At 36.1% G+C, this 144,179-nt stretch overlaps 2 protein-coding genes across 4 annotated transcripts; one reads left to right on the top strand and one right to left on the bottom strand.

Moving 5' to 3' along the window:
- Positions 1–65,737: 65,737 nt before the first annotated feature.
- Positions 65,738–66,628, bottom strand: LOC124371207. Its single transcript, XM_046829539.1, has one exon. It carries the CDS (start codon positions 66,626–66,628, stop codon positions 65,738–65,740), a length of 891 nt encoding a protein of 296 aa, XP_046685495.1.
- A 30,472-nt stretch (positions 66,629–97,100) lies between these two features.
- Positions 97,101–134,041, top strand: LOC124371206 (malonyl-CoA decarboxylase, mitochondrial-like). 3 transcript variants are annotated; one of them, XM_046829537.1, is made up of 6 exons: positions 97,101–97,301; positions 111,422–111,550; positions 117,329–117,484; positions 120,218–120,373; positions 124,912–125,095; positions 133,794–134,041. In XM_046829537.1, exons 2-6 carry the CDS (start codon positions 111,440–111,442, stop codon positions 134,024–134,026), a joined length of 840 nt encoding a protein of 279 aa, XP_046685493.1. In that variant the 5' UTR covers positions 97,101–97,301; positions 111,422–111,439; the 3' UTR covers positions 134,027–134,041. The 3 variants fall into 3 exon arrangements, with proteins under 3 accessions (XP_046685493.1, XP_046685492.1, XP_046685494.1); XM_046829536.1 differs by having other exon boundaries at positions 97,101–97,837; XM_046829538.1 differs by lacking the exon at positions 124,912–125,095 and having other exon boundaries at positions 97,101–97,837; positions 133,794–133,907.
- Positions 134,042–144,179: the final 10,138 nt, after the last annotated feature.

The following is a 144,179-nucleotide window of genomic DNA, read 5'->3' as shown; positions in this document are numbered from 1 at the left end:
GTAATGAAAATTTGTTTATGATAGGAATCACTTTAGAAGTAAATATTGCAGATTCTTATTGTAGCGCAAATAGCAATATTTTGATGGTGCTTGAATTCAATTTCGGAATCTTCGAATCTGAAATATCTATATATTCGTAAAAAAGGTTAGAACGAAGGATGGAATGGAAACAGACGACTGGCACCCAGATTTTATGAAAATTTGGAAAGGACAGTTTACGGGTTCTATGCGATTCAGAGTCCGAAATGGAGAAAAGTAATATAACTAGACAAAGAAGGGAGAATCCATCATAAGAAATGAAGAAGTGAATGGTTGTGCATACTGTTCAATTCGATGACGGGAAAACACTAGGAGGTTATTCACTACATTGAAGTTGTGTTAGGTTCTCTTTCAAAGTGGGCGAAGGATATCAAAGGGCGGCCAAATATTTTAAACTCAAAAATCGAAAAGGGAGCTTATGGAAGAAATCCGGAAGAAAATGATCGACGCAAGAGACGATGGAATCTAGCAAGAAACAGCATTAAAGAACGAAGGGATTTGGTAGAAGTAGTGTGAGAGGAAGTGTAAGACCTCATTAAAGTGTGGCATCTAGGGACGTGTCATATGCGATAGGTAAAAGAGATAGAAAGGAAGGTTCAAAAATGACGATTATGAAAGGAATAAAAGTGCTGGTATGATTTCCAAAACTGGTTATAATCCGATGGAAAGGATACATGAATTTGTAGGTTGATAACAATTTGAAAAGAGTTGTAAAGCAGCAGATTTGCGACTAAAGTTAAAGATAATGAAAAGTGTGATAGACGGAGTTATACTGGGGGGGGGGGGGTCAGAACACGAGAAACGGGTAAATGTTTTGCTGCAGAATTTCGCTCTGAAGAAAGCAGTGATGTGAGCTAAAAAACCGCTAAGGAAGAACTCAATGATGATTTTGTTTGTATATGATATGAGTGAAGAACTTTAGAATGTGGATAGAGGCTGAAGTTTATAGAAATATTCTATTGGAAGTGAAATTACGAAGGACGAATTTTTAAATATAATTTTAAAGTAAATCACAGTTATAAAGATTTGAGAGGGAAGGGAGAAATGTTCAAGGAAACAGAGTAAATATAATAGTGCAGTATTCGGTTAGAGTAATTAACATGCCAACAAGAAAGGACTGAAAATTTGAAAAGTTGAAAGGTGAATGATGATGTTGACCTTGCAAGAGTGGCGAAACTTCAGATATGCTGCAAACATTGAAACAGAACGAATTCTAGCTGTTCGCATTGGTCTGAAGAACACGAATATAAATATTTATGCAAGAGTAATAACATTAAAGAGAAAGTAAACTGTAGAAATAAATTGGGCGAACTGTAGAGTAGAAGGTCGTGCAGATGGGAACATTTTTTAGGTTGAAAGGGATGTCCTGACTATGATAGAACCGTGAAAAAGCATAATAAATTAATTGACTAAGCAATTTTGGAAATTTTATTTTATTTTAGAAGACTATACGAAGGAACAAAACTAGAAAGTAATGAGTTACGAGCCGATGAACCTAAGAGCATTGTGAAGTGGTAGAAAGATTTGGAAGGATTAGTACAAGACAGGAAAAAACTCCTGGAAGAAGACTCAACGCGATAAGGGCAGAAGCCTGGAGAAAACATCTCCGACTTTCACTGGGGTTGGTGATGGAAAACAAAGGCCTAACTCTGTCATCTCTCTAAATACTATGTCTAGTTTAGTTAAAGAGTGTTTATCGAGTAAAGTTATCATTTTTAAATAATAAAATAGAGGCTGCAACTGATTACAAAAGGAATAAACCTTTTCATTAGCTCTTAAACTAAATAACATTTGTTCTCCGCATATGTTACGTATAAGATTATATCAAGAATTTTATAATGTCTTCATTGCAGAAAACTTTCTTACTCGATACGGCTGGTTGAAATATTGTAAACCCAACCTTATATCACCGTGATTTAGCTATATATAGAAGCTATATAGCTATATAGAAGTAGATTTCATATATTCTTAGCTACTACAACAGTCAACATTTTATCGGCTGGTCGAATAGAAAAAAACTTATGGAAAAAAATCTCCCCAATTGGAATGGAAATGGAAATGAGAGACAGAACAAACATCAGCCTCGTGATTATGGAGCGGTCAACTACACGGTAACTCATATCCTATATAAGTGTGCAATATGCGATCAATCCCTGAAGGAATCGTATAACTAAATTTAATTAGTCTAGAAGCTTTCCATTCGCTTAATGTGTTGGACTTGGCTTCGTGACGGGAGATATGTTTGTTTTATTACCCTTGATGTTAGTAGATGGAACGTAAGAGTATTAATATGGAATATAAACATATCCTAGTTATGTTATGAATCTATATAACACTATCCGATAAAATATGGATACGCGTGTGTGTGCTTGTGTTTACTTACATCTTATGTATATGAATATTATTTGACCATAAAAGGAAATAAAACCATTCAACTCGCAAAACTAATTAAGGCAACTATTACAATAGATTTGCTCGTAACACAGCTACTTCACAATGTCGTGGGAACATACTATTCGTTTAGATATAAAAGTATAGTTTATATTTCAGTAATTTTCTAACACAATGCTTCACCATTTAAAGTCCTTATGCATCTTAGTAAGAGTAATTAATATGTTATATGATGGAGCTCTTTGACATTTTTAACAGAAGTATGCATGTTTCAGACAGAATGCATGTTCCTTCAATATTCATGGTTAAAAGGGTCAGAGGCTGCTTCCAGTCATTTACAGCAAATCTTAATTTGGGATAACAATTTGCTGCAGTACGGAGTTGCAACCATGTATAAATCTTTTATGTGGAGAAGGAGATATTTATTTATCTAATAGGACAAACCCACGTGTAGGATTAGTTTAATTTATTCAGAATTATGACTGAAGGAAATAGTTTTTAATTCTCTACCGTAAATAAAATTTGTTGGAATAATTATTTTTTTTTAACTTTGGGTGCAAATTCTATTAAGAAGAAGACTTGTAATTGTGAATCCGGTCGATTTCAAAATCTTTGTTCGTTGGGAACTATATTGCGTCTACAAAGTTTGGTCGTTTTAATCAAAGTTCCCAAAGAACCGTTTAGTACACAGGCTCCGATCGATGGGTTTCTTTATTCTTTAGCGTTTCATTTTCAGCAAAACTCTCGTTACATTATCTCAACTATTTACATGCACAAACACACGTAACACATCTTTGTTGAGTGCATTCTTACAATATAAAGTCAAAGTAATATTAATTTAATGACTAATCTCAACAAGTATTATGGATTTTTAATTATTAATAAGGAAGTGTTTTGAGTAATAAATCGAATTAATTAAACTGTAACTATGTGTGTAAATATACATAATAATTATAACCTGATATTTCTCATATCCCTTTTTACCGCAAATTCATTTCATTATTATGGCAGTTGTGGATCAGCATTATTATATAAGCCTCTGATTATACAAAGCTATAAATAACACAAGCCAAAATTTTATCTCAATTATTTCATAACATAAATAAAAAATAAGTCTTGTTAAAATTGTATTGCAATTTCAAGCAATAATTATTCCGTCCTATTTTTTGATAACTCTTGTGGTTTGAAGAAGGTGCTAAATGAATATGTTTACAAATATAATTTCGGATTAATCTAATACAAAAAAGAACATCAGCTAGTTATACTATTTATAACTGAAAAATGTCTTTACCGATTATAATTAGCTCTGAATTTTTGGAATCTTCTCCGCCTCGACTAGCAGAACAACTATTAAATTTATAATTTGACGGGAAAGAATCAGATAACATAAAAAAGATTTTGATATAATAGCATAGATTGAAGGAGCATGTTACATGTAATCAACTGTTCTGTGTAAACATTGTTTTATGACAGTACAATAATATTTTTAGTTCATTAACTACTGTTTTCAATTTTCAATTCTTTTATCTTTACATTTTAGCAAATATTAAGTATGCAGTGCTTGGTCAGTATTGTAGTGCAGATATGGAAATCTGCACTTAACATTTACTATAAATTAAAAATTGTTATATATATAATATAAAATATATTTTTTTCTTTTCACAGAAGTAGGCTACTCAGACGTATGTATTTATATACATCCTTGATCGAGGAATCAAGGCAAAATCAACTATGGTACAAAAATTACTAAGGCCTGAATAAATTGCAATGGTCATAAATATACACTTTTTATACACAGATAAATTCAACATTGGTGTCAGAAATAAAATTCAGTCGAACCAGAAGTACTCATACACGTGCAAAACCTGCCAAATTGCGTGCAAACCCGAGGGGTAACTGCTAGTTGTAACTAACTAACCAAATCAAGTCCACGTGTTATAATATTGTTATTTATATGCTTATAACAATTGTTGTCTTCTAAGGTTTCAAAATTAGGGATCAAGATTTGAGTTTATACAACCTTAAATGTTTTATGACCATATTATATTAACATCGATATTGTGCAAATTAAACAATTCATAATGTGTCTCCAGTTTGACATTTAGAGATGACGGTCACATGTGAAATCTTCATATCCAAAAGGTTCCAATTCCCCTCTAAGAAATCTTGAGTTGTTATGGATATTTTACACTCAAATTTCATTATACTGAACCTTCAAAAACAATATTAAGATCACTCAAGTAGAAATGCAAAAATACAAAAATTTTCTTCAACGTCATGAACCTAAAAAAGATAATTGCCCAAGTTTCACGTTGCTAGAACATTTTGTGAATTACGTTTTCAGTGTTAGGTCATATTTCTTGTAACTTTTCCTGTTACAATAAAGAGATTAATCAATAAATCAGTTACATATTTCCTTGCAATAGTTTATGTTAAATCAAGAATCTAAGAAAACTCTCGAAGTCTAATAATATTTAAAGAATATTTCTTTAAGGGTAATGAATTCTATTGATGGCTAAATAGGAAAAATGGGCACTTGAAAATCTACTCCACTCGTCTTTTTACCTTTGCGTCAAACCTGAAATGTCTGGCCCCGCTATTGAAACCAAACTGTTTGGCTGCAAGGCGTATACGTTACAGAAAAGGCACTCATTAATTAGAAGAATGGGTAAAATCATTACCAATATTGATCAATATTACTAAACAGTTAAAAAATTAAAAAATACACGTTACCTCACAAGTTCAACGTAGTATTTTGAAATCATCTTTAACAGTTGCAACAAAACTGGAAAACACCTTTATTTTTTAAAAAGCCTGTGTCTGTATTTAGTTCTTACATCTGCGATTGCACAAATCTTTTCGCTACTTCTTACTCTTGAAGTGATACGTATATTGTTATATATCATATTGCATTATGCTTTCAGTATATTTCAATTTTTTGTTCCCGGACTTTTTCACATTGGCAATATTACTTTATTATATTAGTCACATTATTAATATAATTACAAAATAATTTAAGCAGTAGGTAGCTGGCTTAAACTAAATGTTTCTTCGATGGAATGTTTTAATCGAATAGAATTTGACACAGCTTTGCTAATTTTATCAATAAATATATCTTTAGTTATGGTTATGCATGTATTGGAAACTCAACCAGTCAAATTGTTATCTCACATTCATCTATGTCTAAAAGAATTCTTTTAAAACCATTAATCACAAATATATATATATATATATATATATATATATATATATATATTCTCCTTCGTATTTATCCCACATCCCGTATGTTAATATGAAATACAATTTGTAAAATATCACTATCTTAAGAACAAACAATAAAAATCAACCAGAGCCTCAAGAAACTAGATTATGTCTCTTACAGTGATATTATTACATTCGTGGGTTTTGGTGTTCCCCTGTTGTCACAATCTACTGAAATAACATTTCTTGCGGGCAATAACATCACAGAGTATATTACAAGTTTAAGTCTCTGAACTGTTTCTGACAGATGAGTCACGTTATGACTCATTCATAACTGACGAGATATACTGACGTATCCATGTACGTATTATGTCAATAATTGAGAATGAGATGTAAAGAACGAGTGTAGACTATTTTATCGAATGGAATCTGTAAATGTTATCAATTCTCGAATCTATACATCATCACTATTAAGACCTCAATCCATACTCCTTCTATAACAAATTTGTCATGGACGTTATATGAGTGAATGGTAAAGGGGATCGAGCGCCAGGATCGAAACGCTTTACTATGTATTAATATGTCCATGCTTTGTAATTAGATTTATTTTAAACCAAAATTTGTATGAGCTTTTTATGGAATATATATTAAAGTAAGATGATGTTTCTTTAATTTTTGGGTAACAGTTAAGCTCGTGTGGTTTTCGCATAACCAGAATTCATAAATTATGATTATATCCTCAAAACACTATTAAAAACAATATTATAACTGTCATTTTAGTAACGGAAACATCTTAGAGGTCAATTTCTACCGCTTCTCAGTGTTGATAAGGCATAGCTTTCAAACTAAGGATCATTTAAAGGCAATAAGCTACCAAATTCCATACAGAGGTTAGAACTCTCTAAGAGCGGTGTCTGCTACAGCTGGAAGATTTTAGAGACCGATAACTCCAAATGCTGAGAGCTGCTGAGGTATGAGCTGCCAGAGATCGGGATCTGCCAAAGGACAAGACCTGCCACAGGCCATAAGCTCCGACAAGCCGAAAGCTACCAGATATTGGGTCCTATCAGAGACTGGGAGCTACAGACAGCGGGAGCTGTCAGAGGCCGTGTACATAAGAGTGAGAGCTCTTAAGAGCAGTTATCTCTCACGGACAAGTACCCTGAAGCTATGAGCTGCCAGACGGTGAAATCTCTTAGATAAGGAGCTGCCAGAGCAGAGGAGATTTTTAGAGGCCAGAAGCTTCGAAGTTTCAGAGTTATTGTAATTTCTATTCTATAGGCTTTCAGGAACCAGTTTATTTAGTGTCCCTAATGTTCAATGCCTGGTGTCTTAAAAGTCCCACCTCCACCTCATATTAACTTTCTTATGAAAAGAGATAGAGTGATTTACTTTTGATGATGTTTCTATGACTAATTGAGGAAGTTTCGACTTAAGAACATTTTCGACTTTGCCTCCCCCCAAATTGGGTTTTTTGGGGTACGGTCAACATTTTTAAATAGGAACCCCTAGCAAGGCTTAAGTTCTTAAAATAATTACTGAGTGAATGTTTTATCTGCCTTACAATAACTTTCAATGTAATTTAAAGTGTGGGGTTTGTAAAAATTAAAACTTTAATTGGCTACCAAATTTGATAGAGTGACATTAGAGACCTTAAGTTTTCACCATTCTTCTTCTTTTTATAATTCCTTTAAAATGAGGTGTCACTTTCTAGGGATTCCTATTTAAAAGTTTTGACTTACCCCCAAAATACTCCATTTGGGAAAATATTTTCTTACGTCGAAAACTTCCTCAGATGGTCATATAAACACCCCCTAAAGTAAATCATTCTATCTTTATTCATAAGAAAGTTAATAGGAGGCGTGTGTCTAAATACAAACAACTAACCAATAACTATCAAGAGCATTTCTAAAGTTTCGAGTTGTGTGTGAATCACATGAAATCCAATATTTATTATATTTTTCATGGAAGAGTTAGTAGGGGCATCGGGTAACACAGAACAGCCGGTATCATTATATCAAAGCTTCACAACTCCAACCTCCGAGTAGCGGTGAGTGGGTAACTCGGATGAATTATAAAACTAATTTCAAAATGCAATATTACCGACTCCAAAATGGGTTTGATGAATTATTTGATGAAAACCACGAAGAAAATATAATATATATAGTATTATTTATGAAATCAGTGAAAAATTTACTTCCATTTGATTAGGTAAAAAATGGGTCATTGTACTAGAAATATTTACTCAAACCCCATAGCTCCTGGTTGCTTGTCTTGTAAATTTTGTCATTATAATATTTAAAGACTAAAAGAAATTTCAAGATTTTACGTAAAAAAAGTTTTAATCTAGCTACTAATAAGAAAGCTGTAACAGTTTGAAAATTTTGACCAAAAATCTTTTTGAGCGCTGCGAGTGAACAACGTAACAAATACCCAACTTGACCACATTAATGTCTTGCTCTTGTTATTACGCACTACTTTGTACATTTTATCTTTGCTATATCTCTTATAGTTTCCAAGATCCCTTCAGTGTGCATAAAATTTGGAATACATGGTATACCAGCTCAATATATTTTAAACTGTTATTGTACATATAGTAATCTTAGTGTGCTGCATGGTGACATCTTTACATCCAAGTAAAGTTAAGCTATCAGTAAAACTTGGAAGAATAAAATTGCATGTAAGTTGCATGTTTTCTGTGTTTCTGATCAAACATAGTGTAAAAATAAAAATTATTAATTATTAATCTTTTGTGTGGTTTACATAATTTTTAAATGCGTAAGAAATACACGTGTTTTAATTTTTTTTTAATGCAATATTACTTTTTTATAGATTAGGAATCCTACCTGAATTGGAGAGCGGGCGAAAAACATTAATTATTTATGCTATAAGGTGTACTGTGTATAAAGTATTTGTTTTTGACACATTTTCCATAGTTAAGTAATGCGAAAAAATCATGTTTTCTTTATCTAGATTAGTCCTATTTTAATTACAGAACAAACATAAATTATTGAAGGTTTTTACTATAAGATATAAGTAGCTTTTAGTAAAAGCTAGTAATGCAGTTCATAAAAATTACAAGACCAAAAGATTAGGAATCCTGCCTGAGTTGAAGAACAGGCGTAATAACATTCATTATTTATGCTTTAGGGTGTAAAGAGTTTATCGTTGAAGCTAGTTATGAACAGGTAATGACATCATTCTTTATTTATGATGTTGAATATGAAGTGCATTTATACCACTACCTACCTGGATATCCTGTTTGTATTAGAATACAAACTTTAATTATAAAAGATTTAGGTTGTTTCCAGCAGATCGTTGATTTTGGTAATACAGTTCATGTCGGCTACACCAGGTTAGCTATCTTGTTTAAGTTGGATAAGCATACACATACAATATCTCCTTTTCAACACATTTATATAACATTTCACTCAGACTTTTATATGTGGTATTTTATATTCATACATATAAACATTAATAATTATTTGTTAATATACAGCAACACGAACTCATATGTTTGTCTAGTGAAGATATTAAAGTGGTGTATGTTGTTATTTCCTTTTATTATATAATAATTCTACTATAAATATTTTTGTTAGTTAAGTAAGAGCGTAGTTTTTTATTGATTTTAATAGTTATTTACTTACCCTTAGAAAATATCTTAAGTATATTACTTATTTTGTTGTTATATTTATGATTATTCTATATTCATCATACTGTACCAAGATACCTATCCTTTAAGTATTTTGATTCATCCACAATCTTATAATATGCATGAGTTATATATTTTAAAGTTATTTTAATCTGCATATCGGTAAAGACATCTTGGCTATGTACTACATATTCATAGGAGAGGATTTATTTTCTAATGATTTAAAAACAGCATGTCTGCTATCTTAACTGATTTTGGCTTAGTAGCTTAGTAGGCACTATGATGCTGTAGATTGAACGACAGTTTCATAGCTAACAGGCATGCCCTGAAGAATTAATTGTTTATTTCCATTATTCCAGGAACACTAATTTTTACATGGTGTACTTATACATATATTCATTTTTTTGTTTGACTGTAATAATTAACGTTATTAATTCGAGGTTTAAAATATTGGCTTTATCAATAAGCTTTTATTGTCAATTATGACTCAACACATTAATGACTCTTCTCTAATCCAAACATCTTTGTCTGAAAGTCACTGACCAACTGGGTTATATTTCTACAGCCTTCAATAGGGCTACAACTGTAGTGATAGACTACAGTAATTAATGTACTTGTAGTGACTGTGGTTTCAATTCAGAGCTATGGTGACTGAATAACTGTCACACTGTGGTTAACAGCTGGCTGTACTGGCAGCCATTTTGTATTTAGCCCCTCAGAACAATATTAAACTTCAAATGATTAGTCATAGGAAATATTTAATTTTATTTATATAACTAATACACATCTAAACGCTGTAATCATTTTCGATATTTTATTGGTTATTTAGGAGGAAAACTTGTCATATTTCATGGTATAAATGTTAAAAAAATATAGGCTACCAATCACGTGTTTGGACTCATGTTTGTAATACATTTATAAGATGTATCGTATAGAGTTATGGGACCCTAAGAAATAACACTAAAGCGTAAAATTATTTTATATATTATATGTATATTACGTTCGACATTATTCTTCAAAGTCGGTTCTGTAAAGCCAGTTCTTAACTAGATATAAATGGACAACTTTACTCGAGATTTTATATTACTGTTGACGACTTAAAACAACTGATAGTGACCACTGATAACTAATAGTAAAAGTGGACAAAATTTACTGATGGAGAACGTGTATAATTATAATTATTGACGGCTACGAATAACTGATGATGAGCACAGGTAACTGAGTAACTTTCAACAACTTTACTAGTGGGGAACGTGGATAACTATTGGCTACTGCAAATAAATGATGGTGACCACTGATAACTGATAGTAACTGTGTACAACTGTACTGGTGGAGAATGTGATTAATTGTTGACGACTGCAAATAAATGATGATGACCACTGCTAACTGATAGTAACTGTGTACAACTGTACTGGTGGAGAATGTGAATAATTGTTGACGACTGCAAATAAATGATGGTGACCACTGATAACTGATAGTAACTGTGTACAACTGTACTGGTGGAGAATGTGATTAATTGTTGACGACTGCAAATAAATGATGATGACCACTGCTAACTGATAGTAACTGTGTACAACTGTACTGGTGGAGAATGTGAATAATTGTTGACGACTGCAAATAAATTATGGTGACCACTGATAACTGATAGTAACTGTGTACAACTGTACTTGTGGAGAATGTGATAATTGTTGACGACTGACAATGATGGGGAACACTGATAACTGATAGTAACTGTGTACAACTGTACTGGTGGAGAATGTGATAATTGTTGATGACTGACAATGATGGGGAACACTGATAACTGATAGTAACTGTGTACAACTGTACTGGTGGAGAATGTGATAATTGTTGATGACTGACAATGATGGGGAACACTGATAACTGATAGTAACTGTGTACAACTGTACTGGTGAAGAATGTGATAATTGTTGACGACTGCCAATGATGGGGAACACTGATAACTTATATTAACTGTGTACAACTGTACTGGTGGAGAATGTGATAATCGTTGACGACTGACAATGATGGGGAACACTGATAACGGGAATTATTTTTTATATTATGGTTAATATTTGGCAACAATTGGTAGTGATCAACGATAACAGACATTTTGGACAACTGACACAGTTCACTGACAGTTGCTAGTATACAACTAATATCTGTTACTAACTGAACAAAAAATTTGAGAGTGTAAGCAACCGTTAGTAACTATGGACAATAATTAGTAGCAGCTGAAGACAAAAATTAGATAATATGGTTAGTCAATAGTAACTGTCAGAGAATAAGGGTAATTGTTAGTGACCAAGAACAAAATGACGTGGCGACGGGTGACTCGAGTCGTGGGCGAAGTCGTTGGCAGTTTTATGTAAACAAACACTGTCTTTGTGTAAAAATGGGCCAGTTCTCTAGTGGGCGGAAAGAAACATGCTGCACTTATCATCTAGCCTACAGTCCGTCTCTTCATTTATCGAGATAATATTTCCTTATGTTCTCCCCTTATAATCCTTCATATAACATTTGTTTTTAAAGTGTTTTCATTTGCTGTTAATGAAGCTTGTAATTAATAATATTTATAATTAAATTACACGGTAAGTAATTGTTTTATTCGCTATCCTTATGAAAGCAAAGTACTCACTCGTTAATTGTACTATCTTGCCATATCATATAGTAAGAGGAGGTGACTTTCAATAAAATTTAAATTTTGCGTCTATAAAATGTATTTAACGCTAATTTTAACAATATTGTCATTTATTTCGACTTAAATATAGTCCTCCTAAAAACTAATTTTAATGGTTAAATTTGTGTTTTAGCGTAGTAAAAATAAAGTTTTAAACTGTGTACAGCCTTACTTGGATCATATTTTTTTTAATAGTATAATTTAAAATAATAAAAATAATATCAAAATTATATTGCAGTTAGTTGAAATTAAATACCAAGTTGCGTTACATTTGTAAGAAATGAAATGAATACTCCTACATCTATAGTTAATAAACTCCAGCAGCAAAAGTACCCGAACAACATATTAATAAAGTTGAATCTTGGTGACATTAATCAACCTAGCTGAATATATAATACATGGAATCCATAAAGTTACTTAATATGTTATTAATTTTCAACTTAGTAAATTGAAATGAAACTCCATTGCGTTATCATGAGAACATGATGAGACGATAAAACAAATACAATTGCTGTTCTGTGATAGCTTATAAATTTGTTAAACGAGAGGCTATTTAAAGTTGTTTCTTTATCTTGGTACGTAAAGCAGAAGCTAACAAAACTGAATGTGTATTTTTCTACTATATATTGAATACATAAATTACAACAAATATCTCTATATATTCTGTAGTGTATCTTCAAGCAAACCTAGGCTAGTAATTTGTCAACAGGAGAAATCTTTATATAAATACCTAATTCCGTCTCAAAATATTCAATACCGACCAACAATCAGTATCACTTTGTATTGGCAGATTAGCAAGAACAGTAATAACTAAATGTTGGGCTTCTAGCTCAATCAGAAATTAAGTACTAGCACAAACAGTGACTAATTATTAGCCCAATAACATAAACAGTACTTGTGTATTGGCTTAGGAGCACACCAGTAAATATGTATCGACCCGGTAGTATTATTTGTATATGAGAACTCGCCCAGTATCAAGAACATGGACTAACATTTTGGCCTGTAACACAATCAGTACTTATATATAGCCTTAGGAGCACACTCAATAGCTATATATCAAGTACCTGTATATCAACCCGGTAGTATTATCCGCATCTAAGAACTCGACCAGTATCAAGAACATTGACTAAATCTTGAGCTTGCAGCACAATCAGTACTTATGTATCGACCCGGTAATACGATCATTATCTAAAAATCTGTCCAATAGCAAGAACATTGACTACATTTTTGGCTTGAAATAAAATCATTACTTTATGTATTGGCTAAGGAGCACAATTAGTACTTCTGTATCGACCCGGTAGTACGATCATTATCTAAGAATTTGCCCCGTAACAAGAACAGTGAATAAATTTTGGGCCTGTAAAACAATCAGTGCTTTATGTATTGGATCAGGAGTACAATAAATACTTATGTATCGACCCGGTAGTATGATCGATCATTATCTAAGAATTTGCCCCGTAGCAAGAACAGTGAATACATTTTGGGCCTGTAAAACAATCAGTGCTTTACGTATTGGATCAGAAGTACAATAAGTACTTATGTATCGACCCGGTAGTATGATCGATGATTATGTAAGAATTTGCCCCGTAGCAAGAACATTGAATAAATTTTGGGCTTGCAACACAATCAGTACTTATGTTAGTCTTTGTCAAAATACTGCCCTTCTCAGGTCCTGATGGTGGTATACTAAAGCTCAATTTGCCCATACTTTGCAATATATTTTTTAAGAGTTGTTAGGAATGCAAAAAAATATATGATTGGCAAAGCAGATTTGGGGGTTTTGTCACGACACGTATTTTAATATTTAGTAAATGAATTATATTCACACGAGATTAAAGATTTAATAAATAGTCCGATGACGAAAGACAACTTATGGGGAGGGGAGCAGAGCACTAATGAAAAAAAGAACATATTGGCCACGTTCTGGAGTGGCAAGTTTCCAAGCGGTCTATTGTTTTATCGGCAGTTCTCAACACCAATTGTTTTTGTGAAGCCAAACTTGTAAACATTTCCAGATGAAATTATAAAACAAAATATTAAGATGAATGAACACATGTTGATCCGTATTTTCCTTGAGGAATCATTCCGTGTTAATTCATTAGACATACAACATTTGTAAGTCAATTAGACATCTGAAACGTACGTATCCGTTTTGTTTGTAATTTGTATTGCCCACAACTTTACACCAACTTTTTCTTTTACAAGGAAAGTGCAAATAAATTGCCTTTAAAATTATTTTTAACGACCAAAGCATTAAAAACAATATTATTGCTATTTAACTTTTTGTAAATTAATTATGAATGTTCATTTGAAATTAATGAAAATTTGTATCTTATTCGCCATGGAAATAGTGTCATTTGCTAAACAATAACTATCTGAGTTGGTAACAAATCCCAACAATAAAAACTAATGGAGAATTAAACTAATATTTTTAGTAAGAAGGAGTTTTTTATTGAATCAAGTACTATCTGATTTTACTAAATATTTTTGCCTACTTTTACAGAATGCAATTCAAGCTCATACAATGTATAAAAGTTGTAATTATACAACTATTACTTTTTAAATTCCACATAGTTTTATTATTTTTACTACTCACTGTTCCTGTATCGTTTATTAAACAGCCTTCGCAGAGCAGGGTCCAAAAGTGAATTTAAAAATGGCATTTTATTCTGATTTTTCAATAATTTTTGTGGAATAAATTTAATTTAATTATTTTAAAATATACTCATGTTAGCATTCTTCTATGTTTATTAATTCTTCCTAGAATAGGTCTCCAGTTAACCATCAAGAGTTAGCAATGGTGTTTTTTTTTTTTTATCTACCTCCTTCAATCGGAATCATGAAACGATTTTGGAAATACTCTTACGCTTTTACATACATACGTACTACACATTCAAAACATTCGCTTTATTTTTACACTTACATATCACTTTCCATGTTCACATGATAGAGGTCGCAGTTTTAAAGGTACTTTTTTGTGTAAAGATATCGTCAAACCTGCTAAGGAGTCAGACTGGGGTTTTGTAATTTTTAAATATTCATATCTTGGTTTGCCTAGGATGCCTCGGGAAATTGTGTTTGAATCAATTGAAGCTTTTTCAATTAAATATTTACTTAAACGCTCTCTGAGTTGATTTAAATATTCAGAATCATGTTATGTCGGGTGTGATATTGTAAGGGTTTCATAAACACTTTAATCACACTGATTCTACAGTACAACCATTAAATATTGCCGAAGGACGAAATCTTTGATGAGCTATAAGGGTGGTTTTTATTGCCGAAAAGACATATATTGTGCGATGTTGTTAAGCATTGCTTGATATTTGAGGCATCAATCAAGTTTTTTATTATTAGCATTAAACGTTATACTATAATGCATGGCCTCAGACAATTTTTAGCCTTTCATTCACAATATCATCCTCATTCATAATCCAATTAATTCCCACTCCAATAATCCTGCTGTTCATCCACGCCAAAAACTTATGTGCACTATTAAATGCCAATTTTTTCCCGCAATCACCCTCGTGATCAGGTTTTTTCCGTCTCTCGAGTAATATAGAGGATGTCAGTGGAGAGAGTTTTACCTAATTTTTCGTATTGGTTGTTTTTTTTATTTCTCGGTACTCGCTTTTATACCACAGTTTTCCCTATTGGGATATTATCTTTCTTTACCCTTCTCATTGGTATTGACCGTCCCGGAGGCGTCTTAATTAACACTGGGCATATTTTGCCTTTCCGGTCTGAAGCCTAGACAGGCTAAGACCGGCCTTCTAGACTGTCACAGTCGTTTGAGGCTGATGAAACTACAGGAGACGCAGCAGGGCGTGTCCACGAAGAGAACCGGCTGGTCGCACTGTGCGCCATAGTCCAACTTGGAATTGTGAGTGTCGTTGCTTCTTGCTAACTCATTTTAGAATTTCTTTTGTTTCTCCGCTTTCGCATTCAATTCCCTCCTGAGTTTAGAAACTCCTCCTTTCTCTGTATCATCTATGTAAGTAATAGAAGCACCCAGATTTACCTTGATAATTAAACAGTTTGTGTCAAAACTTTAGTTTCCTGTTTTGTCGATAAAAGTCTTAATTTACTTCCAGCATTGTAAGTAGTACATTTAAAATTTAAGTTAGTTTAGGGTTTAAGTTCATAATTGCTTCGTATGAATATTTAGCCTATGTTGTCCCTAGCAAGCTCAGAAAGTTTATAGCATAGTCTGCAACTTCTTCGTGGATCGATTCTCGTGGTCTGTAGCTGTAGTCTGTAGTCTCGTAGCTGTTATACATGTTCCAGGTTTTCCTAGTTATCTTGTTTAATATATAAAATAAATAACTTAATAGATAATGAAATTAGATAACATTTGTACAATAACAAATAAATAAAATCTAGATAATTATTAACAATGAATAAAATATTGTAGGTTAATAAATTTACGAGAATGGCTCTTCTGAATTCAGTTTTTAGAAACAAAAACTTAGCTATATTTAATGAAGAATCGTTCTGGGAATCCCTGACATCTCCGATCTGCAACAACGCTACCCAACCACTAACTGGGAACTACTGGTTATTATTGTTTGATTATGCTTGGCGCTCCGTAGTTACGTCAAACACTGAGGATTATACCAGGAAAGTGCATGTTTGCCCGTATTAGTTTCACGGGTAGCTCTATATTTGTCTTCTAATATATTCTATAAATTACTTACAGGAACTAGACATCTCCGATCTACAACAACGCTACCCAACCACTAACTGGGAACTACTGGTTATTATTGTTTGATTATGCTTGGCGCTCCGTAGTTACGTCAAACACTGAGGATTATACCAGGAAAGTGCATGTTTGCCCGTATTAGTTTCACGGGTAGCTCTATATTTGTCTTCTAATATATTCTATAAATTACTTACAGGAACTAGACATATCCTATTCACTTTAAATGCACATTTATGTATGCAATTACCACTAAAATTACTTAATTGACATTAATTACCATTATAATTATTTTAAACTACGTAGGATTCTTCTATCCAGCGTGTTTACAAGATAGAACCAGGTCTACCAACCAGAAAGGAACCCCTATCCTGTAATACGAGCTAACTCTGCGATATGGATCTCGAAAATTAGTTAAACAACTTTACATGGACCAATAAACTAATTTTGTCAGACCTTAAAACCTCGCTTGAACATTTACCCCGATGAAAACTTGTGAAAATGTTCGAAATAAACAAGTAATAAACAGCAGTGAAAGACTTTTTCATCACATTTGATAAATCTTTTTTAATTCTCTTTTAAGCCTCAGCTCTTGGCTATGCTGGCTTGTTTTTGGTCACTGTGGCTATTATTGCTATCGCGATTGGACCTCCCCGGGATTTGAACCCGTGTTCTCTCAGTTAGAGAGCCTTGACTGTATCCACTAGCGAGTAGCCTACGGAGGAGGACATGTGATAAAGTTATTTTTTAGGATTGATCGGTTTGATAAAGTAGCTTGAACAGCAAATTCGTCGTAATAAACAAGTTATACGGCACATGTCGCGGCAAAATTTTAAATGGATATTTTTGACCGGAATGGGGATGGAATTATGCGGTGGTCGGAGCTTGGACGGGTTTGTTCTACAACGAAGTGGTTTAAATGGTCGTTAGATAGAATTGTACACGATTGAGTGGTCCGAAAAGTTATGCTCGCATTAGAACTCTCAATAGCAAAGGTAGATGTTTCTGATGATCTTTTGATCAATACAGATAGACGGAAATTCCGAGGGTGATATTGAGGCCGATTTATTTAAAGACAATGTGTACTGGGTTGTCGGAAAACACCGCGACTTCCTTGCAGAACCTTTGGCACCTTTAGCCCCATTGCGTACTTTGTTTATTCATTAGCCTTGTTTCTTATTAGTTTGTGTTAAGTTTGAATACATTGTGCAGGTTCCTTTTGTTGGTTACTCCTAGGCTTGTGCAATCAGTTAGAGCAGTACCGTATAAAGAACTGCAGTATTTGTTTTTTTTTTTTAATAAAATACAATTCATAGCAGTATAAGTTTTTGAGGTTATATTCTAACCACTGAGACAGGAATAGTCTTTCTAGCTAGGTCGGAAGAAGTAGAGATATTTTGTGACAGATAAAATATTAATAAGATTTATTTTAAGATACAGCATTCAAATTAAATTTGTACAAAAGCACTTTTTTTCTAGGGCAAACGAAGCTGTGAACTTTTTAAGTTGAATGACCTCCATATTGAAACAAAATAACAATCCAAACTGAGCAATAAATGTGGGGGAGATATTTAAAGACTAACTATATTTCTAAATACCATTCGAGAAGTTACAAAGTTTATAAAATGTGAATGTTAAAATGTGCACTCCAAAATACTTATTAACTTTTCTTTACATCTTTAAACTTAGTTATGATTCTTTTACTTTCAACGACCGCAATATTGGATTGAAATGTTATACATAGCTGGCTACAGAACTTAGCTGGTATGTTTCTTGGATAATGTTTGTACCAAAATTAACTTGTTCTGGCTTTTTGTGGCACAGAACCGCATCAATAACGACATATGTTGGAACTAAGGGTATTTTTGGTCCCTGAGGGTCATTGTGGGTAAAGACTAGTTAAGACACTTCCATAAGTTTCATTAAGACAATGTCAATTGGGTAATTTCGTATATAAAATCTACTTAAAATGAGAAACCTAATATTAGAGGTACTGGGTGTAGACAAACTGGTGCATAGAACTTCACAATGACATTTCAATTAGAGCTCAAGCAGAGATAATTTTAAACACCTGTGACATTTTAATTTTAATCAGTTTAACCATTATGCATTTAATTTAACTAATTAAATTCTAGGAAAACATGGAGGTGTTTATTCACCTGGCGCATGTAATCTGCCGGTCGTTCCTATCCTCTCGTCAACTTAATCCTCCGGTAAACTTAATCCTCTACTCTATAAACTAACATACTACGATTTGTATAATACGGACTTCTTGTAAATAAAGGATTATAGAGGGAGATATGTGATAATATTCAAATGCAATAAGGATTATCAATTGGTAGTATGAAAGAAAGGCAAATTCGAGAGAAGAGTTTCCATATATTTAGTCCTAATAAAGTTATATTTATTGGTCGACAGATACTTTTATTTTGAAATCACTTACAATATGCTACCAATAACTCTATTAATAGTATTGAAAAACTTATTGCAAAAGGTTGTCAAGAACAGAATGGAATTCATTGTAGAAAATATATATTGGGTTTAAGCACCAACTATCCTTATTTGTATGAAGCTGAGAGTAGTTAAACACCTAGCAGTGCTCTTTTACTAATTAGTGAAAACTAATTAGGTTAGTGAAAACCTAATGTAATTGCTTGTCAAGACAGAATAGGGGTCCTTGTAGAAAATATATATTATGTTTCAGCGCCAATTATTCTTATTTGTATAAAACTGAGAACAGTTAAACACCTAGAAGTAATCCCTTACGTCTTGTTATTCAAAACCTAATGGAAGTGCTTGTCAAGAACAGGATGGGGATCTATATAGAAAATATATATTGGGTGTCAGCACCAATTATCCTAATTTGTATGACACTGAGAGCAGATATACTGAGATACCTAGCAGTTCGATCTTACGTCTTGTTAATCAAAACTTATTGAAACTTAAAAACATAAATACAGATTCGCAATTGTGACGTGTGCAGTTTATGGTAAGTTATGGTATAAATAATGTAGAACTGATCACTCTACATTATATAAATTTCAATTCATCAATGTCGTAGCGCGCCGACATTGTACCAATTATACCAATGCCCGTACGTCACTCTTGCCTTTTCTGAATAATAAGAATAGCTCATTGAGTAACCTTATCGCCGATTGAGTAACCGAGCCACTAGTGGGTACTCCAGCCTGCACTGCCCCGACACTGTGATCTGCTCCTTAGTTTAATTGCAAAAATTTGAGTCCTTTCGTTCAGTCTCCTAGTAACTAGATTGAGATAACATCGCATAAGTATTAGGGGTCTATATTTAACCTTATATTCAGAATATTTCAATACAACTATCTGTGTAGTCCAAAGGCCTGGTTGACAAACAATAGCTTTAATGTATGGCAGGAGCCTGATTGGTACTTTCCTTGTAGCAGGGGTACTGTTCCTTGTTGGAGCCCTGCCTGTCACCTGTCCTACAACAAGGTGGCGCCCTTTCCCTCACCGAGCAACCTTAAAGAAGAAGAAGTACTAATCGTAGGTTACCCTTTACCCTTAAGGCGCGCTGTTTAAGGACCACCCCTTTCTCCACTGAGTGATACCGGACATTTGCATAATTCCTCTAAGGGAGAACGTTGCACAATGACGTTTCCTCATAATTTTAAATTGAGGAGAGATTAAGTGTTGACTTGTTGATTTGATCCTCCATCATCCTAATATAAATGATGATATTCTGATATACGTTGAGAACGAGGAGCGACAGCTATCTCAGAACTCTATGATTCATGAAAACGACACGATATACTTTATTATTTTACTTTCAGTTTTGAATTAATTTTGATTGTTTTCATTTATTTTCTGAGAACTCTTTCAAACCTGACCTTGACATATTTACCTCAGAGAAGTGTTAAAGAGGAAAATGTGTTTGCTATTAATGATTGCGTTCTAAGAAAATCTACGGAACAATAAGATATCACATACAGTAATGCGAATAGAACATTTATATTATCGAACATAAATGACGTTATGCGGCTACTTCATATCTAATCTTAGTTGAGATCGTTAATATCACTCAGAAACGAGAATTTCTAACTCCCTTCGAAAATTTATCATGCAAATAAACTGAATTAAAAGATGAATTTTCGGTAATAAGAGATTTAAACAACTAAGCAGGACTAGTGACTTTTCCTTAATGCGTTCTTTTTTAAATCTAAAACACATAATAAAGCGTTGTGTTTTACCGTCTTCAAAATTTCATTCCTCATATAATATTATCGTTTCTGTCCCATTGGGAATTTTTAAATGATATAAAACTTGACCTAAGTTTAAATTAGTATATTCCTCATGGGACACTAAGGGCAATTTCGCCTATTACATTAATGAGATATTTAAACCTTTCATTGATGTTCAAGGCTCCAGTTAGCTGGTTTGTGAGACTTAAGATGTAATTAAAAGGCTGTAAAGTGGAAAGTAACTAAAATGCTGTTAATTACCGTTTATATCAATGTTTTTGGTTTCTAAAAACAAAACAAATATTCATTTTTTTAACTTGAGATTAGAAACTCAGGTCTAAGGAATTTTGGCACACTCTGTTCAAATATATATGAACAAACTTTAAAACTTTTTTTTAAATTTCGAAGGAGATTAATGGTTTTGTGGGAGATTTATATATATATATATATATATATATATATATATGTGTGTGTGTGTGTGTGTGTTGTTATATATATAAAGCAAAAATTCACTTAATATCTTTTTTGTGTGTGTGTGTATATATATATATATATATATATATGTATATGTATATATGTATATATTGTTTTATTTATTTATTTGTTATTGTTCTATAGAAGGTGTTTTGTATAATTTGTCTGAAATTGGCTGTGTGAGAATAATTATTCTCTATGAAAGTTAATTGCAGTGATCTCCCACAAAATTTAAAACAGTTTTAAAGTTTGTCCATATATGTTTGAGCAGAGTGTGCCAAAATCTATAGATATAGGTTTCTACTCTCAAGTTTTTAAAATGAATATTTTGTTTAGTTTTTATAAGCCAAAACCATCAATATAAACGAATATTTAGTTTACCATTACTTAACAATATTTAGTTTCAAATAGATGGTTGAAAAACTGGAAAATGATAAATTACTTCATAATAACTGCGAAGATATAAAATGTCTTACAATCTAAGCCCACATTTCGCTTAAATCAGAATTATGCTAAGGTAAAATAAGGCACCCTGCACACATGTTATACGTCTTTCTAAAATTAAACAACTTTAACAATTAAATTAAATTTGTCTAGCTCTAATGATTTGTATATTATTTGAAAAATATTTTGGCAAGTCATTAAAACCTTTTTTATTATAAAATTGTCCATAATCAACATAAAGGAATTTTTAATTCCTTTTACATTTTATATGAATATTTTTACTTTTTCAATGCAAAATTGATTGTATGGTTTTACAAAAATTAATAAACCTAGTATTATTTCACTTAATATTTTTTTTGTATATAACTTATCTGTTTCATTATTCAGCTGTTCATGAAAATGAAACTGCTACTATTAAAATTTCTTGTAAGACGACTATGTTCATCATATAATTCGGTCCAAGCGTTCGTAAATGTGTTAAACAAAATAAAACTATTTAATTAAAAATAGTTTTACTTTTAGCTATTTGTTTTTTATGCAAAATCCATGTTTATCGCATCAATTTTATTGTTCCATCAAGATTTTTAAATGTATACGTAACTTTACTTTACTTATACAACAATTGTTTGCGGACTAGGTATGGAGTTTGTAATTAATGCAAGTATCCTGATATTAAAAACATAAATACATAAATAGACTCAAATATTCTATCTCGAATCATTGTTCAGTTATAGTGAGGAGAGATAAATAGACAATTTGTTTAGATGCCTCTAAAAACATTTTAAATAACACATCCTTAAATTTGTTCTTTCTGAAAAATATCACTAGAATAATACATTTTAGTTGAATATGATTTATTCAACACCCAGTTTTGACAAAAAAGTGGTTGCAAACAGTCGTAATGCATGAGTTAATCTTCATTAAATAAAACATAGTACTGATGTTTATTTATTGATTCACTTGGATAATGTAAATGGCTCACAAACAACTGAAAACACCGCGTGGGTTCGGAACAGAATTACCATTAAAGGTGATTAAAACAGTGTGTGTTACTTTTTAAGTTAACTTATTTACCAACTTGCTAACATCAGTAACCACTATTGATAGACCGACACATAAAACATCGTGTGTTACTTTTTAAGTTAACTTATTTACCTACTTGCTAACATCAGTAACCATTATTGATAGACCGACACATAAAACATCGTGTATGTCTGTACACACGGAGTATCTAGAATCGTGTCGAGATAATCTCGTATGTAAAAATTATATACACGGATGTTTTTGTAATACTGCTCCGTGTTTTCTGACAGCAGATGAGTCCATGTAAAATTTTAAATATCACTCAAAGGACAGCCTTTTCATCACTGTACATGTTTTCTGATACAATATCAGTTATTTGTGTTTTTCGATATCAAAAAAATGTAATTTGAAGTTTTAAAATAAGTTAGTATTCTGAGGTTGCTTTAGAGCTTTGTGTGTGTGTGTGTGTGTGTGTGTGTGTGTGTGTGTGTGTGTGTGTGTGTAATGTGCTTTATTTATATGAATTTTAATGTGTTCATAGTCTGTTATCTACCTACTCCCAGAAGGTTAAAATGTATAGCAATCGACCATTTTGGTCTGAGCCTTCAACTATAAGGATTTCGTATGTAAATACTTTTTTAAAGTAATTAAATATTTTAATCGTATTTATCTTCATTATAAAACTTTATTAAATATATTCAAAAAGGTATCATTCCTTTGCAGGGTAGTATATTTATTGTCCAATAATAATACATATCAAATTATTTCGCAATATAATTTTGTAAATCCCGCTGTAATTACCACAAACTGTAATCAAATATATCTGGAATAAACGATAGCTAAAAGTAACAATGACGTTGTCGTTACTGATATTCAAATCTATCCACAACTTCTACGTCACCATATGAGCAAAATCTCTTCCAACCCATACAACGATGTTGACGAAGATCAGATATGTTGGTGTTGCTGTCCTATACACGCGTTGGCAAACTCTTTCTCCAATTTCAAAGTATCTGTAAAAAACACGCATACATAAAGCATTACAGTATAATTGTGTTCACCATGCTGGACGTAACTACTATCAGTACTGCTAATTAGTGTAATCTGTGTATATAGGTTGTATATACATATACAATTTTTGTTAAAAGCCTTTAATAGTCTTATTTATACTGTTCAGGGTTCTCTTTGTTTAAAATGATCAACCATCCTTTTTTGTCTTTTTTTTTATATACTTTAGTGTTGAGAAACTAAGACTTGTAATTCGGCGTTCTGCCAGTAGGTCTAGACAAATTTTCATGTGGACTGGTAAATGTTAAAACAGAAATTAATACGCCTTATTAGTACTAAACCATCCAAACAAATTGTACTAAACAGTTTTTATATAACTCACACCTCATTACCTTTTAGTTCAACTTTGTTATATTTTTAGCCACAATCAGGATGCGCAACTTAAAAGAAAAATCAGGTATTAGACCAAAAGTAAAAAAAAACATTTTTTAAATCGTTTGACTTTTAGGTTTTGTGTTTTAAATATGTTACCAATTGAGACTTTAAAAAAGTGCAAACATACTAACACATTTAAAACTTACATGAAAAATGGCCTATGAACTCGAGGAAACCAAAAAATTAACATATACTGAATAAAACATTTCAATATTTGGATGTGTAAAAAGTTGTAATATAGCAATAGGAATTTTAGGTTTCATGAGTTACAGTAAAACAAATAAACTGCGAAAGTAGCAGTATTTAATAAGAAGTGGCTATAATAATTTTGCTAGTAATTATGTTTTGGTTGCTTAATTCTGTGGTAATAAGTAAGGTTTAAGACTGTCCACAGTGGTTTGTAAATAAATCAAATGATAACATTACAGAGGCCGAAAACCAGTTCTCAGTGTCATGAAAGTAGAGACTGATAATAGTGTATTTTGTTTAACTGTCGGCCATCAAAACTGTGTAGTAAGATTGAGTATATTCCTACCATTTTATATGATGCATTAAGTGTACTGTTTTAGAAGCAATAAATGTAATTTCATTTTCATTTAATCTTTTATTTATTTCATCATATTTTCATTTCATATTCTTCCATACCCTTATGATTTCAAGATAGACATTATTGAAAAGTTGTATAATATACAAGGAAATTGAAAATATAAAAATTGAAGATAACACATGTGAAATCTACTTCTCTTACAACTAATCCACAAGACCTCTTGACATAATTGTCGTAATAACAATTCTCTATATGTTGGATTAATCTCGTAAAACAATTCTTCGCTATTTCTTTATTATCTTAAAACATACAAAGATTAAAACAAGTATATAAATTCTTTTTTTAATGGATAATTGACTATGGTTGATGGACAATTTGAAGGATGATAATATTTCTATGCTTTTTACTAGCCATTTTTCTAGACACAAATTTAAACTTAATATTGTATAGAATTCATGTTCAGAAAATTACATTATGTCTTGATTTTACACAAATGTGGTAGTCGCCATCTTAAACCTTTATTGGTAGAGGATGTCTCCAAATAATGTGTAAATATTGTCTCAGTACCAAGTTTAGGTTGAATTTGCTAGATATTATGACATTTCTCCACTATTTCCGCAGTGGTAATGTATATAATTCAACACTGCACCGTTTAAACTAAACTACTTACCAGTACGTACACAATATTAAAGTCTTTTTTAATATTATATAATAATTAAACAAGTTTTACTACATTTACGCTTCATCGACAAATCTTAAGCTTTAAAGTTGATGGGATCAAAGCGTGGAAAAAGAAGGGTTATATCTCAGTATTAGTTCGTGTTTTGTTTAGTGAAGTTGTAAAAACCAATTTTAGCAACATTTTGCTATCTCACATGTTCTGCCAAACAAATGTTTTGTTTACAAATGCTAAAGCTATTTGTTCAACCTCGTATATATTTATTGGTGTGTATATTTATTGGTAAAAAAACAAACTTGAAGACAGCAATACTTGATAGATTATGTATAAATAATATTTATATGTTTCTAAAATAACGCCTGCAAAAAAGAATAGTGCCCTGCTCCAACAGAAATTTCCAGATGTAGGGTACGGAAGGATTGAGAGAAATAGATACGAAGACAGATCGGATACAGATAAAACTATTTCCCGGCACTACTGAAAGTGGAGGGGGATTGGCCAGAGGGTGCGTGATCGCTAGAGATGGGAGTTATTTAACTTAACAGGCAGCATCAGTTCTCCCAGTAACGTGTTGCGAAAACCTCCCTGTTATTTTGGTAATGTGATGTCAACGAACAATGGGGGCAACGGTAAGCTTGACCTGGAAACAGTCCAAAGCGGCAGACAAAATCTTCAGCTGTTATTTGAGCAACGGATTTTTAATGAACAACAGAGTTGTAGTGTGATCATTATTATTTAATTGCCGGAAATATATCTACAGCTCGATAATATCAGCTTGTACATCAGTTCTATAAAGCCTTAGTGAAATTTATATTTAGTAGACAAAAGTAATTGTTACGTTTGACTATTTTCATGTGTGTCCTATACAGTAGTTGTGTAAAGTTACTATGGGCTATGTGTGCATCGTTGAAACTTACACAATTAAAAACTGAAGTAATGTTTTGTTTTTATTTCTTACTGATTAATTATTTATATTCTCACTGCAAATCCGTATTAATAGTTTTAACAATTGTATAATTAATGCTCAATGATAAAATTATATGAATGATTAATAATGAAGTTACATAATAGAACTATAGTTAAGAGTTTTATTAAATTTTGAAATGTTTTATTGGTCCAATAACATTATGTGTTAAACATATTATTTTATTATAAATTACTATAATCATAAAAACCTTGATAAATAATTAAATATTAATTTTGAAAATGTTCTCTTAATTTTGCCAAACTATACCTTTAACTATCTCAAAATAAATTTCAGTATCGAGGCTAAGCAGATTTAATGATAAAGTTGACATAGATACATTATCATAGTAGTATTCGTGTTTTAGTAATTTATTGTACTTCAATAATGCTCTATAGGCAACAGCCACTAGAAAAGGTTGTTCAAAGAACGTTGCGCAACGGATAGACGGATAACCATTTCGCGATGCATCAGTCAGCAACAGTTACATAAATTACGCGTTGCCGCAACTTGTTGTCGGCTAGCAGAATAACGTCGCAACGCGTTGCCGATTAATAACAATTTCCATCTCTAGTTATCGCAGGCACGGCAGAAAACAGGAAACGACGATGCTCATGTGATCTAGCGGTCAGACTATGAAATACTGACATAGGGACAACCCTCATCGCTTGTTGTGACGTACGGGTCTGTCTGTCCGCCTTCCAGGAGTGACCCTTAGACGCCCGAGTAGTTAGTGTATCGTCGGTACAGTCGGAAATGACAGTGTCTGGTAGCGGTCGCACAACAAAGTCTAAAGCTTTGTTCTTTCTTGAGCAGGGATCCTCTTTTCTCGTACTCGTTAAAAGTTGTACTGTCGGAGTCGATCTGAACATCACATACTCTTGTCGCGATCGCTCACAAGGCTCAGCCCTTTGTTCTCCTGGTAGTGGAAGTGTCGCCTTGGGATCCGATACCCTTTGTGAACTCTGTAGTCGCTTGAGTGCCGCGCTGAACTCTCCTCGTGTGCGATGAATAGGTGGATCCTCTGTGAACTTGTTTCCTACCCCGATGCCAGTGACAACAGAAAGTGAACCGTTCTTCCATGGTCACTGCAGCCCCGAACGAGTTGGAAGTCCCTCCTTCGCATGAAGCGAGGAAAGAACTATTTCAATATCGATGAGTTGGAATAAATCATCATTACATGCACCTTAAACAACATAATGCTCAACCCCGTCCTTCCATCTCTGGATGTAAATGTTTTTCATTTTAATTTTGTTTGTGATCTCTCAAACTAAACATTTTGGCCTCCGAACCGGATTCTCTGTCTCTTTTTCTCGAACTTAACAATCCCTTTAGAAAAATGTTAAACCTCAATCACTTTTACAAAGTTTATTTTATGAATAGAATTATAAAATGTGTCTTATTTTAAAGATATAGTTGGTCCAAACACCTTTTTTAGTTTTTCTTGCAAAGTGTGGACTTTTAAAAGTTAAACGAAGAAGTATAAAAAGGTTTCAGTGTGACGTGTACTTTTCTGTTTTACCTGAGCAATTGTTATGTAGAACTGATCACTCTACATAACGAAATTTTACATCCAAATGAAGAAGCGCGCATTCATTGTTGCTGCAATAACAGAACGGTCACTGATTAGACGCCAATCAGCTGTTCAAATAAAGGAGTTAGGCTAAGGTGAGCCATTACCATGCCATTGATATTTTGTCGCTTGCGTATGTCAGTTAGTAAAATTTCAGTATAATAATTTTGTCTTTACAGAATTAAATATCTACGGTAAACTAAGCCTTGGGCCTCGTAGTAAGATTGTCAAGTCCTGTCGATAAACGTAGGAAATTAATACGTTATCTGTAATAAATTAATACTAATCTAGTCTTTTAATAGTTCACGGAGATAAATAGTTGTAAATACGTGTTCATAGTGTCAAATACTGTAACCACAAATTGTTTCTGTAAATTGTACATAATTAGGCCGAGATATTATCTCGTAACAATTGCATCGTCTCTCATAAATTTCCTTACTAAACTTGTTAACTGTTCTATAAATAATTGAATCGGTAACTTTATGTCCTAATGTTTGTATATTATTTAGTTTTACTCAGAATAATGTAAAGGCAGTTGTCATGAAATTTATACCTACCATTGCCGTGAAAGTGCATACATTAATGCATTATGTTAATACTTCAATACACTTTACTATAATTATTGTAATTAATTAGTTTAAGTAAGAACAAACGTAATTAATTTTTTCTGTGTCTGAATAATAATTATGCTTTGTGTTTAAGACCAATATTGTATATCATTATAATTGGCAGATTCTGCGCTTTTTTAATGTACTTATGTTTATACATTAAACGTTTCTTTACATTTTACTGGCCTCTGTAAGCTAAATACGAGTATGTTAGACACACCAACAATAGTGACAGATGTTGCTGTTTTAGTCAGCTGGTTTCTTTTAAGTTAAGTTTGACATTGTTTTCATGATTGATTATAAGTAGTGTTTACTGATTTCAATGAGCGGCAGAAAATGAATAAAACTGACTTTATGAAATTAAAGTTTCAATATTGGATTGCACGGACGATACAATCGACGGCTCGTGTGTGCGTTCTGTGTCCGCACAGTTGGTGAGTAGACTTTACACTACTTATTCCATCGTGCTCCCCTGGGAGGTTGGACTAACTCCGTCAATGTCATTGTGGAGCCTCTACCTATCGGACTAGGCCTGAATAACTGCATCAGGGTGGATCCAGTTCCGAACTTTGACAAATGGGACTCAACTTTAATTTAATGTCTAGCCATTATGTATTCATGTGAATTATTGTTTTGTAATTTTGTAGTTCAAGAATATGGTCATCATGATTTTGGCCACTGTAATTTTGTATTAATAATCGGAGCGCTCCTACCGTAATAATTTTTCGTATTTTTATTTCAATTGGCCAACGAGTTAAGTTTAAGTTAAGTTAAATAAATATTTGTTTATTTAGTTTAAGACCTTAGCACTGTGAGAGAAATAGGCAATACAGAATGAAATATGTGAAATATTGGTTTTAATTTCTAATTGCCTGATATTTAATTAGAGACCTTGCAACTTACTATTAGAAAATAATCAACCGAAATCTGTGGCTAATTTAAGTACCTAAGGCTTAGTGTCGTAAACCTAATAGTTCTTGCGTGCATGGTAGTGGTCTCGATTGAGCATACCTGAGGGCAGGAAACTGTTCCTTGTTGGAGACCTGCGACTATCACACCCCATCAACAAGGTGGCGCCCTTATTACCGAGCAAACCGTAACCATCTGGGTATCCGTCAATCTTAGTAGTCCTCTGTCACTGCGCAAGAACTTGGTTGTCCTGGCGCTCTACCAATACTCACGCCCTTCTCCACTGAGTGAGGCCGACAATATTGCTAACCCGCGAGGAGGGGTGGCAAACTGGCGCCCAACGCGGGGCCCCTTGTGTTAGCACCTGACTTTCACAGAATATAAAATTGTATTGAACTTGTAGTGTAAATATTTTTGAAAGATAGTATTTAGTATTTTTGTTGTTTGTTAGTATTGGGAAACACTGGTAATGTCTTGTTAATGGTTATGTGTTAAATTTTGCTAGTGTTCATGATCTTAAGTTAAATATTGGAAAAATACCTCTTTGCGAAACATAAAATAAATAATTTTGTTTTGGATTTGAACTTTCCCCGGTATGACAAATTGAGGATGATGTGAACTTACATAATCGTTGGTTGCATTCTAGTGTTGTTGTTTGGTTGGAGAGAACTGCATTTTTAGGATTGGCTAAAATTAGTGCGAGGTGATATTTCCATGTGGGCTGTATGAATTATTCTGGTTATCTGGTGAATTTTTAGTATCCTACCTCACGATGAATGCGTATCATCTTCGTAAGACTGAGGTTATCTACGAACTTAAAATTAGGAATGTTGATACCGATGGCAACGCTAATGAACTGAGGAAGCGTCTGACTCAATGTTTTTCGGCTGATACCCAGGTTGATGAAACCGTTGTAAACTCTTTGGATGCCGATGCGGAATTGGAGGAATGCGAAGGGAAGTACCAGGACTTATCTTCGCTAGTGAGTGATTACGAAGGCACGAATAATGACAACGAGTTTCATCGTATTGTGGCTCGTCTTTGGCATTTGTATCTCCGAGTGGAGAGAATTCCGATTGGGGCATCTTCTGATAGTGAGCAATCGGAAAGTAAGGAAAAGTTGCTGAGTAGAAGTAAGGAGCTATTGGATTCTTTTAGAGGGACTTCTGATTCGAAGAACCAACCGGATCCCAGGACATCGGCAGGTGGTTTTCAACAGCTTCAACGACCAAAGGATGGAGCGCAAGAAACTAATTTTGAACTGCCCAAAACTTTAGAGTTGGCATTTAAACCAAATAAAACCACTGAAGACGACGAGAACCTGGCGACAGAAAGGAAACTTCTAGAGGAATGGCGGAATAGGGAAGAAAGAAAACTACAACAGGAAAGGCGTCACCAAGAGGAATGGCTCCAAAAGGAAGAGAGAAAACTACAAGAAGAAAGAAGAAAACAGGAGGCAAGATGGAAACAAGAAGAAGGACGACTGCAAGAAGCCCGAAGACAGCAAGAAGAGAAATGGAAGTTAGAACTGCGACTTCGAGGACCTCAGCAGAGAACAGAAGAAAGAATCCCGCACGAGGAATTGAGAGGTCAAGAAAGAAGAGGACCTCCAGAGGACGACTACCTTCCCAGATTTTCACTAACTCGAAACGACACAGGCGCTAGTTCCCGGCCCAGATATGTCCCAGTCTACAAGTGGGGGCTAAAGTTTGACAACTCCGGACCAAGTATCGCTGCATTTCTTGAGAGAGTAGAAGAACTTCGTCGGGCAAGAGGAGTCACACATCAAGAGCTATATGAGTCTGCGGTTGATTTATTTGCCGGATCAGCGCTTGTCTGGTACCGTGCTGCGTCTATTCGGATTCAGTCATGGCATCAGTTGACGAGGGAGCTCAAAGAAGTCTTTCAGCCTGCGGATTATGACATAAGGAAATCTTTAACCGGCTGCAGGGAGATAATGAGCCGATAGATCTGTATATAGCCGCTATGGAGGGTTTATATGGAAGATTAGCAGTAGCTGTTCCTGAACCTACTCGCTTAGCACAGATCTATAATAACCTGCACCCTCAGCTGCAAGATCGATTGGCACTTTGCAGCATTCAAACTCTTGAACAGTTGAGATCCATGGGACGTAGAGCCGAAGCGGGCCGACTAAGTATGGTTAGAATAAGGCCCGCAACTACAAGGGAAAATACCCTTGAACCGGACCTTGCTTATCACGATCAGAACCACCCACGAAAACCTTTATCCGGACGTGTGGCCAGCGTACAGTCTGCAAATTCAGACCGCCAGGACCCTGTCTGCTGGAATTGTGGAGATAAGGGCCACCGCTTCAGGTTTTGTAGTAAACCAAAACGAAGGTTTTGTTTTGGTTGTGGAAAGGAGGACGTATTTAAACGAGACTGTGTAAAATGCTGCTCAAAAAACGGGCAAGGCAAGGGGTCAGAAAGGAAGTAGGTGGTTCTGGCTCCTTGGATACTGAGACCATCCCGGCCATAAACTATGTCATTCATAGCCAACAAGAAGACCATAGGCCTTATTTGAAAGTGAGGGTGTTTGGCCGTGAAGTTACCGCCCTCTTGGACTCGGGAGCTTCCCAAACGTTTTTAGGTGGACATGGAATGTGGATTTTGAATCAGTTTCCCGCTCGCTTTCAGAGTGCCAGTGGACGTTTTGTAGAAACAGCCGACTCAACACGCCATGAGGTCCAGGGCTTTGTCAATCTACCCATAACCTTTACAGGGCCGTACTAAAAATCTAAAGGTTTGCGTTGTACCATCACTGCAGCATACCTTAATCCTAGGCATCGACTTCTGGGAAATAATGCACATTGTTGCGGATATGCGCAATCGGAAGTGGGACTTTGCAACGAAGAGTGTGGATTTATTTTGTGGTTATGTTGAGGGAATCACATCGGAAGACAATCTAACTCTAGCAGAGATAAAACGGCTACAAGATCTTCTCGAGGAGCATTTCGAGGATGAGCCATCAACATTGGGTAGAACAGACCGTGTGAAGCACGCCATCGACACTGGGGGTGTGCCACCAATCAAACAGCGGTACTACAATGTATCCCCTGCTCGTCAAAAACTCATCAATGAGGAGCTAGACCGCATGTTGCAGTTAGGGGTTGTAGAGCCTTCACAAAGCGCCTGGTCCTCGCCAATTATGTTACTGGATAAACCTGATGGCAGTAAAAGGTTTGTTGTGGACTTCAGGGCGGTGAATGCAGTGAGCCGAAAGGACGCCTACCCTCTACCACAGGTGACCGCTATCCTGGATAGACTGAAGGACGCTCGATTCTTATCTAGCCTGGACATTAAGAGCGCCTATTGGCAAATTGAACTAGACGAGGCAAGTAAGGAGAAGACCGCGTTTGCAATACCGGGTCGTGGCTTATACCAGTTCGTCACGATGCCCTTTGGTCTGTGCGGAGCTCCCGCAACATGGCAGCGCTTCGTAGACACAGTCTTGGGACCAGAGCTGGAGCCGAATGTCTTCGTCTATCTAGACGACATTATAGTTGTGACATCTACATTTCAGTCCCATCTGAAAACCTTGAAAGAGATATTTAGAAGAGTTCGTGAAGCAAAGCTCACCCTCAATAGAGAAAAGTGCAAGTTTTGCAGGAGAGAACTGAAGTACCTGGGCTACATTGTCAGTGGGGAGGGTTTGCGAGTCGACCCTGAAAAGGTAAAGGCGATTGTGGATATCCCAATCCCCTGGAACCAAAAGGAGGTTCGTCAATTTACTGGAATAGCCTCGTGGTACAGACGCTTCATTCCCAACTTCGCGTCACGTATGACTCCTTTGACTTCCTTACTGAAACGGAGAAATCAGTTCGAATGGACTCCAGAAGCCGAGATGGCCTTCCAGGACGTAAAATCCTGCCTGATTAGCGCTCCAATATTATCCTGTCCAGACTTTTCGAAGCCTTTCACAATCTCCTGTGACGCCTCAGGCGTGGGGATCGGCGCTGTTCTTAGCCAAGACAGTGAGCAAGGAGAAAGTGTTGTTGCCTATGCCACCCGCACATTAACTCGGCAAGAGCAGAACTTCTCGGCCACTGAAAGGGAGTGCCTTGCGGTGATCTTTGCTGTGGAGAAATTCCGGCCTTACGTGGAAGGAACCAGGTTCACGGTCGTGACAGACCACTATAGTTTGCTTTGGCTAAGTAACTTGAAGGACCCGACAGGACGTCTGGCTCGTTGGGCTCTGCGATTGCAGCCCTATGATTTTCACCTAGTACACCGTAAGGGGCAAGAGAACGTTGTGCCAGATCTTCTCTCTCGGACCACTCCACCGATATCGACTGAACCCTCTCATCCAGACGTGATTCATTATGACTTGATTGAGATACCAGCTACAATACAGGACCAGTGGTACAAGGGAATGTTGGACAAGGTTAAAATGGGCCCTCAAAAATATTGTCAGTGGCGAACTCAGGAGGAGAAACTGTGGAAGAATGTGAGCACCCTGGAACCCTCGTTTCACCAGGATAACTGGAGATTAGTACTCCCAAAAGATCTCAGATCCCAGGCCTTTTTCGAATGCCACGATACTCCAACTGCTGGACATCAAGGTGTGTCAAAGACCTATAAACGTATCCAACAGCTGTACTATTGGCCAAAAAATGCGGAAGGATGTAGCCACTTATGTTTCAAAGTGTGCTGTATGTCAACGGACTAAGTACGACCAACAACTCCCTGCGGGCGTTATGGGCAGCAGACGTGCAGTTGATTCTCCATGGCAGATGATCGCTGCAGACCTGATTGGCCCTCTGCCACGATCAGTAAGAGGCTTTAAGTACCTGTTGGTTATTACTGACACGTTTACTAAGTACTCAGTCCTACGACCTCTCCGAGCTGCTACGGCAAGGCTCGTGTCCTACACCTGGAAGAGGACATCTTTATGGTTTACGGAGTACCACGGTACTTCATATGTGATAACGGGTCTGAGTTCATCGGGAAACCAGTGAAGGACCTTGCCAAACAGTACAATGTCAAGATACTACTGAACGCAAGTCGGCACCCACAGGCGAACCCGGCAGAGAGGGTTAATCGGGATATCGTTGCTATGTTGCGAGCTTATGTAACAGACAACCACCGGGAATGGGACAAATTCATTCCAAAAATAGGTTTTGCACTCCGCACCGCGCATCATGAGGTGACACAGCATTCACCCGCGTTTTTGAACTTTGGGCGAGAACTCGCTACGTCGGGAGACGGATATGAAGTTCTTAACGATGGTTCGGGTGTACCCTCTACCGAGGATTGTGGTCCCTTTAGTGAGAAACTACGAGAGCTTAAGGACATATTCCAAGAGGTTTCAGAGAGACTGAAAACAGCCCATGAAAAAAATGCTAAACGCTATAACCTGCGCAGACGACCTGTGACTAATAGGGTGGGAGACGTCTTGAAAAGAAACTTTGTACAGTCTGATGCTACTAACTACTTTGCAGCCAAACTAGCACCACGCTATGTTGGACCATACGTAATAGTTGAACAGGTATCTCCTCTGATCTATAAGCTGGCGGACATGGACGGCAAGAAGATAGGCCAGTGGCATGTGTCGGACTTTAAGAAATTTCGGCAGTGAAGAAAATTTGGGAAATTTTCTGCCGGATGGGGGGTGTTTGTGACGTGTACTTTTCTGTTTTACCTGAGCAATTGTTATGTAGAACTGATCACTCTACATAACGAAATTTTACATCCAAATGAAGAAGCGCGCATTCATTGTTGCTGCAATAACAGAACGGTCACTGATTAGACGCCAATCAGCTGTTCAAATAAAGGAGTTAGGCTAAGGTGAGCCATTACCATGCCATTGATATTTTGTCGCTTGCGTATGTCAGTTAGTAAAATTTCAGTATAATAATTTTGTCTTTACAGAATTAAATATCTACGGTAAACTAAGCCTTGGGCCTCGTAGTAAGATTGTCAAGTCCTGTCGATAAACGTAGGAAATTAATACGTTATCTGTAATAAATTAATACTAATCTAGTCTTTTAATAGTTCACGGAGATAAATAGTTGTAAATACGTGTTCATAGTGTCAAATACTGTAACCACAAATTGTTTCTGTAAATTGTACATAATTAGGCCGAGATATTATCTCGTAACAATTGCATCGTCTCTCATAAATTTCCTTACTAAACTTGTTAACTGTTCTATAAATAATTGAATCGGTAACTTTATGTCCTAATGTTTGTATATTATTTAGTTTTACTCAGAATAATGTAAAGGCAGTTGTCATGAAATTTATACCTACCATTGCCGTGAAAGTGCATACATTAATGCATTATGTTAATACTTCAATACACTTTACTATAATTATTGTAATTAATTAGTTTAAGTAAGAACAAACGTAATTAATTTTTTCTGTCAGAATAATTATGCTTTGTGTTTAAGACCAATATTGTATATCATTATAATTGGCAGATTCTGCGCTTTTTTAATGTACTTATGTTTATACATTAAACGTTTCTTTACATTTTACTGGCCGCTGTAAGCTAAATACGAGTATGTTAGACACACCAACAATAGTGACAGATGTTGCTGTTTTAGTCAGCTGGTTTCTTTTAAGTTAAGTTTGACATTGTTTTCATGATTGATTATAAGTAGTGTTTACTGATTTCAATGAGCCGCAGAAAATGAATAAAACTGACTTTATGAAATTAAAGTTTCAATATTGGATTGCACGGACGATACAATCGACGGCTCGTGTGTGCGTTCTGTGTCCGCACAGTTGGTGAGTAGACTTTACACTACTTATTCCATCGTGCTCCCCTGGGAGGTTGGACTAACTCCGTCAATGTCATTGTGGAGCCTCTACCTATCGGACTAGGCCTGAATAACTGCATCAGGGTGGATCCAGTTCCGAACTTTGACAAATGGGACTCAACTTTAATTTAATGTCTAGCCATTATGTATTCATGTGAATTATTGTTTTGTAATTTTGTAGTTCAAGAATATGGTCATCATGATTTTGGCCACTGTAATTTTGTATTAATAATCGGAGCGCTCCTACCGTAATAATTTTTTGTATTTTTATTTCAATTGGCCAACGAGTTAAGTTTAAGTTAAGTTAAATAAATATTTGTTTATTTAGTTTAAGACCTTAGCACTGTGAGAGAAATAGGCAATACAGAATGAAATATGTGAAATATTGGTTGTAATTTCTAATTGCCTGATATTTAATTAGAGACCTTGCAACTTACTATTAGAAAATAATCAACCGAAATCTGTGGCTAATTTAAGTACCTAAGGCTTAATGTCGTAAACCTAATAGTTCTTGCGTGCATGGTAGTGGTCTCGATTGAGCATACCTGAGGGCAGGAAACTGTTTCTTGTTGGAGACCTGCGACTATCACACCCCATCAACAAGGTGGCGCCCTTATTACCGAGCAAACCGTAACCATGTGGTTATCCGTCAATCTTAGTAGTCCTCTGTCACTGCGCAAGAACTTGGTTGTCCTGGCGCTCTACCAATACTCACGCCCTTCTCCACTGAGCGAGGCCGACAATATTGCTAACCCGCGAGGAGGGGTGGCATCAGAGTTCATTTGTATTACAATTAAAAATATAGAATAAACTAAAACGTATTAATTTTTCAGTATTATAATGTGTAACAAAAACGAATGCAAAGTCAAATATACAGTCTAAAAGGACTTTACAACTTTCAAATTATAAAGATATTTATTGACTTTACTTACAGACTCGATATATGTGTCATTTTGTAGCAAATTACTGCAAGTTTATTGTCATATTCTTATTCCGACCATACCATGGCCATGCAATTGGTCCTGAACGCCCAATCCAGCGACCTGGAAAACAACCGTTTAGGAAATCTCTATTATCTGTTAGGTAGTGAGGTGGTGCTCCGTCTTGCTGGTAGTAGAAAGGAGCATCCTGTTGTTCATCTTCATCAATTTGAGGAATAAAAAAGTTCTGCAACATATCAAGGTAAATGATACCAGTGACAGTTCTCTCCATGAAGAAAAATGGCCCGTACACTTTAAATTTACTCGTTGCACAAAACATATTCACTTTTGGACTCTCCCGCACTCGTTCAAGGGATTCTCTTGGGTTTTCGTTCCCCCAGATTCTGCAGTTATGGGTGTTCACTTTACCACTGATATGAAAGGTACTCTCAACACTGAAGATTATTGAGTTCAGGAATGTCTCATATCTTCCCCCATTCGATCCAACATTACAGCACAGAATTCTCCACGAGCAGCTTTATCTAAATCAGTGATATGTTGTACCAGCGTAAGTCTGTATGGTTTTAAGTGCAAATGTCTCCGTAGCACTCGCCAAACTGCCTTTTGTGGAATTCCAGTCTCCACAGCTGCACGCCGCGTTGATTTTTTAGGACTACGGGCAAAAGTTTCCCTGACATGTAGCATCACTTACCTGTAGGTGACCTGGCGATTTCTCATGACGAACACAACAACCTGTCTCGACAAAATTCTTGTGCCAACTGTAAATAGAAGGCCTGCTTGGAGGGTCTCTTCCGTATTCTGTGCGAAATCTACGCTGAACACTTGTAACAGAGTTTGTTTCATGAAACAATAACACACAGCGAGCACGCTCCGCACCAGTGAAAGTAGCCATTTTAGTACAGACGAACCTGGCGCTCGCAGTGGTAGAACTTGGTACTACAGCACTACAGGAGTCAAACTTGAAGTAATTTGCTACAAAATGACACATATATCTAGTCTGTAAGTAAAATCAATAAATATCTATATAATTTTAAAGTTGTAAAGTCCTTTTAGACTCACCCGGTATAATAGGATTGTCATATGAGTAATTATTATAAATCATGAAGAATACAACTAAATGCAATGCTTGTGGAACTCTAAATGTCGTTATAGTTTCCTCCAGGTTGATGAGAAAATATGTTGTGGTTCCCTTGAACACACAAAGTTCAATCAAACGTAATTTTTGGACAAACGCAAACCATATGATACACTTTTGTGTATGTTCTAGTTACAATTATACAAACTATTAGTGGAGGTTTACTTAGATATGAGTAATATTACTGTATCAAAATAATGATACAATTTATGAGTGTAGGAGGAGTCGCAACAGAGTACGTGAACGAGACCCGGAGACAAATAGTATGACGTCAGAGGTCCCCCGGCCATCGTTTGTTCCTCTCAACACTTACTCCAGCTACTGCCGGGTTATTGGTAGAATCCTCGTTTACTACAGTTACTTCTTCTGTGTAAAGTAGCGTTTTCAAGACATTTCAGAAAAATAAAACTTGGCTTTTAGATTTAAAAAAATATAAAAAATAATGGAAAGGAAGAACGGGACTAACCGACAGAAGTGACTACTTCTTATATAGGGCTGAGTATATACATCTTGAAAAATACGTTTGCTAATTATTAATTAGTTATTTTTAATATTTTTAAATAATATGTGACACTCAATTCTTTAACATCAGTTTTACATTTTCTATTAATTTTAAACATATTTTTGAAATATATTTTACATTTCATAAATTACAATGACCACTGACTTCTAAATATAAAACTAATAAATATGTTTACATGTTTCTTACTATCGTTTATATTAATTTATTTCATTTGGTCGGAAAAATTTACCTACAATCTTATATTTTCTAAATAATTACTTTATTTTCATTGTCATTATATTCTAAAAATGTAAATTATTGGTTTATTACAATTGAAATAAAATCTTGCTAATTATCTTTTATACACAGCATCTATAGTACATCTATATCTCGTTGTACTTATTTTTCGATCTTCTGACATTGTTAATTTCATTTATGTTTTAAAAGTCAATTAATGGTTTTGACAGACATTTGACGGATTATAATATTTTATAACTGACAAATTTTTCATTAACTTCAACTTTTCTTAGTTCAGATCAAATGTTTATATAACGGCTGGTTTACGTTTCGATAAAGCTGTCATTTGACTTCGAAACCATGTGGAAAACATACATCACTGCCCGCCAAAAAAAGTAGTCACTTCAAAAAATAAGTAACAATAACCTCTCACTAACTTGCTTGGATAGCCACTGAACGGGGAGACGCCCTGACATCAAAAGGGCCAAGATAGTCCCGCCCCAAGCGGCTACAGAGCAAAAACAAGCGTAACGCGATGTTCTGTGACGCGAAACTAAAGTTTTTCCCCGTGCAAAATATACATCCACAGCCCGCCAAAAGAAGTAGTCACTTCAACAATGTTTTCCGTAAATAAGAGGTTTTAATGTTGCAACCATTAATGTTAAGAGTAAGAACATTTAATGTGTAGTAGCAAACAAGGGTAAACAACTACACAGTCCTAATCGACTACTTGTTCCTTGTATATCAACTGTGGAGTATATTTAAAGCCATGTTACAGATGTCAGCTGATTGAGCACATGTTTATTAATAAATACTTATTTGATAGTTTTCATTGTTACCTTTTGCTGTGGTAGTTTCACATCTAATTAAGTTAAGTCCATAATTAGTGTTTTGGTTTACTTTATATTAGAACACACAAATTTAAATTGTAATTATCTCCCCTTATTTATCAGCAATCGTTGTATTGTATGATTGCTAATTTAATCATCAGATCACACTCATAGTAGTTTCTAACTCCTCATTTAAATTAATTTCATAATTATTATTTATAGCCCATTAAAACATATATACTCGTAAATCTGCGAACTAATATAAATAAGTAAAATAAATAAATTAGAATAAATTAGACAAGAACTCTTTTAAAACCATCCATGTAGGCTATATGAATATTTAAGATTGACATGATATAGAACACTAATTTATGAAAAATATAAGATATGGTGGATTTTTATGTGGGAAATTACAAAAGTGTTTACTACTCCAGACGGATATGGGGAGGAAGTGGTACTGTTGTGTGTGGGATGGCCATTCATCGACAATAGACGTCCAGTCGGAGAGTTATGAATGAACTGATGGCACAGTAACACTCAACTCCCATGAATGACCAAACAAGATGGCGCCTTGGACAACTGCCACGACCTACACTCAGTTATCTGTTGATTCACTTCTGTTACATTAATCTTTTATCTAATATGTCGTTCTTTTATATAACTGCCTTAACCCTTACGCCATAATTATTTCCATTAATAAATATGTAGGCTAAGTATTTATTATTTTTTTATTAAGGTAACCTCTATATATAAATCATTTACAATGCTTTATGCAAGTGTCTGTTTGTGGGAAGAGTAGCCGGGGGAGGGGGACATTAACCAGAATAGACATGTCATACTAAGGACCAGAAGAGATCCGAGTACCGAGGCAGATCCTCTATGCGTTTTGATCCTTAGATCATATTCTGTAGATGTTAGAAGCCCGAAACAATTTTCACACCTGGTGTTAATATGCCCTCAGATTACGTGGTTTATTCATCGAGGTATTAATAAATTGAGACTGTGAAACCTCGAGTTTATAAGTAAAAATTTGTTATTGAACGTACATTTGTTACAGACCCTAGGCTAAAGTAATGCAATAAACGTGTCCAATATAGACTATATACAATTACTTTGACCACAATTTGCAATTTATTTACATTTATAGCTTAAAAATAGAGTAAGCTAATCTTCCGCCGTTTAGCATAGAGTAAGAAAATATCCCGATATGAAAATTAAAAATGGTAATGAAAATGTACTTTTAATTGTACATTTTAGCTCATTTTAAGTATGCAGTGTTTGGTTAGTACTGTAATGTTGATATAAAAGACAAAGTCACCATCTAACTTTCACTATGTACTTAAACTTTGTTACAAACCCCATTCTTAGCTGTCTTAGGCTTGTCTGTCCTGTGTATGTATATATATTTTCTTGATCGGGAAACCAGGCAAATTCAACTATGGAACAAAAATGCAAAGACTATAATAATTTACAATGTACATAAATATACACTTTTTGCAGATTTTCTCGATTGTGTTAACAAGGCAATTTAAAACTTGGTGACGGAAATATAATACACGCGAACCAGAAGTGCCCATAAACGTACAAAACCAACGAAGCCATGAGTAATTGCTAGAAACATATGTTTATCTCAAGGCCAATTACATGTTGCATGCTCACGTGTTGTTAAACCATCTAATTTATTTATATTACCAAAAGACAGATTAACTAAAAACATTGTGCACCAAACAGCACTTATTTAAATTTTAATTCATAGTTATATGTTATAATAACATAATTGTTTGCAATAAGAATCGATCTTTTCATGCCTAAATGGTAACATTTCATTCATATAAAAAGTGATTCACGAAGATATGCAGAAACTGTGGGAGCTCATTCTACGTGTAGAAATAATTAAAACAGTATTACTCGTATAAATTTGGGTTCGGAAATACAGGGTTTTCATAAATGAATGGCGCAATTTTGAATGTTTATAAACAATTTGCTATGCAAGGTAGAAAAATATGGTTGGCACCTCTGAATTCTTCAGCTCAATTAGTTTTATTGCTCTAATGTCAATATGGTGTATTTTCAACAAGATGGTGCGCCACCCCATTATAAGGACTTTGTTCGTGATGCTTTGAATGACAAGTTTGGACAAAGATGGATAGGTCGAGGTGGCCCAATAGCATGGCCTCCTAGAAGCCCGGATTTGACTCCATGCGATTTTTTTTTTGTGGGGATACGTGAAAAACATTGTTTATTCTCAGAAGATCCGTCATTTAGCTCATTTAAAGGAAAGGATTTATGAGGCAGTATCATCGGTTACAAGAGACATGCTGCACAGTGTATGGGCCGAGATCGACCATAGATTAGATGTCTGCAGAGCTATCGGTGGTGGACACATTGAAATGTACTAAATGTATCAGTATAAAATTGTTTTTAACGAGGATTCTAATGAAATAAATATTTTTAATGTACTTCGTACGGTTCTCTTTTTATTTTATGTTTAAATTGTACCATTCATTTATGAAAACCCTGTACTTCGTTAGCGAGTCACGGCTAGCGAAAGATTTCACCCGGATTCCAGCCCACAACACTACGTAAAACGAGGTCTTCCTGAAATTCCCGTAAACTCGATTAAGGTGTGAATTCCATTGTGTCTTATTGGTTTTTATCTATTAAATTTAGTAAAACAAGTCTCAGAACTGTAAGTTAAATCGTTTTTTAAGAAACCCCGTTTCAAATGTAATAAATGAAGTGAAAACAACTTTGTTTCATCTTTGGTCAACAATAACTTTACTTCACCAAGAAACAAATCACAATTTTAATACGACTTGTAGAACATTTTAATCTGAACAAAACTATGTAAATAAAGTATACAGCAAGCAAATAGATGTTTGATTAAATAAACTTTTATTCATAACAGTGCAAAGTAAAATTAACTGGTAAAAATTAATCCATTCAACCAAATTACAGTAAATTTTCTAAAGTGTGTGGCAATAGTTCCACATAGTTTAGTGCCTAGCAACGACGATTGTTATGATTAAACAGTTTGCTTATTTACTTGGCAATAGTAGTTTGAAGTCTATAATATAATTGTACTCTATTAATTGGTCTATCAACGGCCGCAATTTCTTAGTCATTTCTGTTCTCTTGCTGGTTCAACCATCATGCACGATAACCTCTTACGGCAGCTCTAACTTTAACAGCTCCCGTATATCGTTCGTTCTATCATCGAAACGCTGTTTCCAATTTTTCCGATCTTTGCTATTTTCCAATACCCACAGATTTGAAACTAGGTGCTAGAGTAATCTTGTCATACTTGTATTCCGGGCTAGCGCTTTTAAAAAATCAATTCAATACTTGGATCCAATTGTTCAATAGTCGTCCTGAAACAGTAAGAGATTGCGAAAGTACAATAGGCTATAGTAGTCTTTTAAAGTAATGATAAATAACGTAATGATGAATTAATTTGTATGTCTTTGTTTATTGTACGTCTATGATCTACACGTTTTTTTTCTAGGTAAATTATTTGACTTTGACTTTGGCAGTCGGAATTGACACTTGAAAAACTTGCGGAACTCGCTGACCGGATCTTAGAAGTCGCTCTTAGCACACCATCGATCGATCTCTGTAAATGTTGTGCAACGTGACAAAGGTACCGAAGCATTATTTTGGACTTAATTGCCAATTTCCAAAAGCAAATTGACGAGCACTTGACTTCTCACTCTCGCCCACTTTTTCTATCTCGTAGCTCGAAGCGTATTTACTACCAAGAAAGTCCAACTCCTACACAAAACGCTAAATCTTCGGATCGGGTTTGTTGTTATCATTCAAAATTCCAAAAACGCACTAAATAGTTTGTTCCACCTTTCGGTTTTTCTGAAAACGACCAAAACCGTCCCTAAGCACAGCATATGGCTATTGTACATCTAAAAGCCGTCTCAATTTAGTTGATAAAGCATCAAAAGACAACTTTCTTTTTGATATTGGTTCTGATGTAGTTTTCCTCGTCGTTTTCTCCGTGAACGTCATTTCCCTGTAAACTACGAGCTGAATGTCGTAAATGAAGCAGAATCAAAACCTATTGATGTCTAACCTTGAATCTTAACTTTATGACTTAGACGTAACTTCTTATGAAGATTTATTGTAGCGTATTTTCATGCTTATTAACACCTTTTAACCAATTATGTGTAGTATCCATTATAGATGGAACCACTGGTCTTCGTACTTCAGGTTTTCCACGAACGTATTCACAAAGTAGCATAAAACTTGTGAATAATTATTTAATTTTTTACTCTTATTTCTAGATTTCCTGATATTACTGTACTACTATCTAGTTTACCATGAAAATTCAATCACAAAACTGGTAATCGTATTTTTATTACTGCTAGACAACCTTGTCACTGTTACTTTGATACTGGCAATTTTTTTGAATCCTGAAAACTACAAAGTTGTTCGAAAAGAGTTTGAGCAAGCTGGAACAACTCGTCATTCCAAAAGTGAGTGGTCGTCTCCTTTACATTTTGCACCTAAAATTGATTCAAGCTGGCGTCCTTGCGGTGATTCTCATGCGTTAACCGCTCGAAGTATTCCTCGATTTTTATCCAGTTCGCCCTGCTCACGACGATAAGTTATTGATAGCTGTAAAATATTTTCTAAAATCGATTTAGTGGAAGCCTATCAGCAGATTACTGTTGCTGAAGATATTTGTAAAACTGCTATAATCTCATCTATTGGCCTTTTCGAATTCGCGTTCGGTTTTTAAAATGCCGGTCAAACTTTTCAATGATTTATGAGTTCTACATGGGTTGGATTTTTTCTTCATTTATATGGACGACATTCTCGTTTTATCGCATTCTAAATAGGAGCATTAAGAGCATTAGCGCCATCCTAGAATCTTTTTTGGATGTCCCTCAAAGTACGGAATGGTCATCAAAGTGAAAAAATGCGGCTTTGGAGTTACAGAGGTTACTTTTCTTGGTTACAACATTTCTGCTGATATTATTCGATCTCCAGTTGAGCGTGTCAATGTAATTAGAGATTTTCTATGACCAAAAATAGCTCAGGAACTTCACATTTTTTTGAAATCCTCAAGTTTTTATCACAGATTCAGCCATCATCCCACTGCATTTGAATCCCCATTGCATGATGCTATTAGTAATCTCATCCTCAAAACGTCCCAACCAATCTTGTGGACAAGTCAATTAAGAGAAGCTTTTCAGACATGCAAAAACTGCATTTCGTCTACTCCACTTTTCGTACACCCTCGTTTCAACGTACATTTTGCATTATTCACAAATGCTTCGAATCACTCTGTGAATGCATGTTTACAACAACTCAGTGATGGTGTCCGGCAAAATCTTGCTTTTTATTCCAAGAAGAAAGAAAGCCTTTCTGAAAGAAGGCATTATAACTACCAACCATATGGACCTCACAAAATTCGTGATCGAGACGAAAAACCTATGACTCTCAAAATGTGTAACAAGCATACCAAAATTTCTATGGATTGTGTGAAACCAGCTTTCATTCTGCAAGAAGCGCCTGCTTCAGTTCCTGCTGCCCTGTGCTGCCCTGTCTGTTCCTACTAATACACCTGTAGCTAAAATTACTACGCCTATCGTTGAAAAACGTACAACCCATTCCAGGAGAAAAGTTCTTTCAGTTTGTACCTGTAGCCAAAGTCACTGCCCAGGAGGGTAGTATGGCAGTAGTTCCACGTGGTTCGATGCCTAACAACTAGGATTGTTATTAGTAAAATAGTTTGTTTACTTAGAAATTTTTTGAATAGTCTATCAATTGTACTAAATAAACACACATCTCATTAACCTGTATAAGTTTATTATTTAATAAGAATCAACCCAACCTTTTCCTATTAGTGCCTCCGCCGGCTAGAAGGCATTTTTCTGTTCGTTTAAGAATGGCTCTTGTTTCTAGTTCTTCTCTTTCCGTAGTTCAACAGGGCTTTACATTAACTGCGTAGAGGCTTCATTAATACGTCTAAGTAGCGCCTCACGGGAATTAAGTTTGATCTCGTAAACTTTCTCCTTCATCCATCCCCATATACAAAAATCCACCATCGTATGATCTGGTGATCTGGTGATCTGGGTGGCCAGTGTATATGACGTCTACTACCGATCCATTTATTTGTAAACTGTAGATTCTAAGTTGGTGGAAACAATGTTAGAAAAATGTAGCGATGCGCCATCAGGATGGAATGTGAGTCAGCGCTGTACACCTGTACAGCTGGTGTCGCGTTGCAAGAGTAATATCTTCAAGGAACATCGGTAATTCTTCTTGAAGAGTATGTCTAACCAATTAAGCACTCTAGAAAAATAAAAGCTCTATTCATAATATCATGAATAATAACACTTAATACGCGTATGCTAAAACGCTGTTGAAAGTTACATGCAATTTTTGCATGAGGGTTCACTTCTGCCCATGATTCTTGATACCAACACGAGTGAACTATGACTCATCGGTAAATAAAATATACTTCAAGATTCGACGATGAGTGTTTAACCACAAGCAGTACTCTAAGCGATGCGCATTGTCTCCTGGATGTAAATGCTGTATTTTTTTGTATATGATAGGCCTGTTATTATTGATTGTTCTCCATACTTTACTTTGAGTAACCCTGAACCGTTTAGAAATACGTCATGTACTGATATCTGGACTATGTTCAACAACAACAAAAATTCCTCTACAATGTTGGTCTCACTGGAACTTTGCGCTAGGAAGTGATCCTATTTCCCGTAACGTAAGAAATATAGTACCAATTGTATTTGGAATTCTGCGGTAATGGTAACGTTGTCTGTATTCTTCAACACATACACTGCCTTAACATACACCATATCGGCGTATTCTTCACCTATAAATAAGTGTTACATTACTAATTCAATAATTGAATAATTACTGCGGAAAAAACAATACTTAAATAATGAAACTCAAATTAACTTAAATTACTGTGAACAGATCAACCCGCACAAGGATTGAAATTCAGTTGTTACCACTCAAAATTGTTTGAGTTCAACAATTCAAATCATATTATTGTTGAGCAACTGATTATTGTATTGCTACTAATGAAATGAAACTTTCCCGCAAAATACCTTTCTGTGCTTTTAAAAAACAAATTAAATCAAGCCATACAGTGTCGGCAGCCCCTCAATGCACTATTAAAATCAATCTACTCTATGAAAGAATTTTTCATCTAAGAGTTGAAATTTACAATTTCTTTGTATAAAATTAATGTTTTAATGGGAATTAACGAAATTATTGCCAGTAAAATTAAAAGACGTGTTGTAATGTTATGAATAAATATTAATTCAATCAAGCATATACTTGCTTCTTTGACCATTATTTTTACCGTTTTGTTCAGATTTAATGTTATACAGGTTGTATTAAAATTTCGATCTGTTCGTAAAATAACAAAGTTTTGTATTAAAAATTTCGATCTGTTAGTAAAATAACAAAGTTATTGTTGTCCAAAGGTGAAAAAATGTGTTTTTTCACTTCATTCTTTTCATTTGGCATTGGTTTTCTCAAAAACTACATAACTTACAGTTATGGAACCTGCTTTATTCAATTTTCATAACCAAAACTATAAGAAACGCTTGAATTCGCCTCTTAATATACCTTACCAGAATTTCAGGTCAACCTCGTTTTACATGGTGAGCTGAAATGGGTTACATCTTTTGCTAGCCGTAACTCGCTAACGAAGCATTTCTGGACCCATGTTTATATAAACTGTTTTCATTATTTGTACATGTACAATGAGCAGTTTCTGAATCACCCTGTATATGTAAGCAATAAAGAAATTTTATATTATTTACTTATTATGTATTGTATTTGAAAAGCATAATTTGTACATATTATTAATCGTACAGTAACCAAGCCACAATGGTTCGAAATTGCTTGCATCATTTTCCTATTTTCCAGTTGGTGGCCAAGAATTGTCATTGTCGTCATTTAGCAGCGAGACATGACAAAGTGCTGTTATGGTTAGAGCTAAAATATCCTTGCGTAACGAGAATAAATTAGGCTTAAACATCAATAGATTTAATGAGGTTTAAATCCATTGCAAAATGCAATGGATTAATGTTTTGTGTAAATGGTCTCAGATACGGTTTGTTATCATTAATTTATTTACAAAAGTACGCTGATTACCCAGCGGTTGGGGATTTTAATCCAGTGAAAAGGCACTGGGAAAAGCATAAAGTAACTTTGTCAATGTATGTCTAAATTACAACTAATCTATAGGTGAACCGCTAACAAAGAAACCTGCGCAGAAGCAAATATTTGAGTAGCACAGCGCAGGAGGGGCCCCCCTCCGGCGGGGGGGAGTGGCGAGTGGGCGGGAGCATCTCTTCTTGTCAGCTGTTTAAATCTTGTCTTGCTCGCGCCATATTGTTTATACTGCAGTTACTTACTTGGACCGTTCAATTCGAACGAGTCAGTCAGCCGGTGAACGAGTCATCCGGATCGGTATCGGAGTGTTTCAAAAAGCCCGTTCACTTTGAAAGTTTTGTTCAATTTGGCCTGGCAACTGAATAAATTTGATACTTTTTTCCAAATCAGGTGAAATGAAAAAATGAAATAAATGGTTTATTTTCTTAAAAATAGTTCAATAAACACACGTATACACGTTTTGCAACAAACGTAAGCAAATATATACAATGTCTGAAATCATGTATCAGAGTGTAACAATACGGTACTTATACGTAGTTAATTATTTCTTATTATAATAAACCTTGCATTAATTCTATTAATTCAATTTAAAATTTGAAATAAGAAGAATAGTATAACCGAGATGAGCCTACATGGGCCTAGGACCTGTGGGTAGGCTCTGGTCGTGAATATTGGAACTCAAAACTAATAATAGAACAAATGATTTTATAAATAAAACATAGTAGTTTTAGTAATTTTTGATATTATTAAATGGTTTTAGAATTTATTTTTATTCCGGCTGGATGGCAATGACAACAGTGACCACGCAGGCAATTGATGAGTCACATTGATAATGATACGTAACCGAGATTATAAAATCTAGTTTTGCTGCACTGTCGTATGAAGTATTAGTTATGGGTAATTATAGTGAACGACAGACCGAATAACAATAAATAGCGAGGAAGAGTTAGAAGTTCAGCGATAACAAGGGACTATAAGTCTACATACTTCTTCGCACATCTAACGATAGTAACCTATTCATTCTTCACGCGTTTTTAAACCAGTAAAGATTTGGTAATTGTAACACAGAAGCGAAGTTGTAACTCAAACACACGTGACGGTACAAAACTTGAGAAATATAATACAATTTGTTACGCTGAATGTTTTTTTTTAATATAGAAACTGTAATGACGACTTGTTGCGAGTAGGCTACCGTGTGTTATGAGTATAAGTTCTCAACGCTAAAGGAGTATGAAAAATTAATGTATAAGTAAGTAAGAATGGTTTTGATTAACAAATTTCTTATAGTCATTAGTTCTTCCTCGAAGAAAATTAATTCTAAAGAATATGTTGTACTCTTAAAGAACATTATTTTTAGTATTGTTTTTTGTTAAAAAAATTAATGGCTCAAGAATAGTTTTGAAAGCATCACCATGGACTATAATACCAAATGAAAGTTGGGATTGAACGAAAGCAAAGTAGACCACTTTAATTTCCTTATCTGTGAGTACTTCTCGTAATTGTCTGAAGGAAAAAAAAGTACTTGCGGATTTTATTTGTCAAAAAAATGAATGTGTTTTGACACATTCACATTATGATGTGATTTTTTTAAATATACTTGCAGGTATTGAATCGTGTCCAAGAGCGAAATTTCCTCTCAAACTGGATACGTAAACGTATAAACTCTTGGAACAGTGCGTAAGTTAAAGGTCGAATGAAGCCTATAAGATCTGTCTTCGAAAAAAATTGTTATATTTTGAGCCATTAGGGTTCGCCAAGTTCTGACCCAGATTAGTAAAGAATTTATTAAATTCGTTAGCTACTTCAAGCTGAATTTTGTGATTGAATAATTTTGGTATTTGGCAAATATTTATTTAGGGAAGAAACTTTGTTAACCCCTCTACCACTCAATTTAATTTAAAACCCCCTAAATATATTTAAATCCCCATTAGCTTGGTCGAATTTATCACAAAAATAATATTTTTAGTTGCTTTAAATTTCTGATTAAAATGTTCCTGCAATTGACATAGCGGATTTTTAAGCTCCACATTAAATGGTTGCTTTTTCACTAATTTACGTAATTTATCTCTTTGTCTTATAGCACTTATAGCTTGAACTAAATCTGAAGTAATCCATGGTTTTAGCTTTTTTTGACCTCGTTTTAAATTTATTCGATTGTCTATTGAAATTGTAATAATATTCTGAAGTTGTAATGTAAAAACATTAACATTAGTGCTGTTAAAAATTGATTGCCAATTAGCATTTAAAAGGTTATCATGGTAACACATGGTCGATATAGGTGCGATGTGCAGGGTCGATCTGAGTGGAGGCGTTCTGTGTATATAGTAGTGTGCGTAATATTATTTTAATAACTCAGCCTGGGTATTATGAAACGTGGTGGTAAATTAATCGATTAAATGTTTAAAATGTGTTGTTATTTATAAAAATAAATTATTTTCAAACAATGCAACTTGTCTGTTTGATGTTTTGTAATTTATTTAAACATTTGTAGTGAATAATCTTATGATAAATCAAAGGCATATTAATCAACCAAGTCCATCGTTCTTAAGTATTAACGTTTAAAATATTTAGTAATGCATATACGTAGTAACATACAGTTAATTTTTGTTAATCAGTTCTATTAATATTATATATTTACCATTTACTAGATTCCTGAAACAATACATTTATTGTTAGGTCCTATATCTATCCATTCAATGTAAAAATATGTTGTTTCTTCCTCCATCCGAACACATTTTTGCAAGCAGATCCTTTCGTTCACTTGGTCATTACATCCAGTCGTTAATTCGTTCATTTTGTTCAGTCAACACGATGACCGGTAAAAACACGCTCTAGCGGGAAGGCTTAGTAAACTCTGTACTGACCGGGTTCAACTGAACGGGTCGCAGCAGTGAGCGATACCGACTGAGACAGATTAGTCAGCTGATTTTATTAGATTGAAATAGAGTGAGCACCGAGCAGTGGTGGGGATGCTTGGAGGGGCGGTGGAGGGATATTTACCCCACCCCTGCGTGAACTCAAATCAACCAAGGTTTTTTTTGTTAGTGGTTTACCTATAAGAGACGCCTCAGGATATCATTGTGTTTAAATTGTATCTCTTAAGTATATATGTTACACTCAAACTATAAAATAAAATAGATTAACCACGTCGGGTTATGGTTATTATGGTTTTGCTCAATCTCCGGCGAACGTGTTTATTTCGGAAATTGAGTACTTTCGTGTACCCACAACGCGTTCTGGGTATTTCGCTTCGGCCAATGTCCGAATAAAATGCTTACTCCGCGACTTGGGTAATTCACGTTGTCCACATCGTGAAGTGAGTAAAAATTTCGGATATTATCCGAATTCGGAGTTTGAGTGTAACATATATACTATATTTGGGAGCCATAATGTCTAACAAATATTTTATTAATTGATCACAATCTGAAGCCACACCATGAGTCTTATTTATTTGTTTCCAACGGTTTCACTATTTTACAGAAAATAAAAAAAAAACAAACAAACAAGAAATATTACCAGGTTACACGAGAGAACCGGCACAGCGGTTAACAAACCAGTGAAAAAAGTAACAACATTTTTATATGTGTAAATAAATTAAGATGAACCGTTCAAACTATAAATGCTAGGTTTAATCTGCGCTGCCATAACATTTTATTAGGATGTAAAGTGCGTGAAAGCCGTTTATAGCAGCAATCTTAGTGTAAAGCCGACGTGTAGTATATCGTATAGCTATTGTACCTCAGACTGCTGTATAGCAATGACATTGTGTTTGGATTCTCTCAGCAGCTATCATGACTGTGATAATAAACTAGCTTATAAATGTCACAAATATTCTATGGTGAGAGAAAAATGTTTACGATGTTTCAAGATGTTTAATACAAGAATGTCACATAAAATCAAAATTGAGTCTGCTGCTACTAGGTCAGTAATGTCATACTTGTTTATAGATTTTTATGTGATAAATTATTTTTGCAGATACGGCTCCGTTATTTTTACATTCCTAATTTACCTGAGTCGGACTTATCTAAAACTTTCCAGGATCAAACATTGTTTAACTTTTACTGAAATTACGTCTAAAGGAAAATTTGACTCTAGCAGAATTTTTTCAAGACTAACTTTACGTGGAAAGGTGAGAGTTACGATAGTTCTCACTCCTTAGTTGGCATATGAAATCCAGTATATCAAGAAAATAGTTGGACTAAGTGAAACTGGAAGTTTTTCGCTCATGGTATATTATTTATATTAAAAACTAATAGTTTCAAATTCTTAAGTTATTTTTAATTTAGGAATAATACAACTATTACAATAGGTAATAGTAAAGAATTATTAGTAATACATTAAAATTTATATTTTCGCAAATGGTTGAGTAGCTTACACATTTAAAAAATTTCGTCAAGTGCAATACATTTGTAATGAATGCAAGGAGACGATATTATTCAGGCTCCGATAGGCTTTTGTTGAAATTGTGTGGTTTGTGCACTAACTTTTGATTGGACGGTCCTAGAAACTTGAAACCAAGTTCATAAGTTCCTTTTGGTCCCACGAAGAATCTGATCGATTTTGTGGTCCAAATGTCAAGGTGCAATCTGCCTATATGTACGTCATCCTGTCCGACCATCTATGCGCTAACTCTCGTTGCAAAGGTTTAGAGTCTTAAAATCTGGTACGCACCGTTGCACGTACAATGGTCATCGCAAGATAACCAGATCAAGCAACGTCGAGCGTGGCAGCTTCTTGGATGGGTGACTGCTGAGCGTTCCTGTCCTTGCAAGCTGTCCTTGCATTGGTGGTGGTTCGGAAGCCACCTTTAAGCCGTGGGTCCCCAGGTCAAGTGTTAGAGAGGGCTTCTTAGACCTAACTTACTTTCACTTCTTTACTTTATTTTAAGTATGTTCCTCTTGGTCCAAGGAGTGTCTCTATTGATTTTAGAGCTCCTCAACTATAGTTACGTCTCTTGATGTCAGTATTGAGAGCACCTATGGACGTGACGTCTCTTTACTGTTCCAGCAACTGGTGCCTCCGGAAGCTACTGGTGCTCTCGGCGAATATCCTCCACCGCCTGTCAGCTACGCGATGATAAATTCGACGACCCCTTGGCGGATAATAAATAACACATAAGTCTATCCGACTGTGCACCACATATTTCGTTACGTTGTGTCAGGTCCTTTGATGAGCTATTGTAGCTGTTTATTTTCTCTGTTGCTGAGTTACAAATGACTGAACGGATTAAGAGTGTTCATGTATGTAAGACATAGTATCAGTTGATATGTACATACTAAGGGATAGTCTCTTAACAACACTGTTATGGTCAAGGTTTACACAACAAACAAATTAAATGATCAAGCCATAGAACACAGAATACGTATTCCGGTTCAGGAAACACTGTGCAGGAAATGTGGCGAGGCTTACAAAACAGCCGAGCATGTCATATTTTAATGTTCGGCATTACAGAGCAAACACTCAAGGTTCCTGAGTATTTTTAGGCATGCGGAAGAGGGGTTGGAACAGGTAAGCATTGTTCAGAAGATCTCATGGTTTTGTAAAGGCCTGGGATTTGACAAAGCTTAAACCTGGAAGAGAGTGCACAATAATCCGGATGGCTGAAAGGCAACTATTAGGCCCAGGAAACCTGGCCCTCTGTTAAAAAATTGCCATAGAACATGTAGCTTTAACTCAGTCGTTTGACATTTGGCCTGTACATGGTGTTCACCAAATACGTTGGCGGGCATTGTTACAAAATCGTATACACCAGCATGTGCAATTTTCTTCGAGGTTTTATATTTAACATGTTCAATTTTAACTTTTAAATAGTTTTTTATATTCAAATCAATTGTACTGTAATAACCGGGTATATTGTTTACCTATATAAAAACGGTTCGAACAATTTTGACAATTAGTCAATTAAAATAGTTTTGTTTAACAAGTAGTACGAGTATTTGATTTAACATAAAATACTGCTTTCTTACGTCATTAGACTAAATAGAACAAACTGGTGGTCATGATTATTATTAAACTCATATAGAAGCCTGTCTAATACTAAACCATTTCTTATGAACATTGCTGCCCGATTTTAGAAAGTATTGGAGATCTTCTACAAGTGCTGTTAGAAACGAAAAAGTTTCTCATAAAAATTAGAAAGGCGTTCGAAACGACCAAATAATTCAAGATATAAAGATATATGAAGTCCAGCAGTACAATGGCTTATCACATTCAATCAAGTATTTTCACACTCGTAGCACGTTCAACGTTAAAATGTTAGGTCTCCCACACAACTGGTAAACATCAAATAATTATAATACATTACTGCTAGGGTTTTTGCAGTAATTATTACATCCAGACAAATTAAAAGTTCATGTTACTTAACAATCATAATCATTCAGTTTTTCAAATTCAGTAACGTTCTACACAAAACTCTTTCTAACTAACATTTATAATTCCAATCACTTATATGTCGCTATTAAATAAGATTCATTATAGATTAATGTTTTGTGCATATGAATATGTATCTAAGGAATTATATACGGTAAATTGAAACGTATCCTGGTGATTACAATGTAGTCTACAACAATGCGAAGTAAAGTAAATAACCTGATCTTTCACAGTAAAACTTCGTTATTAATCTTATTAATAATTAAAGTATCAAACTAAGCAACTTTATTTATTTGGAGAGTTTCCAAGAAGTGTTTCGAAGCGTTCATGATCTTGGAGGACGAAGTTTCACTTAGTTACTTTGGATAATAAGTTGACAATTAACGAACATGTATAGCGCAACTATAAACACGGTTCTAAGTAACATTTTTTTTTATTATAAAGCGTTAAAAAAATGTTACAAAGTGTTACAGTATACTTATATGTGCCTATATGTATGCTCTTCACCTTATATTCAAGACCTTTTGACCAGATGTCAGTCTATAGAAGCATCCAGCCTCTGGAACTCCCAGACCACTGACAGTTATCAGTCTCTAGGAACTTATATACTTTGGCCGTTCCTGGATGTCAGTCTATAGAAGCACCCAGCCTCTGGGACCTCCAGACCACTAACAGTTATCAGTCTCTAGGAGCTTATGTCCTATCAATAATGTTTACAAAATTGATGTATCAGACTCCTCAACTAGAGTTACGTCTTTTGCTGTTAGTATTAAGAGTGACAGCTATGGACGTGACATGTCTGCTGGTACAGCAGCTGGCAGGTACCAGATGCTACTGGTGGTCTTGGCAAAGATCCTCCACCGCCTGTCAGCTGCTCGATGATAATTGTGGATTTCCCCGATCCGTAACACGAGGAACGAGATAATAGGCAACACATAAGTTTTTAATACTTTGAGCACCACATCTTTACCGCCTCACTACACCCCGCCTGATCGTCACGACTCTACTGTATCGGAATGATCTTGTTCCGTGACACTAAGTTAATTCGTATGTATGAGGTGCCCATCTCTTGAACTTTAACAGAATTCTCCAGAAGAGATTTCAGGAGCCATGTGATGCATTTCTGACTGAAGCCTAAGTGGTCATTCGCACGACTCTTATCGTTAAACCTGCAGTCTGCGGAAGCATTATGTTCTTTTTAATTAGAAATTAGCCAATTTCCGTCAAAGAAACTTGTACAAATGAGAAGAGGTGGCTATTTTGGTAAAAACTACGTTGCAAGTTAAAATTGAGAGAAAATTAACCGAAACCTTTTTTGAAGTCGCAAGCCTATTTAGTAACTTTAGTGAGGGGCACAAAAATGTATGTATATTGATAAAATTTAGTACTAGAAAAACCCCGGGGATTCCCATGAAGCTGTCTACTGTTGATAAGGTCGGGGGTAGTCAAGGTCAGTTAGGAAGCAAAATTATCTTGTGGCATGTTGGAATATTTGCGTTGCTGCTCAAAAGCTGCTCCAGATACATATTGCCACCACTTACAAAACTGATTACTCTTTTGAAAATGCAATTTTTCCCTTACAAAAACGAGTACTCATTTTCAAAAAGGACATACAGATAACACTGAGATTTAAATATCGTTTAATGTCGGTTTCACTATTTTGATTTAAATAAACGAGAAACTCGTGAATTTTCTGAAAATGTTTTACATTTTGAGCCCTGAACAGTTCCTTTCACCAGAACAATCAACTATTGCTTCCGTAACAAATCTTATAGAAACAGTTTCCGTTTTTAAGCTAAAACAGTTTGTTTTGCTTACTGCAAGTTAGTGGGTAATTGTAATTTAAACCGTGTAATTGAAAGTAATGACGTAGTACTCTAGTATAAAAGGGAAGTAAGCCAAATTGCAAAGTGAAACTGCGTGTCGAATGAGTGCCCACTGCCCAGAGAAAGGCCCGGTGTCACACTGATCCAAACAAATGCTGCAAGATATTGTGTCACAAACCCTCATCAGTCGCCAGCTCAGCGAAATGTGTTGCTCCATTATTTTTCTCTTCTTTGTATCTGCAACAAAATACTGTTTTTGCTTCAAATACAAGCCATCCTTGCAGTACTCCCACGTGATATATATATATATATATATATATATATATATATATATATATATATATATATATATATATATATTCTTTAAAGAATAGTTTTCCCCCGATGACGGTATTAACTTTATAGGTACCATATATTTTTTTAGCTAAAATATTCCTTCAATCCCTTGTGTTATTTTAACTACTCTCATAACAGAATTACTGAAAGACCTTTTCCTTATTTTCGCCGATTATGGTTCGAAAAACCCGTTCTATTGAAAATGTATAAAACTTATATGTATGATCTCATGCAATACAACGTGTGCTAATAAAAATGAAAACAACGTAATTTATGATTGGCACAAGCTACACTTGGTACTTTGATAATACTTACTTATACTTTGATCAAGTTCGTCAGCCAGTATTATGGAATAAAATGTTTCGACTTTTATACCGTTAAATTTATGTTTTTATCTTGACTATTCTAAACTATAAAACAAATAAATAAATGCTTTTCTTTGTATAATTTCAAAAACTTTTCTCAAGGTTTCCAGACGGAGGTTGTTCATGGATTAGAAAGTTAGTAGTTATATCTAAGCTATCATAGAGAAAAGCGGTATAGAGCTTTAGACTTCAGATCAATTACAATACAAACAGTTTGCCAGTTTGAGTTGCAGAGTAAAACGAAAAGAGTATACGAAAACATCGAAAAAATACTTGTAAAAACGTTTACCAACGTAGTTTCTGGCGTTTTGCATACAAGCCAAGTCCACAATTTTGAATAGTAATTATGTGCTTAAAAGTTTTCAAAATTCGTAAGGTTTCAAGACTATTGAGTTAAAGTTTTTAAAGCATCATAATACTACACCAATAATTGGAGTCGTCATACCATTAGAGACCGCCACCAAAACAATGACAATTAATTAAGCTTCAAAATTACCTAAGCATCTTCAGTTTGATATTGAGATAACAGTCATATATTAAATACCCGTAAACCATTCCCCCCCACTGCTCCGGAAGAGATATTTTATGTAACTATATTTTATTATTTATAACAATAAAGACGTATTAAATAATTACCATTAACTTTTTTAACCATTATATGAGTATTTAGTTCATTATAATCTATTTCTATCTCTGATTTGTGTTTGGACAACCCACGCGTGGGTATGTTTAGCAACACGGGCGGCTGAATAATTCCTGTACCACCCCACCCCCCTTACAACCAGGTTACATGTTGACATAAAATCTAGATAATTGGCAAGTCTTTGATTCAAAATTCATGTCTTCTCTCCGTCACTCTAGTTCCTTAATTTAATACTTGACGAAGAACTTGAAGTCTATGAGATTATAAGATATTATAACAAATTTGGCATTAAGCTAATCATTTGATTATTGATAAAAATATTGAACCAGTGTATGATGAAAACCTAAAATTTATTCAAAACACAATATGTTAGTAGAATGTGCGGCTAGGTGTAACTATAATAAAAAGTATCACATTTGAGTAAATATTTAGGCTACTATAAAATGTTTTACAGAGATCGAGTTTTAAAGAGAGAACGTATTTGGATTCATGTGTGTAGTACGCCTACAACTCTCAATTAGTGTTAATTACTGCTTGTGATCAAAAACATTGACTGACTAGAGAACAATGAGATTGGCGTCAACAAAGCAGTGACAAAATGTGTTAGCTGAAAATTATTGTAAATTAAATAAAAATGCACACGCAATTACATTATTATATAGCAAAATACTGAGAAGAGTTGTTATGGAACGTTTTAATGTACATTTTGTAAAGCAGCCTTTGTTTACTATAAAACTACCAAACATAATGAAGCAAGTAACTATACAAATACAAGTATTCCTGAGAGTTTATTGGAACAATCTAAGAAGCACTTCTTTGTTGGTTATCTCGTATCAGATGAGGTACGAAAAACGCCTCACGTCTTTTTACTTTGAATGAGATTTTATAATGTTTTAGTAATAAATATAATATTTTTTATAGTTTTTTAGGTTTACATTAAGTTGATTTATAAACTTTTTAGGTAGTATTCATTCGTATTACTTACTGTAGTAAAATTTATAGTTAATAGTAAAGTAACTTAATAACGTACCATAGTTTATAAAAGTCAAGAAATAAATAATGATAGAAATTTTAGATAATACAAATATAAAAAAAATTTTAAAGTTCATTAGTCAACAACAACCTGAATTAAAAATCGTAAACAAGGGATATTGTTAATAGTTTATTAACAGCTGATATCAGTCAATCAAAAACGAGGTACCGTACCACGACTAACGTTGCTTTCGTTGTGGTATCCAACCAGCGGTCTCGGATAATCCGGCACAAAGGCTAGGAGATTGACATTACGTGGATTTTCCTTTGTTTTCATTTTCAGACTCAACATGTTTTCTTTTATTCCTTTTGCGTTTATTTATGACAGACTGATGGAATCTATTTAGTATAATATCCAATCTGGGCGCAAGCTCTTGAAAATATTATTTATGGTTCGACTGAAATTTTAGGTATTCAATTATATATATATATATATATATATATATATATATATATATATATATATATATAGGGTGAGTCAGAAATATGGTAAAATATTATTCTGAAAGGTTTTGTTCTTACTTTTTAACTCAAATAAGATGGATGTATAAAGAAAATCACCTGAAAAATCAAATATAACCACTCTAGAGGTTGTAGTATGAACAGTTTTTGAGAAAAAGTATGAAATTTGCCAAAAATCTAATAACAAAATTACCGTCTTAAATTTTTGATGTCGAATAACATTGTTAAATGATCAATAAACCAATTGTTTTTCCTAATAAAGTTTGTGGAGAATTTAATTCTGAAAACAACCATAATAAACAAAGTTAACTAAATGTGTAAAAAAGTTATGATATTGACTCCTCAAGTATCACACTACACAGCAAAGATTTGCTGTTTTATAATAAGGAATGAGTATCTGATTGGTAACAGCTGGTGAAAAATAAACATTTTTAATTCCAAATTTTATTTTTAAATACAATAAACATCTACAATCGCTTTTAGTCTCACCGGAAGAGTAAAAGAATGCTCTAAATGACCTCCATTGTTCAAAATGCACGCGTTCAGGCGTCTTCTCATCAAGTTTCGGACCCATTCAAAAACTCGAGGTATCAGCTTAATGGTTTCTATTCCATTAGAAATGTTTAATCGGAGTTCTTCAATGGTATCTATTGTGGAAGAGTAAACTAATGTTTTTAAATGTCCCCAAAGGTAAAACAGTCCAAAGCATTTAAGTCCGGTGATCTTGTTGGCCATGAAACTGGTTCACCTCGGCCTATCGATTGATTTGTGAAACTCTCATTTAGGTGTCCACGAACAGCCAGAGAGTAGTGCGCAGGTGCCCCGTCATGCATAAACCACATGTTTTGGCGCAAATGCAGAGGTACATCATCAAGCAGGTTAGGTAGCTCGTCTCTTAAAAAGTTCAAGTACACCACGCCATTAAGCCTGGGAGGAAGCACGAATACGAAAAAATGATCTGCTAAGATTCCATCCCAAACATTTACTGAAAACCGATGTTGTGGGCGATTAGGTTTGATAGCATGAGGATTTCTGTCAGCCCAAATGTGGTTGTTGTGGAAGTTAATGATAGCTGTTCTTGTAAGTAAAGTGAGCCTCATTGGTAAACAAAATTTTATTCAAAAAGTTTGGATCAGCACATTTTAACAGAAGCCATCGACAAAAACAACATGGGGAGCGTAGTCTTGTGGCAAAAGAGTTGCTGGAACATGGAGTTGCTTGGACATGCTGGAAGTGGTATGGGTGTAACTGGTACTCGTGTAGTATTCTCCGAATACTAGATTGGCTGACATTGAACTGTAGTGACAATTCTCTAGTACTCTTTTCAGGATAATCAGAAATTTTATTAAGAACTAACTCTTCTAATTTAACAGTCCTACATGATCGGGCGATGCCTGCATTACTATGCTCCGAAGACTTCAAAGAACCTGTTTCAGATAGGCATTGATGAATAGTGGCAAAAATCTTGCGCTTTGACACCTGCGGTTAGGAAAGTTCTTTTGCTAGACAGACGTCTTGCTGAAGTACTATTGTAGCGTTCCAAACCATACATTAAAATGCATGTCTGCTAAATCAGAGTTTGAATACACATGAATATTACCTTCCATTTTTAATAAATGAAACACAAAATCACTAATAAAATGGATGGAAATAACTAGTTAAAATACTTAACACAAGCACATAGTATCTTTACAGTTTGTTGTTTTGTTCAACAATGAGGTGAAATATATCATCTAATAATAAATGCCCAGCTGATTATTTATTATTTAAAAATATTTAAACAGTTGCTGTTTAAATAATTAATAATTACCAGCTGTTACCAATCAGATACTCATTCCTTATTATAAAACAGCAAAAAATTGCTGTGTAGTGTAAAAAGTGAGGAGTCAATTTCATAACTTTTTTACACATTTAGTTAACTTTTTTTATTACGGTTATTTTCAGAATTAAATTCTCTACAATCTTTATTAGGAAAAACAATTGGTTTATTGGTCATTTAACAATGTCATTCGACTTCAAACATTTAAGACGGTATTTTTGTTATTAGATTGTTGGCAAATTTAATACTTTTTCTCAAAAACTGATCACACTACAACCTCTAGAGTGGTTTTAATTAATTTTTCAGGTGATTTTCCTTATATATCCATCTTATTTGAGTTAAAAAGTAAGAACAAAACCATTCAGAATCACTTAAATTCACCAGGAGAACTGAAAATAAAGCAAAATCTTTCGCCAGCAGTTACTCAGTAATGGAGCGTTTCCGGACCTACCTTTATAAAACATTTTTTTCTTATTTTTAGCTCTACAATCACGTCTTAAAATATTTTACCATATTTCTGACTCACCCTGTAAATATATACATTACATTGTATAAATGGCAATGCCTTGTTTAATTTCAATATACATTGAATCGCAAAAAGTACTCGCTCCGCCGGGAATATATGATATTCCGGGAATATATATATATATATATATATATATATATATATATATATATATATATATATATATTTAGGTATTGAATTATATTTACTTAACTAACCCAAAACTGTTTACAATTCATTGTTGTTGTAGAATATTAGTTTCGTTATTTCTGAAAGGGATCGGAGTTTTGGGTTTTCAGCTCATCAGTTTGTTTTTTACATTAACCTAAGTTGCAAACTCAAGCCATCTTTAAACGGCTGTCATTTTTGACTCGGTTATCCGTTTGAGATCGGGTTTGCGGCTCTGTACTCTACTAATAAAGACCTTTTGTTTGATATGCATATCAACCTATGCTTACATTTAAGATTTTCTTCTGACTCCTGGCGGGCCGCCCCCCTGAAGAAGTAGCGGATCACTGAATATGTGATAAAATAGATTTTTATGTCCAGTAACTTTGTGTAAGGTTTTGTAGCTCTATTTTAAATATTTTGAAAAATATTTAACCGACCCGGGACTTTTTGGACACCCTGTATACGACACTCTGCTATGCCCTCATATTGTCGGTAAATTTTAACGCGTAGTTTTAAATAACTACTATTGATTGCAGTATTCTATTGAAGCAGAGTTGTCGCAGTCAAGTATTGTTTGTTTTTTACGGTTTGTATCAAATTATTTTAGTAAGAGGAAAGTTCATGTTTTTTGTGTATGTATAATCTTATGTATTATGTTTTTGAGGAAGAGGGTATATTTCAATCAACGAAACGTACTAATCTATTTTTTTATTTTTTCGTGGTCTATATAGTAGGATTAAAAATTTTTTACTTAAAAAAGACAATACGAATCTAAACATTTAACAGGTTAATAATTACGACCAGTCAACAGAGTCTGCTAGTTATGTGCTATTTTCCACCCACGTTAATTCCTAGGTCTGGCCGTCGGATCTCGCTGTGATCAGCGTTACGGTTAAACTTTATGAGTTTTAACATATTTTTAATTATATTACATATTTTTCTTAAAGTTTGATATAGCTTTAGTATTAAAATAATTATAAATTTGAGGGAACGACGCTACTCTTCACATTACTTAAATATAGTGCGATTACCAGGTTACCACATGGTTAAGTACATTCCGATGATGTATAAATCTCAATGTTATAAAGCATGGCCGTTTTATAGACATGTTTCATGTAAATTACATTTGTCATCAACAATTTGTATCGTTAGAGAAATTTTCATAATACATTAAGTTCAAATTTTGCTGGCTAAAACAATATGTGTCAAAATGAATTTACGGTTGTTAAATACTTCTAAGAAAGTGTACACCTATTTGTAGAAGTGTATCCTTGAATTTGTCTTTTAATATATTTCCTTAGATAATTGAAACCTTATATACTACACGCTCCGCTAGAATCATTTATGTATCTCTGAAATACGGGTTTTAAAAGTGAGACATACTTCTAAGCTATATATTAAAAAAGGATGATTAATAATAACGCTATTATATGAACGAAACCGGATGTTCCAAATTGGTCATTAAGTAGATAGAAATACTTGCCATCAATACATTTTTGTTCACAAATTTCGTGTGAAGTTGATAATAATAATTGTGTAAAAGTTGACGATAAATATCATTACTCAACTTTTATTATTCATACTTCATTCATACATTCATATCGGTGTAAAAAACTGCTCATAAATTTATGTTGAAATAGAGCCACCTACAGGAACTTCCAATGAATGGACGTATCAGGTAACAGTATACTGAATTGGTAAAATTTCAATTTGCATGGTTAGCTATTTGTCAAAGCTAATTGCGGACTGTTTGTACGCAGTTAATTGTGGTGTTGTGGTGGTGCGGCGGTCTGTCGGCTGGTTGGTTGCTATGAAGCAGGGTTACTTTCATCCACCTACCCTCCTGCTACAACCGCCCTCCTGCAATGTGTCTATTTAAATATCACTATGACCTGTATTTCATTATTTTCAAACCGTAAATAAACCTTAAAATGTTATTTTCCTCATATTATATTTACTAGCCCTAAGTCGCGTGAAATAAACTGTTTACTGTTTATGTGTCAAGGTACGCAGTAAAACCATACAAATACAGAACTAATAGTGTATGTACGTGTTGCTCTTTTTTGCACACACTGTGTATCTACTTTTTCGCTCTAATTCAAAAATGTATATTTTAATTCCTTATTAATTTTCTAACATTAAATCAAATACTCTTGTGAACACTTTTTTCTTGTAGTGTACCGAAATATTATATCCTCCTAAGTACAATATATCCTCTTCTTAGAAAACTGATTTCAGATTGCGGAGATTTAGCACGTAACAAAACCCAAAATTCAAGTTTATTACTCAAAGTCCGATTAAATCAGACCGTGATTCCTCAAAGTTCAATTCTGCAACTTTTTCTTTTATAATATACGTAAATGGCATCACTGACAAACAAAATACGACATAAATATTATTGAAATATCGAAATTAAAGTGTTTTACTCACACACATCCAGAGAAAACTTATTTTAGTCGTTTAATAAAAACATTTTGTAAAAATTGTAAAATTTCTATGACATTTCGATATGTTTCTCAAACTTTATTACTATCATTCTATTCTACATTAAATTTTGAGTAAGTTTGGATCACTTTTAATGTGTTTAAATCTTCATAAACATTAATTACATCGACTTAAATTGGGAAGTTCTTATTTTCTGAAAGAAATTCAAAGAGAAAGGTGGCATTTATAGTCTAATTCTTTATAAAACACGCAAAACACCAGCAAATGTCATATAAACTGATTTAAAACGTAAACTTTCGGAAAAAATGTTACATATTTTTAATTTTTATCATTTAAGTACAGTTATGTGAGTTTCAATAGTGTAAAACACGATATAATCAAAATTTAGTTACTACTTTTTAGTTACTGCTTTTTAGTTCCCTAAACATTGCTAATACAATTCATAAAGTCACACACAGTTTTTGTTATTAAATACAGCTAGAGGAGGGGGTGCAAATGTGGAAACTCTGTTTGTTTTTAATTAGTAAAAAATCAGAGGATTGTTATTTCAACCTGAAAAAATACCTTTTAATACGTTGTAATGTTGATAATAGATAATCATCAACCATAATTGCAAAATCCATGTACTTAAAAACTATAAAAATGTTTAGCAAACTTACTACAAATTCAGATTGTTAAAAAAAGTGCGGGTAATGTGGAAACATCCCAAATGTACAGTAAATAATGTCTTAAACAAGTAGGAATATTGAAATTTGCGCATTATATTCTTTTTTAGTTGTTTTTATTGGTAGAAAATATTTTTAGATAAGAAAAAATAAATAAAACATATTTTAGTTTATTACAAAGTTGGACGAGTTTAAATTAAAAGTCTTTAATTTATCTAAAATTTTATTTAACATAGTCTCAATATGTTCGCATAGTCAACATAGTCTTACTTGCAGAAATCGCAAACGTCTTTTTCCACACCGGCACATTCAGAGTGGCTTCATTCATCACATAACTGACATTGGATCCATAGTTCACCACGCACATCTTTTGAAAATGGATCGCCACAAAATATGCACAGAGCATCTTCATCAGAGAGGTTTTCTACACCAACTGGAAGTTCTAGTTCGGACTCTCCTGAAGATATGAATTCGTTGTGTTCTTCAGCATCCGACTCTTTATCAAATGCAGGCGTTTGTTACATGTTTTTGCAGAAGAAGAAGCTTTGGATCTTTTTCCAGTTGGAGGCAACTTGTGTTTAGTTTTTGATAAGGATTCTTCAAGTTGTTGCTTGTACGGGGATGATGTGAAAACAGCGCAAGAACTTGGCTTTCGACCTTTATTGGAAGTCTTCCTCTTCATCGGAGGTAATGGCATTATGTCATGTGGTGACACACAAATATTTGAACAGGTGTTTGCCAAGTTGGGAAGTTATGAAGAGGTTCCCGGTATGGCGTGATCCTCTGAAGAGGTATTCGGCAAGGCTGGATTCTTTGTAGAGGTGCTTGACAAGGCGAGATCTTCGTGTGGCTCCTCTCTAATAGCAGGTGTCGAGGGAAGGAAATCGAAATTACTGAAAACATTTCGGTTACATGGGAATATTCCAGTCTCAGAAAATCCTTTGACAGCGATAGAGTAAGTAATCTGTCATTGTAAGTAAGCCTTACCAAACAATTCGGCTGTATCGTAAGGCCCTAAGGGTCGATTGCTTTGACGCAGCCATTGGCGGATGTACTCACTGTAGTATGTCTTGATCGAGCCCATGAATGTCTTATCAAGTGGCTGAGTCTTGTGCGAGGTGTGAGGGAGGATGCTCACAATTGTTACATGGTTCATCCTTGCACGTTCAATAACATCAAGGTTTCTTGCGTGGCTGTTGTGCCCGTCTAAGACAAGCAGAATCGGTGACTCTGCTGTGGGATGCGTCATAGCAAGAAAATGATCAAACCTCTCAGTAAAAATCTCTGTTTGAATCCATCCAGATGGATGATATTTTCCTATCGCCCCAAGTGGCGCTCCTTTCATTAGAGTATCTGTCCAATTCTTCCTGGGAAAGATCATCATCGGTGGAATGAAGCTTCCACCGGCACTCATGCAGCATATCACAGTCACCAGCGAACCTCGTTCAGCTGCTGTAATTACCCCCACTTGACGTTTACCTCTAAGCCCTACTACATGAGGTATCTTGCTCTGGACTACAGTTAGTCCGGTTTCGTCCACGTTGTAGACACGATCAGCTGTGAAATTGTGCTTGTCGTACTCAGCTTCCAGAATGTCAAAGAACTTGCCTATTGCTTCCCTATTGAACCCATTGGCACGTGAAAATGAGGTTCCCATAGGCTTGTGAATTGTGATTTTGTTTTTGTGTCGCCTAATAAAAAGATCAAACCAAGCCCTATCAGCTGCATTTGAGGTAAACGGGTGCTTGATATTATTCTTTAGGGCTAGTTGATAAGCCATCTTTTTGACATCCAACCTAGTAAGGCCATAAAAACGATGATCCATTTCGACCAAAAACTCCACCAACTGCTGTTCCATAGTATCAGGCAGGACAGGTTTACGTCCTACTTTTAAACCAACACATTCTTCAGGTGATAGACCACTCTTGACGAATCGCTGAAGTGTCGTCTGGGGCACTTAAAACTCCTTTACACATTTTCTTAATCCCATCTTATTTTCCCTGTATGCTGTTATAGCTTTAATCGTATTTACAGGATCCCACTTCTTCAAAAGAGACTTTCGCCTCGGCCCGATGTGCTTCCTTGGCATCTAAAACGGAAGCAAATCGCATATTAGAAACAATGCATATGATGTGGGTAATGCGGAAACGTTTCCACATTGCCCCCATATACATGTTTCCAGGTTACCCGCACTTTACCATATTGGATTTTACGAGTTAATTCAAGGAAAAGTTAGCTTACATGTTCATTGAAACCCAACAATAACTTCCATACAGCTCCCTTTTCCAATACGATGATACGCACTACGCTATCTCTATGATAAGATAGACTAACTAATATCTAAAACTTACCTTCCAAAACTTTTGGAAATTCGCCAAACAGAGGCCGATGCACCACCATCAACTACAATGCCCGACTAACTCCTAGCGCTGTACCGTTTAAAATAGGACCTAGAATGACTGTTTACGGTAATCGACGCTAGAGCGAAGCTCCCTGTAGTCGAGATACTTGACGTTTCCACATTACCCTCATGTTTCCACATTTGCACCCCCTCCTCTATATACCAGTTTCATTTCGGTGTATTTTCCAAATGTCTTCTGTTCTCTCTTGTACAAGCTCTGACTCTCTCGTATTGCTCTAACAGTCACTTTTATGGCTTAGTTTTTCTCTAAGTTTCTGTGCTGCAACTTGGATCATATTCCAAAGCTTCTCTTCTTTATTTACAGGCGTTACATACACCTCAGACTTAAGGAATCCTCAGACAAAACATGGGGTTGAGATCAGGTAATCTTGCAGGCCAAGGTACAGGACCTTCTCTGCCTATCTAAGAATGAATAGTTAGCATTTAGCCAATTTTGGATTTAAATAGTAAAGTAAGAAGAAGCACCACCTTGTTAATAAATAATATCATGGCGACGTATAGTTTCGAACACATCCACAATTTGAGGCAAATTGTGTTGCAAAAAGTTAAAATACATAAATCCAGTTAAACTTCCCTGGAAAATGTGAGGTCCCAAGAAACGATCGCTAATCACTTGAGCTTCGTCTGTCCTTAAGCTTGTTTTGAAAATAGTATTGTTCAATGTAAGAATTTACTAACAACCAAACCACATGGTATTGTATGTGTACCGCACATCCCAATGGTTACAATAATACATGGTAAAAAATGGAAACTTTAACAAACAATTTGTATATGCTATAAGCTTAGTTAATAAAAAATTAAATGTAAGATTGGTATAATGTAAAAATATGCACCAACCTTATTGATTAGGCCTTGGTAATAGCCTAATCACGAGTTTCACACGTGTTGTAATGGAATGTAATATATTTCTATCATGAATATACCTGGTACGTCAATCTTATGTAAAAATCTGTTTTTATGCTGTGTTTATCTCAAAACTTTATGGAATTGTTACTAAATATGGCTTTTAGATTTTCTTTAAACAAAATATTTTGTATAAGATTGGGAGCCGATAAATGAATGTTCTACCTAAACTAATTTAGGTAGAAATTAGTTATTTTCTAATTTTGAATTTAAATTTATAATTAAATCACTGTCTATCAAATTATGATTTCTCTAAACTGAAAAGAAGTTTGAATCCATCAGTTGATTCCCTGAGACATCCTTGACATTTGTATTTATTGAAGTGGTTCCTACTCGTAATTTATGTTTTTCTATATGCAAGAGGAAATGTTACATATCTTCAATACAGCCGTCTCTTGTCCTCCCTGTATAACACACCCGTGCTAGGTTTTACAAGTCTACTTATAATTCTGTACTGTGGGAAATATATAGAGTATCATTATCTTCAGTGTGGCAATGTGGGCCGCCACCCTAATAGTTCTGAGTCGGAGTATCCATACCATTGGAGAATTCAAAGTTAGATGCTTTGAGGTATTTTCGACACCATCATGGAAAATTTATAATTATCGCATTGTCAGACTAGCCTATTATAGTATGTGTCGGTATATTGGAACGGTGCGTTACAAGATATCCTGTCATTAATGGTGTCATGCCAGAAAAATATTTTAAAAAAACAATAGCAGCTGAACTAACTAAAATATAAACTGCGCTGCAGAGCAGAGCAGCAGACAGCCACCACCGTGAAGTTAGCGTCACTTTATCGTCCGTCTGTATTCCGTGTAACAATTTTGCAGTCAACAATCTGAAGGCGCTAACAAACATTCAAAATCTGAAATAATAGTATAAAACTAATTATTAAAAAACTATCTTTCACAAAATCTACACAGTTAATCGTATTTATTACTTACCACAAAGAATTCCCGTTAATATACTTTAATTATACTTTAATATACCAACGTCAAAAAGGTGGTGTCGGCCGTCAGAGGTCCTATCGTCTAAATTAAATGCACCGTTAGACGGGCGTTCTCGTATAAAAGTCACTCGTGAGACTTAACCAAACAAGTGCCCGCAATGAAACTTTGTACACAGATGCTCTATAAGCTGAACTTTAATATACCAACGTCAAAAAGGTGGTGTCGGCCGTCAGAGGTCCTATCGTCTAAATTAAATGCACCGTTAGACGGGGCGTTCTCGTATAAAAGTCGCTCCTGAGACTAAACCAAACAAGTGCCCGCAATGAAACTTTGTACACAGATGCTCTGTAAGCTGAACTTTAATATACCAACGTCAAAAAGGTGGTGTCGGCCGTCAGAGGTCCTATCGTCTAAATTAAATGCACCGTTAGACGGGGCGTTCTCGTATAAAAGTCGCTCCTGAGACTAAACCAAACAAGTGCCCGCAATGAAACTTTGTACACAGATGCTCTATAAGCTAAACTTTAATATACCAACGTAAAAAAGGTGGTGTCGGCCGTCAGAGGTCCTATCGTCGAAATTAAATGCACCGTTAGACGGGGCGTTCTCGTATAAAAGTCACTCCTGAGACTTAACCAAACAAGTGCCCGCAATGAAACTTTGTACACAGATGCTCTGTAAGCTGAACTTTAATATACCAACGTCAAAAAGGTGGTGTCGGCCGTCAGAGGTCCTATCGTCTAAATTAAATGCACCGTTAGACGGGGCGTTCTCGAATAAAAGTCACTCCTGAGACTAAACCAAACAAGTGCCCGCAATCAAAATTTTTACACAGATGCTCTATAAGCTAAACTTTAATATACCAACGTAAAAAAGGTGGTGTCGGCCGTCAGAGGTCCTATCGTCGAAATTAAATGCACCGTTAGACGGGGCGTTCTCGTATAAAAGTCGCTCCTGAGACTAAACCAAACAAGTGCCCGCAATGAAACTTTGTACACAGATGATCTGTAAGCTGAACTTTAATATACCAACGTCAAATAGGTGGTGTCGGCCGTCAGAGGTCCTATCGTCAAAATTAAATACACGGTTAGACGGGCGTTCTCGTATAAAAGTCACTCCTGAGACTTAACCAAACAAGTGCCCGCAATGAAACTTTGTACACAGATGCTCTGTAAGCTGAACTTTAATATACCAACGTCAAATAGGTGGTGTCGGCCGTCAGAGGTCCTATCGTCAAAATTAAATGCACGGTTAGACGGGCGTTCTCGTATAAAAGTCACTCCTGAGACTTAACCAAACAAGTGCCCGCAATGAAACTTTGTACACAGATGCTCTGTAAGCTGAACTTTAATATACCAACGTCAAAAAGGTGGTGTCGGCCGTCAGAGGTCCTATCGTCTAAATTAAATGCACCGTTAGACGGGGCGTTCTCGTATAAAAGTCGCTCCTGAGACTAAACCAAACAAGTGCCCGCAATGAAACTTTGTACACAGATGCTCTGTAAGCTGAACTTTAATATACCAACGTCAAATAGGTGGTGTCGGCCGTCAGAGGTCCTATCGTCAAAATTAAATGCACGGTTAGACGGGCGTTCTCGTATAAAAGTCACTCCTGAGACTTAACCAAACAAGTGCCCGCAATGAAACTTTGTACATAGATCCTCTATAAGCTGAACTTTAATATACCAACGTCAAAAAGGTGGTGTCGGCCGTCAGATGTCCTATCGTCAAAATTAAATGCACGGTTAGACGGGCGTTCTCGTATAAAAGTCACTCCTGAGACTTAACCAAACAAGTGCCCGCAATGAAACTTTGTACACAGATGCTCTGTAACCTGAACTTTAATATATCAACGTCAAAAAGGTGGTGTCGGCCGTCAGAGGTCCTATCGTCTAAATTAAATGCACCGTTAGACGGGGCGTTCTCGTATAAAAGTCGCTCCTGAGACTAAACCAAACAAGTGCCCGCAATAAAACTTTGTACACAGATGCTCTGTAGCTGAACTTTAATATACCAACGTCAAATAGGTGGTGTCGGCCGTCAGAGGTCCTATCGTCAAAATTAAATGCACGGTTAGACGGGCGTTCTCGTATAAAAGTCACTCCTGAGACTTAACCAAACAAGTGCCCGCAATGAAACTTTGTACACAGATGCTCTGTAAGCTGAACTTTAATATACCAACGTCAAAAAGGTGGTGTCGGCCGTCAAAGGTCCTATCGTCTAAATTAAATGCACCGTTAGACGGGGCGTTCTCGAATAAAAGTCACTCCTGAGACTTAACCAAACAAGTGCCCGCAATGAAACTTTGTACACAGATCCTCTATAAGCTGAACTTTAATATACCAACGTCAAAAAGGTGGTGTCGGCCGTCAGATGTCCTATCGTCAAAATTAAATGCACGGTTAGACGGGCGTTCTCGTATAAAAGTCACTCCTGAGACTTAACCAAACAAGTGCCCGCAATGAAACTTTGTACATAGATCCTCTATAAGCTGAACTTTAATATACCAACGTCAAAAAGGTGGTGTCGGCCGTCAGATGTCCTATCGTCAAAATTAAATGCACGGTTAGACGGGCGTTCTCGTATAAAAGTCACTCCTGAGACTTAACCAAACAAGTGCCCGCAATGAAACTTTGTACACAGATGCTCTGTAAGCTGAACTTTAATATATCAACGTCAAAAAGGTGGTGTCGGCCGTCAGAGGTCCTATCGTCTAAATTAAATGCACCGTTAGACGGGGCGTTCTCGTATAAAAGTCGCTCCTGAGACTAAACCAAACAAGTGCCCGCAATGAATCTTTGTACACAGATGCTCTGTAAGCTGAACTTTAATATACCAACGTCAAATAGGTGGTGTCGGCCGTCAGAGGTCCTATCGTCAAAATTAAATACACGGTTAGACGGGCGTTCTCGTATAAAAGTCACTCCTGAGACTTAACCAAACAAGTGCCCGCAATGAAACTTTGTACACAGATGCTCTGTAAGCTGAACTTTAATATACCAACGTCAAATAGGTGGTGTCGGCCGTCAGAGGTCCTATCGTCAAAATTAAATGCACGGTTAGACGGGCGTTCTCGTATAAAAGTCACTCCTGAGACTTAACCAAACAAGTGCCCGCAATGAAACTTTGTACACAGATGCTCTGTAAGCTGAACTTTAATATACCAACGTCAAAAAGGTGGTGTCGGCCGTCAGAGGTCCTATCGTCTAAATTAAATGCACCGTTAGACGGGGCGTTCTCTCGAATAAAAGTCACTCCTGAGACTTAAACCAAACAAGTGCCCGCAATGAAACTTTGTACACAGATCCTCTGTAAGCTGAACTTTAATATACCAACGTCAAAAAGGTGGTGTCGGCCGTCAGAGGTCCTATCGTCAAAATTAAATGCACGGTTAGACGGGCGTTCTCGTATAAAAAGTCACTCCTGAGACTTAACCAAACAAGTGCCCGCAATGAAACTTTGTACACAGATGCTCTGTAAGCTGAACTTTAATATACCAACGTCAAAAAGGTGGTGTCGGCCGTCAGATGGTCCTATCGTCAAAATTAAATGCACGGTTAGACGGGCGTTCTCGTATAAAAGTCACTCCTGAGACTTAACCAAACAAGTGCCCGCAATGAAACTTTGTACACAGATGCTCTGTAAGCTGAACTTTAATATACCAACGTCAAAAAGGTGGTGTCGGCCGTCAAAGGTCCTATCGTCTAAATTAAATGCACCGTTAGACGGGGCGTTCTCGAATAAAAGTAACTCCTGAGACTTAACCAAACAAGTGCCCGCAATGAAACTTTGTACACAGATCCTCTATAAGCTGAACTTTAATATACCAACGTCAAAAAGGTGGTGTCGGCCGTCAGATGTCCTATCGTCAAAATTAAATGCACGGTTAGACGGGCGTTCTCGTATAAAAGTCACTCCTGAGACTTAACCAAACAAGTGCCCGCAATGAAACTTTGTACATAGATCCTCTATAAGCTGAACTTTAATATACCAACGTCAAAAAGGTGGTGTCGGCCGTCAGATGTCCTATCGTCAAAATTAAATGCACGGTTAGACGGGCGTTCTCGTATAAAAGTCACTCCTGAGACTTAACCAAACAAGTGCCCGCAATGAAACTTTGTACACAGATGCTCTGTAAGCTGAACTTTAATATATCAACGTCAAAAAAGGTGGTGTGTCGGCCGTCAGAGGTCCTATCGTCTAAATTAAATGCACCGTTAGACGGGGCGTTCTCGTATAAAAGTCGCTCCTGAGACTAAACCAAACAAGTGCCCGCAATGAAACTTTGTACACAGATGCTCTGTAAGCTGAACTTTAATATACCAACGTCAAATAGGTGGTGTCGGCCGTCAGATGTCCTATCGTCAAAATTAAATGCACGGTTAGACGGGCGTTCTCGTATAAAAGTCACTCCTGAGACTTAACCAAACAAGTGCCCGCAATGAAACTTTGTACACAGATGCTCTGTAAGCTGGACTTTAATATATCAACGTCAAAAAGGTGGTGTCGGCCGTCAGAGGTCCTATCGTCTAAATTAAATGCACCGTTAGACGGGGCGTTCTCGTATAAAAGTCGCTCCTGAGACTAAACCAAACAAGTGCCCGCAATGAAACTTTGTACACAGATGCTCTGTAAGCTGAACTTTAATATACCAACGTCAAATAGGTGGTGTCGGCCGTCAGAGGTCCTATCGTCAAAATTAAATGCACGGTTAGACGGGCGTTCTCGTATAAAAGTCACTCCTGAGACTTAACCAAACAAGTGCCCGCAATGAAACTTTGTACACAGATGCTCTGTAAGCTGAACTTTAATATACCAACGTCAAAAAGGTGGTGTCGGCCGTCAGAGGTCCTATCGTCGAAATTAAATGCACCGTTAGACGGGGAGTTCTCGTATAAAAGTCGCTCCTGAGACTAAACCAAACAAGTGCCCGCAATGAAACTTTGTACACAGATGCTCTGTAAGCTGAACTTTAATATACCAACGTCAAAAAGGTGGTGTCGGCCGTCAGAGGTCCTATCGTCTAATTTAAATGCACCGTTAGACGGGGCGTTCTCGAATAAAAGTCACTCCTGAGACTTAACCAAACAAGTGCCCGCAATAAAACTTTGTACACAGATGGTCTATAAGCTAAACTTTAATATACCAACGTCAAAAAGGTGGTGTCGGCCGTCAAAGGTCCTATCGTCGAAATTAAATGCACCGTTAGACGGGGCGTTCTCGTATAAAAGTCGCTCCTGAGACTAAACCAAACAAGTGCCCGCAATGAAACTTTGTACACAGATGATCTGTAAGCTGAACTTTAATATACCAACGTCAAAAAGGTGGTGTCGGCCGTCAGAGGTCCTATCGTCTAAATTAAATGCACCGTTAGACGGGGCGTTCTCGTATAAAAGTCGCTCCTGAGACTAAACCAAACAAGTGCCCGCAATGAAACTTTGTACACAGATGCTCTGTAAGCTGAACTTTAATATACCAACGTCAAATAGGTGGTGTCGGCCGTCAGAGGTCCTATCGTCAAAATTAAATGCACGGTTAGACGGGCGTTCTCGTATAAAAGTTACTCCTGAGACTTAACCAAACAAGTGCCCGCAATGAAACTTTGTACATAGATCCTCTATAAGCTGAACTTTAATATACCAACGTCAAAAAGGTGGTGTCGGCCGTCAGATGTCCTATCGTCAAAATTAAATGCACGGTTAGACGGGCGTTCTCGTATAAAAGTCGCTCCTGAGACTTAACCAAACAAGTGCCCGCAATGAAACTTTGTACACAGATGATCTGTAAGCTGAACTTTAATATACCAACGTCAAATAGGTGGTGTCGGCCGTCAGAGGTCCTATCGTCAAAATTAAATACACGGTTAGACGGGCGTTCTCGTATAAAAGTCACTCCTGAGACTTAACCAAACAAGTGCCCGCAATGAAACTTTGTACACAGATGCTCTGTAAGCTGAACTTTAATATACCAACGTCAAATAGGTGGTGTCGGCCGTCAGAGGTCCTATCGTCAAAATTAAATGCACGGTTAGACGGGCGTTCTCGTATAAAAGTCACTCCTGAGACTTAACCAAACAAGTGCCCGCAATGAAACTTTGTACACAGATGCTCTGTAAGTTGAACTTTAATATACCAACGTCAAAAAGGTGGTGTCGGCCGTCAGAGGTCCTATCGTCTAAATTAAATGCACCGTTAGACGGGGCGTTCTCGTATAAAAGTCGCTCCTGAGACTAAACCAAACAAGTGCCCGCAATGAAACTTTGTACACAGATGCTCTGTAAGCTGAACTTAAATATATTAACGTCAAATAGATGGTGTCGGCCGTCAGAGGTCCTATCGTCAAAATTAAATGCACGGTTAGACGGGCGTTCTCGTATAATAATAATAATAATAATAATATTTTATTCGTTCAAATTACAATACAATTGAACACATCAAAGTAAGAACAAATATATAACAAGGAAAATACAGTTTACATGTCTTGTATAAAGTCCTTCTTATAAAAGCCTTTTGTTACAAAGTACTCTCTTAAAAGTCTTTTAAAAGTATAAGCACCTGTTTCTTTTTTTATGTTTGATGGCAGCCTGTTATATACTACAGTACATATGTACTGTGGCCCTTTTTGAAAAAATGTAGTCGAATGTTGCCGCACTGTCAGTCGCTGCGCGCCCCTCGTTGAATACGAGTGGCAAGCCGCGCCAGCAGTAAACAGAGTGGGATTATTTCTAACAAACATGCAGCACTCATACCCCACCAGACCAGCCAACGTCATTATGTTTAATTCTTTAAACACCAACTGACAAGATTCCCTTCTGGTCATTTTCATCATTGCTCTTATACACCATTTTTGAATTTTGAAAAACTCTTTGAAAATTTTTGTTACTTGACATACCCCAAAAAATAATTCCATACCTTAAAATTGATTCAACATAGGAGAAATATACAGCGAGAAGGACTCGGATGCTGCATACCTGAGCAAGGCGGCCGAGAGCATAGCAGACTGGGCGGAGCCTTTTGCAGATGACATCTACATGAGATTCCCAGTTGAGATGGGCGTCCAAATGCAGCCCAAGAAATTTTGTGGCAGAAAAATGTTGCAATGAGTTGTTGTTGTAGGTGAGTCCACTGCCTGGGAATATGTGACTATTGGGTGCTTTAAGTATTGTGAAACGTATAAAGCCTGTCTTGATTGGATTGAGAACAAGCCCATTTTTGAAAAACCATTCAGAAGCTTGAGCGAGGCTATTGTTGGCAGCATCAACTGCTGCTGACGCAGTAGACTCTGATGTTTGTAAAGTGCAGTCGTCGGCGTACATGATAATCTTGCTATGGTTGATGTTTTTGGGAAGATCATTTATGTAGATGACAAACAGTATTGGTCCCAAAATAGAGCCCTGTGGTACGCCGCACTTAATGACTCCCTCATTTGAATGGTGAATACCTGTATTTGTGGATATTTCTACGACTTGTTTTCTGTCTTTTAAATAGGATGCAAATAATTGAAGCGCAACACCTCGAATGCCATATGCCTCAAGTTTACTCAGCAGAACGTCATGCCTGACACAGTCAAACGCCCTGCTGAGATCGCAGAAGATGCCTATCGAGTACAGCTTGTGGTCAAGAGAAGTTATAATGGAATTAATGAAATTAAAAATTGCAGAAGACGTAGATTTACCTTTGAGGAAACCGTGTTGGTGCGGACTAAACATATTTTGTTGCTGAAAGAATTGGATAAGTTTATTACACATAATAGTTTCAATGATTTTTGAAAATGCCGATAGGATACTGATTGGTCTGTAATTTTCTATCTGATATTTAGAGCCTGATTTAAATATCGGTATGAGTTTGCTTATTTTATATACAGATGGAAAAAATGCCATGGGTTAAGCTGGAGTTTACCAAATGAGTGAAAACAATAGAAATGAACGGAAAACACCTTTTTATAATACCAACACGGATACCATCCATCCCAGTTGAACGCGTGCTCCTCAGCCGCCTCACAACATCCCACACCTCAGAGACTGACACCTCACTGATGAACATGCTGCCAACCGGGCTGGGGGGTACAAGCACCGCAGGCTCGGATGGGTGTGGAATGCTGGTCACCATGTCCGCGGCTACTACTGAAAAATAACTATTAAAAGTGCTCGCTAACAAGCTGCCATCAATTATTTTCGATCCATTTACAAAAAGTTCATATTTAAATTTATTTTTTGCTTTGCGTCTCATAGGTACTGTGTCATTAACAACATTCCACATAGCTTTAGACTTGTTGTCTGAGGTCATAATTTGTTCATCGTAGAACTTAGCTTTTGTATTCTTTACAAGACCATTATACTTACTCCTAGCATCCTCAACAACATTCTCAGGTACTAAATTCCTAGGAAGTGACTTAAGATAGTTAAGATTGAGATTAGCCTCTCTTACTTCTCTAGTTATCCAGTTCAAGCTAGTTTTTTTCCTAAGATTAACCTTTTTACTAACCACTGGAAAGGCTAAGTTATAGAAATAATTAAATGTATTAGTAAACATTTCAAATTTTTCGTTCGTTAAACTACAGTTATATACATCATTCCAAGTTTCTGAGTTTAAAATTGTTTCAAAATATTTCCAGTTGTTGTCAGAAAAATATCGCTTACTTATTGTTGCGGTTTCGGGTACTAATTTTTTACTGGAGTTAACAAAATGTATAACTTGAGCATCATGGTCAGAAAACACTGTCCTTATAACATGTGACTTAATAATATTTTGTACTGGCAAGTTGGTAATTATATTGTCAATTAGTGTAGCACTATGAGAAGTTATTCTAGTGGGTTCCTTTATAACAGTGTTATAATAGTTTAAATCTAGTAAGTCAACTAAGTTTTGTCTTTTGTTACAAGTCTTATCTAAAAAATTTATATTGAAGTCCCCACACATTGTGGTGTGGTACGATGTCTTATGAGTGAAAGAAAAAATATCATTTAGAATGGTTAAGAAGACATCAAAATTTCCATTAGGTGGCCTGTAAAATTACTATTAAATTCATTTTAATTTTCGAAATGGAGATTCCTGTACACTCAATGTCCATTTCAGATGAGAGCTCATTTATGTTTTGTAGTGTTTTTGTGTCGTAAAAATCTTTGGAAAATATCGCAACACCGCCATGTATATGGGACTTCCGAGTAGTTGCAGATGATTGAGAATAGCCATTAAAATAAACACAATGACTATTGAGTTCATTTTGCCAAGTTTCAGATATGCAAAAGAAATCAGGTTGATGTTGGTTTAAAAATACATTAATGATGTCAACTTTGTTATTAACACTTTGAGCATTGAGATGGATGATTTGTATATCATCAGTCAAACTGTTGGAAATAGCAGTCTGACATATGGAGTTATCATCACCTTTACTACTATAACAGTTGCCTAAATTTGTATCAACGTCATATTTACAAGCAGATATCACTTCTTTGTCGTTAACCTTTAGTTTAAATGTGAGACACTAAGTTTAGAAACATTATTGTAATACCCTGTAGGCTGAGGCGTGGGTGTAATCTGTAAAAATCTGTTACATTTACCACTGTTTTGCAACCACCCCGCAATCTTTGAACAGATCACACTCTTTCCCTGACTATTCATATGCATACCATTCCTTACAAAATGGCTTCTGTTCAAAGAGTGATTTTAAAAGAAAATACTTAGTGTCAGAAAACATACAGAAATTTAGTAAAAACTTATTGGTAAGCATAATTTCGTTTAATCTATGGATAGGAATGTTGTACAAAAGTGGGACCTCTGTCACAATCACTGTTGCTTTACATAGTTTTTTTATAACAGACAACAGATTTGTTACAGATACACAATGATTATGACTAGTGTCATTTGTGCCACCTACAATTACAACGTGGTCTCTGTCATTTAAATTTAGTAAAACAGTTTGTAGTTGGCTTAACACATAAAATATACTCCTACCAGGATAACAGTACTCCTGTACCATTAACTCGGGTAAAAGTTTTTGCAAAGTAGGTTGTAGCTCTTTACAGTGGCTATCTCCGATGACTATCAGTTTACTCTTATCATTAATTACTTCCTTATCTACGTTACTATTATTGTTAATATGTGATATTGAGTGAACATTCTTATCATTGAGTATTCCACGATTACTTAAACTACTATTTACAACAATTTCAGAGTTTGTGTTATTTAAAACAGATTTTAGATTTGATTTAAGGTTGAGAATTTCATTATATATTTGCATAACAGAAAAGCTCTTCTGAAACAGCGTACCAGAGAAAGGAACATTTTGCTCAATCGAGGAAAATAAAGTTTTAATGTTTTGTAGAACAAATACACCACATTCCACGCTGAACTTCTGTTGCAGACACCCGATTTCTCGTACAGCAGGGACAGGGCTGCCCGAGGAACTTAGCCTGTTGGCAAGCTCCACTGCGTGATCCGCATTCATTCCCGCGATAGAGTCCAGGTGATAAAAGGTTTTCACACTACGCTGGTACAGAAGCAAAGTCCAATGTGTACCCGTCTCATAACCGCGTCCATTATTCACCGGAGAAACCACCCATTCATAATCTTGAATTTTCAGGTCACTTTTTAATTGTGACAGATTGTCGGTTTCCGTTAGCCTGGTTAGGTGACTATGAGCCGGGCTCAGGAGGAGAACACCAGGTGGAGGGGAGAGTATGTTCTCAAAATACAACTGTATATCACTATCTTCAAGTTGAAAGTATTTTTTGGGGGGCGATTTGTCATCGTCTGGGTTCAATAATGAAGTCTGTTTACCACGTTTTATCTTTTTATTTTTCCTTTTCGCTTTCACTTTCTTAGTAAAGACTAAGTTTGTCCTCGGTATATATTTGGTACTGTCATTAGCTGAAATTGCTTTTAAATCTGTTTCTATCTTATTGTTCAAATACATGCTCATATGATCCATTTGTTCCTCCTCGGTTGCATCAGTTTGAACAGCTGCTGAAGTTGTTGCTAATACAGCAGTCTGAACCGAAGTTGAGATTTTCTCAGATTTCTTAAGGCACGTGCAGACACCTCTGTCCTCAAGCTCTTTGTTGAGTGATTGAACATGATCAACGAGGCAACTTTGCTGGTATTCAAGCTGCCTTATTCGTGACAATAGCTCATCCTTTGATTTTAAATGATCATCATCCGTTTGGGAGGCTCCGTCGATCATTTTTGGTTTAAACAAAGATTGAGAGAGTAAGGGTGATACAGGAAAATTATCATTCTGGACAGGTGTTGATACTTGTGATCTAACACCTACTACTTTTGATGATGGTGAAGGCGTTTGCAATGTACGGTAAGTTACAGGGTGGCTTCCTGAATGTTTATCATTCGTCACAATTAGATTTAATTTGTCGGCATCAGTTTTAACTGCTGCTCCGCATGTTTTTCCCAAACATTGCCATGTAATACTTCCATCCTTTAAGGTTCTCTTCTCCCTAAATTTGTTGTCACCGTAAACTATACACTGCTTGCCTTGTCTAGTTTGAGTGACTGTGAAATTCATTATAACTTTAATTATGAAGAATAATGAATAGTACAAGCGTTATTAAATATTATAAATGTATGGTTACTATATATGCAATAACCGCAATTACTCATAAAAAATGTTTCTTCCCTCCAGGAAAATAAATAACTAAAACAAACGATTTAAAATAAATATAGATCTCATTTAAGTTCTGCAAAAAGTGTATGTACTGAGGTTGGATTCGAACTCGTAACCTTCAACTCATCACTCCCGTAACGAACCGATTGCGCCACAACGCTCATGAGATATTGTCAAGGTCTGTTGCAGAAGTATCCCCGAATTTGTGAAGGCGAGAAACGTGATCCAGTTCAGATGTCATGGACATGTCGCACAATGAGGTTAGAACTGTACTCATCGTTAATCACTTGTACTCACGTTAACTCCAATTACGTCCATACTGCAATGGCACAGAGTGCAGCGATAGAGTTCTTTAAACTTATGCACCGAGTCAGATTCAAAGTATTTAAAGTTAAATCAATGTATTTATACGGCATCAAATAGACAGCCGCCGGATTGATTTCAGCGCACTCTGTCGACCCTGAGACTTAACCAAACAAGTGCCCGCAATGAAACTTTGTACATAGATCCTCTATAAGCTGAACTTTAATATACCAACGTCAAAAAGGTGGTGTCGGCCGTCAGATGTCCTATCGTCCAAAATTAAATGCACGGTTAGACGGGCGTTCTCGTATAAAAGTCACTCCTGAGACTTAACCAAACAAGTGCCCGCAATGAAACTTTGTACACAGATGCTCTGTAAGCTGAACTTTAATATATCAACGTCAAAAAGGTGGTGTCGGCCGTCAGAGGTCCTATCGTCTAAATTAAATGCACCGTTAGACGGGGCGTTCTCGTATAAAAGTCGCTCCTGAGACTAAACCAAACAAGTGCCCGCAATCAAACTTTGTACACAGATGCTCTGTAGCTGAACTTTAATATACCAACGTCAAATAGGTGGTGTCGGCCGTCAGAGGTCCTATCGTCAAAATTAAATGCACGGTTAGACGGGGCGTTCTCGTATAAAAGTCACTCCTGAGACTTAACCAAACAAGTGCCCGCAATGAAACTTTGTACACAGATGCTCTGTAAGCTGAACTTTAATATACCAACGTCAAAAAGGTGGTGTCGGCCGTCAGAGGTCCTATCGTCTAAATTAAATGCACCGTTAGACGGGGCGTTCTCGTATAAAAGTCACTCCTGAGACTTAACCAAACAAGTGCCCGCAATGAAACTTTGTACACAGATGCTCTGTAAGCTGAACTTTAATATACCAACGTCAAAAAGGTGGTGTCGGCCGTCAGAGGTCCTATCGTCAAAATTAAATGCACGGTTAGACGGGGCGTTCTCGAATAAAAGTCACTCCTGAGACTTAACCAAACAAGTGCCCGCAATGAAACTTTGTACACAGATCCTCTATAAGCTGAACTTTAATATACCAACGTCAAAAAGGTGGTGTCGGCCGTCAGATGTCCTATCGTCAAAATTAAATGCACGGTTAGACGGGCGTTCTCGTATAAAAGTCACTCCTGAGACTTAACCAAACAAGTGCCCGCAATGAAACTTTGTACATAGATCCTCTATAAGCTGAACTTTAATATACCAACGTCAAAAAGGTGGTGTCGGCCGTCAGATGTCCTATCGTCAAAATTAAATGCACGGTTAGACGGGCGTTCTCGTATAAAAGTCGCTCCTGAGACTTAACCAAACAAGTGCCCGCAATGAAACTTTGTACACAGATGATCTGTAAGCTGAACTTTAATATACCAACGTCAAATAGGTGGTGTCGGCCGTCAGAGGTCCTATCGTCAAAATTAAATACACGGTTAGACGGGCGTTCTCGTATAAAAGTCACTCCTGAGACTTAACCAAACAAGTGCCCGCAATGAAACTTTGTACACAGATGCTCTGTAAGCTGAACTTTAATATACCAACGTCAAATAGGTGGTGTCGGCCGTCAGAGGTCCTATCGTCAAAATTAAATGCACGGTTAGACGGGCGTTCTCGTATAAAAGTCACTCCTGAGACTTAACCAAACAAGTGCCCGCAATGAAAACTTTGTACACAGATGCTCTGTAAGTTGAACTTTAATATACCAACGTCAAAAAGGTGGTGTCGGCCGTCAGAGGTCCTATCGTCTAAATTAAATGCACCGTTAGACGGGGCGTTCTCGTATAAAAAGTCGCTCCTGAGACTTAAACCAAACAAGTGCCCGCAATGAAAACTTTGTACACAGATGCTCTGTAAGCTGAACTTTAATATACCAACGTCAAATAGGTGGTGTCGGCCGTCAGAGGTCCTATCGTCAAAATTAAATGCACGGTTAGACGGGCGTTCTCGTATAAAAGTCACTCCTGAGACTTAACCAAACAAGTGCCCGCAATGAAACTTTGTACATAGATCCTCTATAAGCTGAACTTTAATATACCAACGTCAAAAAGGTGGTGTCGGCCGTCAGATGTCCTATCGTCAAAATTAAATGCACGGTTAGACGGGCGTTCTCGTATAAAAGTCACTCCTGAGACTTAACCAAACAAGTGCCCGCAATGAAACTTTGTACACAGATGCTCTGTAAGCTGAACTTTAATATATCAACGTCAAAAAGGTGGTGTCGGCCGTCAGAGGTCCTATCGTCTAAATTAAATGCACCGTTAGACGGGGCGTTCTCGTATAAAAGTCGCTCCTGAGACTAAACCAAACAAGTGCCCGCAATGAAACTTTGTACACAGATGCTCTGTAAGCTGAACTTTAATATACCAACGTCAAATAGGTGGTGTCGGCCGTCAGAGGTCCTATCGTCAAAATTAAATGCACGGTTAGACGGGCGTTCTCGTATAAAAGTCACTCCTGAGACTTAACCAAACAAGTGCCCGCAATGAAACTTTGTACACAGATGCTCTGTAAGCTGAACTTTAATATACCAACGTCAAAAAGGTGGTGTCGGCCGTCAGAGGTCCTATCGTCTAAATTAAATGCACGGTTAGACGGGGCGTTCTCGTATAAAAGTCACTCCTGAGACTTAACCAAACAAGTGCCCGCAATGAAACTTTGTACACAGATGCTCTGTAAGCTGAACTTTAATATACCAACGTCAAAAAGGTGGTGTCGGCCGTCAGAGGTCCTATCGTCTAAATTAAATGCACGGTTAGACGGGGCGTTCTCGTATAAAAGTCACTCCTGAGACTTAACCAAACAAGTGCCCGCAATGAAACTTTGTACACAGATGCTCTGTAAGCTGAACTTTAATATACCAACGTCAAAAAGGTGGTGTCGGCCGTCAGAGGTCCTATCGTCAAAATTAAATGCACGGTTAGACGGGCGTTCTCGTATAAAAGTCACTCCTGAGACTTAACCAAACAAGTGCCCGCAATGAAACTTTGTACACAGATGCTCTGTAAGCTGAACTTTAATATACCAACGTCAAAAAGGTGGTGTCGGCCGTCAGAGGTCCTATCGTCAAAATTAAATGCACGGTTAGACGGGGCGTTCTCGTATAAAAGTCGCTCCTGAGACTTAACCAAACAAGTGCCCGCAATGAAACTTTGTACACAGATGCTCTGTAAGCTGAACTTTAATATACCAACGTCAAATAGGTGGTGTCGGCCGTCAGAGGTCCTATCGTCAAAATTAAATGCACCGTTAGACGGGGCGTTCTCGTATAAAAGTCGCTCCTGAGACTAAACCAAACAAGTGCCCGCAATGAAACTTTGTACACAGATGCTCTGTAAGCTGAACTTTAATATACCAACGTCAAATAGGTGGTGTCGGCCGTCAGAGGTCCTATCGTCAAAATTAAATGCACGGTTAGACGGGCGTTCTCGTATAAAAGTCACTCCTGAGACTTAACCAAACAAGTGCCCGCAATGAAACTTTGTACACAGATGCTCTGTAAGCTGAACTTTAATATACCAACGTCAAAAAGGTGGTGTCGGCCGTCAGAGGTCCTATCGTCGAAATTAAATGCACCGTTAGACGGGGCGTTCTCGTATAAAAGTCACTCCTGAGACTAAACCAAACAAGTGCCCGCAATGAAACTTTGTACACAGATGCTCTGTAAGCTGAACTTTAATATACCAACGTCAAAAAGGTGGTGTCGGCCGTCAGAGGTCCTATCGTCTAAATTAAATGCACCGTTAGACGGGGCGTTCTCGTATAAAAGTCACTCCTGAGACTTAAACCAAACAAGTGCCCGCAATGAAACTTTGTACACAGATGCTCTGTAAGCTGAACTTTAATATACCAACGTCAAAAAGGTGGTGTCGGCCGTCAGAGGTCCTATCGTCGAAATTAAATGCACCGTTAGACGGGGCGTTCTCGTATAAAAGTCGCTCCTGAGACTAAACCAAACAAGTGCCCGCAATGAAACTTTGTACACAGATGCTCTGTAAGCTGAACTTTAATATACCAACGTCAAAAAGGTGGTGTCGGCCGTCAGAGGTCCTATCGTCTAAATTAAATGCACCGTTAGACGGGGCGTTCTCGTATAAAAGTCGCTCCTGAGACTAAACCAAACAAGTGCCCGCAATGAAACTTTGTACACAGATGCTCTGTAAGCTGAACTTTAATATACCAACGTCAAATAGGTGGTGTCGGCCGTCAGAGGTCCTATCGTCAAAATTAAATGCACGGTTAGACGGGCGTTCTCGTATAAAAGTCACTCCTGAGACTTAACCAAACAAGTGCCCGCAATGAAACTTTGTACACAGATGCTCTGTAAGCTGAACTTTAATATACCAACGTCAAAAAGGTGGTGTCGGCCGTCAGAGGTCCTATCGTCTAAATTAAATGCACGGTTAGACGGGGCGTTCTCGTATAAAAGTCACTCCTGAGACTTAACCAAACAAGTGCCCGCAATGAAACTTTGTACACAGATGCTCTGTAAGCTGAACTTTAATATACCAACGTCAAAAAGGTGGTGTCGGCCGTCAGAGGTCCTATCGTCTAAATTAAATGCACCGGTTAGACGGGGCGTTCTCGAATAAAAGTCACTCCTGAGACTTAACCAAACAAGTGCCCGCAATGAAACTTTGTACACAGATGCTCTGTAAGCTGAACTTTAATATACCAACGTCAAATAGGTGGTGTCGGCCGTCAGAGGTCCTATCGTCAAAATTAAATGCACGGTTAGACGGGCGTTCTCGTATAAAAGTCACTCCTGAGACTTAACCAAACAAGTGCCCGCAATGAAACTTTGTACACAGATGCTCTGTAAGCTGAACTTTAATATACCAACGTCAAAAAGGTGGTGTCGGCCGTCAGAGGTCCTATCGTCGAAATTAAATGCACCGTTAGACGGGGCGTTCTCGTATAAAAGTCGCTCCTGAGACTAAACCAAACAAGTGCCCGCAATGAAACTTTGTACACAGATGCTCTGTAAGCTGAACTTTAATATACCAACGTCAAATAGGTGGTGTCGGCCGTCAGAGGTCCTATCGTCAAAATTAAATGCACGGTTAGACGGGCGTTCTCGTATAAAAGTCACTCCAGAGACTTAACCAAACAAGTGCCCGCAATGAAACTTTGTACACAGATGCTCTGTAAGCTGAACTTTAATATACCAACGTCAAAAAGGTGGTGTCGGCCGTCAAAGGTCCTATCGTCTAAATTAAATGCACCGGTTAGACGGGGCGTTCTCGTATAAAAGTCACTCCTGAGACTTAACCAAACAAGTGCCCGCAATGAAACTTTGTACACAGATGCCTCTATAAGCTGACCTTTAATATACCAACGTCAAAAAGGTGGTGTCGGCCGTCAGAGGTCCTATCGTCTAAAATTAAATGCACGGTTAGACGGGGCGTTCTCGTATAAAAGTCACTCCTGAGACTTAACCAAACAAGTGCCCGCAATGAAACTTTGTACACAGATGCTCTGTAAGCTGAACTTTAATATACCAACGTCAAAAAGGTGGTGTCGGCCGTCAGAGGTCCTATCGTCAAAATTAAATGCACGGTTAGACGGGGCGTTCTCGTATAAAAGTCACTCCTGAGACTTAACCAAACAAGTGCCCGCAATGAAACTTTGTACACAGATGCTCTGTAAGCTGAACTTTAATAAACCAACGTCAAATGGGTGGTGTCGGCCGTCAGAGGTCCTATCGTCAAAATTAAATGCACGGTTAGACGGGCGTTCTCGTATAAAAGTCACTCCTGAGACTTAACCAAACAAGTGCCCGCAATGAAACTTTGTACACAGATGCTCTGTAAGCTGAACTGTAATATACCAACGTCAAAAAGGTGGTGTCGGCCGTCAGAGGTCCTATCGTCGAAATTAAATGCACCGTTAGACGGGGCGTTCTCGTATAAAAGTCGCTCCTGAGACTAAACCAAACAAGTGCCCGCAATGAAACTTTGTACACAGATGCTCTATAAGCTGAACTTTAATATACCAACGTCAAATAGGTGGTGTCGGCCGTCAGAGGTCCTATCGTCTAAATTAAATGCACCGTTAGACGGGGCGTTCTCGTATAAAAGTCGCTCCTGAGACTAAACCAAACAAGTGCCCGCAATGAAACTTTGTACACAGATGCTCTGTAAGCTGAACTTTAATATACCAACGTCAAATAGGTGGTGTCGGCCGTCAGAGGTCCTATCGTCAAAATTAAATGCACGGTTAGACGGGGCGTTCTCGTATAAAAGTCACTCCTGAGACTTAACCAAACAAGTGCCCGCAATGAAACTTTGTACACAGATGCTCTGTAAGCTGAACTTTAATATACCAACGAAATTGAAGTTGTTTGTGTTTTGTACTTATTAGTTATATAAGTAATACATTACCTTTTTATTAGACAATACTCGTACTTCTTTTCCATGTAGTCAGGAAATTTTAAAAAAATGAGAGCTATAACAAAAAGTAAAATTAATATGACACAAACCATGTTTTTTTTTTTTTTTAAGTAGTGAAAAAATGCATTGCTGCACGAACGCTTGGTCTTACCGTAACCAAGCGAACAAGTGTGGGGCTCTCCACCAGATAGTATTCTGATGGCATACCCACTAAAAAAACACCACTTTCTTCTTTTTTCTTCTTCCTTCTCTAGACTCTGGAACTCAACGGGTACAAACTTAAAAGATAATACCAACAAATATGTTATTACAATTTCTTAAAGCATATGCTATGTACGAGTATTTTAAATTTATATTACAAATACCCAACACCAACAAAATTTACTCTGCCATGCAACTATGGACCTATTTTACGGACATCAATAGCAGAAACTGTTACTGAAATGTCTATATACATGTATGATATATTATGGGAATGTATTTACAGGCCATGATTTAAGCAAAACAATTAAATTATTCGTGGATGGAAATATTTACGCTAACACATGTATGGGATAAGAAGGACCGTATGTATGTATTCACTGCGCTCTGTCAGTTATGACACAATTCCCATACAATAATAATGAAGAAAAATACGGCTGTAAAACATTTACAATTTCTAAAAATTACTTTTTGTTATTAATGTTTTTACTTCACCTGTAAAGAGTATTCTTATAAACAATCTAAATATACGTTTAATCTAAATATCAATCTGAGGGACAATTGTATCCCTTTACCACTTCAGTAAATCATGTTGTCAGGAAGAGGAGAACATGTTGCTCACGACAGCGACACGTCCTTCGTGTGGTCATTACCATCGTCTAAGCAGGTTCTGGTTGTAGAAGGATTTTTTTCGAAAGAGATGAGGTGGTGGAAGTAGAGTATAGTATATTTCGGGGTTAAGTATGGCGTATGAGGTAGTTAGTTATAGGGTTAGGGTTCTTGATAATAATTACAATTAATATAAAACTAATGGTAGCTACTAGTTTCACTACCAACAACTTCAGGAAACATCTCATTATTTTTGTGGGACCTAATAACTTTTTCAAACAGTGGTTGTTGCAAGTTCTATTTGGATCTCTTCAATTCATTGGCTTCTGTCTATCAATATACTGTGCATAACGATATTGGCAGCTACTCAATCCACCACCAAACCGTTAAGCACTTTTCTTTGCGTTGGGCGGGACCTAATATTTTTGCTATACCGTGGTTGATGCTAATTCTACATGCAGGTTAATAAAATTGCTTTCTTTCCTTGGCTTCTGTCTATCAATATACTGTGCATAACGATATTGGCAGCTACTCAATCCACCACCAAACCGTTTAAGCACTTTTCTTTGCGTTGGGCGGGACCTAATATTTTTGCTATACCGTGGTTGATGCCAATTCTATATACAAATTAATAAAATTGCTTTCTTTCCTTGGCTTCTGTCTATCAATATACTGTGCATAACGATATTGGCAGCTACTCAATCCACCACCAAACCGTTAAGCACTTTTCTTTGCGTTGGGCGGGACCTAATATTTTTGCTATACCGTGGTTGATGCCAATTCTATATACAAATTAATAAAATTGCTTTCTTTCCTTGGCTTCTGTCTATCAATATACTGTGCATAACGATATTGGCAGAGCATCTGTGTACAAAGTTTCATTGCGGGCACTTGTTTGGTTAAGTCTCAGGAGTGACTTTTATACGAGAACGCCCGTCTAACCGTGCATTTAATTTTGACGATAGGACCTCTGACGGCCGACACCACCTATTTGACGTTGGTATATTAAAGTTCAGCTTACAGAGCATCTGTGTACAAAGTTTCATTGCGGGCACTTGTTTGGTTAAGTCTCAGGAGTGACTTTTATTCGAGAACGCCCCGTATAACGGTGCATTTAATTTTGACGATAGGACCTCTGACGGCCGACACCACCTTTTTGACGTTGGTATATTAAAGTTCAGCTTACAGAGCATCTGTGTACAAAGTTTCATTGCGGGCACTTGTTTGGTTAAGTCTCAGGAGTGACTTTTATACGAGAACGCCTGTCTAACCGTGCATTTAATTTAGACGATAGGACCTCTGACGGCCGACACCACCTTTTTGACGTTGGTATATTAAAGTTCAGCTTACAGAGCATCTGTGTACAAAGTTTCATTGCGGGCACTTGTTTGGTTAAGTCTCAGGAGTGACTTTTATACGAGAACGCCCGTCTAACCGTGCATTTAATTTAGACGATAGGACCTCTGACGGCCGACACCACCTATTTGACGTTGGTATATTAAAGTTCAGCTTACAGAGCATCTGTGTACAAAGTTTCATTGCGGGCACTTGTTTGGTTAAGTCTCAGGAGTGACTTTTATACGAGAACGCCCGTCTAACGGTGCATTTAATTTAGACGATAGGACCTCTGACGGCCGACACCACCTTTTTGACGTTGGTATATTAAAGTTCAGCTTACAGAGCATCTGTGTACAAAGTTTCATTGCGGGCACTTGTTTGGTTAAGTCTCAGGAGTGACTTTTATACGAGAACGCCCCGTCTAACGGTGCATTTAATTTAGACGATAGGACCTCTGACGGCCGACACCACCTTTTTGACGTTGGTATATTAAAGTTCAGCTTACAGAGCATCTGTGTACAAAGTTTCATTGCGGGCACTTGTTTGGTTTAGTCTCAGGAGTGACTTTTATACGAGAACGCCCCGTCTAACCGTGCATTTAATTTAGACGATAGGACCTCTGACGGCCGACACCACCTTTTTGACGTTGGTATATTAAAGTTCAGCTTACAGAGCATCTGTGTACAAAGTTTCATTGCGGGCACTTGTTTGGTTAAGTCTCAGGAGTGACTTTTATACGAGAACGCCCGTCTAACCGTGCATTTAATTTTGACGATAGGACCTCTGACGGCCGACACCACCTATTTGACGTTGGTATATTAAAGTTCAGCTTACAGAGCATCTGTGTACAAAGTTTCATTGCGGGCACTTGTTTGGTTAAGTCTCAGGAGTGACTTTTATACGAGAACGCCCGTCTAACCGTGCATTTAATTTTGACGATAGGACCTCTGACGGCCGACACCACCTTTTTGACGTTGGTATATTAAAGTTCAGCTTACAGAGCATCTGTGTACAAAGTTTCATTGCGGGCACTTGTTTGGTTAAGTCTCAGGAGTGACTTTTATACGAGAACGCCCGTCTAACCGTGCATTTAATTTAGACGATAGGACCTCTGACGGCCGACACCACCTTTTTGACGTTGGTATATTAAAGTTCAGCTTACAGAGCATCTGTGTACAAAGTTTCATTGCGGGCACTTGTTTGGTTAAGTCTCAGGAGTGACTTTTATACGAGAACGCCCGTCTAACCGTGCATTTAATTTAGACGATAGGACCTCTGACGGCCGACACCACCTTTTTGACGTTGGTATATTAAAGTTCAGCTTACAGAGCATCTGTGTACAAAGTTTCATTGCGGGCACTTGTTTGGTTAAGTCTCAGGAGTGACTTTTATACGAGAACGCCCGTCTAACCGTGCATTTAATTTAGACGATAGGACCTCTGACGGCCGACACCACCTATTTGACGTTGGTATATTAAAGTTCAGCTTACAGAGCATCTGTGTACAAAGTTTCATTGCGGGCACTTGTTTGGTTAAGTCTCAGGAGTGACTTTTATACGAGAACGCCCGTCTAACCGTGCATTTAATTTTGACGATAGGACCTCTGACGGCCGACACCACCTTTTTGACGTTGGTATATTAAAGTTCAGCTTACAGAGCATCTGTGTACAAAGTTTCATTGCGGGCACTTGTTTGGTTTAGTCTCAGGAGTGACTTTTATACGAGAACGCCCGTCTAACCGTGCATTTAATTTTGACGATAGGACCTCTGACGGCCGACACCACCTTTTTGACGTTGGTATATTAAAGTTCAGCTTACAGAGCATCTGTGTACAAAGTTTCATTGCGGGCACTTGTTTGGTTAAGTCTCAGGAGTGACTTTTATACGAGAACGCCCGTCTAACCGTGCATTTAATTTTGACGATAGGACCTCTGACGGCCGACACCACCTTTTTGACGTTGGTATATTAAAGTTCAGCTTACAGAGCATCTGTGTACAAAGTTTCATTGCGGGCACTTGTTTGGTTAAGTCTCAGGAGTGACTTTTATACGAGAACGCCCGTCTAACCGTGCATTTAATTTTGACGATAGGACCTCTGACGGCCGACACCACCTATTTGACGTTGGTATATTAAAGTTCAGCTTACAGAGCATCTGTGTACAAAGTTTCATTGCGGGCACTTGTTTGGTTAAGTCTCAGGAGTGACTTTTATACGAGAACGCCCGTCTAACCGTGCATTTAATTTAGACGATAGGACCTCTGACGGCCGACACCACCTTTTTGACGTTGGTATATTAAAGTTCAGCTTACAGAGCATCTGTGTACAAAGTTTCATTGCGGGCACTTGTTTGGTTTAAGTCTCAGGAGTGACTTTTATACGAGAACGCCCGTCTAACGGTGCATTTAATTTAGACGATAGGACCTCTGACGGCCGACACCACCTTTTTGACGTTGGTATATTAAAGTTCAGCTTACAGAGCATCTGTGTACAAAGTTTCATTGCGGGCACTTGTTTGGTTTAGTCTCAGGAGTGACTTTTATACGAGAACGCCCCGTCTAACGGTGCATTTAATTTAGACGATAGGACCTCTGACGGCCGACACCACCTTTTTGACGTTGGTATATTAAAGTTCAGCTTACAGAGCATCTGTGTACAAAGTTTCATTGCGGGCACTTGTTTGGTTTAAGTCTCAGGAGTGACTTTTATACGAGAACGCCCCGTCTAACGGTGCATTTAATTTAGACGATAGGACCTCTGACGGCCGACACCACCTTTTTGACGTTGGTATATTAAAGTTCAGCTTACAGAGCATCTGTGTACAAAGTTTCATTGCGGGCACTTGTTTGGTTTAAGTCTCAGGAGTGACTTTTATACGAGAACGCCCGTCTAACGGTGCATTTAATTTAGACGATAGGACCTCTGACGGCCGACACCACCTTTTTGACGTTGGTATATTAAAGTTCAGCTTACAGAGCATCTGTGTACAAAGTTTCATTGCGGGCACTTGTTTGGTTAAGTCTCAGGAGTGACTTTTATACGAGAACGCCCCGTCTAACCGTGCATTTAATTTAGACGATAGGACCTCTGACGGCCGACACCACCTTTTTGACGTTGGTATATTAAAGTTCAGCTTACAGAGCATCTGTGTACAAAGTTTCATTGCGGGCACTTGTTTGGTTAAGTCTCAGGAGTGACTTTTATACGAGAACGCCCGTCTAACCGTGCATTTAATTTAGACGATAGGACCTCTGACGGCCGACACCACCTATTTGACGTTGGTATATTAAAGTTCAGCTTACAGAGCATCTGTGTACAAAGTTTCATTGCGGGCACTTGTTTGGTTAAGTCTCAGGAGTGACTTTTATACGAGAACGCCCGTCTAACCGTGCATTTAATTTAGACGATAGGACCTCTGACGGCCGACACCACCTTTTTGACGTTGGTATATTAAAGTTCAGCTTACAGAGCATCTGTGTACAAAGTTTCATTGCGGGCACTTGTTTGGTTTAGTCTCAGGAGTGACTTTTATACGAGAACGCCCCGTCTAACGGTGCATTTAATTTAGACGATAGGACCTCTGACGGCCGACACCACCTTTTTGACGTTGGTATATTAAAGTTCAGCTTACAGAGCATCTGTGTACAAAGTTTCATTGCGGGCACTTGTTTGGTTTAGTCTCAGGAGTGACTTTTATTCGAGAACGCCCCGTCTAACGGTGCATTTAATTTAGACGATAGGACCTCTGACGGCCGACACCACCTTTTTGACGTTGGTGTATTAAAGTTCAGCTTACAGAGCATCTGTGTACAAAGTTTCATTGCGGGCACTTGTTTGGTTTAGTCTCAGGAGTGACTTTTATACGAGAACGCCCCGTCTAACGGTGCATTTAATTTAGACGATAGGACCTCTGACGGCCGACACCACCTTTTTGACGTTGGTGTATTAAAGTTCAGCTTACAGAGCATCTGTGTACAAAGTTTTATTGCGGGCACTTGTTTGGTTTAGTCTCAGGAGTGACTTTTATACGAGAACGCCCCGTCTAACGGTGCATTTAATTTAGACGATAGGACCTCTGACGGCCGACACCACCTTTTTGACGTTGGTATATTAAAGTTCAGCTTACAGTGCATCTGTGTACAAAGTTTCATTGCGGGCACTTGTTTGGTTTAGTCTCAGGAGTGACTTTTATACGAGAACGCCCCGTCTAACGGTGCATTTAATTTAGACGATAGGACCTCTGACGGCCGACACCACCTTTTTGACGTTGGTATATTAAAGTTCAGCTTACAGTGCATCTGTGTACAAAGTTTCATTGCGGGCACTTGTTTGGTTTAGTCTCAGGAGTGACTTTTATACGAGAACGCCCGTCTAACGGTGCATTTAATTTAGACGATAGGACCTCTGACGGCCGACACCACCTTTTTGACGTTGGTATATTAAAGTTCAGCTTACAGAGCATCTGTGTACAAAGTTTTCATTGCGGGCACTTGTTTGGTTAAGTCTCAGGAGTGACTTTTATACGAGAAACGCCCGTCTAACCGTGCATTTAATTTAGACGATAGGACCTCTGACGGCCGACACCACCTATTTGACGTTGGTATATTAAAGTTCAGCTTACAGAGCATCTGTGTACAAAGTTTCATTGCGGGCACTTGTTTGGTTAAGTCTCAGGAGTGACTTTTATACGAGAACGCCCGTCTAACCGTGCATTTAATTTTGACGATAGGACCTCTGACGGCCGACACCACCTATTTGACGTTGGTATATTAAAGTTCAGCTTACAGAGCATCTGTGTACAAAGTTTCATTGCGGGCACTTGTTTGGTTAAGTCTCAGGAGTGACTTTTATACGAGAACGCCCGTCTAACCGTGCATTTAATTTTGACGATAGGACCTCTGACGGCCGACACCACCTTTTTGACGTTGGTATATTAAAGTTCAGCTTACAGTGCATCTGTGTACAAAGTTTCATTGCGGGTACTTGTTTGGTTTAGTCTCAGGAGTGACTTTTATACGAGAACGCCCCGTCTAACGGTGCATTTAATTTAGACGATAGGACCAATGACGGCCGACTCCACCTTTTTGACGTTGGTATATTAAAGTTCAGCTTACAGAGCATCTGTGTACAAAGTTTCATTGCGGGCACTTGTTTGGTTAAGTCTCAGGAGTAACTTTTATACGAGAACGCCCGTCTAACCGTGCATTTAATTTAGACGATAGGACCTCTGACGGCCGACACCACCTATTTGACGTTGGTATATTAAAGTTCAGCTTACAGAGCATCTGTGTACAAAGTTTCATTGCGGGCACTTGTTTGGTTAAGTCTCAGGAGTGACTTTTATACGAGAACGCCCGTCTAACCGTGCATTTAATTTTGACGATAGGACCTCTGACGGCCGACACCACCTTTTTGACGTTGGTATATTAAAGTTCAGCTTATAGAGCATCTGTGTACAAAGTTTCATTGCGGGCACTTGTTTGGTTAAGTCTCAGGAGTGACTTTTATACGAGAACGCCCGTCTAACCGTGCATTTAATTTTGACGATAGGACCTCTGACGGCCGACACCACCTTTTTGACGTTGGTATATTAAAGTTCAGCTTATAGAGCATCTGTGTACAAAGTTTCTTTGCGGGCACTTGTTTGGTTTAGTCTCAGGAGTGACTTTTATACGAGAACGCCCGTCTAACCGTGCATTTAATTTTGACGATAGGACCTCTGACGGCCGACACCACCTATTTGACGTTGGTATATTAAAGTTCAGCTTACAGAGCATCTGTGTACAAAGTTTCATTGCGGGCACTTGTTTGGTTAAGTCTCAGGAGTGACTTTTATACGAGAACGCCCGTCTAACCGTGTATTTAATTTTGACGATAGGACCTCTGACGGCCGACACCACCTATTTGACGTTGGTATATTAAAGTTCAGCTTACAGAGCATCTGTGTACAAAGTTTCATTGCGGGCACTTGTTTGGTTAAGTCTCAGGAGTGACTTTTATACGAGAACGCCCGTCTAACCGTGCATTTAATTTTGACGATAGGACCTCTGACGGCCGACACCACCTATTTGACGTTGGTATATTAAAGTTCAGCTTACAGAGCATCTGTGTACAAAGTTTCATTGCGGGCACTTGTTTGGTTAAGTCTCAGGAGTGACTTTTATACGAGAACGCCCGTCTAACCGTGCATTTAATGTAGACGATAGGACCTCTGACGGCCGACACCACCTATTTGACGTTGGTATATTAAAGATCAGCTTATAGAGCATCTGTGTTCAAAGTTTCATTGCGGGCACTTGTTTGGTTAAGTCTCAGGAGTGACTTTTATACGAGAACGCCCGTCTAACCGGTGCATTTAATTTTGACGATAGGACCTCTGACGGCCGACACCACCTTTTTGACGTTGGTATATTAAAGTTCAGCTTACAGTGCATCTGTGTACAAAGTTTCATTGCGGGCACTTGTTTGGTTTAGTCTCAGGAGTGACTTTTTTTCGAGAACGCCCCGTCTAACGGTGCATTTAATTTAGACGATAGGACCTCTGACGGCCGACACCACCTTTTTGACGTTGGTATATTAAAGTTCAGCTTACACAGCATCTGTGTACAAAGTTTCATTGCGGGCACTTGTTTGGTTTAGTCTCAGGAGTGACTTTTATTCGAGAACGCCCCGTCTAACGGTGCATTTAATTTAGACGATAGGACCTCTGACGGCCGACACCACCTTTTTGACGTTGGTGTATTAAAGTTCAGCTTACAGAGCATCTGTGTACAAAGTTTTATTGCGGGCACTTGTTTGGTTTAGTCTCAGGAGTGACTTTTATACGAGAACGCCCCGTCTAACGGTGCATTTAATTTAGACGATAGGACCTCTGACGGCCGACACCACCTTTTTGACGTTGGTATATTAAAGTTCAGCTTACAGTGCATCTGTGTACAAAGTTTCATTGCGGGCACTTGTTTGGTTTAGTCTCAGGAGTGACTTTTATACGAGAACGCCCCGTCTAACGGTGCATTTAATTTAGACGATAGGACCAATGACGGCCGACACCACCTTTTTGACGTTGGTATATTAAAGTTCAGCTTACAGAGCATCTGTGTTCAAAGTTTCATTGCGGGCATTTGTTTGGTTTAGTCTCAGGAGTGACTTTTATTCGAGAACGCCCGTCTAACGGAGCATTTAATTTAGACGATAGGACCAATGACGGCCGACACCACATTTTTGACGTTAGTATATTAAAGTTCAGCTTACAGAGCATCTGTGTACAAAGTTTCATTGCGGGCACTTGTTTGGTTAAGTCTCAGGAGTGGCATTTATTAGAGGACGTCCATTTTACGATACATTCCTACGGTTTACTTAGGTATTATATTTGGGATTTTTATTCATGACACATTTAATGGGAAACCTTTGTGGAAAGTAATAAATAGAAAAAACTGTGTTGATTTTGTGAAAGATCGTTTTTATAATTAGTATTATACAATTTATCTCAGTTTTGGAATTTTTGTTAACGCCTTCAGATTGATGACTGCAACATTGATGCACTAGACGGTCTGGACGATAAAGTGACGCTAACTTCACGGTGGTAGACAGCCGCAGCGTAAGCGCGAGTTACTATAACTGTTGTGGATTGTGGAGATGAAATAATTTTTGACGTTTTAATGAAGTTCTGAAGTATTTGGACGAATAGGTTAAGTTTATACAAGTATCTCCATTGCAATGAATGACATTTCAATATTCTGATTCAGCTGCTGGAAGTGAAGTGATTTGACAAGGCCCAAGAGGGGGAATGTTGTATGTTGTGTTTTGTGTTATGAGCGATTTATAAGAGAATAGATTTTCAGCTGGTATATATGGTTTAGTCATAAAGCTATCCTATATTTAACTAAACATCGAATCCAAAGTAAATTTAATTAAATTCAGGTCATTAAACCTCAAACTTTGAATATTACAGGTGTGATAGGCTTGTTTTTGCTATCTACATTGGTCTGCAGATGTGATAAAAAGTTATTCAAAAGTTCATTATGGTTATAAAATTAGTTGGATCTGTTTATTATAAAATGATCCAAAGACAAATTTGTATGTGTTTTAGACAGAGGATAATTCTTAAACCTGAATTCTTTTTAAAAAATAACCAGGCATTAGGATTTTTGAAAACAAATATATTATTGATACCATCCCAGGTTAGAACTTTAGGGAATCAGCATCATCAAAGTTATCTTTCATCATATAGAAAGGTTTCCACAGAGGAAGTTACTAAACCTATCATTTTACTTGTTAGTGAAATCTTAAAATTGAAAGATGCAAGAGCTACATCTTTAGTTGTCGAGGTAGGTTTTTATATGTTTTATTTTATTTTTATTGTGTTTTATAACTAATTCAATCAATTGATTATTGGGTAAATATAGGGTTTAGAGACACCAGATGCAGTATACTTATTAAGCGGCCACCACCACAATCTGATCAGGTACCAAATTATCAACTAAAACTATCTAAGCTATTGGATAGACAACAAAAAAATTCTAGGTATTTATTTACAATACCGTGACCATGAAAAATGGACTTTTTTTCATGGGTTGGGCATTTATAGCCAAGTATTATTATCACAGGTGCATATAAACTGGGGGGAAAGTATAACTTATTATTGTATTATATTGATGCCTTTCGGGCATTATTGCGTTAAGGATGGAAAATAACCGACAAAATTTTGTCGAACAACACTTGGAGGGTTAAGGATCAGGGGCATCACGTGATCTGGGATTCGACTTTTGCAAGCTCGAGTTAATTTTTTTTCTAAAAGAGCAAGCAGTGCGCAGCGGGCAGGCATCGTTGACAGGATTAACGTACTAGCCAGCATCATTTCAGTAAAATTGCCAGAGGTACTGTCAAAAACAGAGTTTTCAGAGGATTTCAAAAAATCGTAACTCCTTTGATTTTCGTTGCCGACGAATTTTTTCTTCACTATTGTTTTCAGGAAAAATTGTAGTTTTCAGGGAAAAAAAAATGAACATAGGCTACCTTTCCATGGTCACGTTATTGTAATTTGATACCAAATTCTAATTTTAATTCTTTACAATTAATTATTGCCAGCTTTTTTTAATGCATTGAATAACATCATTTTTTTCTGCCCACTTTACAGGATAACACTGGCACTGTTAACGTTAACAGTGGGTAGACCAAGACAACTGAGCGATCGTAGACTGTGTTAAAAAAAGTTTTAAGGGTTTTGTACTATCTGAAATACAAGATATTTCTGCAGGTACTGACACCGTAAAAAGCACATTCATTCCTTAAATGGTCATAGTTTGTTTGGTTTCAACCAAATTAGTACATAATTTTTCATTATATTCGTAATACCAAATTTAGAATGTTCAAGAAAGTCTTCTCTAGATTGTTTTTAGATACGTCGTGTTTGTTCTTACTTTTCTTGCATCCAAACACTATTTGATTTCCACCTTTAATTCTAGTTTTCATCTCCTAAATACAAACGCAACAGTTCAAATTTAAAGGAACAAGGTCATTATCTTGTAATCATTTAAAACATTGCTCAATGTGTATGTAAACATTTTGAGCCAATATCAACATATTCATCGCAATTGTTCTTGTCGTCACTAGTCTTCTCCTACAGAAACAAAATAAAGATAGGTGGCAATGACGTCACTAGCAACAGCTGGTAATGATGTCAGTAGTCTAAATAAAAGTTGGCATTGATTAATTATGAATATCTGTAGATCAAATGTCAATATTTATAATTGATAATCATAATCTGATTGTGTTTGTGGACACTTATTATACTGTATGTAACAGTTTTCAGTAACTTGTCTCAACTCCACACCTGTCAAAATATGCCGGATTACTAGAGTGTTGAACTGGTTTAATCATTAATGTAATTTGGTTTAACATTTTGTATTTAGTAGTTTAGATAATCATGAATATCGATAATTCAATTGTGGTGTTGGCCGCTTATTATACTGCAGGTGAGACGCCCACTAAAACTATCTAAAACCATCTTTCACCTCTTTGGGTCCTAACTACATTTTGTCACTCACTGCTAAAACGCCCAAAACATATTGACTAGTTATAACTTAGGGTTCCATCACTAATGTGTTATGTTCTACCGAAAAAAAGCCAGCCACTTTAAAGGTAAATTTTTTACTGCAAATGGTGCAGTTCTTTTCGTTCATCACATATATTTTTTTCAAGACCATATACACCTAGTAGAAGGGCCATCACCACGATCACCATCATTTCTATAATTGTTCTTTGCTGTAAACCACTCATTAGCCAGTTCTTCAATTACAGAAATTGGAATTACATTCTTGAGATGGCTGTAGTGTAATAAGCGGCCACTGCCATAATCAGATAATGATTATCGAATAATATCCAATCGTCAATATTTTTACAACCATCTAAAAATAATGAAAGCAAAATGTCAGACCAAATAACATGGCATTGTCTTGCAACAACAACTCCAGATGACAAAAGATTAAGTAGCTTATTCTGGATTGTGCGTTGAAGTTTAGTCAGGGTATCGCAGTAGCCGGCTTTATTGATCGTTGTCCCTCTTTCCATAAAGTTGAATAAAAATACTCCTTGTCCATCCCAAAACACAGGCGCCATAACCTTGCGTGTTGAGATTGTTTGCTTTGCCTTGACCTTGACTGGCGATGATGTCATTCTATTGACTGACGTTCAGACTCGGGGGAATCAAGAATCTTTATTGTCGACCCACAATAACTGCATTGACAATGTCATCAGATGGTTTATACATATACACAGTATAACACCAACATTAAAGAATAAAATAATACATACTACATACTTTTGGTAAATAGTACAAGTCACAAAGCATAAAAACTAAAAGAATAAATTATCTACATTACAAGAAAGCATTCCGTCTACTGTATAAAAAGCTTTTTGTTTTAACCATTTGAGCAAAGCATTTTTAAATTTTGTGCAAGAAACAACATCTTTGGCCGTTAAAGGTAGCTTATTAAATAATTTTATACCAACATAAAAGTATGTTTGCTGGGTCTTAGTTAGCCTAGCGTACAGTATTCTAAGTCAACAAGGTCTCGATATCTGGTGGAATAATCATGATTAGAGTTCCTAAGACTAAGTGTTTCAAGGTTTTCTTTAACAAACATTAAACTTTGAAATATAAACATACAAGGTACAGTAATAATATTATGTTCTTTAAAAAAGGTTTACATGAGTCACTAAAGGCTATATTGAAAATTGTGCGTAAAGCTCTCTTTTAGCATAGAAAAACCTCCTTAACACCAGTTGAATTACCCCAGAGGAGAGTTCCATACAAAAGGTATGAGTGGAAAAGTGCAAAGTAAGCTTTTAATAGCAAGGTGAAGCTAGTACAAGTTTTGAGTTTTTTAACAGAAAAATTACTCTGGATAAACGGGTACAAAGAATATCTGTGTGATTTTTCCAGGTAAGCTTAGTGTCCAGGTTGATTCCAAGTAGCTTCACAGATTTATGTACAGAGTTATTTCTTAAACTAAAAGTAATATGTTCAGTCTTATCTTCGTTAATTTTTAAGCCATTAACGTAAAACCAGAGGTCAGACCTTACCTTCATGTAGCCAATCATAGCCGAGTTAATTTCAGAGAGCAAGTTAGAGCACATCAAGGTACTGTCGTCAGCATAGAGTACACTTTTATTAGGCACAAATTTGGGAAGATCATTAATGAAGACCGTGAATAAGAAGGGACCCAGGACAGAGTCCTGGGGGATCCCGCTTATAACCCATGGGGGTTATGTGAGAAACCCATTCTCATACCCCGTGACAATATGGTCTAAAAGACTATAATCTTCCGTATAATATCGCTCAAAAAAGCAAGAGCAGAAGGCCCAGCGCAAATGGAGCAACTGTTCTGCAACCACAGTTGCAAACCAGTTTACGCGCATCTATTTGGTGACCTCGACAATGTATTGAAGTGTGGAGGCGCACACGACGCGACCGGTTTTTGACAATCTAAAACCAGTCTGAAATCTGACACATGCAACCGTGGGCCCGCGGTTTCATTTGCACAAGATCACATGGTGTTTTGATAGCCGCATAGTGTCTTATTTCAAAATGAGTGATCAAGAACTCAACATTAAGCTTGTTGAGCAGTGGAAAAGTATGAAGTTCTGTACAGCTACAAACAGTAGCTGAATACTTCAGAGCCAAAGAGGCTAAATTACTATCAAACGCCAAAGCAGATATCAGCAATCAGCATTGATAGACAACAGGGGATTAAAATGTTCCTGCTCAGCTTGATACCAGAATTGGAAGAATTGAGAGATTCACAAATAACGCTTTTCAAACGACTCTTGAAACACCATCAACAACCACGATCATCAGGACCAACACGGTCAATACTCACATCTCCAACGATTTCTCACTCAAGAGAGTCACAAATGAACATTTCTCACATGTTCAATGTAGTGAAATGCAAAAGATTTTTACAACCTTTTCTGATAGCCTTCACAACACTCATATGTTTACTCAATTTATATGGTTACAATCTATTGATCGTCTTATTACATATATATATATGTTAATGTAATTATAAAATAACAATAAAGTTTACTTGTTAAACTCATCTCAGAGTGATCATTAATCTTTCCTGTGCTGGAACACATTCACTCATGGTTGTGTCCAGCTTCTCCAAGGAAGGACCAACCAGTCTTGTAAGTTCCAGAAAAGAGTCTTTTGTCATTCAGTAAAAAGATTTAAACTTCCTATCCGACTGACACAGCTCTATAGCTGCTACAAATAGCCTAGATTTCACATTGTTGCTTAAATAAGGGTGAACCCAATGCTATCTCTGCACCCTTCACCGTCTTCAGTATTGACAGTAGTTAACAACGTCTTCTTAATCTGAGTCTGACATGGTAAGCGCAAACAGTCAGGCCAAGTTCTTAAAAACAAACACGTTTAAATTAATAAACACTCCACTAAAGACGCAACTGATAGACAACCAAACCTTGGACGCTGCTGAAATGTTTCTTGCAGACAAAAAACCATATCACTGCCCTTACTTCACAATCGGCAGGCTAATCAATTGTCTTAAACATTGAAAACTGACACTAAATACAGCAACAATAACAACACTGATGGCAGTGCTTGACGCGCCAGGCAAGCCAGGAGTCGGCACGCATGTGTGTGTTGTCCTTAGTGCCAAATTCAAGTAGTTAGGACAAATCGGACCTTGCTTTTGGAATAACCCTTGTATTTCCATAGACGATTTTACTTTTAAGAAATTTGGAATGATAATGTTGAACTAAATTAAGTTTTAGGTTTTTAAAATTGTATTATAGAGAATCTATAATTTTATATGTGATAGAAATGTACTTATTTCAAACTGAACAAAATAACTAAACTTATTAGTCTACTCTTGAGTCGCATAGTACTTCACTCTAGAAGGTAGACATGTGCGACAGTATTTAAAAAATGCTCGAATGGATCACCACCAATAATGATTACCGTACTTCTCTTTTATACATATATTGTGCAAAATGATCAGCACTTCTAGGCTATTTTTTAAGGATTTCTTTCTTCTACCTTTTTTTTTCTTTCTGACTTTTTTTTTGTCAGACAAGATGGCTGACAGTTTGATTAAACTGTAATTTTGTGCTCAACAAGTTTAAGTTTTAATAGTTACTTACTGTGAAATAGTGAGGAGAGTGCGTTAATTTAACTTTTGAATATATAGGAGCTCGTCAATATCAATCAGTTGTAACAGTGCAATGCATTCTTGACCACTTAACTTGACACAATTAAGCTGAGGTTTTCGGGTCAGGTAGGCCTAGATAGTTCATGTAGAACAGGTCTTATCAGGTCAAGGTCGCCACTAATTGGCAGACCATCTGTGCTTGACGGCTGTCTTCTGCTACTTTGTTGATAAACAATACAGACAGCTCTTGTTGAAAAGTTACAGTCTTGTCTTGATAAGTTTTTACAGTGGAACTTTTTAAAATTAAAACTCAATCAGTTTTAGACTGATTTTTGCCAAGCTGTTTTTTTCTCATATTTTTGAAATTTTATCAGTTAAAAATTAAATATATTTGAAAACAGTTTGGAATTGCTAGAACATATATAAATATATATTTAAAACATTTTAGGACTGTATGCATCAATGATAACAAGTGTATTATACTGTATGTCTATATTGTGTTTAATGTTCTTAAACAATAACTTATAGTGCACAAGAATTATTAAGATTAATTTTTAAACCTATTATTTTTAATGCAATGGGTGACTCTGAGAGGAAAAACGTAACTAAAGAAAGTCCGACAGTAAAAAAAACGGCAAATGTAATTATGACAAGAAAAAAAGCTTTAAAGGAAAATTTCAACAACCACAGATCGCCGATAGCTGCATTAAAAAATGCTTCCCCAAGTTTAAAACCTAACACAACTCCCTTGGAAAAAATTAAGGAAAAATCCACTGTTGATGTTGACATTCAAACACTTTGCACCTCTGGGACAGATAAAGAATGTCAAACTGATACTAACCTTAGAGACTTAGTTACGGCCAGTGAACTTCTTGGGCCCAATTGGATCTGTGATGAAACTATTAACAAGTATATAAGCCTTATTAACGAGGAAATACTAAGAAATGAGCAAACTACTGTCCTAAATCCCCTTATTATACAAGCAGTCAAACAAGTTGATGAATATAAAGAGTACCTAGATCCTTTTAATATTAAAAGGTATAATTTCCTATTCATGCCCATAAATGATAGCAGACAAATGTTAGCTGGAGGAGGATCACATTGGAGTTTGCTAATTTACAATAAACTAAGGAAAACATTCTTCCATTATGATTCAATGAATAACAAAAATCAAGCTGATGCGGAAATTGTAGCTTCAAAAATATTGAAGTATATAACAGGAAGTAGTGAAAATCTAGCAGTTGAAAAGGTCAAAGGTCCTCAACAAAACAATGCAATTGACTGTGGGATTTTTATGCTGTTGGCAATTGAACAGTTAGTAGCTGGCTATTTAGCAAAGAAGGAGCTAAATTTAAGTTCTTTAGTGTACAAAAAAATTACAAATAAGGAAATAATACAGAAGAGAGCAATGTTAGCCTTTGAACAATAGATATAAAATGAATGATGAATTGCTTTCCCTGCTAGTTGCTCCTGAGGAAAATGAGATGAAGAATTGTATCACAGAAGTAAAACAAAATTCACATTTGAATGAAGGAATTGAAGTAAAGAGAAAAGCTTCACGTACGAAAGAAAAAAGTGAAAGTAACGCTTCAAACAGAAAAAAAATCAGCAAAAAGAATTTTGATACAACAAACCATGAGGAAGTGCAGGCTGGACCAGTCAAAGAACCAAGATCTAGAATTACTGTTTTTGGTGACAGCCACGCAAAAAATTGTGTTCCACTGCTAGAAAAGATGTTTAGTCACAGGGAAGCTCTAGTTAGTGGAAATGTGTATCCTGGAGCACCTCTATCACATGTTTACAAGAATATTGAAGACACAATTTCCCATCAAAATTACAGTAAAAAATGAGTGATTGTGATAGTAGGTGGCACTAACAGTATAGATAACGAAGAAAAAAAGATTGAGCAGCTCTTAATCTCATTGCTTAAAAAAACTAGTGAAACAAATGTGGTTCTAACAACTATACCTCATCGCTACGATCAGCCTCAAATAAATCAGAAAAATACAAAATGAAAACAAAAAAAAAAATATACAAAATTGCTGAAAGTCAGAAGATTTCTTTTATTCCCATCAACAACCTACTGACACGTGAACATTACACAAAACATGGTTACACCTAAACAAACAAGGCAAAGATGTCCTTTGTATAGCAATAGCCCTTTCATGCATCAATAGCACTCAGCTCTACAATAACAAAGAAGACTTGTGATAAAATTTCAACCACCCAACCAGATTTGAACTTAACATTAGATTCCACTTCCCAACAAAATAACAAACTCAACTTAACATTTGATACCTGTGATAAGAATCGTCAATTTAAAAGGTTTTACAACCCCTTCCACAGGAAAGCTGAAAGGTATTTCAAAGTTTCATCAAAGAAACTGAGGAACAGCCTATATCAGTGGATGAAATAAAAATGACTACGGTTTTTAAAGAGTTCCATAATGATGATTCCATTGCTTTCGCTCACAGTATATCAGCAGATCTTGAAAGTGACAGAAATATGACTGCTGGTGTGTGGCGGTAGCCTTCAGGGAAGAATTTGGTAGGCCAAAACGTACGGATGTAATAAGCAATCACTTAGCTTATCAAAAAGCATTGGGCGGCGCCAGTGTATACAGCTTGATTACAAAGTTAAAATACAATGATAAACCAACTACTTTGGACTATGATCTGGCATTTGAACAGCTGACGGAAGATTTTAAAAGAAGAGGTCTAAAAAAGCTTGTTTGCTCTGCCATTGGGTGTGTCAGGGGATCTGATTTTTCTCCAAATCACAGTTTTATATCAAACTTAACTAAATTTCAACATGCTACTGGTGCAACCATAAAAATAGTGACCTACCCTCAATATTCTAAAAAGGACTCTGTGGAAATGGACTATCACATCACTCTTTTGTTAGGCATCTTAAAAACATCTTCCTTGTTCAACACCTTCAGAACACTTCACCTGTCAGTGATCAAGACCGAACTTTAAATCCCTGCCTCACCAGCCCTAATCGATGACTCCTTAGACTCTGAACCCACATCTCACCCACATTCTGAAGAGCAAACTTCAACCAATCAACAGGACACTGCTTTTTTTAAGGGATCTAAGCCTGTTTCCACCATTGTAACAGACTTGGAAAATATTTCAGATAGCCCCTCAAATTAAATGCTCCATATTCCACCAAAATGTCCAACACCTAAGTTCAAAAATTGAAATTTTAAAACTAAATTTGATTGAAATAAAAACCTGACGTCAGCTCTGTCAGAGCATAAAATGTCTGAACCGGAGCTTTTCTTTATTACATATTCCTGAATACCAGTTAAACTCCTATTTTACAAGATCTTCCTTTTCAGGGGCGGAGGAGTAATGATTTTTAGTACATAAAAATATTAAATGCAAAAGAGTTTTAATGCCTTCTGTTCAATCATTATTAATCGAAAAAGAATTTGAGTGCTGTCTGTCTGAAATTTCTTTTGCCTAATTTTACATTTGTTTTAGGATGTATCTATAGATCACCCTTACAAAACCTTGTTGACGGATTTCTGCCTAAATTTGAAGCAATGTGTAGTATCTTAACCCATAAGTTACAAACATATAATTTTAGTAGGAGATTATAACATTAATATTTTAAAAAGGGATAGACTATATTACAAATTTATTAGTATTTTGAAATTATATAACTTAACCTACAGAGTTAACTTTCCAACTCGAGTATATATGGGGCAGAGAGTGCTATTTGACAATATTGTAAAGTAACATTAAAGATAAAGAATGTAAGGTAACAGGGCTAATAACACATATCTCAGACCATGATGCTCAACTCTTTGAAATATTTGGTTTAGTAAACAATTGTAGGAAAATCTTAAAGAAAATACTGTAGGAAATTTACACAGAATAATATGGACCTTTTCTTGAATAATCTGTATGGAGAGTCTTCTTGGTTGAATGTTTATCAGGCACCAGTGGATTCTAAGTATAATCAATTTTCTGACACCTTTTTTTTTACCATTTTAACAACTGTTTTCCCAAAATTATTACTTCGTTGAGGGAAGGTGATACAAACCAATGGATGACAGATGAGAGAAAGATTAAAAAAGGATAAACATCTTTCAGTTAGAAAAAAGGTTTTAGACAAAAATAAAGATGAAAAAATTAAAGATAGTTATTAAACCACCAGAAAAAAGGATTTAAAATCATGCATAGAGAGGGACAAAAAAAAAATTCTTTGACCAGTAAAATTAAAAATTTTGAAAATAGCGCTAAAATTGTATGGGACTTAATAAAATTACAAGTAAAAAAACAATCAAATCAAAATTCAAACATTAAAAATTGACTATAATGGTAAAACAATAGCTGATCCTATCGAAATAAGTAATACGTTTAATAATTTTTTTTGTTTCAGTAGTTGATCATTTAGTACTACCTAAAATCGATAAGGATAATAAAAAAGTGTAATTTTTATGATTCCTGTAAAAAAACAGATTCAAGTTTAGCTCAGTAAGTGAAAAAGAACTAGTAAAATTAATAAATTCTTTTGAAAATAAACTATCAACAGGTCATGATGATATTTCAATCAATATTATTAAACAAATTTTGCCTACAATAATAAAACCTTTTAACTCATTTAATAAACTCATCTTTAATCTCTGGTAATTTTCCTGATAAATTGAAGATAGCAAAAAAGTAATCCCAATCTTTAAAAAGGGTGAAGTTAATGATCCCTCATGCTACCGCCCGATTTTCACTGCTTCCAGTATTCTCTAAAGTGTATGAAAGGGTGGTTTTATACTCAACTAGTTAGTTTATTTGGTTGAGTGTGAATTATTTGACAAAGAGCAACATGGGTTTTCAGGCAGGGAAATCTACAATAACAGCTGGGATTGAATTTATTAATTCTATAATAGACTCAGTAGATAAAGGTGAGAAAATTGTAGGAATCTTTCTAGATCTTAGTAGGGCTTTTTGACAGCGTGTCACACGAAGAAGAATTGTTAAAAACCTTATCAACATTAGGTATTCATGGTAATTAAAGAGTTTAAATTGGTTTGAGTCATTACTTGAAAAATCGACAACAATACGTTGAAATTGAAAATGCAGTGTCCAATATACATGATCAATATGTTTACATCAGAAAATTTAGCTCAGAAAAGTTAATTATCCCACATGGTGTCCCTCAGGGATCTATTCTGGGGCCCATTATTATTTTTTGTGCTACATACGAGGCTTACCACGATTGATCCTAAGAACAGTACTATTTGCTTGTATGCAGACGATTCTAATGTAACAGTGTCGGGAAAATCAAAGGAAAGATTAGAGGAATCATCTTTTATTTCACTCTCAATAGTCAAAGAATTTTTTGACAGCAAAAATCTTTTAATAAACTCAAATAAAACAAACTTCATCTCATTCTGTACTAAGCAAAATCGAAGTAATATAGAGCCAACTATTTTATTAAGTGAAATGCCACTAAAACAAGTAGAGCATACCACATTTTTTAGGGCCTCAAAATTGACCAAAACCTTAGTTGGGATAAAACACATAGACCATGTAATAAACAAAACCTCTTCTGGGTTATATGCATTAAGACAAATGTCTAAAATATGCAACTTAAACACTTTAAAAACAATATATTATTATGCTATGGTTCATTCACACTTGGCTTACGGTATAAGTGTGTATGGTTTCTACAACAAAGAGTAATCTAGACAGGTTACTTCTTCAACAAAAAAGGGCAATTAGGATAATATATAAACTTAAAAAGAGATGAATCAGTCAAGCATCTTTTTGTAGAAACAGCGATACCAACAGTCATTGGACTGTATATATTGGAAACTGTTAGCTATACAAAAAAAATTTGCAAATCCCTCTCAAATTCCCAGTAGACATGATCATGATACTCGAGTACACAGGCAAGTGGAACGGCATAATTTAGAGTTCTACAAAAAAAAACCACGTTCATAGGGACAAAACCTAGACATATCACCTTCCCAGAAGTTTTTTACTGGAGCAAAATAATGAGAAATTTAGGAAAAAATTAAAGGAGTCTTTGATTAAATTAGCTCCCTACTCCTTGGAAGAATTTTGGGAAGCAGATTTAGAATGAGAATTCACTTAATAATTCTATTTTAAATTATTATCAGTTGTATTAGTTTATAAAGTGTAAATTTTAGAATAGATTTTTACTGTAAATACTTTGATTGATCACATATTTAGTTTGTTCTTTATGTATTCTTAGTGTAAATCTTCTTTTTTTAGTTCTAGAATAATTTATTTCTTTAAATGCTACAATAGTACTTGTTTTTTTGTTGCATTATTGTTAGCATGTTGTAACAGGGACAACTAATTTAGATTTTATTTTTAACTTTAAAGACATTTTTTGTAATTAACACATCAATCTGAGCATTTTAAGCAATAATAGTCTTTTTTACTACCAATGATGGTCCATATTGTAATTTGTTTTTTGACCATTTAATAATTGTATTTTAATTATAAAAACTTCTGACACTATTCAATGTATCATATGTACATTATTAATGAATAAAGGATGTTTTGAATTTGAATTTTGAATTTGAATTTACCCTTCAATTAAATATTTGTAGCTATTAAATTGTAGCTCTCAATGTTTAAATATACATTTTGGGCCAACATCTGCGTATTCATCACCATTGTTCTTCTCGTTGACACCAAGCTACTCACTACATAAACAAAATAACAACAGCCAGCAATGACGTCACTAGCCTACTTAGTACATAATGAAACAAAAACAGTTTGTAATTATTAATTATGAATGTCTATAGGTCGTTGGTATATTGGATAGTATTGATATTTAAAATCGATAATCATGATTTGACTGTGGCGGTGGCCCCTTATTATACTATAGCATTTGTCTGTGTTTAATTTATATAACATAAATGCATTTAGTATCGTTCTGCCAAATGTGTTAAAAAATAATAATTCTTGTATGGCTTTACAGTTCTAAGTTTTTCTAAGATATAAAGCACTTGCCTTCGGCTCGCAGGGGGCTAAGTCCTCAAGCTCCTGAGTGGAGTGTTTGCCAGATTCTGTAAAAATCTTTTACAAATGTTGTCTAATCTGCTTCCAAAAATCTATTACAATGATACCTGTTATGAATGAATATAAAATCTATTGCTGAGTTCCCTAATGTACTTGGAAATGATGTAAAATGTATTGCCGGGTTGTCAATTCTGCTTGAAAATAATGTACAATCTATAAAACAGGTTGTCAAATCTACTTGGAAGCAGATTATACAACATTTGTAATAGATTTTTGGAAACAGATTATACAATATTTGTAATAGAATTTTGGAAGCAGATTAGACAACATTTGTAATAGATTTTTGGAAGCAGATTAGACAATATTTGTATTTGATTCATCATTGATTTTGAGAGATTTGTGTGCTTTTCTTGTTAAAAATGTCATTATTGACTGTTGAAGATTTTTTATTGATTTCACCTGAATGTTCTGCACTTTTTTAGTAATGACAGATTTTTCAGTAATTTTTAATTGTTATGTTTTTCTGGATTGTTTATGGTCTTTTGAACAGTTTTGACTTTGATTTTTTGATCTGTTTAAAAGTCTGGTAAAGAGATTATTTTATTGGATTACTTATGGTCCTTTCAACAGTAATTTACTTTCATTTACTGGCGGCTCCTAAAAGTGATATCATATATATCTACTGATATGTGGAATTACCAAAAATGATCCTTTTTTAAAGATCACTTAATTAAGCTGAGTTAAGTGTAATGTAGGCCCATATTCTCTACAGTTTTTTGAGGTCAAAATTTTAATAGCCAAAGGAGAAACTAAAGTTGGGTATCACTAAATTGGCCATAAGAAAAATGGCAGTAAAATAGTCCATTGCATTCTATTGTTAAGAAATCTTTAGGAAGCTTATTTTTTTTTATTTTACAGAGTAAAAGACAAAGGACTCTTGAAACTTTTATGCAAGTGATATGATTGTGTTCATTCCAATCCGGTTGGGTTACAGCCAGAAACCCTACAGCAATAATTAATTTATTATTAGTAGTTATTAGTAGGATTATTTTCTTTTTTTTAATGTTGAAACCCATTGTTGAGTTTTAAATTCATTAAACATTATCTGTTCTTGAAAGCAGACTAACTCACTGCTATAAAACAAGATCCTTTCTAGTAACTTCTTCAGAGTTTAATCCACCTTTAATAAGAGCTGACAGAAACAAGGATTAATTTGTGTATATTTTTGTTACAGAATAGACTGCGTTCTTTGATGTTTCTATACATTAATCTTAAAAAAGATGAAAAAGATGATTTTCTGAAGATAATGGCAACTGACTATTCAGTCAATCATGGAATTGTGGCTAATTTGTCTAAACAACTTGTAAGTGATTTTTAGTTTAATATATATCATATGTTATAGTTAACATACGTTAGTTAATAAAGTACATGTATAATTCAAAGAATTATTAGTATTCTTAGAAGTTACTTTCACTGTCTATATTTAAAATGTTCATACAATTATTATTTTAGAACATTCAGTAAAGATGTTTACACAGTAGAGCAAACAACACAGTCATGAGTCTTATATTGTGTTGCTGATAGCATAAGTTAGTTGAGGCTTAAGCATGTGACGGTCTAATCTGTTCCTAACTTATCTATGTCAATTCCTGCGAAAGTCTCTTTCTTATCAGGCAATCTTAATTGATACTTTAAAAAGTACCACAAGCAAAAGGCGTGAATTCAACTTTTATTTTTAATGAAACACAAGTTACAAGCTTTTTTGAAAACAGTTTTGGTTGTTTTTCTTTTTAGTGTATTTGTATTTTATAATTTATTTCATGTTCCTTTTTACAAGACCAAGATTTACTCATAGTTGAGTCCGCACAATTGGAGTTAGAACAATAAGGATGGAAAATGTTATGGGAACTGATTCCCAAAATATTTGTTTACTCTTTCCAAGCATTGGACTAATTTATCAGCAAACAAAATTTCTTTAGTAAGCACCGAATAAAGAAAGGGCTATTCACGTGGAAACTAACAAGCAACTAACTATTATTGGACAATAATATCTAATAAAACTCATGAACCAAATTTAGTTGTTATAAAATTATTTCAGCCGTGTATACGAGGGGGTACCCAAAAAAAACCGGAATTATATTATATAATATCAAATTTTTACAATGCGACCTTATCTCCTTCAAAATAATCTCCATTACAACTAATACACTTGTCCCAACGGTATTTCCATTGATCAAAACATTTTTTGTAGTCATCTTTAGAAATGGCTGCAAGCTCGAGCTTGGTTTTTTTCTTAACCTCTTCAACGCTGTCAAATCGTTGACCTTTCAAGCCTCTTTTCATGTGTGGAAATAAAAAAAAGTCGCATGGAGCGAGGTCAGGCGAGTAAGGTGCGTGGGGCAGCGGAACCATGCCGTTTTTGGCTAAAAACTGCCTAACTGAGATGGCTGTGTGTGCCGGTGCGTTGTCGTGGTGGAAGAACCAGTCTCCAGTCTGCCACTAATCGGGTCTTTTCTGGCGAACACTGTTGCGCAATCTTCTTAAAATCTCCAAATAAAATGTTTGGTTGACAGTCTGACCTGGAGGAACAAACTCAGAATGAACAATGCCTTTAGCATCAAAAAAGCAAATCAACATGGTTTTGATGTTTGATTGGACTTGCCGACATTTTTTTGGACGAGGTGAAGATGGCGACTTCCATTGGCTTGACTGTTGCTTCGTTTCTGGGTCATAACCATAGCACCATGACTCATCACTAGTAATTACCTTTTCCAGAAAATCGGGATCATTTTCGAGATGTTCTTTCAGAAGGCGGCAAGTTTCAACTCGATGTGCCTTTTGATGGTCAGTCAGAAGTCGAGGAACAAATTTGGCAGCAACCCTTTTCAGTCCTAAATCTCCTGTTAAAATTCGCTGAACCGAGCTCCAAGTTAACCCACTACTCTCTGATAGTTCCTCAATTGTCTGTCGACGGTCGGTGAGCACAAGTTCACGAATTTTCTCAACATTTTCGTCCGTTCGAGAGGTTGATGGACGTCCAGAACGAGGTTTGTCTTCAATCGACATGTCGCCATTTTTAAATCGAGCGAACCACTCGTAGACCTGAGTTTTCCCCATAGCATCATCTTTGTAAGCTGTATTCAACATTAAAATAGTTTCTGCAGCATTTTTTCCAAGTAAAAAACAAAATTTCACAGCTGCACGTTGTTCACTTAAACTTGCCATGACAAAACAGGGTTAGCGAAAACAGTCACTACGAACGAACAGAATGCACTAGGACAACGGAACTGGGGTCACTGAGCTCGCAATGGGTTGCGCGACACACGCCTAGCAGCAGGAATGTGTACTACACGCTGCCGGCTGCCAGCAATACAATTCCGGTTACTTTTGGGTACCCCCTCGTATATATACTTTATGACACAAATCAGTCAGTTAGTCATATGTTTTGATGAGGTAGTCATGACACTACGTTGAGGTGACTACTTGTTTATTCTGTACTTACAGCTGAGAGAGGTCACTGTTATACACCTTTGCATGATAAACAATAAAACATATTTTTAAGGATATAGCTAAAAACATACCCACATGTTGTAAAACTATAATGAATAGCTTAATTAATTTTGTATCTTTTTCAAAGTATTTTCTTTTATTCATACGTAATTAGTATACCTACTACAGTTTTGTAACAACTGTATAACATTGATGTTATACATTTTTTAACATATAGCGATTGAAAATGTTCGAAATCCCATTATCCTTTTACTACAGTTTTTGTACACATAGCAAAAATTTTGTAATTCATTAATAATATTTACTTTAGCTATAGCTCATTTCACAAGCTGTCAATATATTCGCAAACACAATTTCCATAGCTAGTGTTTTACAAATATAAAATACTGTCATAAAACTTGTAAAAAAGTTGGTTTTTCATGTTAGTGATAATAATTAGCAGACTTTAATAATAATATCAAGTAAAAACTAAACTTTTTTGTTTCATTTTATCCTGAACTTATAATATATTTCACATACCTAGTTTTTCTTCCCTGCATGAGGATTAATACTTATTTTTCTCATTCAAGTACTTATTATGTTTTTATTTTTTCAGAAATTTGTAATATTAGAATATTACAACTAGTGGCATTCTTTCTGACAATGGGTCAGAACGAACTATCAATGACTGTCTATTTCAGACTAATTGTATTTATGTATCTAAATAATAGACATTTCTAATTTTCTCCTCCCCACCTTAAATCTGAAATCTATCTACTCGTTCACTCAGTCCATTGATAGTTCTGGCCCACTGTCAGAAAGATGCTAACCTTTTGAAAGAATAGTATTCTAGAATATGTAATTGTACTGGGAAATCTTAAATTCATTAATATTGTAACATAATGGTGATATTATTCTGTACAAAGGATTGACAAAGTTTATGACTCACTCTGTGGCATATCACTTTCAAAACTGAAAAAGATTATCAAAATTAATTGTAAAGACCACCGTTTGGCCATTACAACAATGTCTAGGGTTTGTAGGTAGTCAATAAATGTGTTCAACAAATTCTTAATGGAAGTTTCAACATGACCAAGAGTGTTCAGTGTTGCTGGAACATGTCACATACTTGAACATTAACTTTCCTTAAAGAATATTTGTTCTCACATTCTGAAATACGCATAAACTTACTTTAAAAGACTTATAAAAAAAGGATTATATACTTTGATTGAGTTTCTACATTTATGGATGTTCTAAAAAGAATCATTTATGGATGTTCTAAAAAGAATCATTTATGGATGTTCTAAAAAGAATCATTTATGGATTATTTACTAGTAGATCTTATAATTTGTTGTCTATCAACAAAGCACATCTCTGTGTTTAGTCATGTTCAATTTAAATTCAATTCAATTAAAAAATTCCTTATTCGTCAAATATACAACTGTATACATGAATGGTTTAATTTTTGCTTAAAACCAGAAAGAAAAAGAAAGTACATAATTAAGAGTTTTATTTTGACCAGTATTCATTAAAATTGTTCAAGGCAGTCTCAACAAGAAATGCTTTTAAAGATTTTACAAATTTAGTCAAATCTATTTCATTTTTTATTGATATTGGAAGGTAGTTAAAAAACTGTATTACTATATAAGTTCGCTTTTATTTAAAAACTTCTTAGGTTTCAATTATTTGTAAATTGTATTATTTTTTGTGTAATAGCTATGTTTGTCAAAATTGTTAGGTAATGTGTCAATAATATTTTTCATATCCAACGGTGTTATATATGTAGAGACTGTAAACCGTCATAATTCCCATTTCAGTGAAGTGATTTTTACAATATGCATCATGATTAAGATTTAACATAATTCTTACTGCTTTTTTTGAAGGTATAAAATTCTGTTCATATTACAGAGAGATTTTGACCCATACACTTCCACTCCATATGAGATGTGTGAGTGGATCAAAGCAAAATAGATTTAACCCTAGAACTGGCAATGGTGTCACTCTGTACTGGCGGCTCTATTTTAACAGCCTCGCAGAAGTTTCTTATAATGTATCACATTTCATAACTGTTAGTCCAAATATAAACTATTATATATCAATGTATTCACAACTATATGGAGAGCATTATAATAACAATATCTTATTGTTTCCATGGAAACATATTTTTAATTTTTTTACAAAATGTAAGAAAAATGTTTTTTGGTTTTTTTTTGTAAATATTCCGTTGTGTAACTGCTTAGCAATAAGCTTTACATCAAAACCGTAAATGTATAACTTATTCGAAATTTTGTCCTGATTCCAAAAATATATAATTATTGTAACTTTTACCTCAAAACGTATGTGTTACAGGGCTTTGTATGAAAAAGCACTCATATTTACTTATTTTCAAAAATGCGTACATTTCTAAATAAATATTATTGTTCGGGGGTAAACATAATCTCTTGACTGCATTTATACTTATATAAGTATGACAGTTAAAACAAAAATAAAATAAAATAATAAATTTTAATCTTACCTTATTTACATATGTACAATATATTATACAAAGTTTCATTTTTCACTCAGCGTCACTAGATCCCGCCTTGCGAGCTCTCTAAGATCATTTGATCGGTCTTTACAGTTTTCACCCATACTGAACAACTAAAAATATAACCTAAGAAAGCTAAAAAAACAATAATAACAACACCAAATACTATTGGATTCGTACCTCAAACACAAAACCCGGCACTTGTTTACAGTTTCACAACAATGTGGTTGACCCGTACTACGTTCATGTCAGCTGTCCAAACAAACAATGTTTTACGGTAAACAAAGAAGACAATAATAGAAAGTAAAAACAGTAAATCGGTACTATAGTTATTGCTCTTCCAGAATATATCAAATAAAAATCATTTATATGACCTTAATTGCCTAAAATTTCAATAACTGTACATGTCTACTTTGGCGACGAATATTCGTCGTTGCCAAATCGGACGGGCCTTTGGCGACGAAAATTCGTTTCATACCAGCTCTAGGGTTAAGCGTAATTAAATTACAAGATAGAGATAACATTTTAATTTCAAAAATACCAGAACTTATTTAGAACATAGTTTATCAATGTGAAAAGACCAATTGAGCTTCTTATCTACTACTAATCCTAAAAATGTTGTATTTTCGAGTGGACTAAAGATTACAATGTAAATCATTAATAAAATAATTTTACATAAATATAGTCATTTAGTAAATTATTTTCAATTTTGGTGCATCAGCAAGACTATTAGAATCTTTTATAATTCCTAATCTTCCAGCTGATTAATTGTTTAACAGGTTCAAACTGACATGGGGATCTAGAGCCCCACTCACTCTTTTTTAAAGCCGGCGAGCTGCTTTAATGATCGTTACCTTAACGTTACCTCGTATTTGCATTAAACATCATTTTGGAATCTAAATTAATGATTTGTTAGGTTTTTCGACATATATAGTTAAAAATACATATGACATATTAAAAATTCATTAAAACCATGATTGTCATGAACGTGTTAAAGTCATTATTCTCTAAAGCAGTTACTGGTAATGGTTTTGGCAATTTGCATAGAAATGTAGATAATTTTATGTTTACTGTTCAGCTGTTTACAAATATGTTGTCATTGTAACTATTGTCTGTTACAATCAGGCAGATATGGATCCCAGTAGTGCTGGTGGTATGTTATTGAAGACGGAAGACAAACTGCGTGAGCTGCTCACACCTCAGTATGTCTGGCTCTTCTCACACCTAAGTCGAATGGATGGTGGTATCAAATTCCTTGTTGACTTGCGCTGTGATATACTGGTAATTTGCAAATGTTTGTATAAAAAAATTGAAGATAGTGATAGATGTACATACTTTAAATATTTTATTTAAAGTCAAAGAATTATATATCAATGAAAATAGGTAGCAAACAGAAGTTTTGAAAACTTGCCTCATTTAAGATATGGTGTGACTGTGAGGAACAGCACAAACTCATAAAGTATTCATTTGGCAAAAAAAAAACTTTGAGAATCATGAAGAATGTTTCTAATCATTAATCGTGTGCCATTATTTAAAGAATTTCAAATTAAGACATTACCAAGTTTGTATAGTTATTGTTTGTTACGATAAGTAAAAGAAAATTGTAATAACTTTACAAATAGGCGAGATGTTCATAGACATTGTAGAAGAAATAAATACTTAATAGACCTCTCCTCAGTTATATAAAATTTAAAATAGTTATATTTTTTTTAAGTGTAAAACTATTTCACATGTTCACTGCTGTATACACCAATCAGCATTAGGAGCCATTTGGGAGTTTCGTGCAGGCTCCCCATCTCCCATCATATTTAACTGTCATCACTTGTTCTGGGCCAATAATTGATTTTGATCTCTTTTCAACATGTCTTGGTGTAATAGCCTATGTATGTTTTATCCAACTTTTTTTTAATGAGTTATAATAAATTTTAATTTGTGTGATACTAAATAATCCATTAATTAAATTATTTGATATAACTTTAATTTAGATAGATCTTGATACTGTGAATTGCTGCCTAGACATGCCCATGAGTTGTCAGACACTTCCCATTTCTTGGCCCCAACCCAAACAATCAGTGATGACCAATTGGAACCATGAATACACTTTTCCACAACTATTATGGGATGATTATCTAATGATGAAAGTTTTTCTTACTTAATCAGCTCACTGGATTGTGTGTTCCGATGCTAGGACACAATAGTCATTGATTATTTTAATCTAATCTGTGATAAATAAGTCTATTAAATGACAATAATACTATTGACAATAGATAATGTAATTTATTCGTTGAAAACAGTGTTAGCATCATAGTTACAAGTACATGTCAAGATACAAAGTTATGTGCCAAATGCTTCTTGAGAGAATTCTTCTATGAAATAGAAGGGACGATCAATTAGCTATCCGTGCAGTGGGGGTTTGAGATCCATTCTTGTTTCTCAGTTCCAGTGGAAGGAGGTTGTGTAGATCCTTCCCCATGTACGTTAGCTTCTTTTCAAACAGTCAGAAGGTGCAGTGGAATATCATATGATGTAGTGTTTCTCAGATGGTATTGGCGAAGTTCACCACTACCAGCTGACCCACCCGACTTAAGAAACAGGATTGAAGCAGTTGTTGCAATAATCACTCCAGACACATTGGTCAAAGTTTGGAAAGAACTGGGTAATCGACTTGATGTTTACCGAATGACAAATGGAGCGTACATTGAACACTTGTAAGCTTGCAGTTATAACTATTTGAGTTGCTCTTTAACCCATTCATGACTGAATAAATTACTATAATTTTTGGACTACAGAACTGGATTATTTCCATGCTTTCGTGTAAGAACAGGTGCACTTTGCATAACACATACTGTATAACATGCTATGAATATTATAAATTAACCTTAGTTATTCCTTGTTATTGTATGAACACAAAATGTTAGTTTTTTAAATATACATATAATTACACTATTTACAAATTTTTATTATTCTTCTTTAGAGGTTGGTTTGGGTGTGAAACACCTCAAAACATGTTTCCAGATGAAGTGGACACTTTTTACATTGGTACACTGTTTCACTTCTTTTCCCCTGTGAGGCACAAACTTTACATTTTCTTGAGGGCCTGGCTTTGGTGGTTGGAGGTATCTTTTCAATAAAATGCCCCCAAAACTTTCCTTGAAGGCGCAGTGGTGATTCTCCACAAGCGGGAGGCCTAGCAAAGGGTTACCTGAGCCCAAAAGGTTTCGTCACAGAAGTGATTGAACACATCTGATTCAGTGCAGTTTTCTCTTAACTGCCTCGAAATGATAGGATTTATTCCATGATTGCCGGTAAAACGCATTGTACTAACAGTATTTGGTCCAACACTCCACACAAAATCACAAGGCCTAGCCGGTGGGTTATCGTCACTTTCATTATCACTGCTGTCATCGTTTGTACCATCAGACATTTCATTATTTTCATGTATCATGTCATCTTGTTCACTGTCACTTTCCTCATCACCACTTTCATCTAAAACATTAACAACGTAAGCCACAAAATCATCCGAATTTACGAACATATCATCCCGGTCGCGAGACGCCATCTTGACTGTTTACAAACGAAAGAAAGCTGTTTTGCCAAGATGATTTTAAGCAATATTAGATGATTTTCAGCAACAAAGAAGAAGAAAAACATAGACTAGAATATTGAGAACAAAATATGCAGCAAATGTGAATGCCACTGTGATCTATCGGCAATATATTCAACTACGTCGATGTCGTGTCTAGCGGACGGGCGCGGCTTTAGCCCGTCTTTAGTCGTTGGGCCGCGTGGAATGAAGGACGGAAACTACTCGTCCAATGTCTTGAATGGGTTAAATTCATGTATTAATTATAATTTTAAGTTTTATATAATAAATACTACAAAATGTTAAAACTCTGATATTCAACTATAAACATCCGGTATAATTAAAACAAAGTAAAGAATCGTTGTGTGGTGATAACACATATCAGAACCAGGCAATGTATCAACTCAAACTAATTGTGGTGTTGTGTTTAGGCTCTGCTCTCAAGTATAGACACCAAATCTCCTCTTTATTCAGTTATGCAGCAGATGAACTCTGCTTTAAAGGAACGACTAAGTGTGTTCTTCTCTGGTGAGTTCTTGAGACTTCAGCGAGTCACTTGGTCATCTCCGGCTTCATTATTACAAAAGGTTTGTTAACAACACTTAATTATATTTGCAAAACATTGTAACAAATTTAATATGTGTGTTCAATGTTATGTTCTCTAATTCACATTCTTTATTTCAATTTTAGGTTAACCAATTTTTTACAGTTTCCAGTTTTTCTAATAGATGTTACTTACAAATCTCTTTACATACAACAATCTAGGCATAATGTTACTCATTCCCAATAAATATAAAAAAATAATTAATTAATTTTGGAAGTTGTCAACATTTGAATAATTTAAATGATTTCAAGGATTTACTTTCTTTCATCTAAAGGGAAAACTAGAACATGTAAACAAAAATTATACTTGAAAATTGTTGCATTTGTTGTTAATGAACATAATGCTTTCAAATGTTTAAAACTTTAACTATTACAGTATAAAAGATTATTATGGTATAGTCAAACCTTAATACTCAAATCTAAAGGGACAGCAAAATGATTCAAGTTATAGAATAGTTCAAGTAAACAATGTTTGAGTTATCTTTCGCTTGAGGAAAAAAATTGTTTACTTAGAGTTCATATGGCCAAGAGGGTTACTAAACATCATACATACATTATCTGTCATCACGCTACACACAGAACAGCACCAAATATATTAAAATTTAATTGCACAATAAAGTTCAGAATTTTTAATATATAACATTCACAAACATGTACATTGGCAGATGACAAAGTGTGTTACAGAACACTGCAGTAAATAGATGTTTTTAATCATTGGTGTAAGTTGGGAGAAATCCTTGTCACAACATGCAAGTTGCCATGGCAAGTTTTGGCTTGCTTAGTAGCACAGTTGCTGAATTTTTATTTATTAAGGTACCTCATCTGAACTCATTGAGGTAGACACATGCGCTGGTTACGTGGTGCTTGACAGGGACTGAACGCTGAGTCACATGCCGGTTGTGTGGTTGGCATTTGATATTATATTTTTCACGTAGTTTACCGTATTTCCACTAGATATTGTTGGTATGTCTCGTACTAACTGTTTAGATGTCATAACCAAGTAAATAATTTTGTCTTCATACTTCGATTAACCTGATTTTTTGAATATTTTTTTCTGTTTCACTGCTGATCAGCTGATAGCTCATCTTGTACATTGTGTTCTCTGACTCTTTTTTTACATTATGTGTAATGATAGAGCATGAAAACTTGCGTATTCTAAAGTTGATAAAATGTTGTACAGTGATTGTGAGTTTATTGAAAGTGATAGTGATTAAAGCTTTGAAGACTGCAATATCTAGAAATCATTTCACTAATTTATTTGTAGACAACTCAGACCCTGAGGGGTTATCTAATATTTCCCGGCTAGGCCATCTGTTGATGTTATCCTTCCTTCCGATCATGAGGATGATCGACAGAGAAGTACATTTGACTTTTGTAGACGTACGAATACTGTATACTGTAGGTCTAGTTAACTCTGATCCTAAAGATTCTTTTACTGATAGGCCTTTAATAGTTGATAGCATTTCTAGCACTTCCAACAATGTTGGCAAGCAATGTGATAATTTGTCCAAACAAAAGTAAAAGAAAAATATCATTCTACATTAGGGGGGAAAACAAGGAAAAGTGAGTTGTTTTTTATTTTAATTTCTTTTTATGCAACAATTTTAATTTTCGCTACCAGGACTGCAGATACTTGTATAACTACTACCTAAATGAGTTAATCCTCAAGTTAAAGAGGTGAATTGATTGGAACATTCACTTCAAAAGGTCCCGTTAGCTACAAGTTAGTTAAAGAGTTAAGTTACTGTTGATAATGGAAAGTTGTAACTATCAAGAATCCAATTAACAGAAACTTAATAATTAATTGGAATTGTTAATGAAGAAGAATTAATTTTGACTATTATAATGATTTTAAAAATTGATTTATTAAAGATATATGGTTATTTATGGGTCAAGTTATCAATGTGTGACAGAATAAGCCATTCAGAAGTTAAAGTATTTTTCTACAAATCAATGCCTACAAAGCTTTTAACAGCTATTAATTGTTTGTAAACAAAAATGTTATGGCATAGTGTCAAAAGTGAGTTTTGGATGAAGATATAGTTCCAGGCGACTCGTTCTTTATCAACTAATAAGAAGGATACAATGGTACCAAGTTTTTCCTCAGGTTTGTCAGCACGTAGCGAATACCACCAACAATGTAAGAACTGAGTGCTCTTGCACAATAGACTTGCAAGTGTGCATATATGATAAAAAAAACAGTATAACATGTGGCAGCTTGACTAAATGTCCTTGACAATAACATGTAATTGCCACATTTAACAACAGTTGAATACCACTGGTAAGTATTTTATAAACAGCTAATTAGCGTCCCTCATAAACTGATGTTTAAGTCTGAGGGTCTTGGGTTAAAATCACAGGGTAGTCACACCATTAACATAAAATATGCAGTGGGCTACAAAGCTGACGAGATCATCACTGCATTAAAATAATACTAAAAAACTATAACTACAGAATTCTTTTTACTTTTAACGCTTATTGTAAACTATTATCATGTTATAATATGCTGTTTCTTTTGATGACTAATTCCTGTTTTCAAAAAAACACTATCATTCTTGATTAGGTTTTGAAATGAGTAGAGTAGAATACAAATACTTCTAATAAACATTTATAATGTTTTTAGAGAGTATGTGGATCAATAAATATAAGTCTGCAAACAAAATTTGAAAGGAACCTAAAATTAAATTTTACATAGTAAAAATTGATCAGTAACAAAAAAGTAAGCAGCAGAAGTAAAATTACAAAAATGAAATTTTTAGCAAGAGTTTTAAGTTTGCACAAGACACGACAGATTACACAATGAAGGAATAAGAAATTAACAATATTGACAGTAGTCGCCATCTGTCTGATAAGAGAAACATACGCAACTCTACCATTGAGTACTGCTCAGTAGACTATTTTCAAACCACTTAATACAAACACTTGTGCTACAGAATTTTATTTTTAAAACAACAAATTATCAGTAAACAACAGAGGTATACACTTTTTTCTAATCTGGGATAATCAGAATGTAATCTGTTCTGTAAAACTACGCATTATATACGTATTTGTCTCTTAACCTTACAGAGAATAAAAATGATCTTGAACTATAAATGTCTTTTAGAATAATAATGAAATTAAGGTAGAGAAATAGCAAATCCTACTTGGTGACTATTATGTGGTGTAAATGTTTCTGGATTGGCAGTTGGTTTACACTCTGCACGTATTTACTCATATGTAAAATTTAACTCTTATTTGATTACAATGTAGTTTCTGTTAGTGTAAACAACACTTGTTTTGAACATGATTGATTAACAAACCAAAATTACACATTGATTATTCATTAATCTTTTTTATTTTGTACAGCAAAAATACACAAAGAGTTGATGTTGTTAACAGATGCACTTGGCTGAACAATTAAACCTGTACTAACCTTTGAAAAGCTACTGTTTGTAAATATTTTTTAACTCCTTCAAAGAGTGAATTTTTGATGAACCATATCATACAAGATATGTTCAAAAGTGATTGGAATTTTCAATTTCTTATATATTTATCTGTTTACATTAATGTTGTCACCTTCAAAACAATCCCCATTAGGTATTATGCATTTGGGCTAAAGCATAACATCATTAGAATTAGCAAATGTCAGGGGGCTAGAGTCTGTGTATTAGTATTTTGCTAGTGTCCTTATACCTTTGAATGACATTGTATGAATGAGAATTAATTAACTGTTTTGTTACTTTATGATGATATGGCTTGATGATGATTAGAATTTTTATTATAGTATGAGAAAGGACAGTTTCTAAGAAGAAATGACATTATCAGTGGGTTTTAGAAGTCTAAAGTGCAAGTTGTATGAAAATTGTTCATGCCCAAAAACAAATAAAAATCTACGTAGTGTGAAAATTGTGTAAATGATGAATAAAAAATAGATTTTCAATTTTATTGAAAATGTCTTAACAACCTACTTAATAAAGAATTATTTTTTTATTTTATGTACATGTTTACTATTTGTATAGAAATCATCAAGATAAAACTAAGAATATAACTTAAGTATAATTTTAAATATCATCAGATTTACAATATTGTAATTAATTTTATAATCCATTTCAAATTAAAAACTATTCAAATTCGTAAACTATTAAAAAAAAGGTTTATAACACTCTAAACAAACATCATTGAATAAAATATACATAATTTTTTAGAACGATAAATAGTGCATTCATAAAAACAACAGTCAGGACAAAACAAATTACTACACAAAACATGGGATCATAAAAAATAAGCATTTATTAAAACAACATACACATTAAAATGGGTTTTTACCCATTATTTTAGTTTTCCAATTAATGTATTAGCACATATTACATTGTTTTTCTATTTACTATATAAATTGTTTTTAAATAAACACTGATTAATATTTTTGTAAAACTTTCAAGGTAGTTTTGTCAATTTTCCAGAAATCAAAAATAAACTAGTTTAATAATTTAAAATATAATTCTTCAACAGTTAAAAATCCATTAAAAGGTTTGATGATTGGTAGATATCAGACTATGAAGCAGTGCACCCAGTTCGAAGTTGGACTGATATCAGACAGAGAGTGGGTCCTTACAGGAGGTGTTTTATCTTCACCCACCACAGCTTGCCTGACGAGCCTCTGGTCGTCTTATATGTAGCTCTTACTGAAGAAATCTCAGATTCATTGAAAAACATTATATACAGTACAGGTATATTATTTTTTAGGGAGATAAAATTCATTGCTTACTAGAAATAGATTGCTTCTGAGGTATTGTCAATTTGTGTTGTGTAAAACAACAGTAGTTTAAATCAGTGTAAACAGAATTATTTATGTAAGATTATTTACTCAAGAATAACAGTGCATAATGTATTTTGTGGTATAATTTGCGATTAATACTAATATTTGCATTCAATTTTAATCTTAAAAAATTGTTTTCAAGTTCAAACAATTTTAAGTGTACAATTCAATACATAATTATCTTAAAAGCTAATGTTATGATCATATATCTATAAAATAACACAATTTTAAGTTTTTTTTTTTTTTTTTTTTTTCGTTAAGACAAAAATTCAAAATGGTGTTTTGATCAAGTACAGTTATACAAGAATACACTGATCCCTCCAACTTCCACCCCCACTATGTTTATTTAGGATGAGCCCTCTCACCAGCTTTACCACAGACCATTTCATAAAAGTGTACACTAGAACGCAAAATTCCCTAACATCATGAGAATCATCGTGGCGTGGGAATCAAACCCGCACTCCAAGGCCAATTCCCCCATCCGAAAGTAGCGCCCCTAGACCACACAGCCATCCTGACTTTATGACTGGAATATGCAAATACCTCTCTAACATTTTTGCTATATCACCAAGTATATATATATATATATATATATATATATATATATATATAGAGTACTTGCTCCGCCGGGAGTCGAACCCGGATCTCTCACTTGCCGGGTGAATGTGCTGCCATTACACCACAGAGCGCTTTTTTTCCCCCCCCCTTGGGGCGGCCTACTGCCATGCACTTAAGCCTCAAGGGCCTTTTGCGCACCCCGGAAACACCATGAGGCCTACCAGTCTACAACTTCAGCAGTTCAACAAACCGCCGAAAACAACCTATCAAGTCCTCCTGGGAAAACCTACCACCCCTGTTCAAGCTACCAAAGATGGCATACCGCTCTCTTGCTATTGCAGGGCAATCAAAGAGCAGGTGCTCAGCAGTCTCCTCCTGCTCATTACACCTTCCACAGAGCGGATCCTCCTGAAGGATGCCAACTCTGTGTAGATGCTTCTTCAGGTGACCATGCCCCGTAATGAGACCAATGACCTTAGAAGACATTGATCTGTTTAATGAGAGAAGGTCCGAAGCCACCTTGGAGGAAGGTGACTGTAATACCATTCTACTCACTCTCCAACCCGGATGCAACCTCCACCTTCTCCCATGCTCCGCGCGAATCCATTTCGAGACAACCCTAGAGGATTCACACCTTGGAACACCGCAGAACGGTTGAGGGCCCGTCATAATTGTTGCTGAGCCCTGGTTGGCCAGGGCATCAGCTCTTTCGTTCCCAGGAATCCCCTCATGACCAGGAACCCAACAAACGGTTACATTGTTGATTCTGGCAAGGGAGGAAACGGTCTGATAGCAATCCCAAACCAGTTTGGATTTGATTGCGCAAGAATCCAGCGCCATCAGCGCTGCCTGACTGTCCGTGAAAATGTTAATCGTCTTGCCCCTATATCGCAAACGAAGATTCTCACGAGCACATTCCATAATGGCTGCGACCTCCGCTTGAAAGACTGTCGGATACGGACCCATAGGAACCACCAGCTCCCTACATGGTCTCACTCCCAGAATTCCAGCGCCTGTGCCGCTTTTTGTTTTGGAGCCGTCTGTGTACCATTCGAGCTCCGCTGGTGGAAGAGGTTTCTTCCCCTCTGACCAATCATCCCTTGAGGGTAAAATAATCCTAAAGGGTTTGTCAAAGGAAAACTTTTGTGGCATCTGATCAGAGATCATGTGCAAAACATCCTCCTGTATCAGAGTGCCAATTCTGCAGTGCCCACTGCTGCAGCCCGACCAGAGTCCCGTCTGCTGAAGACAGTAGGCACTCTTCCTGGCCATAGCTCGAATGACAATGTCCAGGGGGGCGAGATTAAGACAACAGTCCAGAGCCGCGCCTGGCGCACTAGGAAAAGCCCCTGTGATAGCGAGGCAGGCCATCCTTTGGATACCGCCAGACGTGATACCACCGTCTTGACTTCCGTTTTTGGCCACCATACGACAGCTCCGTACATTATTGCAGGTCTGACCACGGAAACATAAAGCCAGTACAAGAGCCTCGGCTTCAGTCCCCACCTACACGTCTGCATTGCATTAGAGACCACTTACCCCTGGCAATGACCCTTTCTAGATGAGGTCCCCAGTTTAGAACCCTATCTCGGATCACGCCCAGGTACTTGACCTCTGGCTTCAGCTCAACGGGTGAGCCTTTAAATAGAAAGGGACCAATGCCCTCCATCTGTCGCCTCCTGGTAAAGGCAACCACGGCAGCCTTGGTGGGGTTGACGGTGAGGCCAACCTTATCACACCAGTTTCTCACCATGTTCAGAGCAGCATTGGTCAGTTCCGTGATTGTTGTGTTGAACTTGCCACTCACAAGAATCACAATATCATCTGCGTACCCTTGTGCAAAGACACCGCTGCTATTCAAAGAATTTAGCAGGTCATCCACAACCAGGTTCCACAGAAGAGGAGAGAGGACGCCGCCCTGCGGACAGCCCCTCGTAGCCTTCGCACTAACACTTGCTCCCATGAGGGTTGAAACAACAACCCTGTCCGTGAGCAAGGCCCCTATCCAGTCACACACCTGACCATCAACGCCACGTCCCGAGACCGCATTGATAATCGCCTGAGTGGCTGTATTATCAAAGGCACCTTCAATGTCTAAAAAGACTCCTATGGCTACCTCTTTTGCCGCCAGCGTCTTCTCAATCCTGCATACCAACTGATGCAGGGCCGAGTCGCATGACTTTTCTGGAGTGTAGGCGTGCTGGTTAGGATGCAAAGGTCGCTCCAGAAGAGCTCCCTCCCAAACAAACCTGGCAACCATTTTCTCCATGGTTTTGAGAAGGAAGGAGGACAGGCATATTGGCCTGAAAGACTTCGGCCGATCCATGCCCGCCCTCCCCTGCTTCGGTATGAACACCACTCTGGACACTCTCCAGGATAGTGGGATGTACCTGAGAGCCACGGAGGCTCTGAACAGTCTGCACAGCTGTGGAAGGAGAATGTCCAATCCCAGCTGCAAGCAAACCGGTCTCACCCCGTCTACCCCAGGAGCCTTGTAAGGACTGAATGAGTTAATAGCCCACTCAATCCTACTGAAGGTAACAATACGGTGCGCCAGACTCCACTGCAAATGGGTGGCGCGACCCGCATGTCTCCCCTCACTTTCGGGTGGTTGTTCACCCTCATGAACAATACAGTCCGGGAAGTGTGTTCCCATCATAACTTTCAGAACTCCTTCCGGCTCAGTAATGTAAACACCTTGATCGTCCTTGAGACTACCAAGCGGCGAGATTGGATTCTTTGCCAATAGCTTTTGCAGCCTTGCACTGCCCTGCACACTGTCAATATCGGTGCAGAGCTTCTTCCAGGCTAACCTCTTAGCTGTACGAACCTTGCGGTTGTACAGTGCAAGAGCCTCATGGTAGGTGTCCCAAGTGCCCCAAGTTTTGGCTCTCCTGAATAGAGCCCTGACCCTCTTCCTCAAAGAGGCCAGTTCAGAGCTCCACCAGGCTACCTTTGATCTGTTTTTGTTGATAACCGGGCAGCTGAGATCGAAGGAGCCGACAATCGCAGAGGTTAGACCGTCAGCAGATTCATCAAGCTGCGCCGCGCTGTGAATCCGTTTCCCATTAGTGGAATCAGAATCCAGCCGTGCCCTGAGGTTTTCCTTGTATGATACCCAGTTTGTGTTCCTCGGATCCTATACTGAACTTTTTCCAGCATCTGTTCACCGATCTTAAAACAGATGTGAGCATGATCAGAGAGGGAAGGCTCTCAAGACACATGCCAGCCATGCATCCGACCAGCCATACCCTCCGACATCATGGTCACATCTAGCACCTCCCTTCTTGTCCTCGTGCGAAACGTGGGCACATTTCCCACATTTGCAATCATTAGACTACGGGACATTATATATTCTAGAAGTAACTTACCTCTGTTATTGGTGTTGGTGCTGCCCCACGCCTCGTTGTGCGAGTTGGCGTCGCATCCCACCACCAGTTCCGCTCCACTCCTCCCAACATGGTCCACCAAGGCAGCCAGTTCCCTGGAGGGCGTGGACTCTGCATCATCATACGGTAGATATGATGATGCAACTAGCAGGGCTCGTCCAGTACCAGCCACCATCAGCCTGACTGTGGCGAGATCCCTGCAACAAAATTCCAGAACAGGAATGCTGTCCACCTTGTTGCTTACAACAATACATGTCCTGGCATTTTCAACCTGGGCACTAACTATTTTCACCCCTGTCATTGAAAGCCCTGATATTTTTCCCTTGCTGATCCAAGGTTCCTGTATCAGAGCCACGTGGAAATCTTCCGACAGGAAGCGTCTACAGAATACAGCCGAGGCAGCCTTATTGTGCTGCAGGTTGATCTGAAGAACCTTGATCCCCATGATCAACCGCCCCACCCCGCGCCCTCAGCTGGACCTGCTCCACACCAATGAACACCTTCCAGCCCCTCCCCTTAAGAGTGGCTGAAGATTGTTCATCCATTAAAATTACGAGAGTTCTGGAATCTCCCGTGTGGACATCTCCAACAACCCTCCAGTCCGACACAGAGATCCCAGCATTCTGTTTGTTTATGGCCTTGAGAATGGTCGCAGAGTCCTTCTCGGCCATGGGACCATCAACCCTTAGGAAGACCTTGGTAGATCTTATGAGGTCTTTGTAGTCCCCACAGATCACCCCTATTCCCCCAGGGCCACTGATCCCCAGCCCCGGAGCTAGACCCCGCAGCCAATCCCTGGTCTCGTCACTGCCACACGGCATGACGAGAGCCCCCCTTTCCGGGAAACACCTCTTGAATTGCAGGCACACACCCTCTGCCGAGAGTACCTCGTCGAGAATGCGCCCCCGAAGCTCCATAGCCTCCTCCTCTGAGAGGCGCCTCTCAGGAAAGTCGCAGGGACCAAGACTAGCTTATGTCCCGTCAGAACCTCCCTGAATGTTTCTCCCAATCCCTCCTCCGTTGAGGGATTGGTACTCGTCGCATGCGCTGCTTGCTCAGGAGGTGCGGTCGGGCGCCTCTTCGGCAGGGGTTTTTCCGCCGAAGAACCGCCCGAGCGCCCTCTCTTCCCAATAGGAGTAGAGACCGCACCTGCAGTTGCCTCCGGTGCTGCCTCCCTCTGTTTCCTCATCTTTCTTCTTTCATTGGCCGACATCTTGCCCGTTTGCCTCCTCCATTGACTGTCCGGAAGCCAGGTGCTGTCGGCCTTCTTCTGTTCCATCGCCCAACGCTTGCGCAGTTTAAAGGGGAGCTTAAGGTTGTAGTCCATTACACATGCTCCAGTGTCTGTGTCCATGGACTCAACCCTTCCGCTAGCATCATCGAGTACTACATCGTCGTCGATGGTGGTAGCGCTAGAAGAACAGGCAGATACTTCCAAGGCCTGGGTGCCGGATGCAACTGCCCGTTGCAGTTCTTCCAGATCTAAATCTGTTGGTGTTTTTTTTGTTTTTATTAAAAGACTCCATAAAAGGTCCCACGAGTACCGAGGAAATAACGGTCCACCCAGCCAGAGCCCCGCATGACCAGGTAAGACTATTTACGCGTGGGGGGGCGCCCAACCCCCAAGGGCTCCGTTTACGACGCACAATCCCTGCGCCATGCATCCCTTAGGCACGGGTCGCTTCACACCGTGGGATTGGGGTACCCTCAGTCAAAAACAAGTTTTTGTGTGGTGCGATTCCAGGCGGACCCGGACTGGCACCACTACTGCGCGGCGCCGAGGGCCGTCACCGCGCAGAGTGCACACTCGAGGCACTACCCTAGATCCTGGGGTTTTGTTGACAGCAGGGCCACCTCAAGCAGGACGCTAAGTAGCGTTTATCCGAGCCCAACCATTGGTTAGATGGTTGGATTCGGATCCCCCTTCGGTCTTGAGCGACACCTTGGCGGTGCCACCCCTGGAGAGGTACTTTCCCAGTTCATTTGGGATTCACCCGAACTAAGGTCAGCCCGTCTCCTAGACCCCACAGAGCGCTTACTTTTTTCCGATTCAATTATTTTTTAGATTTAATTTTATACATACATACATACATATATATATATATATATACTTCCAAGTTTGAAGTTTGTGTAACTTATTTACAACTTTCAATAGAGGACCTATTGAAAGTGGTCCGCAGCAAGTTACAAAGAATGCCGTTTTCTGAAAACAAATTATCATTGGCTCGAGGATACAATTTCTCTATCTGATTGGCAACACCATAAACCTGGCCATCCCTCAAAGTAATTCCAGGAATGTAGTAAGCAAAGCAAGAAGTGCAAAACAGAAAATGTGAAATCAGAAGAACCTCACTAATACTTTTTATAATAAGACTTAACTAATAATCATGTACATCTTATTTTCATTGATGCTACTTGTAATCTTAAAGATTATCAATATAGAATCTCTGATTTCACGAAGAGTTGACCTATGTTGCAGTGATGAATGAAAGAGCCTCAAGCGAAAAAACCTTTCTAAGCCCATAAAAAAAAGCCTCATTAACCCCGACAAGACCAACCAAATATTGCAAAATTATTAGTTCAGCTGTGAAATGTGCTAAAAGTAGCAAGCAGACTATAACAGAGGCACTAATTAAGTACATGGGGTCAGACTTAACCCGTAAACAATATAATATCATAAGAAGTGGGCAAGAAGAATAAACCTGTATGGTTCCTTGCTGCAAAGAGAGAAAAAAGATCCTAAAGATATCAACATCTCTGAAGTGAAAGCTGAAATAAGTGTTCAAAATCTTCTTGACCACACCACTCAACGTTTTTACCTTTATCTAGAAGAAGTATTAATAACGGCAACTGATACTGAGTTGCAGAATATGATGCTAATCAGCAAATGGGAATATGATGGCTCAAAAGCACAAGAAAATCAACAGATGTTTGTAAACAAGTCCGATTCTGATGCCCATGTCTTTATCAGCTCATTAGTACCACTAAGACTCACAAGCAATGTGGATGGCACACAAAAGGTTTAGTGGCAGAATCCAGCTCCTGTGTCTTGACAATTATGCCACCTGATAAGAATCCAGTTTGTGCATGAAAGCAATGAAGTGACTCGATCCGAAATAAAGCCGAAACTTGAAAACCAAATTCAAAACATTAGTCGTACAGAATTTGAGACCAACAACAACCCCGTAAAAGCATCGCATACCCTTGTGCTCACTATGGTAGATGGTAGTGTGCAATGCTGCTACTAACACAACATCAATGATGAAGTGCTATATATGTAAACAGACAAGCAAAGAATTGTTGAGTTAAAAACTGTTGAAGAAGAAAGTTCTATAGATTCGAGCTCAATTAAATTTGGACTATCTGTTTTGCATGCTCGAATTCGTTTTTTAGAAACATGCCTCCATATAGCTTACTAACTACCCTTCAAAAATGGAGATTGAACATGAAGGAAAAGAAAATTTCAGCTAAGAAGAAAATTGAGATTCAGAGCGCATTTCGGGATCAAATGGGCTTGCTTAAAGACATGCCGAAAGCTGGGTTTGGTAATACTTCTCAACATTTTTGCTTTGTCACCATATCTAAGTTTGTGTAATCTATTTACAGCAATCCTCTATTGTAAGTGATCTGTGGCAACCACACAATAATTCATCAAGAAGTTTTTTTGCCGATCCAGTAACTACTTCAAGAATCACAGGCATAAACAAAAATCTAATGATTTTAATGTTTAATGTGTAATTTAAAAAAGCTCTTTGTGAAGGAGTGCTTTTTCATCCAAATAGGCTTGATACATTTTAAGATTTGCAGTAAAGTAAAGTAAGCAATAACACTTTTATAATCTCAACTTTTATCCAGCTACAGCTGCAACTAAATACAACTGAATCCAACTAAATATCTGTAAAGTTAGCTGAACAGCAAAGAGTAATTTATTATGCTATTATATGTGTGAAAAATGAGTCACATTATGTTATGGTGTCTGAGATCTGGTTTCAAAAACTAATGTACGAGTATATGTTTGTTTATCCGTTTGTTTTAAAACCTGACAGATCAAAAATAAAGGATTTAGCTTCATTAGTTAAACTAATTTTAAAATTGTGTCTTTTTAAAAACGTTGACATAAAATTGCACAAAAACCAAAATAGCAACACGAAACTTACAAAGCACAAAAATAGACCAAAAATAACAAAGTTTTGTACATTATTTATTAAATCTAATAAAAAATACATTTAGATTGACTTTATGTTTGCCACACCAAATTCAAAGAAACTAGAATATTAGAATTTCGTAGAAGTTAATAAACATCAAAAATCAAGATCTATGAGAAAATCTTGTAATTCAGCATTTGTTGGATTTGAGCAGATTAATTAGATACATTTAAAATTATAGTTAATTCTTCTTCCTATATGAAAGAGCTTCTCTAATAGTTTATCCTCCCAGTATTAATATTGTCTAGTAGGTTCTGACTGATAATTGAAAAACGTCCAAAATCACAATGTTATTACAGTGAAATAAAATTAAATTTATGTGTGTGCATTGTAATAATGGATTAATACCTACTATTTTTATTATTATTTCTGTACTAATATCCATATACATAACAAAAATGTGCTAACAATTAAATTCATACTAATTATGTTATGTAATAATTTTGTCTACTTCCAGGTGATGAAGAAGTAGTCAAAAGTAATGTACATGAAGAGCAACTCCTCAACATTAAAGCATTTATTTTCTATTCCATTAGTGCAACGCAAAAAGGATTACAGGTACCATATTTACAAGTACATTGTTTACAAATTCCTCCACTGAATAAAAATACTGCATGGTTTCGTAAATATTTTCACTCCAATCCAAGATGGCTGACTGACTACAGTCAAAGTGAAGTGGCTCCCAGTTAAAAGTGTACATAAGTGTGTATTTCAACAACAAATATTTACTCACATGTGCAGCAACTTACCTGGAAATACTGTAAGTCCATTTCACAATAAAACTTAAAGAAAACTAATCAACTCAAGAAATCATGATCACTGAATAAATTCAAACCATATGGTGACAAACAGTGCTGATAGTGCTGACAGCGTCACATTCCACACCTGACCTACTGACAGCGGTGTACACAGCCGTCAGCAATCAACAGCCTTGCTTCTAACCTTGGCTCTCTTAAACAATCTGATGACTTGTTCCCTACTTACTAATTTGACATTGTTATATAGTTTCATTAATATATAAATCATTATTCTGACAATCTCCCTATACAAGAGCACTAATATTATCCTTGACAATCTGTGAAATTTTTTTAGACTAAATTTAGAGAATCAGCCAAACTACCCAGACTAATTGGTTTAGTCTGCCAATTACTTGACAAGGTGTCTCAGTGGTGATGAATTGAGTAGTTGCCACTGAGTACCTAGCAATACAGTATGATCTACAGTATGTTACATTTTTGACATGGTCATTGACTACCTTAAATCAATATAAATTTTACCTTTAATAATTATAGTTCCTTACACCTGAGCTTTTTGTAATTACTGATACATTTAAGAATTACTATACTGAATTAAGTACAGTTCGTGGAGACTGTGGAATTTAAAATGCCAATATATCCTTGTGGAGTTTGTACAATAGGGGTCAGATATAAGGGAATATTTTGTAATGGCAGTTGTAAAACATGGTACCATGCAGACTGTGTCAACCTATCAAGTAAGGAACTGAAAGATTTCTCAAAAAAAGACTCTGCAAACTGGATGTGCAGGAAATGCAGTTCTTCACAGATATGTAGTCTGAAAATGCGACTCCCTGTACAAATGGAAATAAATAGCCCTAACTCTTCAATCCAAGAACTTGAACAAAGTATTATGGAACTCAACCCAGAAAATACTGAAGACAACTTACTTGCTGCTGCTAAAATTGGTTCCGCATTGTTAGATGAGAACAATTTTTTAAAGTCACAAAATACCAAACTAAGTAGTAAATTGGCCAACATGGAGGCCAAAATTGAAGAATTAGAAAGCTGTGAAGAAAAATATATGTCTGCCATGGAGAAACTTCAAGAAAAAAATGCTGAACTGGAATCACAAGGAACCAGGGAAAAAGAAAATCTTCTCAAGGTGCAAAATATTTTTGAAGACCATGACAGAAAGCAAGCAGAACTTCTCAATAAATATGAATTAAAAATAAATGAACTTGATAAAGAAATTATAAATTTGAAAAGAAAACTCTCAAATGGGCAAAACTTGAGTCATAAAGAGAAAAAGTTGATGAAAAACGCTGAATCCCAAACAGAACATAACACTAACTCAATAAATTCAACACTTCCTTTCCTTACCACAGAAATGGGACTTCTAAGGGAAAATCAGAATTTATTCAAAGAAAAACTCAAAAATTTGGAAGCAGAGGTGAAAAATCTGACAGACAAGGAGGACAAAACACTAGTAAAAAACAGAGGAAAAACTAGGAATTCTACACCTCGCCGTACCCCTTCTAACAACAAGACCCATGTCACAACCCAGCCTTGGACAAAAAAGGAGAGCAAAGAAAACAAGCGAATCCTAACGAAAAATGTATTCAGCATCTCCCTGCAAGTTGCTAAAAACAGGCTGCTACAACCAGCAGAAAACATTAAAACCCCAATAATATCCGAAAGTGCAGCTGATAAACAGCTAACAAATAACGAAAACACAAACCTTTTTGAAGAACAAAGGGATTCACTAAGTGATGATGAAGAAACAGAAGCACCTGAAACAAGATCATTAAACGGAAAACACATTACAATTTCATCAATTAACACAAATAGTGGCCGCATCTCAAACCTGACCCAAGAGGACAACGCAAAAATTAAAACTATAAAAGCTTTCTCTTTCCCCCCAGATGTAACGGATACGTTACATTATAATAAATAGTAACAAGATAGGTTTTGTTAAAAATATATTAGCTTTAGACTCTTTGTCTTTACAGGGTCGTTTTACAATGGGTGCGGCGTAGGGCAGCTATGTGTGGTAAAATGAAAATAAAATTTTGATAGAAACAAATTTTAGATTTATTGAATAAAAACTAATACTAATGAAACATGATTTTGATGAAATGAAATTATGGCTATGTTTAAAATAACATCCTACAACACAAAATCCAATTAGCTTGAAATAATTAATTAGAAAATACCCCTACTCCCTAGCAGTTAAAATTTAGAGTCTGATTAGTTAAAAATGTTGATCAAAAAGGTTTAAATACTCTTAAACATATTCACCAAATCCCATGATGGCGACACGGCGGTCCTCACAGATAATTGAAAAATTTAAATTTGGATCACATTGAAAAAAGACTGATTAATAATTGAAAAATTTTGAAAACTGTTTCACAACGTACTACATCATCAAGAGGTCGAGGAAGAAGACTCTCTCTTTCCCAAACTCCGCGTCAGTAGCGCAGAGAGGGAAAAGTGATACCCTTCAAAACGGAAATTTTCCGTTTTTCTGGTCGAAAAATGATCCGCTTTTACTTCTGGCTAACAACCCACTCGAATTCGGTGCGCAGAGAACGAGTTTGCGTTCCCGCGGGGTTGCTACCCTCCAATGAGAGTAATCGTTACGTTAGCCAATCGTGGCACGCGTTTTGCCGTGTTTAGTTTTGTTCTTTGATGTTGATGAGAAACTATCGAGTTTTATTAAATATGGCCGCTTTACCATTTGAGATTTATGTTTGAGGTTACAATACTGTCAGTGACGGGCTATGTCACCATGCACAACTAAGCTTCATAATAAATTGAAATCTGATTATTCTCAAATATGAGAATGATAACATTAACTAAGCAATTAAATTGTCGGTTTGGATTCCTATTCATTTAGATTTATTATTAATAGAAAAATATTGTTTATTGTATTATATTATTCTCGAATTAATTGTTAATTGTAAAAGTTGATTTAGGTTACAGGCTAGGCCTATACCCGTTACAGATACCCCCCAAATTTTGTGGTAAAATTGAAAATTTTCATTACAAAATTTTACTCATTAAAACTTTTACAGTGAATGATTTAAAATAACAAAGATATACATATTAAACAATCCGAACAACAAAACAAATAAATTGAAGAACAAAGAACAAACAACTGTTAATTAAATCTAATATTACAAATTTTTCTTCATGCTTCTTGACGAACAAATTTTTTACTTAAAGTTAAAATTTTGTGAAGTTTAAGTTTTGCTATTGTCTACAGGCTAAGTTATCACAGTTTACTTTCTTAATTCATAGACTTACAGTCATGGTGTGTTATCACAGCTTCCATATTTATTGGCCCAGCACTTTATCTGTCTGACTTCATTTAACATCACCTTTGGAAATTGAATTTGATTAAAAGTTCTTGCCTTTCCACATTTATTTATTGGCCCAGCACTTTATCTGTCTGACTTCATTTAACATCACCTTTGGAAATTGAATTTGATTAAAAGTTCTTGCCTTTCCACATTTACTTCATTTAACATCACCTTTGGAAGTTGAATTTGATTAAAAGTTCTTGCCTTTCCACATTTACTTCATTTAACATCACCATTGGAAGTTGAATTTGATTAAAAGTTCTTGCCTTTCCACATTTCTATTTCCTTCTGGGAGAACAGTTTTTATTTCATCACTTGTTTCCAAAGTGAATTGTATTATTGCAGTGAACTGATCCAAACGTTTTTGACTTTTCTCACATCCAATGCTTTTAAAATGTTCCGTTTTAAACACCATTCTCATATTCACTGACAAAAACTTCTTCAAACTTATGTGTCCTTAGATTTATTTTCAGACATAAAGAAAAGCACACCATGACTTCAAAGTGTCCATACTTGTTGTAGATTCATAAAAAACACACCATGACTTTAAAAGTGTCCAAGTCCAGTTGCTTTGGTGATTTAATTTGTTGTGATTTACCTGTGATATTCGCGCACCCACTTTCACATCTTACACTAAACATTTCTTAATATTTAAAATTAAAGTTTTTCACAAATAGTACCTACATTATTTATTAAACATTCTTACAACTAAGTCAAAAACAATCAACATAATATAAATATGAACCATTATTTTTTCAAATAAATTATTACTACTAGATAAAAACTTCATTCTCAGCATTTTTCATCTTACAAATTCATTCATAATTAACTAACAATCTCTCCACACAGTTTATAAAATTTGTTTCTCCTTTTTTTTTTTTAGAAATTATACATAATAAATGGTAAAAATTTATTTAATTATTTATCCTTTGTAGTAATCTTGCATAATTTAAATATTTTTGTTTTGTTTATTTTAATCGAGGTTATAATAATTATAACCTGTCTATTTTGTAGTTCATTTTTATTTACCCTCCTTGTTACCTATTTGTTGTACTATTTTACTTCAACGCACTATCTAATAGTTATCACCTTTTATTAATCAATTACCAATTTTATAACTAATGAAATTCCTTTGCAACCCCCCAGTCATAATAATACAATTTTGTCCCTTTGTTTTGAGTTTTATTTTTTATATTAGCTGAATTCTTTTCTTCTCACCCATTTATTTGTATTCATTTAATACAATATTCTCCTAACTTCCTCATACCAGAAAATACCCATTTCGCACGGTAAAATCCCTTTTAAGTGTCCTTGCACTTCATTATTATAAGTTGATTAAATGATTATTAAACCAAATATTTACTAGCCTAATATATTTCCTTTTTATTCATATCCCCTCTGAATTAATTAATTTAGTACTGACTTTTGAATTTATTTTATTGGCTCAATTCTATTTCATACATTATCCTGTAACTCCTATTTTCCATTCCACTTTTAAATTGTTCCCAACCTCTCAATTTCCACTCCTATTCTCTACTATTATTTATCCACTCCATTCACAATATATCCTTCACCTTTAGCCTTTGTTCAGTGTATTTTACACTACCCCTCTATCTATCATTATCATATTAACTATTAAACAGGCCTACTTGACCTACCTCTAACATTTTACTTTAAGAATAATTACTTTTATACCAGTATACCCCCCAGTTTGCTTTATTATTATTATCATCTCAGTATCCCCCATGTTACTTCATTATTATTATTATTTTATCCGTACAACAAAATAAACTAACTCATCAGAAAAAACAATACATTATTTCAATAATGAATATTTTAATTAGTCTTTTTGTGCTTTTACTTTTCTCTTCTTCTTTCTTTTCTTTAGAATTTACTGTAGTTTCAATTTAAATAAACTGCGTTTTCTTACTTGAATGTCATTCTCCTATTCAATCCAACCATATTTAATAATTTGTTATGAATCTTACACTTTTAACTATTTACAAACCCAGAAACAATAAACTGTGTGTGATTATGTACCTTGTACTGTAAGTTGACTTCAATCGTCTTAGATGAGTATGTTTTTTGTGTTAACCACCCAGAAAACAATAAACTGTGTGTGATCGCGTACCTTGTACTGTTGTCTTGAAATCATATTTCAAGTATGTTTTTTGTGTTAACCACCCAGAAACCTAACTGTGTGTGATATGTGGTTTTTGACATTTATTTGTCCCATGGCCGTCAAATCGTACAAAATCCAGCCATGCCATTTTATTCTGTTTTGTAAGACTTTTTTATCTTTCGAAGGGAAAAAGCTACAAAGGAATAGTAAAAATCACGAAACCCATATTGTTTTAACCCTCCATCTTTGTTTGAACTAAACCAAATTTCGATAAAACTTTTTTAATTGTGTTACATTAAATGTTCCTATCACACCACCATCTTCGTTGACCACAACATATGCGTTTTCCAATTTTATTTCTGACACCCTATACGGGCCCTCATAAAGCAGAAAGAACTTCTTAATTTTCTTGTCAAGTTTGTCAGACAGATAATGTGTTTTTACTAGAACTTCATCTCCTATACTAAATCTAATTGGTTTGACCTTATTATCAAATTTTCTTTTCCTTTTTTCCCCTTTTGAAACTAGTCTATCTTTGACTAATCTTATTTTACCTGGATAATCAGCTAACATTCTTTTCTCTTTGGGAAATTGAACCATATCCTGTAAAAAATTCCTATCTTTCCTACCAAACATTAGTTCAAACGGGATTTCTTCCGTGGTCTCATGCACGGAATGATTTAAACACTTTTCAATGAAATTTAGTACTAATGGCCATTTAGTATGTTTCTCATGGCAGTATATCCTGCATATTTTAGTAATTTCCTTATTAGCCCTTTCAACTGGATTTGAGGCTGGGTGCCAAACAGAACTATGAATAGTTTTAATGTTTAAGTCTCTTTTTATTTTTTATTTTATTTTACATTTCAACGGACATCTCCATTTTTACAGTTTTGAACATAATATTAAACAATGAAAGTAAACAACCACAGTGACAAATAGAGCAATAACGATTAATAAACTATTTAAGTGACGAAACGGATATAAACTATGAATGACAATAACGTAATTAATTATTAGTGTACCGTGATTTGAACTATGGAAAACAACGAACAATAACAGCAATAAATTAGCACGAAACAATGAGAATAAACAAGATTAGACAAGAAATAACAAGACACAATATATAAATAACAGCAATGAGAGACGTACAGATAAAGTGTAAGAACGAATGTCTTCCCTCATTGTGCAACTCCTAGGCAGATAACTCATGCAGATCGGCGATCTTCCTCTTGAGCACTGGTATACTGTCCACAAAAAAGTCAACGATGTCGGCGACGTTATTACCAGAACTCTGAAGTCGGTACATCGTATCGTTTGCTGCGTAGTTGGTGCGATGTTGCTGCCTAGCGAACAGGTCTCTGGAGCGAGTGGCTGAAGGGGTCCTGAAGAGGATCTGGCTCAGCATATCGGGACAGTCGATCTTGCCGTTAAGGATCTTTGACAGCAGTACAACGTCAGCGGAGAATCTGCGATCCGCAAGAGTCAGGAGTCCCAGATCACGAGACACTTCCCCGATGGGAACCTGACGATAGAGAAGACCACTCCTGACACCCACTATTCGAATAAATCTTCTTTGAATAGTCTCTAGTTCATCTATGAGAAACTTCTGGTGGGGGTTCCACACTGGAGAGCCATATTCAAGGATTTGGCGTACCAAAGCACAATACAACGTTTTTAAAGCCGTGTCACTTAAGCCTTTTGAGAATCGGGAGACAAATCCAAGCATTTTGTTTGCTCTGCTGCAAATGTTTCGCACATGCAACTCAGGATTCAGTGAAGGTACTAATGTAATACCAAGATCTTTTACCTGCAGTACACGAGTTAAGGGCTCCCTGCGTATATTGTACTCATGGACAACGGGGGAGAGATTCCGATGGAAGGTCATCACTTGGCATTTCTTAGTGTTGAGTTTCATTTTGTTCTCTTCGCACCAGCGGTCGATCGCACAAAGATCTTCCTGGATTCGTAGGCAGTCCTCTTCAGTGGATACGATGGAAAACAGTTTCACATCATCAGCAAACAGAAGTGAGTCGCATTGTAGAGCCTCAGGAAGGTCATTTATGAAGAGTGAAAAGAGATAGGGTCCCAACAGCGATCCTTGGGGAACTCCAGAGTATGAAATGAATTCTGATGAAGTGGCCGAAGCAAACTTGATGAATGAACGCCGGTTTGAGAGGTAGCTTGTCAGCCACTTAATTTCCGTGCTTCCAAATCCTTGATCAAGCAATTTTCTCAAAAGTAGTGTGTGGTCTACTGTGTCGAAAGCCTTGGAGAAATCCAGATATATGGCATCTAACTGATTATTGACGGTGAAGGCTTCATGTATTTTGGACTGAAATAACGTTAAGTTCGACACAGTAGACCTCCCACTCATGAAACCATGCTGCTGTGGGCAGATTAAGCCAGCCAGTTTATGCTTTATACGGTCAAGAAAGAGGTCCTCAAAAACTTTGGCAATAGCTGGCAAAATCGAGATTGGTCTATAGTTAGCAACATCTTCAATGGCCCCATTTTTGTGGAGGGGAACAACGTAGGCTAATTTTAAAGATTCTGGGAAGACACCAGATGACAGTGACGCATTGAATAGATCACAAATTGGTCCCGCCAACAGACCACTGCAATGTTTCAAAACCATCTAAGGGTATTATACCATAAATTACTAGTGAACTGCGAGCCATGATCGGACAAAACACTACCTATCTCACCTACCTCAGGTATGTATTCATTGATCAATTTATTTAGTAATACTCGGCTAGTAGCTCTTTTGACCGGATACAACTTCACAAATTTAGAAAACAAATCCAACACAACAAATATGTATTTTACACCTCCTCTTCCTACAGGCAATTCTCCTATCAAGTCAACTGAGATTATATCTTTCAATTTTTTAGGAATTATTGGTTGTAAAAATCCTATTGATTTAACAGTGGTGTGTTTGGCACATTGACACAATTGACAACATTTTAACTGATTCTTTACTGAAAGTTCCATCTTAGGAAAAACACAATATTCCCTTAGTATTAAATAAATTTTATGTCCCCCCAAATGACCATATTTCAAATGTGTAAATTGAATTAATTCTGATTGAATTGCTTTTGGTATACAGACTTTAAAACTATCACCATCATTTAAATCTTTCTTAAAAAGTATTCCATTATGAATAACAAATTGATCTTTTATTTGTTGATCATTACCATCCAATTTAGTAAAAATAGGCCCAAATTTATCATCACTCCTTTGTTTTTCTTCTATATTTCTGAACATTGGTTTAATCTTCCTATCGCTAACTTCAATTTCAATTTTATTTTGCAAAACCATTACCGAATTCCTTTCAACTGGATTTTTATAATTTTCGTCCGTTACTCTTGAAAGAATGTCAGCGGGAATATTTTGCCTTCCGCTGATGTACTCAATAGTGAGATTGTATTCTTGTAATGCCAAACTCCACCTCAAAATTCTACCATGAGATAGCCTACAGGTTGTAAGGAAAGATAATGCCTTGTGGTCTGAACGAACAATTACTTGAAAATGTCCAATAATATAAGATCGGAATTTTTTACAAGCAAAAACTACAGCCAATAATTCTTTTTCTGTTATGCTATAATTTTTCTCTGTTGCTAAAAGAGTCCTACTTGCAAAACTTATCACTTCATGTTCCCCCTGATCATTTACTTGATAAAGAATGGCTGACACACTGATGTCTGATGCATCTGTACTTAAATAGAATGCCCTACTCCAATTTGGATGATGTAACATAACTGAGTCTAAAAATGTTTCTTTTATTTTCTCAAACATATTTTGTTTTGTCTTATCCCAAAACCATTTACTTTTAGAACTCAAAATGTCACCAAACTGACCCGTCAAATCTGAATAGTTTTTCTGAAATTTTCTGTAATAATTACATAAACCTAAAAACGATTGCAGTTCTTTTAAGTTCTTTGGGGTTGGAAAATTCTTTATCTTTTCAACTTTATCCTCATCCATCTTTATCCCATCTTTACTAAGAACAAAACCTAAAAACTTTACTTCCTGTTTCAAAAAATCTGATTTTTTAAGTTTAACAGTCACTCCACACTCATGCAGTCTTTTCAGTACTCTATCGATATGATCTAAATGTTCCAAAAAAGTTCTGGACGCAATTAGAATGTCATCAACGTAACAAGTTACGAAATTGCTAAACTCATGGCCCAAAATTTTATTCATCGCTTTAGTAAAATGAGCCGTGCTTACATTCAAACCAAATGGTAATCGCTTAAATTGCAAATTTTTTCCGTTGAATGTGAAAGCTACAAATTTTCTAGATTCTTTGTCGAGTTTGATCTGGAAAAACCCTTGCGTTAAATCTAATGTTGTAAAATATTTAACTCCCATAAATTTTTGAAATATATCATCAGTTGTTTCTGTACTTTGTCTATCCGGAACAAGATACGAATTTAATTTCCTACTGTCTAAGCACAATCTTATACTCAAATCTTTCTTTACTACACAGACTAAGGGATTAGAAAAAGGACTATTTGACTCTTATATAATATCTAGTTGTTTCAGTCTTTCTAATTCTTCCTCTACAGATTTTCTTTTACTGAATGGAACCGGATAAGACTTGCCAATATATGGGACTT

This window comes from Homalodisca vitripennis, unplaced genomic scaffold, assembly GCF_021130785.1.
Source record: "Homalodisca vitripennis isolate AUS2020 unplaced genomic scaffold, UT_GWSS_2.1 ScUCBcl_1052;HRSCAF=4182, whole genome shotgun sequence".
In the NCBI taxonomy this organism is placed as follows: domain Eukaryota; kingdom Metazoa; phylum Arthropoda; class Insecta; order Hemiptera; family Cicadellidae; genus Homalodisca; species Homalodisca vitripennis.
Note: the sequence above shows the minus strand (reverse complement) of the source record. Positions and strands in the feature narration are given on the sequence as shown.

Coding starts and splice junctions, on each gene's coding strand:
- LOC124371206 (XM_046829536.1), top strand. CDS start 97,532: ATGGTTATAAAATTAGTTGGATCTGTTTATTATAAAATGATCCAAAGA. Junction 97,838..111,421: donor CTACATCTTTAGTTGTCGAG/GTAGGTTTTTAT, acceptor TTTTTGTTACAG/AATAGACTGCGTTCTTTGAT. Junction 120,374..124,911: donor CGGCTTCATTATTACAAAAG/GTTTGTTAACAA, acceptor GATGATTGGTAG/ATATCAGACTATGAAGCAGT.
- LOC124371207 (XM_046829539.1), bottom strand. CDS start 66,628: ATGGAACAGCAGTTGGTGGAGTTTTTGGTCGAAATGGATCATCGTTTT.